This window comes from Anoplophora glabripennis, unplaced genomic scaffold (genome assembly GCF_000390285.2).
Source record: "Anoplophora glabripennis isolate ALB-LARVAE unplaced genomic scaffold, Agla_2.0 scaffold100, whole genome shotgun sequence".
Classification (NCBI taxonomy): Eukaryota; Metazoa; Arthropoda; class Insecta; order Coleoptera; family Cerambycidae; genus Anoplophora; species Anoplophora glabripennis.
Genome location: NW_019416223.1, coordinates 27,761 through 171,939, shown reverse-complemented (window position 1 = coordinate 171,939; position 144,179 = coordinate 27,761). Strand labels below are relative to the sequence as shown.

Genomic DNA, 144,179 nt, shown 5'->3' with positions numbered 1-144,179 from the left:
GTACACACTCTGTATAGCAGCGCTAAGAAATATGTATTATTTTAAAATCAATGAAAATTAGTAGATACTAACTATTACACTGGAATGCTTAATTAAAAACAGCTTGTTAAAAAAAACTGTATCATTTCAGGTCATGTTGATCCACGCAATTATTCCTTGAAGGAAAATATCTAATTGTAAGAAAGGAATATTCTAATTACGCGTCTTACGAATCCCCATTCATGTTGTACAATTTGCCGGCGATATTCTCCCGAGTTGGAAAAAAACAAACGTCCAAGGAATCGCAAACAATTTCCAGTAAAACCCAACCATACCATATACATATAATTAAAGTGAGATCCAATATAATATATGCGAGTGCACCCAACATGAGTTATTGTAAATTATGCCTTGCCTCGGGTATATTCACCGTTTGTATTATAGTCATTATCTAACATACATTATTTCTTCACGAGCATAAAGGCAACATCTGATATACAAGTTTCTTCCTTCATCAGGGAAAAGCCACGGTAAATTCCCCTAACAATTCTGTAATTCGCATTTGCTATGGTCTCTTTAGATTCCGGAAAAGTTTTGCAGGTGGCGTTTTTTTTTATTTATTCTGTCGACATTGACTATTCAAAATGGAACTTACCGAGGTAATCAATACATCTCGAAAAATTTGTTTTACTTTTTAAACAACAGAAGACAATTAAATTCTGAAAACGGTGTTATATTTTCATTGGCATGATAAATAAATTATATAAACTAATGCAATAAATTAAAGGGTCAAACGAATTTCCGAAATTTTTCCGTCATTTTTGTACAGACTGTATTTAGGTGAAAAATGGTCTTATTGGGAATTAAAAAAAAACATTTTGAAGCTCTAAGTTTCTAGTTTTCAGATCTTTCGATTGAAATTTTTTAGGAGCTACGGTTACCATGCAATTCTGAGAAATAGAGCGACAAAAAATTTTGCAATTTTTTTTTTTTTGTTTTCTGAGTCCACTGACTTGGATAATTTTTTTTTCAGCTAAGCCATTGCATGGACCAGATAGCTTGTTTATTCGGCTTTAATTTCCTTTTTTTAAATTTCGATACGACCATTTTTCCTCAAAATATAGGACTTAATGAAAAAGGATCCCTTTGTCTTCAATCATCGATATCTCGGCGACAAATGGTCGTACAGAGAATTGAAGGGCAGTTTCGAAAACTGGAATAAATTTCCTATAACATGTTGCTGCAACTTTTCGGAAAATTTTTTTTCATCTTTTACACGAATTTTAAAAAACAGGAAAAGAGGATTATTTATGGTTTTTTAGAAAATTGACGGCTAAATTAGAAATATTCCCGAAATGATAAATGTTAAGCATGACTTTTAAAGTTCGATATACCCAGAAGAACCCTGTGAAGTTTCATCTCGATCTAGTGAACCATTTCTTTGTTCGAACGAATTAAATTATGACAATTTACAAACATAACTAATGTTATGTTTGTAAATTTAAAAAAACTGCTGATATTTAGAAGACAGTTGAAAATATAAAAATAAAGTCTTGCTACCAAAATTTCTTCCCAGAAAACAGTTGAAAATGTACAAAACGCTTAACAGAAATAAGGCTTTCTACCAAAAATTCTTTCAAGCAGCATTAAAAACAAAAGTATGTTTCTGAGAACAAAAAAAATAATAAAACGCCACTGATACAGCGTATCCACGGAAGAAATTCTGCTTAAAAAATTCTGCTTGTATTCCAATGTAGGAAAATGGAGTTTTAGATAAACCAACGCATGTTGCAGTTGGTTTTATCCTTAGAACTCTCTAATGGACTGTCAGTTAAGAAACATATAATGACTAATCCGTCTCCAACATACGTACAGGGTGTCCTCGTATCGTCTTAACAATCGGTGTCAATGACAAAAAAAAAATCCCTTTTCACAAAAAAAATTTTTTCTATGTAAATAAACTGCCATTTTGGTGCAATATATCAAAAAATTTCATTAGCGAAACTTGTTTAGAATTAAAATTTATTCTGATATTCCAAATTTGGAAATAATCCATGCTTTGCAAGTAGTAGTTTTTTTGTAAGGTATCGTGAAAAAAATTATTAGAAATGTCATATTTAGTGGCAATCGGTTTGAATTCAGACCTACCAAATCAAAAAATATTAAAGAAAACCGATTATCTTCAAACTTAGTACCTTTTAATTTTGAATAACTTTTCTCCATAAATTTTTTTGATATCTTATATAAATACACAGATTTTTTGTTCTTGGCAAGATATAGGTACTTAATTTTTCAGAAATAAAAATATATCTAGTCATTTATTTGTCGAGGATGTCCTGTTAATTTAATTTTTTTTTTTAATATCTAAGAACTGAATAAAATGGTTTTTCTCTTTTCATCTCCATTCGTAGACACACTGAATAATAAAAACTTTTCATTCTGCTTTGACTGCCAACGACTGAAAATATTAACACCGTTTTCAGAATATAATTATCTCACTTGTTTTCCAGAAAAACGTGTTTCCCTAGATATATCTATCACCTTGTACGTATAAATATTTCAAAAATGGATTCTTTGGTTCATTTCAAGAAAAAAAGCCTATGTTTCAAATTGCTGCAATATTTTTTGAAAACAACATTTACTCAAATACCTCTGAAGATATTTGCAGTAGATTGATGAAACCTAACCTAGTGAATTAATTAAGTAAAAGTAAGATTTAACTAAAGTTATATTGTATTTAAACACTGGTAAACATACTGAGAGATGCTGTCACTGAGAACTGCAGAAATTCATCGCCATTGACTATTTTGGATATTGTATTTCACATAAAAAAATCGTTTTCCATTTTATTCAGAACAAAATGGGACTTTTGAATTATTATTTTGTAGATAAATTTACCACAAAAATTTAGGGTTATTTTTTGGGATTAATATCAGTGAGAAAATAAAAAAGGTTTACCCTAATGATATTTTTGGTTGGCATTATATTTCAACTAGTATAACAAAAAAAAAATCGATAGATTTTTATCCGTAAGATGAGTAGCTTTGCAATTATTGTTCATTTCCTCAACATAAGACAAGCTTGTTTTAGACCAAAATAATAATAATAATCCGAAAATTACTAGTTTTTCGAATAAAATCAACGAAAATTTCATTGAATCACATCAAACATCTTGCAGATATTTGCATACATATAAGTAATACTGATGTTTTTGCAACAAAAATATATGAAATATTAAGATCACCCTTTTCATTCTTTTTGCAAAACGAAGTATTTTTTATAAAAACAGTATTAAATTTCAGCATTATTATTATCGTATGATGTATAGTGCAGGCGAAGTGAAATTATTATTAATGCATTGTATAAATCTTTGTTTCCACAGTCGTAGGAGCAGATTACAACGTCCAGGATCCGCTTATAATTTCTCGAAAGTAAACTGATACCTGATAAATTCGCGGTTATCGCGGCTGTCAAGCTGTAAAATAATATTCATTAGGCAGCTGCGAAAGTACAATAGTGCACACGCTTTACATGTTTCTACACATTCAATTAAAAATGCACGTTTTGATCTCTACAATATACAGGGTGTATTTAAATGGAGGGGCATAAATGATACGAGATATTCTTTGGGTGAAAATAAGTCGATTTAACCTAACATACCTATATCCCAAGTCGCATAATAAAAAAGATACAGGGTGTCAAAGTGAAAAATAATAAATAGTTTTTCCTTAATAATTTCTACAATTTGAGTCAGAAACGTTTCAAATTTTCAACAGAGAGGTCTTTTAATGATGGGAAAAATAATATAATAATGATTTTTGAGTGTCGAGTACGAGGCGCCCTCTGCAGGCAACGTTATACATTAAATATGTAGTAACTTTTTTGACAACCCCCGTATACAGCTTTTAGTAACAAAATATGAAATATTGGACTTTTTTAAACAAAAAAGGTATACTTAAGGAAAATGGCTAAAACCAACCGTTGAGGAGATATTTTTAATTTTATAAATTAGTGTTACGGTCAAATTGAAAAATAAAAAATGGTTTTTCCTTAATAATTTCTACAATTTTAGTCAGAAATGTTTCAAATTTTCTACGGAAAGGTTTTTTAATGATGGGAAAAATAATATAATAATGATTTTTGATTGTCTAGTACGAGGCGCCCTCTACAGGCAATGTTATGCATTGAATATGTAGTAACTTTTTTGCCAATCCCCGTATACAACTTTTAGTAACAAAATATGAAATATTGGACTGTTTTGAACAAAAAAGGTATACTTATTGAAAATGGCTGAAGCCAACCGTTGAGGAGATATTTTTAATTTCATAAATTAGTGTTATGGATCTCCACGAATACCAAGGTACAAACAGACACTTTTGTTAATATTCATCATTAGTATACATAATTTGTTATTTTATTCAATTCCAAAACTATTTAATATCTAGGACGCAGGTAAATAGTGACTAAAATCAATTAACACTTTAAACTAATACTTCAAAATTGCAATTTACGAGTATTATCAAATGACATTTGATCGATGACTCGATTTTCTTATTTAAGCAACTCGAACCTTGGTATTCGTGGAGGTATAAATCCGTAACACTAATTTATAAAATTAAAAATATCTCCTCAACGGTTGGTTTTAGCCATTTTCCATAAGTATACCTTTTTTGTTTAAAAAAGTCCAATATTTCATATTTTGTTACTAAAAGCTGTATACGGGGGTTGTCAAAAAAGTTACTACATATTCAATGTATAACGTTGCCTGCAGAGGGCGCCTCGTACTCGACACTCAAAAATCATTATTATATTATTTTTCCCATCATTAAAAGACCTCTCTGTTGAAAATTTGAAACGTTTCTGACTCAAATTGTAGAAATTATTAAGGAAAAACTATTTATTATTTTTCACTTTGACACCCTGTATCTTTTTTATTATGCGACTTGGGATATAGGTATGTTAGGTTAAATCGACTTATTTTCACCCAAAGAATATCTGGTATCATTTATGCCCCTCCATTTAAATACACCCTGTATATGGAAACTACAAGGAGTAACTTAATTCCTTGCCAACCATTGGCAAAAAGTCTCCTTTTCAAAAATATTTAAAATAATATTTTCGAGACTAGCTCGCACTAATTGTAAGCAAAGTGACTTGTTGGCAATGTTGCCAACTTCTAGACGTGGTAATTCCCACATTGTTGAAGAAATTTCCCATTTTCCCCACACATAATTTCAAAATCTCATTATTTTTTTAATATTTTTCCCACATATTTCGGTTTTGGTTTCTACTTTAGTACTTTAATAAGCATCAATTATATTGTACATTTTCATTGCCATAATCAGTGTTGGGCAATAATAATTAAATTTCAATTAATTAATTAATTAATTAAAAAAGTAATTGCGATCAATTTAATTGCAGTTAAAATTAATTGCAATTGAGCTATTACGTATTTGTACGTTGTAATTAATTCATTTGGATTAATCTATATTATGTAATTGTATCTTGCAATTGCAATAAACTTTTTCAATTGTTCTAAAAAACAATTAAAACTAACAATTACCCTGGTTCGACACAGACAGACACTTTAATCCTATATAAACATTTGTATAGAAATAATTACTAACACGCGATCGTCAGTAATAAACTTAAATTGATAAGTGATTGTCAAAAATAACTTAAATTAACAAATTATTTACAAAATTAAACTTAAATTAAGAAATTATTATCATAATTGAACTTATCTCTAAGCCGCCAATTGATTGACAATTGATTAATCGTTAATTGTGGAAAATGATGACTAACAATTAATTAATTGTTAATCGCGAGTTTTCACAATTGCATTTAATTAATTTTTAATTGCAATAGGCGTGATTAATAATTAATTAATTGTTAATTTTTATTTGTACAACAATTTAATTTTGCCCCTATTAAACTACTGTGAATCAATGACATATATTTTTTCACTTCAATTCTATTGAAATTATAAAAAAATGTTTATTAAACTGTTAAAAAAATTATTGCTTTCATTTCATAGGAACTTATAAGAGTTTCTAAAAATATTTAAGTTTTGAAATCGATAGGCACATGTTAAACTGACTTTATTTTTCATCTTTTGGTAGTAATTTACTATATTTGTATTTCATAACTAATTAAAAAAAACACATACATTATGATCCATGTTCTTTGTAAATCAATGATATTAATGTACTGAGTGTCCCGAAATTAATGCAACAAAATTTGGTCATAGATTCTTAAGACAAATTTAGGGGACCCGACACAGGGATTTTATGATCGCAAATTTGAATTTCTAAAAAATTATTAGTTAGCTAGAAAGCCATTGAATTTAGAAATTGTTTTGTCTCGATATGTTTTTCGTAAAACGTAATGTTCTTGGGAGAAATGGCGAATCACGATATGCATTCGATTACATTTTGACATTTACTTTAGGCCACCCTTTATATTCAGCAGTTAGTAGTGACTAAATTGAACTAAAATAAATAAGCAATTATTATACAATTAAACAAACATTTCTTTCAATGTAAAATTAAACTTTTGCTGGTATTTATTTTAAAATCTCTATTTCCCGGTCAAATACACAATATAACTTATTTATTGTTTATTTCATTATATTTTGTGTTGTCAAAAAATTAGTATCTTCATAAAAGGACTTAAATTTGACAAAAACACTACACGCCCCTAAATGTCCTGGCGGCATAAAGTTGCATATCATACGAGACCGAAAATAAAAACTTTACGAGTGAAATAGGGGCGGTTTCGTTTCATTGCTTATAAAGTTCGGATAATAAGTGGCGTAACATATTTCCCCGTGTTCATAAAATTACTTATTATGAAATTGCACCGGGATATTGCTAAAAAATTGCCACCCGTCAAAAGCCAACAGTATCTTATATATTTTATTTCCGCAATTTTATTCCGCTGCGTCGGAAAAAAAGAAAAGGAGAAAGAACCATGCAACGTGGATGCCATAAAATTTAATATCATTAAAAGATATTGCTTTTCATTTGTACTGCTGTCGTATTTCTAATTTTATTTTTATCCTGGGGATAAACAAAAATTACTTCAATGAAATGAAAGCGCGTTTATTCGCGGATAATATACGGGGTGATCATTGGCAGGTTACGCATGCCCAGTGAGACGATGCCCAAGAACTATACAATATATTTTTTTTTAACTATATATATATATTGGAAGTTACCAATATACTCTACAGGGTGATCCATTAACCATACGGAGCGGCTGTATATAGGAAACTAGACGTGCTATGATTATGATGTAAAAAATCTATTAACAAATACGGCCTAAAGAAATTCATTTAAAATATTTTCAAGTTTGTAACTTCATAGCTAGAGGGCGCAACTGGTATAGTGTTACAGAAAATTGCTTTTTCGAAATTTCGCTTATACAGGGTGTCTCATAATTAGTGTCCAATAATTTACCACTTGATTCTATTGCTAAAAGTAAGAATATTTTTTCATATAAACATTGGTCGAGAAATGCTTCCTAAGGGAGCTATGTCCCCATAATTGGGGCCTCAAAAAATTATTATTTTTTTAATATTTTCGAAATGAGTTGAAGAAAAATTATGAATTTTGACACCATCAACGCTCATTAAAAGTCGAAATAGATCATCATAAAAAAATTTTGATCAGTGGCTTCTCAATTGGGGGGATCGACGGCTAAAATTTGTCCCAATTTTTTTATTTGTCGAAATTTTCAAATTCAGAGGCCATACATATGATAGCCCTTCATTTCCTTTACATAAAAGGTAGGTACACTTTATTTCTTTCAATAAAATGCTCCATTTCCAAGAAAAACGGATTTAAGTGCTTAGAAAAGCACACTTTGGAAGGTGTTATAACATATTTAAACCGATTTTTCTAGAAAACGGATTACCTTTTCGATATAAAACAGCATTGCCATTTTTAATAGAAAACTCAGATCTGTCAGATCTAAATTTGAAAATAGCAACATGTAGAAAATTTGGGGCAAATTTTAACCGAGACCCCCCCTGCTTGGGACGCTCATAACAAACTTTTCTAACAAGTTTTCACGTTGTTTATTATAATGTATAATGCCATGATGACATATCAAAATTCATAATGGTACATGTACCCATTTTAGCTATTCAACATTTTTTTTTAAAATTTTATTAATGTATGCAATGAAATGCTTAGATCCGTTTTTCTCGGAAATGGAGCATTTTATCGAAAAAAATAAAGAGTACCTTTTTTGTAGAGGAAATGAGGGTCTATTTTATGTTGGCATCTGAATTTGAAAAGCAAAAAAATTGGCGCAGCCGACACAACCCCCCCACCCCTCCAATTGAGATGCCCCTGACTAAAATATTTGAAAAATTGTATGATGATCTATTTCGACTTTTAATGAGCGGTCACGATGTCAAAATTTATAATTTTTCTTCAAGCTATTTCGAAAATATTAAAAAAAATAACTCTTAGGAAGCATTTGTCGACTCATGTTTATATGAAAAAATATTCTTATTTTTGGCAATGGAATCAAGTGGTAAATTATTGGACACTAATTATGAGACACTCCTTATAACCTAAGTAGAAAATACACTGTTTAGATACTGTTAAACCCTTTATAAGTTTTGTTTGAACTATTTTTTGTTATTACCATAGCAACGCCAGTATGGAGGACGCACTATTGAAATGTTTAGCTTGTCTTTTAACTTAAAATAATGTACTTACTTTTGAAAATTTTTTAATAGGTACAATTTTTCATTTTTTTTATTTATTCCAAATATCTGTGTATTTATAAAGATTATTGTTTCCATAACAAGGCAGGCTATGCCCTATGAAAATAGACAACTGAAAAATTATATCAAACGAAATGTGACGTGCAAAATTAGTGTTATTTGTGTTAGAAAAGTACTTGTGAACAAGGAAAATGTCTTATACGTATGTGGAAGCGTGTGATATATTGGCAGTTTATTTTCAATGTTTGGAAAATGCCGTTATAGCTTCAAGAGAATACGCTGACAAAGGTCACTAAATCTTTTCACAAAAAGTAATTATAAGTATCTTGTAAGTAGGACTTCTCTCTCTCGTAATTACGACTTTTTTCTTGTAAATACTACTTCTATCTCCTGATTACGAGTTGTAATCAGGAGATGTAGGCAGAGAAGGAGGGGGAGGGAGGTAGGGAGGGAGGGGAGAAGAGATAGTATCAAATTGAATCCAATATTTGCCACTTTCTTTCGTTAGTTAGCAAGGACTTTGATATTGATCGTTGTATTTGTCATTGTTTACGTTATTTGGAACCTCGTGGATGCAATTTTACAAAATACCCTTTATGTATTCCCTAAAACTAATGAGAAAATTGTAATGAGAATGAGAGTCATACTGCATTTGTAGGATCAAATCCATATTCAAGGATCTTTTGTCTCGATTTGAAAAACTTTTTTTAGAAATTAGATTTAATAAAATAATTAGTAAAAAACATGGGGTAAAATTAGAAGAATAATCGGTTAAAATTCAAATCTGAATTCTATATACATATTTCTGATCAATGTAGGGAAAAAAACACTGAATACGGCTATATTTATATTTAAAAGAGGTACCGTGAATTCGATTTTATAATCTCCATTCTTCGCCCCAATTCTGGTGCAAAAATCTGAGAGAATGGTAGGAAGCATAAACGCGGATCAGCTGCGACGGTACCACCGACAAGAATAAACAGTTCTTATTGTTGCTAAACAAGTCGCAGAATTTATTAACCGTAAACATTGCACAGCCATTAATAAAACGTTTTTCATGTGATAAAACCTGGCGTATTTTATCTCTTTAAACAAAGAGTATTTATTATAATGGCGAAAAGGAATAAACTAATAAAAATAAATAATGACGGAACAGGGAGTTGTGCGGCGACCATAAATCTGATTATAATAAATAGAGAGACAACAATCTTAAGCGAACCAGCTACTCTGCGTCTTGAAACAACAAAACAAGTTTGCGAATAAATCTGGAAACGGGTACAATAATGGAAAGAGTTTAACAAAGTCCTCGTTTGCAAAGAGGAGAAATAAAAATATAATAATTTGAAATGGAGTCGTCTGAAAATGAAAGAATGCGCGCGGATGTAGACATAGGCGTAGTTTTAGAAACACATTTCCCTCCTCGTGATAAAAATACTATGAAAAAGTTTGTAAACGCATTATCTTATAACTAAATTTGTGCAACAAAAAAATTTTGAAAACTATGGATATGACTATGGACTGTTGAGAGAAGAAAATATAAAATTATGAATAATCTTAGCCTGGGTTATATCAATGTAAAAGAAAATTGTAGAACAATTACACAATTCATTTTACTCACAACTTATCCAATACAAATTTGGGAATAGATGTGTTATGAAAAATGGAGTCAATCGTAAAAAAACTGTATAATGCTTATAGTTTCCGAGAAAAAAATTATTGAAGTTGTAATATTTTCAACCTTTACATCACTGGGCTACTGTAGTCTTTAGCGTCATTCGCTCACGTGGCCACAGGCGATTCCGAATACTGAAATCTGATTTTAGTATTATCGTTGTTGCGATAGTGTTTACATTAGTTTGTACATAAATGAAATATAAAGTTTGAATACAACCGAATGTTTGTATTGCTTCTCTTATTTCTAAAATATGTGCAAGATCGAACTAAAGTTGATCAATGACATGTGTAAACTGGAGCAAATTCTTAATAATACACTTTTTTGGTACAAAACCATGATGAGAGAGTTAAGGTTAAATATAATTGGAAAGTTTGACAAAAGTAATTTGTTCGAATATTTTAGCTGCAGCAGATCACAAAGCTACAGGCATATAGTAAGTAGTAGTTCTTTCATTTTTAGATAGTAATTTTTTAATCATATACTAAATTTCCGGATATAAATAACTGACCTACAATAAAATAAAAGTTGACAAAGTGAAAGGCTTGTTAAAAAGAACTAATAAAGGAACAGGCAAAATGTGTGTTCAAATTTGTTTTTCTTTAAATTTAATTAACTATTTATATTAAAATCTAGCACTTTAATGAGTTGTTTAATTCTTGTAATGAAACAGTAAAGAATTAGCAATTCGTTAATTAAATTTCATATGCATGACCTACATGCATAGATATGAACTAATAACTGTGATAAATTAGGGACATTTTCGACGTTCTTATGCTTAAATAGAATTTAAACAATAATACCCTGTCGAATTGATTCATTACAAAAATAAACAATCATGTTTTGTAATTAAATAATCAATCATTTAGACAGAATAAGCAAACATATTGCGAGTAGAAAATACAAATATGGAAAACATATCGCAACTTTAATAAAAGTTAAATCGAGCATATGAATTAACATGATTTACCCACAAACAATTATAATACTTTCAATTATCTAATAAATTGATTTGTAAATTGAGGTGATATATTTTTGTGTGATTAGAAGGAAATTACGATTCCAGAAACCCCAAGCAACAGACGGCTATGGCTCAGGAACTCCCACCTACATCTGAATATGTTTGATAACAACAAAACTGCTTTTAGCTCACAAAACAGTATGTGAAAGAAGTAAAGCTTTTATTTTTTCAGACTTCCTTTTTATTTCATTCTCTCTGAGAAAAGTCCACTTTCTTCTGAAACGTCTAAAGTAATCTCGCAGATGGAGGCCATAAACCTATATTACTCGGAAAAGACTTTTCTATTTCTTTTTCCCTTCTTATAAAAATTTAATATTACTTTCGCAGGGGCGAGGGGGGGGGTAAGGGGGCACGTGAAACTTACATAACGAACATAATATTTTGATATTATTCTCCCTCATTCTTTATACTTTTATGCCGAGTTTTAACTTTGTACTTAAAAATTTTAAACGAGAATGCTGCTTTTCCCATATAAGATTAAAGGAACGGGAAAATAACATTCTCGATAAACTGATTAAAGCATTTTTATACTTTCTGATGGCAAATATCCGAATACGTGGCATGTTTATTTATTTAAAATTATAACTGCTCAAAGAGAAGACTACAATTAGAGCTCAAGGGAGAACAAACTTTACAAATAATTGACAAAAAACAGGCAAGGCCACTAAGCAAAACTACAATATATGACAAACAAAATAAAATATTTCTGCGACATTACGGTTTTACATTAGAAATAACAGAAGAGAAGAGTTATGGCAAAGAATACAAATCGCTACCAACGAAGTCAGACTCAATCCCAATATTTTGTTTCAAACTCGAAGATCTCTCAGAAAACGTTGTGTAAAGTGTCAACAGGGGATTCTTCGAACAATTACTTTAAAATCATTATTACGTATTTCATTTGTTTTATTGTGAATTGTTGTAAGAACATGAAGAAACACTTTTAATTTCTCATATTATCAAGACGTAGTGTTCGTTAAATCGATTTTTCTCGAAAACGGATTGAGATACCGAAATGAAACAAGACTACATAATTAATGGAAAAATTATTGTTCTTTCAGGTTTTGAATCAAGTTTCATGTTAGACATACAGGGTAAAAAGTTATTAACTAAATTTTCGGTAAAATTGATCGTATGTGGCGCCCTCTATTAGCAACGCTGAAATTGCAACACGCATCTTATTCGTCGCTTAAAAAGTAGTTTTACACGTTCCTAACCTACATATTTTCGGAATAATCGCAAAAAAACGATTTAAAATTTTAACATTCAACACCCTGTATTTCCGAAACTATCAACTTTCGGATAAGGCATGTTTGTGCCAATGGTCACCATTGCACGTGTTAATGAATCACCCTGTATAACAAGCATTTTTATACAATGCCACAAAAGAAATTCCACAAAAGAAATGAAGTTAGTTAGTTTTATTACATTTAATAATATTGGCCTAATGAATTCTACAATTCATACGATCGTAATAGAAAGTAGTACCTATACAGGGCGATTCACAACTTATCCAAAAAAAAATTGGGAATAGATGTCATGAAAGATGGAGTCAATATCGTAAAAAAAATTGTAAAAGCTCCTTATACTTAGTTTCCGATAAAAAAATACTGAAGTTGTAGTATTTTCAACCTTTACATCGCTGGGCTACTACTGTGGTCTCTAGCGTGAACCGCGTTTTTGAATAAGCAGCCTGATATTGTGCAAATATTTTCTAAAACACATTGTTGTATCTTTATTTAACACTGTTGGTAGAATATTTTTGAAAACTATTCTGCCAGATGTCATCTTGACATGCGCATAATGAATTCTAAGAACTAAAGACTAGTTTTTAAAAATATTTTTCCCTACAGAATCCCTAATTGCAACTCTCCAATTTCTGCACCAAACGTGACATGCCTAACATACATTTTAATTAAAAAATACCAACATTCAAGTGTATTTGAGTACACTATTACTTACACATCGTTCCCTATCACAATTTCGTTATTTTTTTGTGTTCGCAGTTAAAAATGAAACTATGAAATGACGACCGTTGATTGATTGCATTGTGCGGTTCCTTCATAATTTCAAAATTGTCAATTATCTCAATTCATAGGTACCGCTCATAAATTCACCCAATAAAAATCACTTGTTTCTTGTTTACTGGATGTCACGCATCGTTAAATTCTATTCAACTACACGTCGCTTTGATAAATTACTTCGGAACTACTAATAGATACGTTATTCACGTATCAATAGTATTTGATTTTAAATTCAATTAAAAACATAATATATTCACTGAGGTATCCCCGGTTCACGAGAATATAATGAACTATATCATTATTATAAAAAAAAGACAACTTAAATCTATTACGCCTAAAACCTGTTCACGTAACATGAGTAGGCTACATACATAAAAAAATGTGAAAGGTGTTTTTAATGTAAAACACTAAAAAGCATCTAACTGGACAATTGTCACTAGAGTTTGACACTTGCGCAAATAATGCGGTGGGTGGGTTCGGAGAATCCATGTCGTCGCATGTCCCTAATAGCTGTTTTACATTGACAATTTATTGATCAATTAATTCATGAAGTCGCTTCATCAAGAAATTGGACAAGTGTAATGCACCAAATCTGCTGTCAAATAACTTCATGAATTTATTCATCAAATTCTTGACGAATTGGAACATGTTCTAATTTTCGTCGATTTCTTCGTGAAGTTCAGAAGTACCAACCCAACAGATTTCCAGCCTCAGATCAGTAATGAGGTTATGTTAATGGAATATGTAAATAATTGTGTGGCGTCGTGCTATAGTCTGTTTAGAAATGAAAGAGAGTAATAAAAGCTCATTAGGTATGCAAATCGTAAATAAATGTAGTACTGGTGCTTATATTCAATATTTTTATATTATGCATTTTCGGTGTACTTTTAACAAAACTTTGTGCGATCGGACTATACTAAATTGTAGCAGGTAGCTAAAATTTAATCCCCGACAATCCGTCTTTGTCTATGCCGCTTCAATTTCTCGGTCCATTCCTCTTATAAGTAAACAATACAAAAACAGCATTTCAAAACATGAGGCTACTTTAAACATCATAACCGGGTTAAGAGGGTTTTTAGTAATTCAAATAAAATTATTCAATATTATTATCAAAATATTTATTTAAATTTAATTAATAAACTTTTATTCCACACAAAAATATATGTATTTTGAAAATTCAAATTATGGTGAGTAAATGTAGTGTTGTATAAATGTACAATAAAGAAAATAAAAAAGTAGGTATATTAAAATTCATCCTCTGAATATTCTGATCTTCGTCTCCTAGATTGATAACGATAGGTTCCACAGTAACGTCAATTAAATTATCGAGTTCCCACATTTTCTCCTCTTCTTTTTGTACATGATGTATACATCTTTGCCAGTTATCTGCAGTTACTCGTTCCAAGTAATTTTTTAACAAAATTTTCACGTCACTTAATTTAAACGACGTATTATTTCGCGCTACATCTCCTTTTACCTGCGCCCAGACTAATTCGATTGGGTTAAGTTCACAGTGATAAGATGGTAACCGTAGTACCGTTATTTGGCGATTTGTTGCCATTTCAACGATAACATATTTTTTCTGATCTTTATTACGATTGACAAGTGTCAAAAGTTCCTTTTTCACCATATTTGTTTCAAAAGAAATGTTTTTTCCGGATAACCATTGAATTATATCGACTTTCCTCCAAGCAGTCGTAGGCGTCCGCTCGGTCTGCCGTGAATGGTAACTGGCATTATCCATGACAATTACAGACCCCGGAGGAATAAGATCCAACATCTGTGTAAAATACTCTTCGAAAACATCTTCGTTCATGTCTTCGTGATAGTCACCTGTATTTTTAGATTCAAATAAAAGTAAACCGCCATCTACAAAACCACTGGCACTACCTATATGTGTCACTATTAATCTTCGCCCTTTACCTGAAGGTGCCTTGAACCCTGTTGAGTCCATCCAAAAATGCTTGTCGAAAACTTTGTACATTTTTATCTTGCCATACTTTTGTTACAGTATATCCCTCGTTGACCCAAGTTTCGTCTAGATAATAAATATTCCTCCCTTCGTCACGGAATTTTCTAATTGATCTTAAGTAGGATCTGCGCCAACAAATAATTTCATCTTTATCGATAAGAACTGACTTCCTGTTCTGCTTTTCCCAGCAAAAATTCAACTCTCGTAAGACGGCCTATAATTTACTTCTACTGATTTTTGGCAAATCGTTGTCCTCTGAAAGTCCACTTAAAATTTTGTTTAGCGTTGGTATTTCTTTTTTAAAATAAAATGAGTACTTTTCTGCGAATGACATTTTTGAAGAAATCATCTATAACGACTTTTGACCTCCCTGTAGATGATTTTGGGGGATTTACAGTATCTTGTTCATTTTTTGTTTCCTTTAAAAGTCTGTAGATAGTCGATTTTCCAATCCCTGTCATTTTGGAACACTTTTCCACGATGTCGTCAACACTATTGGTAGGATTTTGGTGTTTCAATGCATTAAATACATTTAATATAATAATCTTCTCATTCTGAGACAGCGCACATCTTTTCACGCGTTTAGCAGGTACGTAATCTGATAAGTTCGACATTTTACCCAAACAATATTATATCCACTGGCACAATAGTCACTAAACACAAGCCGAATTTTACTCTACTACACTAGCACGTCTTCGTATATTCAGCTCTAAGACTGGATTGATCTGTCACAATACACTGGCTCCTGTCCTATGATGTATCCAGTAAAATATACTAATGTACACCCATTACCTGTTAGCATTAGTGTTACCCGGTAATTACCTGAAACGAAATATTGCCACGCCCATGGCCGGTTCTTATCTCGGGGTTTTATTACTCTCTTTCATTTCCAAACAGACTATAGTTTTGCATTGTTTTTACTGATTTGTTACTTACAAAAACTAATATTTATATAATATGTGTCAGAACGGTACCGCTGTTGTATCACTACAATTATGAGTGGAAAGGTGACATTATTTGCTTCTTTTATTCATTGGTAGAACTGATTCATACGTCAAAAAACTTGACAAAGTCTGTGGCAATGTAAAACCACACTGTTTACCAATAAATTCGTGAATTAATTCATGAAGAACTTCGTCAATTTATTCATGAATAAATTGCCAATGTAAAACAGCTATAAAATAAGTGCCAACATTTTAACCACGCGTTTAATTCATAGAAACGTACAACTGTTTTTTTTAGAAAAAGTATCCATAGCGTTTTAATGACTTTTTTAAATTTTTATCATTCGCCATTGAAGCGTAACTAATTAGTGGCCGTATTTAGTATTTAGGGTAGCAAACAATTTCAAGATAACATATCATGTGGTTAAAATTTCTAAAACGCTCTGTACACATGCCAAGGATCATCTTTCAACTGCAAGGAAATGAGACGCTGGTACATATGTGTAATTATTTTTAATTATCACATTTTTCGTTACTTAAGCCCATTATACACGGAGGACTTATCATTATAAAGCGCTGTATCATAACGTAAACCTATTCGTTTTCCCATCTATAAACTCCTACACCCGTTTAACAAAGTAGTCGTCAATTTTTCGTATTTTAACGCACTCTTTTCTTGCTGGTAAGCGTATGTTTATTTATAACTAACAATAAACTTACGAAAAAAAAATGTTTTCCAACTCACCAGAATTCCTGACGAATATTCTCTCAAGGAATTGGCTTCGTGAACACTTTTTACCTGTAAAAATAGAAAATAAAGAACATTAATTTGTAATAAGGGAAATAGTGATCAAATTGACATCATTTTGTTAATATACTGGGTTTCCCAAATTGACAAATATTTCATTTTTCTTTGTTGTAGCCCACGAACTAAAAATCTTATCGAGAATCTGTTCTGACATGAAGATTTCTTCACAAACATTGATTTTCTATACCCGTATTCGGCAAATTTCACCGACAACGTTTCACTGCATATTAACGTAGATAAATAAATACGATCTACGAAAAAAAAGTTAAATAAAAACTTTTTGGTTTTTGAGTTACAGGTCTTCAAAGTTTTCAAAAATCAGCTTTAATCAAATCGATATACTGGGTTATACTTTTCTCCTGATCCTGATAGCCACAGCAATCAAAATCTTATTTTCATCTCCTTCTGAACTCAAACTTTAAAATCCGTGACACTGCTACGCAAACCGAAATGTACAGACCTGCAAATAATGTCATTTTTCTCAAGAATGGCTTTCCATATGCGATTTTCTCAAGTGACAATTTGTTTTTTAAATATACGAAATATAAAAAAATACGACCCCTGTAAAAATTTTGACCGCTAAAAGGGAGAGGTAACCGGAGAAAACTATCACCCAGTATATCGATTTGATTAAAGTTTTAAGAAATAATACGCCATAATAGTCTATTTGGACTATTATGGCGTATTATTTCCCAAATTTTAACGCGATCGGTAAAGGGGTTATGAAGTTATTAATTAAATTAGTTTAATTTTTGATAACTTTGTAACTCAAAACCCAAACATTTTTTATTTAACTTTTTTTTCGTAGATCGTATTTATTTATCGTCGTGAATATGCAGTCAAACGTTGTCGATGAAATTTGCGGACACGCTGTATAAATAAAAAAGGTTTTGAGGAAGGAAACTTTCAATAAATAACGTTATAGTAAAATATCAGAATATTAAGAAATTAAGTTTAATGTAGTTCGTAATTGTTTATGATATTTGTACTATTATATAAGGCTTTTTTCGCGACTGAATATTGGTGAATATCTGACTTGTAGTCACTATTTCTATCTCTTTTGATCTTAGTTGTCATATGGTAGTTTAAATCTCTTCACTCACTCATATTACACATACCACAACATACGACTTCACTCGCGAAAAAAAGCCTATATTTTATTTTGTTTTTTATTTCCATATTTTTTTGTTATTTTTGTTCTTTGTAATTTTCGCCTACTCTGCAACTAAGTTTTATCTCGCTGAATAGGAATAAACAATTAATATAAGTACAAAATTAATCTAAATAAATTAATCTGAGTGAAAAGACAACCGTTAACATTTTTGCATCGTTTGAACTTGAAATACGGCGAGGGAAACTGGTGGTATTCCAATTTCTTGACAAAGTTATTTAGTAGTTGATTGGTGCAATTTGTCAATCAGTCCGGCGAAGAGAACGAACTGTTCATCAGACGTTCTACTGCGGTTACCCTTACCCTTACCATTTGCATACGTTAAGTTACGACTGACAATAATTCAACCCTTCCATAACTGTCAAACCTCCTTCACTTGCCTCTATTTATTGCAATAAATATATATTTAGGCATCACAAGAGCCCCGTTGTAAATATGGCTGGCTGGCAATTCGTATTCTTTACGTACAGGACGATGTGTCAGTTTAATGCAAAAAAAAAAATGTAGAAGTCATCGTGTAACTTGTCATCTTTAATTCGTACTACATAGGTACTTCTGATTTCATCCATAACTATATTCGTGTTTCAAAATAATAGGCAGTAAGATCGTGTATAAAAAGAGATGACCAGCGCTGAATAGTTTTACTTTTTGACTCAGTTTTCAGCTTAGGCGTGTCCTTTCGGGTCATATGCGTGCAAGTCGGGAAAGTGTTATTATTTTCATATTTTTGTGTGTTATTTAAAATCGTGTGTAAGTGTTAGTGACCAATCTGTTAATGATCAGGGTAGGGTAGGATATCTTTCGAGGAAACTGCAAATATATATACTTTTTTTAATATCCAGAAAACGGTATAATTTTGACTCAACATTTGGTTATCGAGGTAGGTCTCAAATTAAAAGAGAAATTAAAATTCGATAATATATACAAGAAATCTTAGATTAGATATCGTCCAGACGAAACAATCCTTCTCAAAACACTCTGTAGAAAACAAAAAAAAATTAAGATTACAAATGAAATGTCAGAATTTTGTAAGACTTCATATGAGATTTCAGAAATGTTCCATGACAATATTTTAATAAAATTTCGTTTAGATACACAGTGAACAATACTCGACAAGTAAAAACAAAGACTGGATTTAGGTATAACTATTTAAAAAAGTTATTAGTGATTATATTTCAGGAACAGTGTCAGTCAGAATGTACAATTTCAAATGCACCAACACTTTGAACACGAAAGTTTACGCCACACTCTCCCAACAAATATGAAAATTTAAGCTGCTGTACGACGGAGACTTGAAGTAATAAAGTATATGTTTACATTTGAATGGGCATCGAGTTTATTTAAAACACAAGGTAACCGAGCAGCTGCCAGGCTGTGAACTGTAGTACAAGATGGAACACGGTAGCAGAAGTCAAACCACCAGCGGTACCATCGGTTTACCATGAGATTCTGAAGAATATTACAAAAATGGGACTTATATTGCAGTTGTATAAATTCACTCACATGAGAACTATCAACATGATAAAATGTATTCCGTTGACTGAACTTACAAACAAATATTCTTGTAAATTATAAAAAGAATTGGTCAACAACATATTCTTTATAATGATATGCTTTCAATATTGTTCTAAAATGAATTGCAAAAAGAATCATATTGAGGGAAAACAATATTAAGTATTTTGATTTTGGAAATTAGGTACATCCAATCTGTCTTATCAGTAAATTCATCAGGGTGAATCTTGACATAAGTTACACATGATCCACTGTCAGCTTTCTTAATTTATTAAATACATAATTGACGACAAAAATGTACAAATGTCTTCACTTAAACAACATACTACGAGCAATACTTTTTTGTTATTTAAGTAGGTCGTGAATTGTAGAACAGTTACCCCAACACATTTAGATCTTTAAAATTGTAAATTGCATAATTTTGAGTAGTCATTTTCCTACAAAGAACCTCTACATGTAAGTTCCAATTTAAATAATTGTCAACTTTAATGCCTAAGGAAAGAACCATCGGTGATAGATTCACCATATAAAGTTACAAATAAAGTGGAGTATTTCAAGTACATACATGAAATTATTTGTTTCTTCTTTTATTTAAATATTTAGGGATAAAGCATTTCTACCACAATATTCAGCATATTTTTTGTACATTGGTTACCTTTCTTTGGCAACTATATTATATTATCTGATTAAAAACCAATGCTTGTATTATCCGCAAAAAGAGACAAACAACCAGTATTAAAATTTATTTTTTAAATCATCGATAAAAACTAGAAATAAAGTTGGATCCAAAATGCTCCCCTGGGGAACTCCCAAAGAGACAATTCTGTTGTTGGATGTTATCGGGTCGTTCCTTCCTTGAGTTACAATTCTTTGTAAATGGTTACACAAATAAGACCTTATCCATTGAGACCAAAATCCTTACACCTTAATGTTTTAACGTTTTTTTAAGAGTAATGCATGATTCACATTATTAACTGATGTCACAAAAACAAAAAAATAGTATTAAAACTATTTTCAAAAGAAAGCCAGCACGCGACAAATGTAACAAACGGAAATTGTATGTTTTACTGCTAAAAACTGTTTTTATGTTGTAAATATTTTACAGGACAATAAAGTTATACAAAACATATTGATATATTTCCTCTATAATTTCAATGAGTTACGTGCCTAATAAAATAGTTTGCTTTTTTCCTCTATTTTTCTTGTACATGAATCAATACTATTGTTAGTGATTTTAGTACGCAAAGGTTAAAAGTTCATTAAAATGGATTTTTTCTGATTGTTTAATAGCTAATTAAGATTTTTTTGTCTAAATGCAATTGTAATTTGCACAATTTGGTAATACTTTTGTGGCATTTTATTTATGAAGTATAGCAAACTGATTGTATTGCTACTATGAAAACGTGTTTGCGTAATTACTTGTACAACGTCAAATCCAATACATTTCGGTAAATTTTTTAATTAATTAAAATTTTAGGGCAATAATAACCATACTGTTTATCAGTAAAGATTATTTTCAACAAATGACCAATTTTGAAGGAAGAAAAATTCATTCAGCCGATTCTTCACGATGTTGGTCAGAATCAATTACGATTTAGGGCGATTTGAACAAAATGTTACCGACCGTGGGTGAGAATGTGCCAGAATGCGCCCCAGCAACAGAACAAGGTACAGTTTAGGAGCTCTGTTCCCGTCTTGGTCCGCTACCATTACTCAGTTAGAAATCTACATACTGGTTCAGACAATAGCCATTGATTTATGGGAAACATTTTAATTCGAGACATAATGTCCCTTTGATTTGTGACAATGCGATCGAAAACATTATCAGCAACAACATAAATCAAGCTCTTGTCCGTGGAATTCTCAAAAGAAACGAATCATAAATAGAAAAAGTCGACTAGACTGGACTATTTGCGTCCGTAAATGGCAGAAAATATAAACTTTGTTCTCTCTTCCCATTGTTTCGGTTTTTTTCTCTCTGTTTTCGTTTGGATAAAAATATATGAAAGTGAGATGATGCCATTATAAACATGTCATATATGGTGATTTTATTTAACGATGCCTTATTGTTTATTTCTTCCCTCGGAGCAAATTACCATTGTTGCTGCGCCCGACGTAATTTAAAAGGTATTTCATTGACCGAAATAACACTTCAATTCAAGTTCAGTTTATTAGAATTGATTCCTAACTGACTCTTGTGGGAAAAGGTTCATCTATTTTCATTCATTTTGTTATAGTTTTTACTTAACTGAGCATTTCTACTTCACTGAAAAGAAAAATGCTTAAATGATAGACCCTCGCGCCAACACCTTACTTATATGTATTTTTATGAAGTGAAAAAGGTAAATGCAATTATTTTCAGTTTCTAAAGTGAATTTAAATTTAATCGACTGCTCTTGATCTTCTCTACAGTCCAAACAATTATTCAAATCATCAAAACTAAAAGGACTAAAAATATTATCGACGCATCTCCACCAAAACAAAGCTTTTTTATATAAATTATGATATAGTTGCTGTCTAAATATTCCATTAATATATTAGGTACTAGTTCTTTTGGCGGAAGAAGTATTAATGTAATTGATTTATTTTTTTTAATGTGGCAAAAAGCCCTAGTTTATTAAAAAAGTAATTAAGTATACAGGGTCGGAAAGTCCTCATGGTTCATCGGCCGTTACGTGAGAGCGATAAAGTAAGTCATAGAAATCCATGCGATAGAGAAGGATGGCTATAATGAAGGCGTCTCATAGTCACCGCCCGTTTCGCCCTTCCACAAATAAGATCCACTTCCACTTGTAATTCAGCGACCGGTGGTCATCTTTGTTTTCGTCGTTTGCCTTTTCTGTAATAGATGTCACTACTTATACAATTCCGACTTCGTATTCCGATATGTTAATACAATCCGTTAACAGAGGGCAGCCCTAGAAAGAGTGATGCCAGATCTACTGATTTTTTTTGGAATTGGGGAAATAAGGAATTTTGCTTCATTTCTTGGGATTTTTAAGTCATTTTAAAAAGTATACTTAAATAACAACTAAATGAACTTTAAATGCAGCTGAGCACTATACACCATTCGAATAACTTCTCAGTAGGGAAAACAAGGTCACTAGATTTACAGAGGTATCTACCAGCTACTGTAAAAAGTTTTTGCTGCCCTCTGTTAACGGATTGTATTAACATATCAGAATACCGAAGTCGAAATTGTATAAGTAGTGACATCTATTAAAGAAAAGCCAAACGACGAAAACAAAGATGACCACCGGTCGCTGAATTACAAGTGGAAGTGGATCTTATTTGTGGAAGGTCGAAACAGGCGGTGACTATGAGACGCCTTCATTATAGCCATCCTTCTTTATCGCACGGATTTTTTTTACTTACTTTATCGCTCTCACGTAACAGCCAATGAACCATGGGGACTTTGCGACCCTGCATATAAATATTTTCATCAAAACAAAATTGTAGCCAAAACTATTATTATAAATTATTTTAAAACCTTACCAAAGCAACGAAAAAAATCTCTCGAAATTTTTCTCTTGGTTGGCACCCTAACCAAAAATACACTGAAAACTTAGCTTTCATATGAAATGGCAAACTTAGGATTCATTTGGAGGTCAACTTCAGAATTTCAAATGGAAACCCCATTTGTTTTATCCACAAATAGAAAGAGCAGCAAATTCTACGTTGAGAAATGTATATTTGATCTTAGGTCAGATTGACCGCTAGGCGCCCTCTGAAGGTCAAATCAGCTTAAATTGACCCCAGGGCTGAAAGTCAAAGTCCAATTGGACCATAAATCATGACCACGGTAGTTTGTACGGAATTTGACACAAAAATGAGTCAACCTTTGCCATAAAATGTAAACATTTCAGTCGGAAAGCTGATTTGACTTTCAGAAGGCTCCTAGGGGTCAATCTGACCCAAGATCAAATGTACAAATCTTAACGTAGAATTTCCTACTTACCATTTCTGGTAAAACATATGGGGGTTCCATTTGAAATTCTGTAGTTGACGTTCAACTGACCCTAAGTTTGACCTCTGGGTCAAAACCAAGATCATTGTCGTACGGAACACGGTGTATATTATTTCATTTTTTTTTATCTAGAAAAATACTTACATATTGCGTTTTATTATTTTGGAAAAATAAAGTTGGTAATTTTCTTTATTCGTACGTACTAATGACACCTATGTTCTAATAATGTTTTTAATAATATTGTATTTTTTTGTTCATAAAATAACTCGAACAGTAAACAAATTAATATTAATACAAAATTACTTATTGTAATTATTAGTAATATTAACACAGTTATACAGGGTTAATCAAAAGTATGGAAACCCCCAAAAATCTCAACGGGAAAGCATTTTTGGGAAAAATGATGACGACAAAAGTCTCAGCATTTTTCCCAGCGCATCCATTGAGGTCAAGGTCAAGGTTCAGGGTCATATCAAAATCAAGCCTCATGATCAAGGTCACTAAGGAATACCATCAGGTATCTACTCAAAGAATGTCACTTCCTCTGTTTCCGTAGTTAAAAATAAAAAATTACAGTAAAAATCAACAATTAATCTTGAATTGATCTTGATCATTGACCTTGTCCATTTCCGGGGTCGAAAAGGTGGGTCGCCATTTAGAAAAAATGGCTTGATCTTGATATATCCTTAAACCTTAACCATCGGATGCGCCATTAAAAATGCCGGGACTTTTATCCTCACCATTTTTCCCAAAAATGCTTTCTCGCTGAGATTTTTTAGGGTTTTCATATTTTTGACTAACCCTATATACGAGCGTGGATTGGTTCAAGTTAATGATTTGTACCTCGTTATTTTGTTTTAGTGTTATCTAGAATATCAGGTTTGATTTTTAATTTTATTCACAATTTGGGTGTGAAACTTTCCTACCGAAAACGGCACGTACTTATATTATAGAAAATTATTTCTTGGCCATGAATATTTTTGGAGAATTATCCTCCGCCTTCCAATCGGGATAATTTTCAAAATATTGATGACCTCAAAAAATTTCCCGATATGATTTTCGCTCCAATAAATACACAAAATTTTAAAATGCCTGTGTCCCATAACTGCTATTAGAAGCCAATAAAACAACCAATCTGCAATGAAAATTAAACGAGATCGCCAACATTTACGAATTTAACATTTTTCTACGGTAAACAATAAACAACGATTACATAACCCTTCGCACAAACGGCTTACTTGATTAAAATCGCTACTGTCCGGAACACCAATTACGGTAAATAACCGGGTTTTTAAAAACGATTCTAATTACCTTCTAATCAGGTAACCGCTCGATTAGTCCGATACTAGACTACTTTAGGGTCATAAAATAACTAATAGAATAATAAATTCTACACATGTAACTAAATGTAAGTATAACAAAATTTTACGTAACGATATTTATTGTTAGGAAAGTAAATAAATGGGATTTCAAAATGCCACTTTCAAAATGCATTTCAAGACGTAAATATTGCATTTGCTCTCCAATAGCAGAAACCAGGTCGCTGAAATTTCGCGTGTTGTACCTGTTTGCAGACAAAATGGTATAAATTTTAAAAGGGAATACTTACATCATATAAAGTAACGCATGTGCCTAAAGGATATTTATTTTGAATAACAACCCACAATCTTATGGGTGAAAACCACCCCTAACTTTTATATTTATATAACATAATTATGAAACGTAAATATGCGTCTGAAATTATTAACTGACGTCAAGCATAATATGTTTTTTTACAAAACTAATTAAACAACATAATAATTTGCCGTAAGTAAGACCACAAACATAATTTTGTTCTTGATTGACTGTTAATTATTTTATTTCTACAATCTCTGACCAATGCAAAGCTAATACAGAATGACCATAATTTGTCGCAAAAAAGGTATTTGATCAACAAGTACCGTAACAGATTTGCAGGTGTCGTATCGCATATATTATGCTATGCGGACATACGAGTCTGTCCTCCAAGAATTTAATAATTTGTTACGCATCCTATCTTAATAGTCCAATTAACCAAGCCTTTAAATCGAAATTTTGTCAACTTGGCTGAATTTTTGATATGAGTTAGTTTAAGGTATATTATAACAATAAGTGAGAGTAATTTTTTGTTCAACCCCCGGCCAAGGGTGGAAAAAGATAAAACAAAGGGCTTTTTCAAGATAACTCAAAAAAGGTAAGAGCTAGAAAAAAAAGTTTTTCATGAAAGATGTAAAGCAGACAATTCTACATAAAAATGGTCTCTTAGCTTTTTCTTGTACTATTAAAATTAACAGAGTTAGGGAGGCTAGAAGTTAAGGGAAGATTTCAGAAATTTAATTTTGTTAAATCATTAAAATTAACGATTAAAAATTTGATTTTTTGTTATAACTTTCTTATTAAAAATTAAAAAATATATCTATTTCTCTGAAAAGAAAAGATACATATTTTAGAGCAGATTGAAAAAAAAAATTACAAAATTCAATCACTTTTCTGTTTGTTATGATTTTTTTAAAATTTCTGTTAAAAGTTAAGCGGCCATTTTTATGTAGAATTGTCTGCTTTACAACTTTCATGAAAAACTTTTTTTTCTAGCTCTTACCCTTTTTGAGTTATCTTGAAAAAGCCCTTTGTTTTATCTTTTTCCACCCTTGGCCGGGGGTTGAACAAAAAATTACTCTCACTTATTGTTATAATATACCTTAAACTAACTCATATCAAAAATTCAGGCAAGTTGACAAAATTTCGATTTAAAGGCTTAGTTAATTGGACTATAAAACTACCACAGAGGTTTGCCTTATGAACAAAATTAGAACAAAAATATGTTATTGCCCAGGATTTCTGAATATATGACTTTCGGGAATGAAAAAAGAACAATATACATTAAAACAACTTGAGAAAGGGATATGAAGCTTTTTTGGAAGAATTTCACAGAACATGGTAAAAGCCCTGGTTTCATCTGGTCTGGATAAGTCATGGCCCCAAGAAATTAGGTACGTGCCTGATAGTAAATACAGTACTGAAATAACTCTTTTCTTTATTATTATTAAGTTTTATGCTTGGTTTTGTATTTTTGAAAATGTCTACATTTCCGGCATAAAAGAAAACAGGAAATAAAAGAACTAGTACCTATTGTATTGCATCTAAGCCACACTGTACATAAAGAATAGTTGTGCTATTTGAATATTAACTGTTGAAATATGCAGTAACGCCAGTAACCATTAGAAACGTAGAAAGAGCAGTTAATAAATATTTGATGTTTAATAACATTCCGAGTCTGTAAAATTACAGGGAAATGACATAATGAACTAGACCATTTGCATTCAGAAAGAGAATTCTTTCATTGAATCGCATATAATATAAATGAAAGAAGTGAAAAAAATGGAACAAAGAGCATTCCATTTAGAATATCAGAGTATCCAATCTCTTTTAATCTGTATCAAGTAATTCTCTTAGGTCCACTTCGAGAAAAATGAAGGCATTCCCGAATAAATGAAATGTTTTCCCTAAGGAAACATGTATACATTATTTAGTGGACAGTTCGGGATGCTGAAATCGTTATTGGAGAAAATACAAATTAAGCCATTAAAGAAAATAATTTGATGTGCATGTTTTAAGGCATTCAAATTATAAATAAGCTATTGAAATTATGGTTTAACACTAATTTTTAGAAAAAAATGGTTCCACCTAGTTACTAGGTTAAACCTGTGTGAATTTTATTAATATTTGGTCTACTGAAGCTATTTAGTAAATTAATGGTATTTTCAGAACAATTCTTCAATTTTACTGTTCAAATTCAATTCAAGCAATTATTTTATTTTTTTAATGTCTCATGCTGAAGCAGATACAGACAATAAATGGTTTGAACATTATCGACCTTCAAATATTTCAAACAAACACCAAATACCTAAAACCTTTTTCAAATAAAAGTTGTTGGATTTCGATCCTCTCTCTCTATCTTTCTCTTCAGAAAAAAATTAAATCCAAGTTTAAAATAATAAAATGTAAATCAAAAAAATTAAAATAATAGACACATATATATCAAATAAAAATACATTTTTTTAAAGAAACGGTTCTAAAATGTTTAAGTAGAAGTACCAAATTAAATGACTCACACTGTATATTATATGGCATCTCATGCGTTCATACGTTGTGAAACACACAAGCAAAAAATTCAAAAACCGTCAAAATTGACAACTAACTGTAGTAAAAAAAGCGAGAGCAGTGACGTTTTAGATTCGAAATTTAAAAATAGACAAAAATAAGCTAGTTAAAAACGAACCACTTGGTTTGCTTGGGTCGAAGGATTTATACATAAGTAAGTAATTTTAAAATGAATCATCGTTTTAATTATACAAATATATTATAGATATTACTATTGTAGGTAGCACTTATTGAAATATAGGAGTTAGGTTATGTTGTTAAAGCTTTTAAACAAGAAAAATGTAGCAAGTTATACCAAGATAAATAAACAAACCATGTTGGAAAGGACATAAAGCATCAAAAAATTACCTACCTTATGTATAGGTACAGAAGTATTTGAACAAACTTCGTCTGTATATGCGGAATTAATTGTTTACTTTTTTTCACAAACACAACAGTATTTCAGTCTGATACCTTGCAACAAAAGATACCACAAAATTTTCGGATTAACAAAACTGAAATTACAATTCACGACATTAAAAAAAAATCAATTATATATTAAAAACTTTTAATCTGGACTCCTTTGTTTTCCTCAGATAACTCGGAGAAGTTTGAGGTTAACAGAAGTCTAACATCGAAATTTCTGAACGCAGCAATCTTGATTGGCTACGAATTCAGCGGTAAAATTTGAATAGGCGGAGCTCAACGAAATGCCATTGAATATTTATTGTAAGATTGTATTCAAAATACCAGGAACAACATAAATAAATCAGTATTAAAAGACTGCTAGATCAAATTATAATTTTTAAATTATAATTTGATGATATAATTTGATTTATTAAATTTAAATTCTTATGTACCTATCTTATGTTAAATTGATTTACTCTTGACTGTAAAACATCTAATAGATTTATTTAGATATTTAAAAATATTACTACTTTTTTCTTTTTGGTATAGTCCATATTTTTTATATATGAAAGAAAAAAGAATTATTAATTCATCATATCGTCATTGATATTGCAAAATGGACGTAAGCAACAAAAAGAAAATCAACCAGTCTCTTTTTGAATTTAGGTGTTACAGTAATGAACGCAAACATATACACCTACATGGTACGTAATTAGTAGTACGATATCCAGCATGCATAGGTATCACAAGAAAGTCGATTGTAATGATTTTTCTTTATACTGTTTTCCTGAGAAATTACTCAAATTGCGCTTTTGGTACTTACGCCCCTTTGCGTGATCAACGACAATGTTTAGAAATTTTTTTATGTGAAAAACTTATTAATCCTATTAATCTCTAGATGCTATTATTTACTATTTTACTATTTAAACATTTTTTCTCAGAGTTATGAACGAAGTATACATAATAGGTACCTTAGCAACATATATATCTTTTCCAGACTTTAAAGAATTCATATTGTTAACCGAGAGTGAAGCAATGATCATGTACGCGCTCTCCATCCCTCGCCTATCTAGAATCCAGTCTAGATAGTCTTGTCTTTTCTTTAGCAGTAAGCCATCCAGCCGATGCCTATAACTTATTGCCACCTATGAATAAGCTATTTGAATGTCTATCTACAGATATGTTTCGAGTGTGGGCGAGATATAACTTATAAAGGCATAGAAAGAATAGCTTTGTACCTATCGTTACAGAAGAGTCATCTAATGTATACGTGCTATGAAAACGTTACTGGTATCGCATTAAGCGAAATTAAATTCTTTTAACTAATGATATTGTGAGAATCAACTACTCTGAGGGCTACAGCTCCGTCCAGCATTGAATTACACCCCCAATATCTAGTAAATAATCACCATTAATTAACGTAATTAACGTAATGGGGCAGTTTTTTCTGTATCATTTGTTAAAATAATCTCAATTATTTTTTTATGACTGCCTAAATATAAAAATAAAAAATATATGTAAATTACATGTTGTACATTACATTACATACGAATTGAAAAGACGGAAATTGTTTTTTTATGTAAGTTAACAAATAAAAACGATGAGAACATGAATGTTGTATTTTTACGAAATGTCATCAGTTGCCTTTTAAGTATCAAATTTGCAATTTATGTGGTAGGGTAAGTACCCTATTATATATGTCTTTCCCGTCAAATATACAGCTTGAATGGTATACAGGATGTTCAGTATCGAATGGACAGTGCAGCATTTTCGACCTAAAATAAACTGATACTTTAGCACAACTTTGTGTCCTTAAAAAGTTACGAACCTTGGAAACAATTTTTTTATGCCAAAAGATTTTGTGACTAAATCTTAGATTAGATGTTAGAAAAACATATTTCAGAACATGTGACAAACATAAAACCTTTGTCATTGTTAAATCATCATAATAAAATAGCGATAAATTTGTAGAACACGCTCAAAAATATTTGCATAATTTTAAAGTTAATGAAACCAAAATTGGCAAAGGAATTAGAAAATATGGATTCTTGAAAAAAGTGATTAACATAAAAAAAACCGCAAGATATTCAAAAATTTGGAAATTAAGAAATAAAATATTAAGTACGTCTTGTAAAAGAAAATCATTTTAATGAATATTCATATTTTTGGTGTATTTGTTTATTTGGTTTTTGTCTTTTTTTTAGCCTCCTCTGACCATATAAGAATAATTTATCAGATTTCGGTATCATTTTAGTTAATAAATGCACATTATTTAGGTTACGGGAGCTGTAGCACCGTACCTTACGGCATCGGGGGGCCTCTGCAAGATCTGGCAGAATTAATTTTAGCTTTTTTTTATGCGTTTAGGTGTTTTTAAAATCAAGAATTTTGTTTAGAAAAAGGGCCTGCGTAGAGCTTGTAGCCCCAGGCCTTTTCATAGGTTAACCTGGCCCTGCCTAAAGTCCAGAGCACGTTATTATTTTTTTTATTTTATTATAAAGGTATTGTCTAAATATTATTAGTATAAAAACCCATACGATACATAATGAAATTGTTAAATAATGTAATACCTCAAAGAAATATCTTGTATTTTCGTTGCTGTTAACAAACACATAAAAATAGCCACGTTAGATAGATCTTACTATTTCCAGATTTTATTGGACTGTTTCACCGGGTGGTTCCCTTGCAAATTGAATTAACAAATATTAATACAAAAAAATTATACATAAAACTTTGCTTTTCAAGATATTTCGAATCGAATTTGCTATGTGGAGGTTTTCGAAGTAGCTACATACAAATAAATGGTTAGGCATTTTAAATTTGGTCGTTTTAATTAGTGACAAAATTTTTATTCAAAAACCAAACAAATTATTCTTGAGAAAACACGGAAATTTTATGTTTTTTAAATTATATCATCCACGCTGCTGGCACTCTTGAAATCTAATACGAAAGTTTTGCATCACCCCTGCCAACATTTCAATTGAGATTGCGTTTATTTCTGTCCGATTATTTTTCAGTTCATCCAAAGTTTAAGGTCGATTAGAAAACCCTTTTGATTTTAAGTAGCCCCATAAACAGAATCACAAGCAGAGATACCGGGCAACGGTGCTGACCAATTGATGTCCCCAAATTTCGAAATGACGTGACCAGAAAACATTCTTAGCAGAATTGCCATAGACTCTCTAGCAGTATGGGAACTGACCCCTTCCTGTTGAAACCATAGTCGTCGAATATCCACAGCAACATTACGAAATTGTTCAAAGTTACGGAATATTCGCTGATAACATTGTGGTGTAACAGTAACAACATAACATATCCGGGTTTTCAGCAAGTAACGCTTCACAACGCTCGCAAAAGTCAACGCGTGTACCAAAATCTTGCGGCAGAAGTTTTTGTACGATTTGAATTTTGTAGGGATGGAAATATAAGTCTTTCAGAATACGGAGATAACTTCGGTTCGAAATATTGACTGCTAGTGCTTGTCGTTTAGCAGATCGATTAGGACTCCGTACCAAAACTACTCTTGCACTTTTAAGTGTGTGTACGGAACGAGTTTTTCTCTGGCACATGAGGTGTTACTGCGAAACTTGTTTTACATACTTTCTAATTGTTATTCGACTCAGAATTGGATCTCATTCCTAAAATAAAGAGTGACCGCCTGTTTTTTCAATAAACTAAAGAAAATAGATAAAAATATGTTTTTGGTCTCAAATTACTCGTCATATAAAATTAAGATGAGCATAGCTTTTAGTTTTTTGAAAATTTTCAAAAATCACCTCTATTTAGGGGTTGAAAAGACGCCCAAAATGAAGAACTGAATATTATCAATAAACATAAAAACTTAGCATGTGAATTTTTCCATCGAATGATTCTTGATACAAAGAAAGATTTATTCTCATGACTGAAATAAGCATGTTGAATTAGAAAACCCACCCTTAAACGCGGTCAGGGGGTGGAATCATCCCCAAAAATAGAGAATAGCAGAATTAATTGTAAAAATTCAAAAAAAATATTAAGATAATTCACATCGAGATTCACATGCTAATATTTTTTATATCAGTTGGTAATATTCAAATTCTTCATTCTTGGCATTTTTTCAACCCCTATGTAGAGCTGATTTTTAAAATTTTCAAACTATGCTCATTTCAGTTTTTTACAAGTAATTTGCAACCAAAAACATATTTTAATGTATTTTTTTTTAATTCTTTTTTGTGTTTTTTGCGGTCATTCTTTCAACCACAAAAAATCGTTGAATATGTGACCAACGCTACATATTCACAACTAAACCGACATTCCTCACAGTCGCTTTGACAACCACATTAAATTTATGCGAAAGCATAGCGACTTGATTTGAAATAGTGTCTCACTATATTACGAAACAAACTAACTTTGAAAACGGATATTTCATTCTGCCCAACTTTTTAAAAACTTTGTTGTATGATTTTCGGGGTGGTTGCAACGTCATCGATTTATAATTCTTGACGTTTCAATACGACACATCGCTCTCTTCTTACTGTAAGTCTCTCGAAACGTCAAGAGTAGTAAATCGACAACACACAGTGGGAAATATTGAAAAAAATTGGAGCCACACGTCAAAACTAATCAAATAGTACTGTTTTTTTTTTAATTCTATCCGAAATTAGCTGTACTATAAAGTTCCAGTGAGGTAATTGGAATATATGCCTAGAATTTTTTCAAAATGGCCGAGTAATCTCTGGCCTCAAACTCGATCATACAAGTTTGACATATTCGGTATCTAAGAATGAAAAAAAGAGGAAAATTAGGTACTAACGGCTACCAAACAAAAAAAAAATCATAGACATTAAACATATTCCTAAATCACGAATCTAGATCCAAAACATAACCTCAAATTTACAAATCATAATCTAAAACGAACATACTCAATTTCCTTTGTTGAAGAAAATATATTGTTTCTGTGGATTTTTAACTTCATTATTTTGGATTTGAGATTAGGTTTTCAGGTTTCCTAGTCAGCTTCCTATGAATTTGAGTTAAAGTTATGCAAAAATATTGGTTGCACACTCAAAAGTACAATTTTTATGGATTTATACTCACAGGTTTATTAAAAATTCAGTATGTTCGTTTTAGGTTAAGATTTATAAATTTGAGGTTATGTTTTGGGTCAAGATTCATGATTTAGGAATATGTTTAATGTTTATAATTTTGTTTGTTTGGCAGACTTTAGTACACAATTTTTCATTTTTAGATGCCGAATGTCAAACTTCGTATGAACGAGTTTGAGGCTAGAGATTACTCGACCATTTTGAAAAAATTGTAGGCACATATTCCAATTACCTCACCGGAACTTTATAGTACAGGTAATTTCGGAAAGAATAAAAAAAAATCAGTACTATTTGATTAGTTTTGACGCGTGGCTTGAATTTTTTCCAGTATTTCCCACTGTGCGATGTGGAAAACACCTGAAAATCATTCAACCATTAACAACAGCCACGGAAGCCTACAAACAATCTTTAAATAGTTATTTTTTTTACCTAAAACAAAGATACTTAACTTGATATAATTTTGTTTTTTTTTTTTCATTCAAGGACTGCTCTTGAAGAATGGCCCATTCATTACTGAACACTCTGTATATTGAGGATTATAATACAATAAATAGTATTTTGAAGCCCTTATATACCTATTAGAAGTGCTAAGTTTAAAATTTACTGAGTTGCATCAAACTCACACTAATAAAAATGTAATTTTTAGAAGCGTTATTAAATAATTTACAATTGTCAGAGAACTAATTACACTAGAATATCATTTATTTCAGTCCTTAAATAAAACAATTGCTAGTATAAATAAATAAAAAACTATATATCTCCATCATCTACAATGTACCTCTTTGGAATTAACGTTAATAATTTTTTATACGCCTGTATCGTCGACTCTTCTTTACACGATTCTATTGTCACTTTCACTTTATATACACTGCAACAAATTTTTATAAATCAATTAATAACTGCTAGGACCTCGCAGCGTTCCAATACAATACCTGTGAAGTAACTTTGGGTACGACCCAAATTGAACCTCGGGATACTCTTCAACGAGTACCTGCAGCACCTCGGCTATTTTGTCTTCGGTTATATTGAAGTACACCATTTTGGAATAAAATTTTTTATTCGATTTGAATAGTATTTCCTTCAGGTTATTGAAGGACTTTATCAGAAGTTCTGGAATCCCGGGGAACATGTAAACATTGTTAACGGATACGTTGGGATAGATCATTTTCTGCCCCTTAACACCAATGAAATTTAATCTGGCAGACTCCGGTACCTACAAGAAGTAAATGTTCAAGTTGGTTACAACTGTGTTCAAAAATACTGCCTAATGGCATTCAACACGAGGCATAAATCATATACAAATAACTGCCAAAATTGTAATCACGTATTTATCTCATCAGAAGCAATAATTTTAAAGGAAGTTTTTTCGAAGACCACTTTGTTTTTAAGATAATATAATCTCTTAAAATTAAATATTTTTTACCCGCACTGGGACTATTTAAAGTTGAAAGATTTAGTCGAGTTAATAAATAAACAAATAAGAACAAAAATGAGAAAAATCTTGTGCAAATATTTAGTATTCAGGCTAAAAAAAAATTTTAAGACAAAACATTCACATGCATTAAGTACTTAGGTATTTCTTTATCTTTAATCCATGATTAGTTTTATTTTAATAGTGCAAAATACGGGACAAAAATGTGATTTTCAAAAAAATTTATTAGATGTTTATGTTCCTTCAAATGAGTTAAAATTTATACCCTATATAGTGGAACTTCTAGTACTTACTGAGCTTATATAAAAGTTTCCTTCACTCCTTCCTTAAAGATTTTTCATCATTAGAATGATACTTATGTTTAAAATTATCACTAATGTAAGACAAATATTATACAGACTATGTTATAAGTAGACCTGGGCAAAAAATCGATATATTCATAGGAATGAATTTTATTTTTTAAAAAATTGAATCAAATTGATTTGTCAATTCAAATCGGTAGTCGTTATATCGATTATAATCCATTTATAGAAAAATCGATTTGGAATATCAATTTGAATCAAATCTGAACATTTTGGTGTAGCTTAAAATTTTTTATTAACTTTACTGGTACATACTTATATCGCGGTCAAAGAGTGACTCAAAATTCTGCCCATTTCGTCGACCTCACGAATTCGATTCAAAAGTGATCTAAATAATAGATTGTTGTTTTTGTTTTGGAGATATGACAAGTCGAACCTGTTAGTTGGCTTGTTCACGTCAAGATGAATCCAACATTCTCGGCACACTCGTTCATTGTGTTCAAGATTCTCAAATATACAAAGTCTATCATTTCCTATGTAAAATCTTTCGTTCTTTATGAATCTACAAATAGATTTTACCAAACACTTTGTTTTAATGAGGTACTGCCGATTTTACAAAAAAAAAACAGGATTTTTGCTGAAAATATTCAATTAATCGGTATTTTTGTATTGGAGACTTACAAAATCTCGATAAATACTCTAAATACTCTAAACCTTGTATCCAAAGGACTTTGAACTAGGATAATTTGGATGTATTAGGTTTGGTTATATTACTGAAATGTATTTCAATAATATGTAAGCCTCTTCACCACGTCGCGGTACTAATCCAGGACGAGGTTTGTTTTTATCTTGTTTTGTTATTTTTATTTTTTCTTTTGTTTTTTTTTCAATTTTTTTCAACTATATTTTTTAGCATTTTTTTATTTATTTTTTAAATTCACAAATAAATAAATTTTTGAAGTGAATCTTAATAGTAAGTATATTTAAGTATGCGAATCTGCTTCAATTCGTATAGAAATAGATATGTCGCAAATATCTGGATTTGGTATATGAACTCCTACAGACTGTGGATAACCCAGATACCAAACGATTGACGTAACATGGCTACAACAACCAATGGTGCGTGAACCACTTCACAAGTACAGTAATACTCACAGATCGAATCTATTCCAGTTTTTGCCTTCAACTAGGATAAAAATGTGATGATATTTCCCACTACGGAATCGGGATTTGATATAAGCTTTGATTAGTAAAGGATCTTCAACATCAATCTCATACCTACCATAATACAACGTTGCTTATTAAATTATTGTTTACAAAAATATTTTATAACTTTTTTGAACTATTTTTGGTAAAATATTTGAAAAGAACGGAAATTACGTTATAAATGTTACTGCTTGTATTTATTGAGAATTTTAAGATAACGCAAGAGGTCACCAAGAATGTCGGATTCGCCTTGGTGTGGATGAATCAAATAACGAGTTTAACTTGCCTTATCCTAAAAATTGATTGTAAGTATGCTCAACTTGAAATTTTGCCTAAATTAAACTATCACGATAAGCTATCATTTAGACTATTTTTTAATTGAATTCTTGAGGTCGACGAAACGGGCGAAAAATAGAGTTTTTTGTTGGGTCACTCCTTATTAAGACAATATTTTTCTCGATGTTTCAGTTTATAAAGTTTAAATCACTTGTTTCTAATTACCTATGAAATACCTGAGTTATATATTTATTTGCCTATATGTTTGGTAGAAACACATTTATGTTATATTGTTTTATTACAATTAAATATTCCTTCATTTCCTTCTACTCCATTCGATATACATTTTTTTTCCACGTCTAATTGTTTGTTCAAATTTTAACTTGACAATTCGATGTTCCGATTCAATTTAGTTCGGTTTGAAATGGTCAGCCATTCAATATTTCAATTCGATTTTTTCGATGGGTCGATTCAGAAATCCAAAGAAATCAATTCGAATTGATATTTCGATTGCAAAGGATTAATCGATTCGAATCAAATAAAACTATTCAATTCGATTAATCTTTTTGGCGAATCGAAAATTGATTCATTATTTTGCGAATCACACAGGCCTGGTTATAAGCATCATCTTATTTTAAACCGAAATATGAAAAAAAATCTTGTTTCAATGTAAGAAATGCTGTTCTCTAGAATCCATTTCATCGACAATAAACCACACTTAATAATATGCAATGATACTTTAAAATTAAACAGACTTGTGGATGAGTATCCAGATATTGCGGATATGATGTACCAGGTAAGCAAATATGTCAATAAAGCAAATGGCGCCAATGACGCAACTTGGCCATAACTACATCAGACAGCTAGAGCCATCTATGGGCAAATTCCGGATTCATATTTACAGACCTGGTAGTGAGAGAAAAACCATTTAACTCTGCAATTTACATACGACATAAGTTTACGTTAATACTTACATAAGCCAGCTTCATTCCAGGGCAATTTACATTGGAAGTGTTATAAAACTTCGCACAAATGTCTTTTAATTCAGGATGTAAAACAAGCTTTTCTTCAAATGCCACAGCAACAGCTGGAACACAAAAATTTTTAGTTACACTATCATTTTTTATATTTCAAGATGAAGACGGAGACATATTTTGTGCTATCAATTTCACAAGCGTACAACACTTTGTTTAATAATTGGACAATTCGTTTCAACAAATCACCCAAAAATGTGTAGATATATGAAAATACAAGCAAGTAAGACCATGCAAGTTATAAAATTAGTTCGGAAATACTAAATCTGTTTCATTGGCAATTGCAATGCATTGTATACAAGTTACCTACCTTCATACGTTATATCATCATGCGTAGGACCAATTCCTCCTGATGTTATAACATAGTCGTACGATTTGGAAAAATGCTGTACCTCTTCTGCGACTTCGTTTACAATGTCACCTACAACCGAAATCTGTATCAACTATGAATGATTATTTGGTGCACACACATTTTATTCCTAACCTTCTTCAACTGTACACCTAATTGATGAAATTCTGCAGCTAAAAACGTTGAATTCGTATCTGCCACTTCTCCTTTCAATATTTCATCTCCTATAACTGAAACCACTTACATTGTAAATAAAATATTTCTAACAGAAACATAACCTACCTATTATCCCTGCAGTGGTTGCTCTATTTAGTGCCTTGGAGCAAATATATTGCTTTAAATTCTTGCTTATCTGTATTTTATTCAACAATTTCAATGCCATTTTGTAAGTAAATAATTATAGTTACTTTAACTCATAAATAAATTTAAAAAATACCAAACTGGATGACATTTCTCATTTTATTGGATGTCTTCTTCTCTTCTTCTCCTTCAAATATTACTTCTAGGTACAAATGCTACTGTATAGAATTGTTTCTGTACAGAATTGTCAGTATTGAAATTTATTTTTAATAAGAACGAATTGTTATTTTTTTGAAAAAGCATTTTCTCAAAGAAAATACCCAAAAATCTACTATTATTGAACAGCACTACTTCATAACGATATTAAAAGTACATGCTTAAATACTTAAGCAACTTGTACACGCCACAGAAAACTGGACTTTTTTTTATAAATTATTTTGTTTCATACTTACCCTTACCCTTTAATTTTACAGAATTTGAAGAGTAGTTCTTCAGATAAACACAAAAACTTATAATTTCTATTTAAATGCGAGATATATGTATTAAATATAACAGGTAAAATTTCTACTATAAGAACTAATTTTTTGCGACTAGATTCACAATCAGTTATAAATATTACTGTTTGGCGTTTGGTATTTACTATAGGTTTATTTTTGCAGTAGTCACGTACTTTCAGTGAGTCTAAGGTCATTGTATACATACATATCAAGCATATGTAGGATATTATTTATGAAACAGTAAAACAGTAATATAGGTAATTTAAAAAATATATATATAGTAACGATAAATAACTAGTTATTACCTTCTGCATTAGTACAATGTCAATATCTTTAGTTGATCATCGTAATCAAAACATTGAGCAAAACATACTCACAATCAGTTGGCTCTGACTGCAAAATGCATTCGTCCGAAACCGTTACACACTTTTTGCATGTAACAGCACAAACATAATTAGAATGGCCGAACTACTTACACATCACCGGAAAAACAGTCATAAAAACAGTAATTTACACATAAACACACTGAAGACGACGGGGACATTAAATATTTCTCGAAAAAACGCGTAAACGTTGTGAGTGTTGTCTTGTTGATATTTGTACGGATAAACTCGATATTTTTGATAAATTTGATGCATAAACTAGTGTTTATGAGAATCGACTTGATGAACCATGTAGGCACCAACTTTATAAGTTTTAAAATGATACTATTGAGTAGTTTAACAGTTTCAAAAACGGCAAAAAGTAGCAGATCTTCCACACTACAAGAAAACAAAAAAGAATTGCTGAAGCTTCTTGTGATAGACAAAAAGGTGAGTTGATCATTTCATTTTGCATGAAAAAGTAGATACCATTGAGAGCTACGACAGCTTTAATTTTGGCATTCGTAAAGTACTTTCGAGAGTAGGTATACACAGTACACAGCTCGGTACACAGGAACTGTCTTTGTTGGAACCATTTTTTCAATTTAAATCGTTAGATTCGATAAAACTTGAGCCCATGCTTTTTCTAACTAGAGATAAATATTCCACGAATTGATTTAAAAATACGTCAACCAGTGTCGAAGATAAGGGGAGTTATACCTCAAGGGACCTCAGCTCATTACGATGCCACTAATTGTTAGTATTTTGGAAATTCAATCGATGCTATTAAATTTTTTACTTTATTTGAAGGTTTAGCCGATTTAGGATTTACGGTTCTTATTTTTTTAATCTTAACATTAACTCGATATTTAGGTAGATAGGTATATAAATCCAAAATAACTTTGTGGTACAAAAACATAATTTATGGAATTATTTTCTTGTTACAAATACGATTTCAAATTCAATGTAAACAATATTTTACTTATAAATAAAATTATAATATTTCCAGTGGCGATCGTAAAAACAATATTGATCATTAATCTCTAGGGTTTCTGTGCGATATTACATTAAATTTGTCTTCCCGATTAAAACCTAAAAACACCCGGTAGGTATAATTATACTTCAATTATTATTTTGACAAAATTTACATTAAATAGGTACAGCAAATGATACTCTTGATGTAGTTTTATATTTCCAACGAGCTCCTGAAATAAGGATAAATAAAAAAACGTATGATTGCTTCCAATAATAAATTGATGATTATTATGTTAATTGACCAAACCGAATTGACACTCAAAATAAACAGTTATATTAAATATAAATTATCAATTCGATAGTACCGATAATCTCACCAGATCAATAATTATTGTCTAGACTGAATCGAGGGTATTGAATGAACCACTTGGGCCGAAACGAATTTCATAATTGGATTAAATTGGATAGCATACTTTTTATGTAAAATTAAAACTCCTTTTATTAATAAATTTTAATGCTATAAAAAGATATTGATTCTATTGAAACCTCGATTGAAACTTAGTTTTGTTCAAAGTTATCACTGAAAAAAAGGGCAGTAATTTTACATATATTCTTTGTAAGAAAATCCTTATAATTTTCTTAAATTAATTCTAAAAATGATGATGTTACACTGAACCCTGTAACTTTACGTGCATATCTGCCATTTCTGTGTTTGAATATGACTCCATTTTATGAGTTGCAATAATGTTGTATACTTAAATTTTCGACCTAGAAGGGTGCGGTTTGGTTTGCTGGATTCCTCGAACGAAAAGCTAGAGGGACGCCAGAGTTGGTTTTTCGATATTTTCAACGGTTAAAAAGATATGGAAGGGATTTGTTAGGGCACGTTTTAAGTCACGTGACTTTTGAAATTGGCGAACAGCCCGTAAATTTTTTATTTCTCGATCTAGAAGGGTGCGGTTTGGTTTGCTGGATTCCTCGAACGAAATGCTAGAGGGACGCCAGAGTTAGGAAGGGTGCGGTTTGGTTTGCTGGAATCCCTGAATGAAATGCTGGAAGGACGCCAGTTAGTTTTTCGATATTTTCAACGGTTAAAAAGATACGGAGGGGCTTTGTTAGACGCCAGAGTTAGTTTTTCGATATTTTCAACGGTTAAAAAGGTTTGATTTGCTGGAATCCCTGAATGAAATGCTAGAGGGACGCCAGAGTTAGTTTTTCGATATTTTCAACGGTTAAAAAGATACGGAGGGGCTTTGTTAGGTCACGTTTTCAGTCACGAGACTTTTGAAATTGGCGAACAGCCCGTAAAACTTTTATTTTTCGACCTAGAAAGGTGCGGTTTGGTCTATTGGAATCCTCGAACGAAATGCTAGAGGGACGCCAGAGTTAGTTTTTCGATATTTTCAACGGTTAAAAAGATACGGATGAACTTTGTTAGGTCACGTTTTAAGTCACGTGACTTTTGAAATTGGCGAACAGCCCGTAAAATGTTTATTTTTCGACCGAGAAGGGTGCGGTTTGGTTTGCTGGAATCCTCGAATGAAATGCTAGAGGGACGCCAGAGTTAGTTTTTAGATATTTTCAACGGTTAAAAAGATACGGAGGGGCTGTGTTAGGTCACGTTTTAAGTCACGTGACTTTTGTAATTGGCGAACAGCCCGTAAAGTTTTTATTTTTCGACCGAGAAAGGTACGGTTTGGTTTGCTGGGATCCTCGAATGAAATGCTAGAGGGACGCCAGAGTTAGTTTTTCGATATTTTCAACGGTTAAAAAGATATTCGATATTTTCAACGGTTAAAAAGATATGGAAGGGATTTGTTAGGGCACGTTTTAAGTCACGTGACTTTTGAAATTGGCGAACAGCCCGTAAATTTTTTATTTCTCGATCTAGAAGGGTGCGGTTTGGTTTGCTGGATTCCTCGAACGAAATGCTAGAGGGACGCCAGAGTTAGGAAGGGTGCGGTTTGGTTTGCTGGAATCCCTGAATGAAATGCTGGAAGGACGCCAGTTAGTTTTTCGATATTTTCAACGGTTAAAAAGATACGGAGGGGCTTTGTTAGACGCCAGAGTTAGTTTTTCGATATTTTCAACGGTTAAAAAGGTTTGATTTGCTGGAATCCCTGAATGAAATGCTAGAGGGACGCCAGAGTTAGTTTTTCGATATTTTCAACGGTTAAAAAGATACGGAGGGGCTTTGTTAGGCACGATTTAAGTCACGTGACTTTTGAAATTGGCGAACAGCCCGTAAAATTTTTATTTTTCGACCGAGAAGGGTGCGGTTTGATTTGCTGGATTCCTCGAACGAAATGCTAGAGGGACGCCAGAGTTAGTTTTTCGTTATTTTCAACGGTTAAAAAGATATTGAGGTGCTTTGTTAGGTCACGTTTTAAGTCACGTGACTTTTGAAATTGGCGAACAGCCCGTAAAATGTTTACTTTTCTCACCTAGAAGAGTGCGGTTTGGTTTGCTGGAATCCTCGAATGAAATGCTAGAGGGACGCCAGAGTTAGTTTTTCGAAATTTTCAACGGTTAAAAAGATAAGGAGGAACTTTGTTAGGTCACGTTTTAAGTCACGTGACTTTTGAAATTGGCGAACAGACCGTAAAATTTTTATTTCTCGACCTAGAAGGGTGCGATTTGGGTTGCTGGATTCCTCGAACGAATTGCTAGAGGGACGCCAGAGTTAGTTTTTCGATATTTCAACGGTTAAAAAGATACGGAGGGGCTTTGTTAGGTCACCTTTTAAGTCACGTGACTTTTGAAATAGGCGAACAGCCCGTAAAATTTTTATTTTTCTCACCTAGAAGAGTGCGGTTTGGTTTGCTGGATTCCTCGAACGAAAAGCTAGAGGGACGCCAGAGTTAGTTTTTCGATATTTTCAACGGTTAAAAAGATATTGAGGTGCTTTGTTAGGCCACGTTTTAAGTCACGTGACTTTTGAAATTGGCGAACAGCCCGTAAAATTTTTATTTCTCTCACCTAGAAGAGTGCGGTTTGGTTTGCTGGAACCCTTGAATGAAATGCTAGAGGGACGCCAGAGTTAGCTTTCGATATTTTCAACGGACAAAAAGATACGGAGGGGCTCTGTTAGATCACGTTTTAAGTCACGTGACGAAATTTTATTGAAAGTAAAGTTTTTGAATTAAGAGTTTTTATAGGTTTTATAAATATTTTGTAAATTTTAGGTCTTGACCTTGAATTAAAGGAGAGGAAGTGCAATGATTGGAAACGTAGTGTAGCATAAATCTAGCAAGTGAGTGACAGTAGCAATTACTATGGTAAATCTCAAAATTCAATATTCCCTTAGTTAGGGCTTTATTTTATTGTTTGAGTTAAAAATATGATTATTAATTGCGACCAATATGGCGAAATTCTCGAAAATATTCAGTGTGTTCCACCTTCTCCTTTAAAGTGACAATTACAAGTTAATAAATAATAATGGTACCAATGTGCGGAAGTTCCAATACACTCAATGAATAAGACCATAGTTATTATTACTATTAATAATATGTTGTTTTCCGCAATTGCAATAACTGCGATACATTTTAAAAAGTAAAATATAAATTATTGTCAATTTATTAGAATGTGAAGTGACAGCTGCCGTTTATTTTTTACCTTTCTGTATAGGAAAAAATAGGTAAGTTTTAGAAAATTTTATTACGAATTCAAAGAAATATACAACAAAAAATGACTTGCAATTCGAAGCTATAAACTAAAAACTAAACATCTGTTTTGTTTTTAATTGAGAGACCTGTATATTTGTCGGTGTGTGTGCCTAGGCGTTTTATAACTTATTAGGCAAATTGTAAAGTGATATGTAAATACATACAACTTTTTTACAAATTGCAAATTGTAGGCGTTTTATAAAACGTCGATTAACTATTTATAAATTTTCTTTATAATGTGACTGACTTTTTCCAGTCGTTTTGTAAACAACTGAAAAATGAATTAGGCATTTATGAAATGTCAATTTATAAACTCATAATATGAAGTGGAGAACTAACTTAGAGACTAGATAATTAATAATCTGCGCCTGCCTTACAGTTCGCCTAACTCGAGAACAGTTTCATTAAAATACGCCTGAGTATGTTCAGCTCAATGTTCAGTTCAGGTGCAATGTAAAAATAATGGATTTTTCGTTCAGCGTTTTGTAAAACCCTAAAATTTTCAGTCAAATTATAAAAAAATTGTATCTACACATCATTTTACACTTTGCCAAGTCCTTTATAAAACGCCTAGGCATTTTATAAAAAGGCTGAATTTGTAGTCCATAACGGTGCAAATTTTATTAAAAGACGTGTTCCACTGAAATTTTAATGTTGTGATTTTTTCCTGTACCTTTTTGAATAATGTCCTTTTTATTTTAATTACTGGTGTAATTCCTATATCACATTTTAACTACAGACAGTGCAATAAAAAAAATTGTTAGGTATGTGCCTTGTATTTGCAGCTGCCTCAATATTTATTACATTTTTTAGTTCTGCAGTAAGTACTGACTCTTCAGAGTGCCCCACCAGGAATAGCCATGCAAATGCAGCAAAGCAGTAAATTCTCTATATGTTCTTGAAATTACTTTGTCACATTGTACAGACATAAAAAACAAATTAAAATAATCCTCATTAGTATAATTTAAACGATCCTTCGGCATTTATATTTAAATTTTCGGCAAAAACTATTACAGACATTACAATAGTTTGACAACTATCTTGACAAATGTCGAGTTATTTTAATTGTTTTTGGAGTGTTTCAGGCCAATTAGATAACAGATCTGATACGAGAAAAACTCTCCAAAAAATAGAAAATAGCAAATATCTTTAAAAGTAGTAACAGCAATCCTAACAATGCTTATACGGCTCGAAAGGAAATTTCATTCTGCATACGACAGAGTAAAAATACATGGCGTTCCATGTAAGTTAAGAAAGTATAGGGAATATTTAATATAGTGACCCTCAATTTAAAATAAGAAAGTTGATGTTGGCTTCCGGTATAACCGGAAATGTCATCGAGTTCTAAATATTTTAGCTGTGTTGGCCCTACTGCCTTTGCTAGGTTGCCAAATTTTCAGTTTTATATGGAAGTGTCTCCAGTAAATCTTATTGCGAATGTAAAATATGTCATGTCACGATCATTATTTGCGAAGTTGCTATTATTTTAAGTTTTATATGCGGGGAATGGTGAGGGGTGCGACAGAAAATGACAGTTTTAATATCATTTACATAATTTATTTATTATTATTGATAAATACTACATATTCTACTTAATTGTATAATATTGAGCATCCGTTAATATACAGGTATTAGTCTAAGCGTTCAAGTGGCAGAAACGATAAATTTAATTTAATAATTACTTAAGCTACACTCTAAATGATAACGTCTTCTTTCTGCCAGTCAAACAACTTAGACATCTTTCGGGATACGCAACACATATGTAACACTAATATAAGAGCCCGTGTAGTACATTAATGGCTTATCAAAAAACGACACTTCAGATCCTAATTACAAAAGTGTAAAAATTTTTTTCAGTCATGTTCGTTAAAAATAATCTAGTCGAGTACATGTCGTCGCGCGTGCGTCACTTGAACGATTTTTTTTTTCGTGTGCTGCTGCACTGTTTTCCGCGATAGGGAATCGTCCGAGATTCCTTGAGAAAAGGCACGATACCTATTTAATGTCCGTTTTGGCACCCGAGAATGCTTTTCAGTTAAAGTTCGAGACTATATTCAATTAATATAAAATCGTCTGTATCACTTGCACAATACTGTTGCATTGTCACACTATTTTACAAATTCGCTCATCTCCTCCTCCTCGACACCGCTGCCGCTATCATCTGTCTCAGCATCGGTTCGGGGCTGCACGCCTTTGGATCACATTTCATCTCGCCGTCTCCACCGCATCTGCAACAATTTTTCGTCATTAAATTTCAAATTAAATAACCAATTTGTTAAGAAAAGTGACTGACTTTCAAAACTCGTTTTACGTTTATCAATTTTTGACACAATCTAGTTATAAAAAAACTAGCTTTAAATTGCTCCTTATTTAACCTTTAATCTTTGGACTCTTTCGTCTAGGACTAGGAGGTCAAATGTACAGATTTCAAAGTGCAAAGTTATAGAAATCATAACATAATCTTAGCGCTAAGAAAGTCTTGGTTTTTAATTTAATTTTGAAGATTAAGATTAGGATCGAATTTTTATAAACGAGATAAAAATATTCGGATTGGCACCGAAGACTGTAGGATTTAAAATTAAAGTGACATTATTGTTTAAGTTAAGACCAAGATTTTTTTATAAACTCTCCAGCTGTAATAATCATTCAAAAAATTAAAGACAGTAAATAAAGACCTCTACTGACTTAATAACGGCCTAAAACTTAACTTCAACAAATTGGCCAAGAAATTGAAAATAATTTATTGGCCAATTTTGAAAAGTTTTAGTAATTTTTAAAATATGTACTGTATTTAAAAAACAAGGTTACAGGTTTTTTATTATCTAGAGTTGGGTCAGTGGTGCTTTGCTTCCATTGCGATGGATTTTTGATCCTAGAAGTTAGCAGTTTTAAATTTAACAAACAAATCGGCCAAAATATTGAAACATGTGCCACGAATATATCTAATTATTACAATTTTTCCCCAGGTCAAAAATATTAAATATAAAACAGTTTAAATCATATACAATTCCTGTAAAAAAATCATCCCTATTGTTAGCGCCCTCTACATTTTAATTTTTTATTACTAAAGAGGTGTCGAAACTCTCTTCCCTTTTAAAATGATTAAAATTACTCGTTCAACAATGTAAAAACATGGAAACTAGGATTGACAATTTGACATTGAGTAGTTGGTTTGTTATATGTCACTTATGTTCATATTACATCTGTATATAGGCATCAAAATATATATTGTTGTGTTGCTTGCTTGTTTCCCACAATATCGTTTGACAAAATATAATAAACTTTAAAATCATTTAGGTTCTTGAGTTGCTATTTATTTTGTTTAAATATCAACATTCAGTTCATGCAAATCATGTTCCAAATGTTCACTCTTAAACAAGAATAAAAACAATTCTTCACATCGTAGAGGATTTTAAAAATAGGGATGAAGTTTTTATCGCAAAATCTGCTTTGATTAAAACAAAATTGGATCAGTTCAAAAGCTTCTCTTTTTTCATAAAAAAGTACTGTGAGAGGCTAGCACTTATTTCTTTCAATATACTGTTAAGTACTATATTTAAAAATATATGCCTCAGTCTTCTCTTTGAGATTAAAAAAAATGTCTAAAATCTGAACATATGAAAATACGATACGAAATTTCATGAACACGTACATTAATAAATAAAGATGTACCTACTGAGATAGACATAATTTTGAATAACTTATTATGTAAATAGTTTTAAATCTAAATTTGTCTAAACGTGGGTAGGCTCATCCTTACATTTTTCCAATTTGTACCAAAACAGTAAAAGCTGCACAAAGTCAAGAAATTATGTCCATTCACAATCAAATTTGCATCTCTACAATTAAAAAAAATCGTAGTATCGTGGCAGAACTTTAGTGGAAATTCTAACATTTTTTTTTAAACACTGTATATCTCAAAAAGTAGACTTACAAAGCCATAGTATATATAGGGTGATTCACAACTTATCCAAAAAAATTTGGGGAAAGTGAAATGGAGTCAATATCGTAAAACAAATTTTGTAAAATCCTTATAGTTTCCGAGAAAAAAATTATTGAAGTTATAGTACATTCAACCACTACATATCTAGACAATTGTAGTCTCTAGCGTATTCGCAATACGCGTGGAGAGCCACGTGGCCTCAGTGACTCCGAATACTGAAATCCGATTTTGCAATCGTCGTTGCGGTAGTGTTTACCTGTTATCTGTGGTGTTTACAATAGTTTTTTAGTAGTTAGTGTCAAAACTGGTTTGCATGTATAGCAACTCGGAGTTGATGGATATCGTTTTAATTTATGGTGCAGAAGTGTATTTTAAATCATTTTCGAACTACACTTTTTGATTTTTTCATTACAAAATTGTATTTGTAACGGTCCCCTATACATCCAGAATTTTAATTTTATTTGATAAGTTCTTAATCACCCTGTGTAAGGAATATTCTTAAATTTGCAAGATTGAAGAAAAATCCTTTTTTATTTTTCACACGCATTTTATTTTTCGAGATAAAATGTATCAGCATAAAAGTCGGTCCAAATTGAAATTTTATTCATAAAAAATACTCACGTGCACTGAAGACATGGCCCGGAAGCAGACGGGATGACATCCCCTACTTGATAGGCCCGCCCCTTGATCTGACAGCCTGACTTCGTCACTCTGCCCTTGTAGGCATGCGACAAGAAGTGAGGCGGTAAGGTGGTGGTGGTCGTGGTCGTCGATGTGGTTACGTTCACAGCCGTCGCCATACCAACCGGGCATTCGTACCTAGGGCAGCAGAAACCTCTGATTGGTTCTTCATGGCACCTGGGGATCGGTGGAGGACAGCTCTGTTGAAGGCAAATGATGTCGCTTCTGAAGCAGAAGCAGAAATCGCAGGGATCGTCGCGGGGAATTTGTTGGGCGGAAACGTACACTTTTCCGCCGTATCGGCATGTTCCAGGTCCTAGAGGACTCTGGTCTTCATCTTCGTAGTCGTCTGGTGCGTGATAATCAGGGAGCTCAGGTATTTGTTCGCCTGGGATATCGTGTCCAGGAGCAGGAGCTGGGGCATGTGTGGGTGCTGCAGTTGACGGTTGTGAGGTAGAAAATTGGGTTACAGGGACTGAAGTAGAGAGTTCTCCTTTAACGTATTTTTTGGTAGTCTCTTCGATTTTTGGTCCTGACGTGTACAACGCGGAATCGTTGGTTGGGCTCTGGCTCGTGACCTGAGGTGATGTGTATACTGGCTCTTCTCTCTCAGTTGAAGATACACCTTCACTTTCTAATTTAACTGTTTCTTCCGTTGGCTTGCTAATCAGAGATCCTTCTGTTGATACCTCAAGTTGTTCACCTTCTGTAACAACTGGGATACCGGTAGTATATTCTTTAGTTTCTGTAACTGGTGGTGTATATCCGATTTCAGTTAAGTTTTCTACAGGTGCGTGAGTTGGGAAAGGCTCAGTTTCAGATTCTTTTTCAGGAACAATAACCTTTTCAGTTACTTCTGGTTCCTCCAATTTAACGGTAGTAGGTTCAGTTATCTCGCTTACAGGAGTTGCAAGTTTTTCTGTAGCAGATTCTTCCGTTTCCGATTTAGTAGGTTGTTGCTCCACAGTTGGTATTTCAGTTACAATTTCTTTTTGTGGACCCTCTGTTTTTGGTATTTCAGTAGCTGGTTCTCCCGCTAATTGTTTCGAAGTGGTTTCTGCAACGGCTTCAATTATAGAAGCATCTGTAACATCTTGAGGTTTTTCGCTTTCTTCCTCAGCTTTTACTGTCACTTGAGATTCTGCTTCCAATACTTGTGTAGTACCAATAACATGTGACTCTGTAATGCTTTCAGGTTTCGTCTCAATCTCCAAAGGTTGTGTTGTTTGAACTTGATCTGTTGGCACTGCAGAAGGAAGGGTGGTTTGATAGGGAGTTTCTAATTCTTCTACTGATCCGGTTTCAGTAGGCGCTGAACTACCTTCATACTGTGGTTGAACAGACTCACTTGTTACTTCTGGCTCTTCCTGAACACCTAGAGTGGTTTGTTCTGAAACCTGAGGGGAAGTTTCGCTTGAAACTGAATCTGTAATAGTTAATACAGAAGGCGTTGTAACAGCTTCTTCCATTTCAGGCACGGCTGCTATCTCTTCAGGAGTTTTTGCAGACTCTTCACTATCAGTTTCTGTTACAGTTTCTGAAATTTCAGTTACTAAACTATGGCTTGGTATCTCCTCCGTATTGACCTCATCTTGTTCTATTGCTGGTACCTCCATTTCTTCCTCGCTTGGTTTCTCTGGCACTACGCTTTCAGTAGAAATCTCTTTTTGACCATCTGTTTGTTCCGGAACTTCTGTTTGCCCTTCAATTGGTTTTTCTGGAATGGCGCTTTCAGTAGTATCTGGTAGGGCGCCTTCTCTTACACTTTCTGTTTGTTCTGGAACTTCCTGTGGTTGTACTGTTATTGGAACTCCTTCTTGTGGTTGTACTGTCTCTCCTTCAATAGGTTTTTCTTGAGCCACGCTTTCAGTGGTATCTGGCAGTGCACCTTCTTTCTGACCTTCCGTTTGTTCTGGAATATCTTCTTGTGGTTGCACTGTTACTGGAACTTCCTGTTCTCCTTCTATCGGCTTTCCTGGAATTATTCTTTCAGTAGTATCTGGCACGGCACCTTCTTTTCCACTTTCTGTTTGTACTGGAACTTCATGTGGTTGTACTGTTACTGAAGCTTCTGTTTCTCCTTCAATTGGTTTTTCTGGGATTGTACTTTCAGTAGTACCTGGCAGGGCACCCTCTTCTGTCTCTTCTGTTTGTTCTGGATATTCTTTTTCTGGCTGTTCCGTTATTGAAGCTTCTGTTTCTTTGGCAGGAATTTCAGGAACTATGCTTTCAGTTGCACTTGGCAGAGAACCCTCTTTTTCACTTTCCTCCTGTGGTTGGACTGTTACTGAAGTTTCTGTTTCTGCTTCAATTGGCTTTTCTGGAATTACGCTTTCGGTAGCATCTGGCAGAGTATCTTCCTTTACACTTTCCGTTTGTTCTGGAATCTCTCCTTGTGGTAGTACTGTTACTAAGACTTCTGTTTCTCCTTCAACTGGTTTTTCTGGAACTGAACCTCCAGTGGTACCTGGCAGGGCGCCCTCTTTTACACTTTCTGTTCGTTCTGGAACTTCTTCTTGTGGCTGTACCGTTACTGAGACTTCTGTTTCTCCTTCAACTGGTTCTTCTGGAACTGCACCTTCAGTAGTACCTGGCAGAGCGCCCTCTTTTACACTTTCTGTTCGTTCTGGAACTTCTTCTTGTGGCTGTACTGTTACTGAGACTTCTGTTTCTCCTTCAGCTGGTTTTTCTGGAACTGCACCTTCGGTAGTACCTGGCAGGGCGCCCTCTTTTACACTTTCTGTTCGTTCTGGAACTTCTTCTTGTGGTTGTACTGTTACTGAAACTTCTGTTTCTCCTTCAACTGGTTTTTCCGAAACTACACCTTCAGTAGTACCTGGCAGAGCGCCCTCTTTTACACTTTCTGTTCGTTCTGGAACTTCTTCTTGTGGTTGTACTGTTACTGAAATTTCTGTTTCTCCTTCAACTGATTTTTCTGGAACTACACTTTCAGTAGGACCTGGTAAGGTGCCCTCTTCTACACTTTCTGTTTGTTCTGGAACTTTTTGTGGTTGTACTGTTACTGAAACTTCCTCTTGTGGTTGTACGGTAACCGAAACTTCCGTTTCTCCTTCAATTGGTTCTTCTGAAACTACAGATTCAGTAGTACCAGTAGTATCTGATATACCGCCCTCTTTTACACTTTCTGTTTGTTCTGGAACTACCTCTTGTGGTTGAACTGTTACTGAAACTTCTTGTGGTGGTACTGTTGCTGAAACTTCTGTTTCTCCCTCAACTGGTTTTTCAGTAGTATCTGGCAGAGCACCCTCTTTTACACTTTCTGTTTGTTCTGGAACTCCTTGTGGTTGTACTGTCTCAGAAACTTCTTCTTGTGGTTGTACTGTTACCGAAACTTCTGTATCTCCTTCCACTGGTTTATCTGGAACCACGCTTTCAGTAGTACCTGGCAAAACGCCCTCTTTTACACTTTCTGTCTGTTCTGGAACTTCTTGCGGTTGTACTGTTACTGGAACCTCTGTTCCTTCTTCAAGCGGTCTTCCTGGAACTATGCTCTCAGTAACATCTGGTAAGGAACCCTCTTGTTCCTTTTCTGTTTGTTCTGGTATTTCATCTTCTGGTTGCAGTGTTACAGAGGCTTCTGTTCCCCCTTCAATTGGTGTTTCAGAAGTACCTGGTACCGTACCTTCTTTTTCTTCTTCTGTTTGTTCTGGTATTTCTTGTTGTGGTTGTACTGTTATTGAGACTTCTGTTTCTCCTTCAATTGGTGTTTCTGGAGCTGTGCCTTCAGTAGTGCCTGGTAAGGCGCTCTCTTTTTCCCCTTGTTCTGGAATTTCTTGTGTTACCGCACTTTCTGTTCCTTCTTTAATAGTTCCTTCGGGACTTACACCTTCGGTAGTATCTGGTAGAACACCCTCTTTTTCGGTTTGTTCTGGAACTTCTACCTCACCTTCAATCGGTTTTTCTGGAACTGAGCTTTCAGTAGTACCCAGCAGTTCACCTTCTTTGTCAGAAATCTTAAAACCTTCTGTTTGTTCTGGAATTTCTACTTCTGGTTGCAGTGTTACTGAGGCTTCTGTTTCTCCTTCAATTGGTGTTTCGGAAACTGTGCTTTCAGAAGTACCTGGTACGGTACCTTCTTTTTCTTCTTCTGTTTGTTCTGGTATTTCTTGTTGTGGTTGTACTGTTACTGAAACTTCCGTTTCTCCTTCAATAGGCTTTTCTGGAACTGCATTTTCAGTATGTTCTGGAATTTCTTCTTGTGGTTGAACTGTTACTGAAATCTCTGTTTCTCCTTCAATAGGCTTTCCTGGAACTACACTTTCAGTTTGTTCTGGAATTTCTTCTTGTGGTTGAACTGTTACTGAAATCTCTGTTTCTCCTTCAATTGGCTTTTCTGGTACTGCACTTTCAGTAATTCCTGGAAGAGCACCCTCTGTTTGACCTTCTGTTTGTCCTTCAACTGGAATTACGCTTTCGGTAGTACCTGGAAGTTCACCTTCCTTATCGGAAGTTTTAAGACCTTCTGTCTGTTCTGGTATTTCTTGTTGTGGTTGGACTGTTACTGAAACTTCTGTTTCTCCCTCAATTGGTCTTTCAGGAATTACACTTTCACTAGTACCTGGTAAGTCAACCTCTTTTTCCCCTTCTGTTTGTTCTGGAATTTCAGCTTGTGGTTGTTCTGTCACACCGGAAATAGTTGTTTCTGGTACTTTTTGTTCGGTTTCAGTTGCGATCTGATCAGTAACTTGAGGTTCTTTCGGTGCCTCCGTTTCTACTTGTTGGCTCACTTCTGGCAAATCTGTGATTTCTTCTTGAGGCAATTTTGTTGGTTCAACCGGAGCACAACCGTCACTACCACAGTGGTCGGGATGGATGGGTTCTTCGATAATTTCATTTTCTATATCATCTTGACTTGGAATATGCTCTTCTGAAGGTTCAACTGAAGTAGTAACTTCTTGATCAGATTTTACAGTTTGTGTTTCAGGAGCAGGAGTTTCCTTAATTTCTTTTTCAGTTTCACTAACTACTTCCTTCTGTGTTGTTACCTGTGCATCACTGGACTCTGTGATTTCTCCAGCAACCGATACTTCTGTAGGCTTGACAGGTACCTGCTCTGTTACTTCACCTTCACCGACTTCAGACTTTACAGTTGCAATTTTTTCTGGAATTACTTCAGTTGCAGTTTCTTCTCCAGGAACCACTCTAGTAATCGATTCTCCGACTGTAGTCGTTTCCATGACGTGGCTATCCGATTCCATACTGGTAACTCCAGGTACAGCTGAAAATAATAAATATATTTTAATAACCTGTCGATAGGGTTGTTGCTAGGGTTGTTGTGATACTTACAGCAACTATATACAGGACAGCAAGCATCTGAAGAATGGAATATTGGTGCGCATTGTAAATTACTCGGAGGTGGTGTGCAAGGGATTGATTCACATTGAACTATCGAACTAAGACATTTACATGAGGTCTGGCATTGATTAATAGGTGGGATATGCGAGTTATTTTTGTAAGTTTGGCCATCGACCAAACAACTTCCTTCTCCAGGAATGCCATGTTCTTCAGACACAGAGGTAACTTCAAGTTCTGATTCCGTAGCAGATATTGGAACGTCAGTTTCAATAGCACCTTGCGAAACTTCTTCAGGAGTTCCTTCAGAAGGAATTTGCTCAGTACTTTCAGGTACTTCTGAAGGAATGCTTGTTGTGGGTTCTTGTGGTGCTTCAGATTCATGTGGTGAAACTTGATCTGGTACTTCTGTTCCCTCATATTTTGATTGTTCTGTTGTTATTGATAATGCAGGGGTTTCTATTGGACCTTCAGGACCTTCTGAAATAGGTGATTCTGTCTCTTGACCGCCTTCTGGTGTTTTACTTTCCGTAACAGTTTCAGTAGTTTCAGTATCGATAGAAACTTGATCGGTTATTTCGGGAACTTGAGTTATAGCAGAGGTTGATTTTTCTGTACCTTCTTGCTCCTGAGGTTTGATATGGCTTTCAGTTGTTTGTCCTTCGACTTCTTCTACCATCGTTACTTCCTGTTCTTGGCTTGTACCTTGTGTTACACTACTTTCGGTCTCTTGAGGGATATTGATTTCTGTCACTGGACTGCCCTCAGGTGACACTGTTTCAAGTTTAGGGGTAATTATTTCTACAACTGGTGTAGTTTCACCGATTACTTCTGTTTGGGTAGGATACACCTCAGTAGCCTGAGTTTTTCTAACATCACTTTGATCTGTGGTTTCCTGAACGATACTTTCAGTTTGTATATCTTTTTCTTGCTCAGGGAGTTCTGTATAAGAAGGAACTTCTACTTTCTGGGTTTCTGTAGTACTGGCAGTAATTGTTTCTGGAACTTCAGTACTTTCTGGAGATATAGGGGAGACTGATAAGTCGGATTCTTGTGGAGCTTCTGTTTTATCTTCTTTAGGTGCTTCGGAAGAAGTAGTTTCTGCAGAAGCTGTCTCATCGGGAAGTGGACTCACCCTTTCAGGTGCTGCGGTGGTTTCTGTTTCTTTTTCTAAATCTGATCGGGTAGTAGTTTGGGCTCCAATCAATTCTCCTTCTGTAGTTTCTAGTTCCTGTTCCTTCTCAACAGCAAGAGTCTGTTGTGTTTGATCTTCTGGTTTGATTGTAGGTGCCAGTCCTGGTGAAGTAGTTTCATATTCCTCAGGTGTCGTACCATGTTCAGTAATATCTGTAACTTCTCCTCCAGAACCTTCAACTTCTGGTTGTTCTGTTTTACCCACTACAGACGGTTCAGTAGCATCACGTGTGGCGGTTTCGTCAACAGCAGCTTCAGTTGTGAGTTTATCTAATTCAGGAACTTCGGTTGGTACAACTTCTGGAGTTTTCTTATCAGTTTCTTCGGGCGCACAACCGGAATCCGAATCGCAAGTTGGCGATTGAGGTTCGGGAATCTTATCAGTTACAGGGCTTTCCGATTCTTTGCCTGGAACAGCTGGTACACAGCCTTCTTCACCTTGACAATCTGTAGGTGTTTCCTTCTCCGGTACTTCTGGGACGCAATCGGTTTCATTTTCACATTCTTTTGGAACAGATTCTCCTGGTATTTTACTGACCTCTTTACCTGGAGAAGGTTCACATCCATGTTCAGACTCGCAAACCACTGGTACCACTGGTACATCAGTGCCAGTTTCTGTACTAGGTAATTGTTCCTGAGGTTTACAACTTTCCTTAGTGCAAATCTCTTCAACTACAGCAGGTGTTTCATCTTGTGCGGTCTTGCATCCTTTGTCATCACAAATTTCTGGTGACCCAGGGATATTTGTAATTCCTTCCTCTCCAGAGGTTGTAGTGTAAGTTCCAGCTTCATCGGTACTAGGCTGAGTAACAGCAATAGGCTGTTCAGTTTCTGTTGCTTCTATACTCTTTTCGGTTACCTCTTCACCTACCTCTTTTTCAGTTGCTTCTGTTTCTTCTTCAGAAGGAGTTACTGTAACAGTTTCGGTAATGTGGTCCATTGACACAGGTTTATCTGTTTCTTTGGATACAGTTTCTGTTATGATTTCAAGTTCTTCTTTTTCGGTGGTTGTAACAAGTTTGCCTTCTTCATCGCCTGTGGGCTGTTCTGCAGCTGATGTCTCTTTTTGTTCAGTTTCTGTTACTGGTTCTTCGGTCTCAGGTGCTTTTTCTTCTTCTGATTTCACCGTTGTTTGGGGTTCATCAACAGAGGGTACCAATTCATTTAATTTGTCTTCTGGTGCCTTGGTTATTTCTTCTGTAACCTCTTCTCCCTCTCCCTCTCCTTCTTGAGTAATGTCGTGATGTGGCTGTTCTTCCTCACTGATTGTTGTCACAACTTTCGGTACCGTAGGAGTTTCAAGCTTGGTTTGTTCAGTACTTCTTTCAGGCTCAAGAGGCTGAACAGTTTCTTGTGCTTCTGCATCTGTTACAGGTGGTTCTTGTTTTTCTCCAGCTGATTCCGTTGCTGATTCCTCGGTTGATATTTGTGGAGGTACGGTTTCTTTCACATGACTCTCAGGTTCTAAGGAAACAGTGGGTTGAGTGCCTTCACCTTCACGTTCTGTGACGACTATTTCTACACCCGCATGTGTTGTTGGTTCTGGTTCAGCGCTAACTGTGTGTTCCTCTGGCGCACCACTACCTTCCTGTACTTCTTCTGTAGTAGGCAAGCCGCCTTCGGGTTGTTGAGTTGTTCCTTGCTCAGCGCCGATTTCATCAACAGGTCTGGTATGTTTGTCTTCAATTTTAGGTACGGATGTCACAGACGGAGGTTGTTCTTCTGTTGGTTTACCACTACCTTCAATATCATTTTCTTCTTCTGGCAGGTCTTCGTGTTCTTCGTGATCGTCATGAGCGGGTATTTCAAACGATTCAGTTGCTGATTCCGCTGCAGTCGTTTTGGGACCTTCATCTTCTGAAGACACAGTTTCTTGACTAGTTTTTTCAGTTACAATTAGTTCGGGTTTCGTTCCTTCTTCAACCTCGCTTTCGGTGGCTGTTTGTTGGTCGGTAGTTTGGGATTTATCCGTTGCAGAAGGTGTTTCGGGTTCACCAGTTGTTTCTTGATCTGATTTGGATACAGCAGATGTGATAGCTTCAACGATCTCGGTAACTCTTGTAGTTATGGCGTCAACGGCATCTGTTATTCTAGATGTGAATGTTTCAACTGTAGCACTTTCAGTGACAGGTTGTGTTGCGCTAATGTCTTCAGTACCTTGCGCAATGAATTCTGTAACTTGTCCCTCTGCTTCAGGTGAAGGTTGCTCCTCCTCCTGACCGGTAGTTGTTTGTTCTTCAACTTCAGGGGTTGAGCTTTCTTTGGATACAATCTCCGTGGGTTGTGTAGTGGGTGCTTCATAGTAAGTTAAAGTAGTTAGATCTTTTTCGGAGATATTATCACACTCGTACGTATCTGGACAACACTGGCCTTCCTTTGCTGGCAGTGCAGTACAATTGACCTTATCAAGAGGAGTTGGTCCACATTCCTGAACGGCGCAAACTATATCTCCTTTCATGCAGTAGCACTGTTCGCATGGTACATCCTTCTTCACTAAGGCCCCATCAGCGTAGACCTCGTTGCGGTAAATACAGTCGGTGGGTGCACTTGTTGGAGGTAAAGTGGTCGTAGTGGTCGTCAATAATGGCCTTGGAGTTGATTCCAGCTCTGGGTGGTCTGTAAATATAGTCGAAATTAATTGCGCTGCTTTACTTACACTTGTAGTTTTATAACTTACCGCAGTCGTAACGCACGGGACAACAAACTCCATCTACATATACAGGACGGCAGCCTTCAACAACTTTTCCTGTTAGAGTACATTCTTGGATTATGCAAGCAGTCTTGTTTCGGATGCAATAGCACACCTCGCAGGGATTGTTGGGGTTGGAGGGTACTTTGGCACCATCCGCGTAGAAGAGGTTGTCGATCGAACAACCGTATTCGTTCGGGTGTCCTACTGCTGTAGAGGGCGTCGTGGAATCGGAAGAGAGTAGATGCACGGGAACTGAAAGGATAGAAGTAAATTGTTATTTGTATAATTCAGAATTATGGAAGGATTATTACCTTCAGGACAAGTAATGACCGGGCAACACTGGTCGGGCTTCTTCTCTACCTTGCAGTCCTGACCGATGGCTTTCGTGAACGGGCAAACTCTGAGATAGCACATGAGCATCCTATTATGGCAAGTACAATTCAGACATGGCTCGTTCGTGATTATCCTGTCTCCCTCGTCGTAGTGCTCGAAATTGTAGTAGCAACCAGTTGCATCTGCGACTAAACATAGCGTTTGTTAAAAATCTAACATCCAAAGGAAGACGTTTGATCTTTTTATTTGCTTGTTTATTTAATTTAATATAACTATACGACTGTAAAAGCTGAAAAATTTTTAGTATCTGCCAAAGGAATTATGGCCAATACGGCTGTTCATTTGGATCGTATCAAAAATAAGTCCTGAGAAAAATTTTTAGTTGGATAAGTCCCATGCAAAATAGTACTTGCCAATTTAAAACAATTTAAATTTCCATAGCATTTCTTCTAATGATAATATGTAATAATTATAATAAAGAGACCACAAAGACATTTTCAAATTGAGTTCAACTAAACATATACAAGGTATGTGGAGTGCATCAATATGTACAGAAAATGTTAATTTGGTGTCAAATATCCAACATATGGTTACTTAGTCTATAGCGAATTCGAACATAATTAGTTTTACGGGAAAGAAACAGCATTATAAATCCAAACTGTACTTGTGATGCTGAAGTCGTTTTTTACAGTTAGATACACTAGCATAGATTTTCAAATCATCACCATACAACAAAAAGTCGACAGAATTATCCCTGATAGCTTTAATGAAAGGGATAAAAAGACAGCGGGCCAAGTATCGAGCTCTGAGGGACATTTGATGATAAATATATCAGATTTGTAACCGCGACAAATTGAAGGGTAAGAGCGATTTACTGATGCCAAAATATTCTAGTTTGCATAGCATTATACCCTCATCTAATTATTGAATGTTTTGAAAATATCTGTGTAGATAACATCCACCAAAGTTTCAACAATGAATTATATAACTCACCAGAAAAATTACACAAAATACCAGTACGTCTGTAATTTTTAACATCATGTTCGTTCACCTTTTTAACAACAGGACACAAAAGAGACTGCTTCCATAAATCAGGAAATATTTTTAATTCAAAGAGTTTGGTTGAAGATTGTGAATAATAATTTGGAAAATAATTGTTATTACAGTTTCATAAGTAATGAAGGTACAAGTTATTTAATTCAGCTTTTGAAAGCGACAGTTTTTAACTCACCTGGATAGTATTCAATTTCCGAGCTTTGTTGTTCTAAGTCATCTAAAGGTGCTGAAAAAGAAAGAAGAATATTAGAAATCTCTGAAGATGTAATGAAACACATAGTTAGCGAATTCCTTCCTTCCTTTTTACACATAATGCGCTGTAATTAGTTTAATTTACTAATTAAGGTAAACAAGAAAATCGCTAATTTAATTAACACTGACTAATAAAGTATCCAGCTGCATAATCCCAAGTATTTATCTAGTTTTTACTACTACTGCGCTCTCACAGGAATTAAAGCATTTGTCAAACGTCTGGTTCTAACGTAGCTTCATGGTGTTTAATTGGGAGTACATATTTAACTGCCGATAAAAGTAATAACGACTATTTGCTCAAGTGAATGTGATAAGATTTATTTTCCAGATTGAAAGATTGTGAGAACCGACTTATACGTGTTTTACGTAATATTCGAGTGTTAATTTATTCTCCAGGCGCACACCGGTGAATTTAAATAGGTTTAAGGTATGGACAGTATCAATACTTAATATTGGATTGGTTGACCATGAACTGACAGAATTCCCGAGAAATCATTAATATATGATAACGCGTGTGTAAGAACCGGGCTAGATTTAAGCTATCCAGTACTGTTATGTGCCAGAAATTCCAGTTGTCTTAAAATTTATAATATTGCCTTATTTACATCATGAAAAAACGTGAATAGACAATTATGTAAACACATATTTACATTAAATTCCCACATGGATATTTATAACTTGCTAAATATTTTTTTTAGTAGAACTAAAAAGAGGCAGGTACAATTTTGATCGTTGTCATTTATCTGTAAAAGTGATCTCTGGGTAAATAAATAAATGGTTGCCCTGTAAACTATATTCTTTTCGATTTTTCCTGATCGTGAACTTCATATTTATTAAAGCAACGTGACTAGTGACCGTAAAAAATTTGAAATAAGCGAAAGTGAATTCAACTTGTTCAAGGACATGAAGACAAGTTAGGCGACTTTTGTGATGTAATTTTCGACGTAACTTCCATTTAATTAACAAAAAGAACACAACTTCAGTGATGCAAGGAAGCGTAAAACTTGAATTGTAGGTTTAGCGAGAGAACCAAAAAATAACATGTGGATGTATGAATGGGTTATGTTAACAAATGTAATATTAACCATTACCATAAAAAGCGTAATTATACAGGGTGTATCTAAATAACACCGAAAAAATTCAAGGGGCGATTCTCCGATGAAAATTAATTTTTTGAAAAAACCCTCCCCTGAAAAGTTACGCCTCTCCTAAAATTACAAAAAAAAATTGTTTTTCTTTTTTATCTTCCACGTACATCAAGCTAAAGAAACCAAACTTGGTGAACATTATCTGTCAATAAAACTACACTTTTTGAATTTTTTTCAACCCTGAACTATTTTTGTAAGGGGTTGAAATAATCAACCCCTATGACATTTTTTCTTATAATTTTTTTTTCGATAAAATTTTTTCCTTTTAAAAAATATGTCTAAAAAACCCCATTCATTTACTAACTTTTTGATCTCTTCAAGTTTCTTCGAAAAGTTAAGGATTTATGACAAAAAAAAATAAATGTATTGTAATGTATTTTTAAAAAGATGAGCTGTTTAACGCGAGTGTATTTTGCCGAAAGATCTAGTGGCCTGTTCTTTACAATGGAATCCGTAGAAACAAATGTCAATGTCATTTATTGTCATATTAAATAACATTTTATTAAAAAACACTCAACCAAATAGTTGACCTATGATTCTACTAGGCTAAGAAGTTTGGAACTTAGACTAAAAGTGAACAAATGATGAATAATGTTATAACAGTAACAAAAAATAAAAATCTGTCGGATATTGACAATACAATCTACAAAAAATGTTGAAAATGATTGCCTTCAGCTTCAATACAAGCATCTACTCTTGTTCTCATAGAATTGCGTATGCGTTCAAATATTCCTGGTGAATTTTTTATCGTTTCACACCCTGCTACAATGCGGTTTCGCAAATCATTGATATCTTCAACTGGCCTTGAGTAGATCAAAGATTTCAGATATCCCCATATGCAAAAATCCAAAGGATTAAGGTCAGGGGAGCGGGCTGGCCAATTTACATATCCTCCTCGACCTATCCATCGATTGGCATACACCTCATCCAAGTGACGTCTTGCACGTATACTAAAGTGGGCTGGTGCACCGTCGTGCATAAACCATAAACGTTGCCTAATTTGAATGGGAACTTCTTCAAGAATAATAGGTAATTCTTCGAGAAGATGACAATATGAGTCACCATCTAATCGTCGTGGAAGAAAATAGGGACCAATTAAATGATCGTCGATAATTCCGAGCCACACATTTAATGAAAATTGATACTGATGATTTCCTTCAAAAAAGTCATGAGGATTTTCCTCAGCCCAAATATGATTGTTACGAAAATTTCTAATACAGTCTCTTGAGAAATTCGCCTCGTCAGTAAATAAAATATTTCTTAAGAACTGCGGCGCTTGGCCGATCATATTAATAAGCCATTGACAAAAAACCACACGTGGTAAAAAATCTCGAATCAGTAACGACTGCACCCGTTGGAGATGATAGGGATATAACTGTTGTTCTTTTAAAATTCTAAAAACTACCGAATGGCTTACATTTAGGACACGAGCTATTTTCCTGGTACTAGTTTCTGGGGATTCCTCAATTAAATTAAGTACGGCTTCATCGACAGCTTCAGTTCTAACTTCTCGGCTACGGCCACAGTCATGACTTCTCTTTTCAAATTTTCCAAGTTCCCGCAAGCGTTGGTGAATATTTGTGAACGTAGTATGGTGGGGTAATCTACGCTCTGGGTACTGTTCAGCATAAAGTCTTTGCGCTTCCAATGCATTACCGTTAGCATACCCATATGTAAAATGCATATCTGCCATTTCTAAATTCGAATAGTTAACCATATTTTCGGTTTATTAACTAATATTTTCTACACAAAATCATGAAACTTGTGAAATAGTAAGAAACAGTAACAATAAATGACATTGACATTTGTTTCTACGGATTCCATTGTAAAGAACAGGCCACTAGATCTTTCGGCAAAATACACTCGCGTTAAACAGCTCATCTTTTTAAAAATACATTACAATACATTTTTTTTTTTTTGTCATAAATCCTTAACTTTTCGAAGAAACTTGAAGAGATCAAAAAGTTAGTAAATGAATGGGGTTTTTTAGACATATTTTTTAAAAGGAAAAAATTTTATCGAAAAAAAAATTATAAGAAAAAATGTCATAGGGGTTGATTATTTCAACCCCTTACAAAAATAGTTCAGGGTTGAAAAAAATTCAAAAAGTGTAGTTTTATTGACAGATAATGTTCACCAAGTTTGGTTTCTTTAGCTTGATGTACATGGAAGATAAAAAAGAAAAACAATTTTTTTTTGTAATTTTAGGAGGGGCGTAACTTTTCAGGGAAGGGTTTTTTCAAAAAATTTTATACCAAAGACCCCTATTAATTTTCATCGGAGAATCGCCCCTTGAATTTTTTCGGTGTTATTTAGATACACCCTGTATATGTCACCATAAAGTACCTAATAAATTATGTTAAAAAATATTGAAGGTAAGAATCTAGTTTATAATAAACCAAATATTATTTTACATTTTGTAACTAAGGAAACATTTTTATTACAACTGGGATTAAAATAGTTTCTTAAACTGTTAAAAAATTGAATTTGATTCGAGACAACTGCACGGTTCAATTGTCTTTTTAATTATAGACTATTATTTGGGTCAACCTATTGAAGGTGAGAATCTTTATTATTTTGTTTGGCTTTGGGAATGATTTTTTTTACAAATTTAACGTCTAATTGATAGGTAAACCGTTTAATGTCCAGGTCACTAATTAATTTTTCATTGACGTTTAAATCTTCGACCTAAATTTGCGCGATTATGAAGATTGATGCACTCGATAATTGCATAAAACGAAATTAAATTAAATAATGACGGAAAAAATTTTTAGTGTGTAAAGTTTATGATTTCAGAACTTATCATGAATTTATTGAAAGTCGGTATATTTGAAATGAAAAATTGGAAATAGCGTTTGCTTCAATCTGGGATATGAAGGGTGCTCACCACTAGTTAATATACAGATATACAGTGATTAATTAATAATGGGACAAAGCTTAATGGCAGGTGGCTGATTTCAGAATAGAACAATGAAACCCTAAAATTGTAAATCGTCTTTATTTCGAAAATGGTTAAGTTTTTCGGTTATTAACAGGTATACTTTTTTTTTATTTAGACTTGAACCTTGTTTAAATAATGTCTTATTTGAAGTTCAGATTTTTGAGGAACAAAAAGGTTTGATATATTTTTACTCTGACAGAACACTACAAGTAGCGCCCCCTAGAACTATTAGCAAAATACTTATCATTTTCGTAATTAGCACCTCAGAAAACAAAGGCATACAAACTTTCAAGACAGTCGGTTCAGATATTTCAAAAATATTTAAAAAAAATCAACTTTAACACCCTGCAGATAGAAAAGGAGCGACATTCGGATAAGACATATTTGGTTTAATCGTTCTATTCTGAAATTAGAAACCTGTCATTAACCTCTATCCCATTATTAATGAATCACCCTGTATATGTAATAACTTCTAATTCGTTTTTATCGAAAAGATTTTTCTCAATTTTATATTTAAATATTCTTATGTATGTACATTTTTTTACTTATATGTAAAAAATAAAAAAAGGTTCAATAAAAGAAGTTGATTCACTGAAATAATTACTTTGTTTGAATAGGACCAAATAAACATTTCTTGGCACCAAATAATTTTTTTGGGAAAACAATAAAAAGATTATTTTATTTAAACAGAGCGTTTGTCTATTTATGGTTCAATGATAATTGTATTCTTGTATGTCGACAATAACATTTCTCTAACACTATTTGGGGATTATACAGGTTGTCTCAAAACCAATGGGTCAGTAGCTTCCTTGGATAACAAAATATTGAGTTACATCAACTTACCACTTACAATTTTACTTTTTTCATTTTTTATATTTTAATAAAACTGGGTATAGCAATTTTTTCTGGATAGACAAACACTTATTTTTATTTAAAACATATACCTAGGTCTCTAAGAATACCTTAAGCAATATTTTGTTTTTTTTTGCCGTAGAAAACAAAATAATTGAATTCCTGAAGATAACTTCCTGAACTAATCCAAATTTAAAAAAAAGTTAATAATGTATCGGTATAGGTATATTTAAAGAAGTTACATTTAGAAATTGATTTAATGAATAAATTAACAGACTTTTCTTGATAAAAATTCTGAATGTGTTGACTGATTAAGAGCATGTTGAGCTGAAATCAGAAGCATCACTAGTGGAATCTGAAAACCTCTTTCCCTCTTTAAGTAAATTTGCAGAATAATGCTTTTCTTAGAGCTCAATTTTAATTTGCTTTTATATTGAAATGTGGTCTTCTGGGTTATTAATGTTTTAAGTGTGGGTGAGATATAACATACCAGTATGTCATAACATGTAATGTCACTATTACTGGCACAAACTTAATTTGTACCTACTAATCTGTAGATTTTAAGAAAGAATTACTTTTTTCACATGAAACGAAATAAATTTCTGGTGACTCTGCCGACAAATGATCTGTTTACTAGATATTGAGGGTGGTATTCAATGCTGGGCGGACCATGTGGCTCGCAGCGCAGTTGTTTCTCATAAAAAATGGAGGTTTTGTTTATGTTTGTTATTTTTTAATTTGTGAGCTATACTAATTTAATATTTGAAGACATCCCGATCTCGAATACATAAATTTGTTAAAATTTATTTATTTGTATCTTTTCAGTTGTTTTTATTTAAAGTTTCTTCAGTCTTTCGATTTTCTCCAATTTTTCCACATTTTCCATCTTTTTGCTTCAGAAAAAAATTTTGTTTCCAGTTTGTCTGTGTTTTTTCGAATTGTTCAATCTCTAATCTTATACCCTAATTCTAAGTTTAAAATACGAATGGCTTATTTTCATAAACTTTGAAGATATTGCAATTTTTTTTTAAAATAGGTGTAAGAATAAGGTATCTCGAAACTTAAATCACAGCAAAAAAATGTTTAAAATTTTTATGTTTAAAATTTATTTAAAATAAAAGGTTCACATGACGGGGTACAATATTTTGTTGTTATTATCCGAAAATATGGTAAAACAATCCAGAAGTACTATGCACAAACGAGGCATTTCTTGTTTTAAAATAACAAATCAATACTATACAGTGTGTCCAAGATAAGAATGGGATAGCATTAAGATCTAGGAAACGGTAAGGGATACGGGGTGGCTCAAATTAGAAAAAAAAGTGTGTTTTTTATACCTAACAATATGCCATTTAGAAAGTTTAAAAAACCCAAAGTTTTGCAAAATCGTTTTTCTGGCTTTATTTGAAAACGAATTTTAAAATAAATTGCATATTTACATTGCCATTTTTTCGCTCTATCCAATGGCGTCAACATTTTTGCAATCCGACGTTTCGTCTTCGAGGGGCCATCATCAGGTTAATTTGTTTAAAAACGTCGCTGCTATTTTTATGACAAAATCTAGTCATTTTTAATTCTGATCTAGATGATATTCTTAAAAAGGTTTTTAGCTTGTTTTAGCTAGCATTTAAAACTTTTCTGAGTACGGCTCTGAACATTTTCAAAATATCTATTGGAGGAAGTCACAACATTATAAAAGTCAATTTCTTTTACTACTATTAACAATACTAATTAGAAATAATAAAACATTTCATAAATTCGTATTATTTTTTTATTGGGTATCCACAACTTTCTTAAATTACTGATTAAAAAAAAAAGTTTGGATATTTTGTGCTGTATTGACTTTTATAATGTTGTAACTTCCTCCAATATATATTTTGAAAGCGTTTAGAGCCGTACTCTGGAAAAATTTTAAATGGTACCTAAAACAAGCTAAAAACCTTTTTAAGCGGTTACAATAGTAATATCACCTAATTCAAAATTAAAATTGACTAGATTTTGTCATAAAAATAGCAGCGACGTATTTAAAAAAATTAACCTGATGATGGCCCTTCGAGGATGAAACGTCGGATTGCATAAATGTTGACGCCATTGGCTATGTAAATATGCAATTTATTTTAAAATTCGTTTTCAAATAAAGCCAGAAAAAATAAAACGATTTTGCTAAATTTCGGTTTTTTCCGGATATCTTCGGAACTACCCGGAATACTGTTAGGTACAAAAAACACATCATTTTTCCAATTCGAGCCACCCCCTATCTCTTACCGTGTTCTAGATCCTAACGCTATCCCGTCCTTATCTCGGACACACTATATATGACAATCGATTTAAAGCTGTCCTAAGCTCGAAGAAGTTATCTCTAAGCGAGCCCTCCAAGGCGAAAAGTGTGTGTCGACCGCAGTTTATAGTAGCGCATTATTTCAGTGCCATTAAAACGGACGTTCAAGAACGCTCTCCCGCTCCCCTCAAATCATTATGTTTATGCTGCACATAATGAAGTTAGTGGTAATGAACTCGAACTTGACTTCTCAGTCTGAAGCTTTCACGGGCCCGAGCGCTAAGGGAAACGCAATGAATTATTACATGAATATTAAATGACCGACCGCGAAACGCGGCTCGAGAGGAAATTTGAATATTCATACGGTTTAACAGCGCACACGAAGGCGGGTGTCGGTGGCGATGCACTTGTGCATCGTCGCCTTTCAAAAATTGTTCGTTTGGGAAATGTCTTCGCAATCTAATTTATATTTTTCTGCCTTTTTTTGAAATAATTATTATTGTTTCGATTATTTGCCCCTAGACGCAAACTATGATAGAAAATAATAGAAAGAAATGAGATTATACCAACAGGTGGCAAAAACATTCTTGCGCGCTACTGGCAAAAATACGATTGTGTCATTTTTGAAATGAAAATTTTATTTTGATAAAAAATAATCTCTTGACTGTTTTTCACAGTTGGTTAACAACAACGATGTGAAGTTTTAAATTTATCTAAACGTAAACAAATTGTTAATTTGTACGTAGTTGTTACTGTTGCTGCTGCTGCTGCTGTTGCACATGTTATTGCTGTCGTTGTTGTTGTTGTTGGTGTTGTAGTTGTTGCTATTGTAGATCAATAGCATCAATAACAACGACAACAACAGCAGCGGCAACTATAACTACTACTGCTGCTACTACCAATACTACTACGGCAACAACAACTACAACAACAATAGCGGCAGCACCAGCAGGATCAATAACAACAAATACACGAACATCTAATCTAAGGCGACGACGCTGATAACGCTCTTAAAACTTGTTATTGAACTGATTCCCTTAGTCGACAGTATGCGTAAGCAGGATACGAAGCGTTCTGGGTTGGGAAGGAATGCTTTGACTACAACAGTAAGGAATCTCTGACTACTTCGTAAGGAATACTCTGATCATAGATACAATTCACTCCAGTTTCCAATGCATGTCAAGAAATCTTCTATCCATGGGGTAAAAATCCCGCCAGAAATACGAAACCATAGACATGAGATCGCTAGAAGCTAGAATTTCACTAATGTTTCGAAATTTTCTAAAAGTTCTACGAAGCCACCAAACATCATCCGCCGTATCAGACTATGCTAACAGAGCATCCTACTCTGCGCGAAGGTTTTCAACACAAAACTCAATTTCAAAATGGCATAACTCGGTAAAAAAAAATCTTACTTGATTTTTTTTCAAATTGCTTGTCAGAAAGTGCACTTTACGACGGTATGTGTTATTTTCGAAAAAAAAATTTGGCGATCTCAATTGAAGAACCAACAAGTTGGCAATATTTACCAGGTGCGATCGCTGACGCAGCAAGTTGGCATTGAAATATTTGTAAAACTTGTTCTCATATTTATTTAACCATACCATATATAGGTCTGGTCGCCCAGTTGAAGAATGAGCGCGCGGGCAAACGCGGCACAAACACAGCCGGACTTGGCGACCTGGCCATAAATTCAGTCGTCAACAAATGGCCTAGCAGTGCAGTGCAGCAGTGCGGAATTTGGTGTGATTCAGGTAATTTTAATTTATTATAGGCACCTTCTATTAGTCATTCATATTACAATTACGAACGGGAGAAATAAGTGGGATATTTTGTTTACTAATATTATTACAACATGGCATTTTGGAGACCTTTTGAAACGGAACCAAACGAAATTTACCATCAATATAATAAAACTGTTTGAGGACATAAATAATTAAAATATGTTGTTGGACAAATGAACAGATAATAGAAATTTTCTACACATTATATACAAATTATTATAATTTTTTTACCTTTAGCAGAAAACTTTTTTAGGGACGCTTATGAAACTCTTTAAATTTTATTGCTAGGCGTTTTTATACATGTTCGACTGACTTCGAAAAGACATGTCAAGCAATCATATTATAAAAAAAATACTTGAGCTTTATCTGGACACGGACATGCGGCATCAATTTGCATCCATTTCGCATAGATTTTGTCTTAAAGTACAGATAATTGCCTGCAAAATTAAAACAACGTCTTGATACGATGAAAATGAACGGAGCCATGCGCATTAGAAAAATAGCAAAATTTCGATGAAATATTTTGTTGCAAAGTGTCATAATTTTTACGTCTTCAAAGAATTCCTAAATTTTCGTGGTTAAAATTTAACCACTCGTATTTACGTTTTACGAATAGGTTATTAATTCTATTTCTTATGTAATTGACCTTTGTCTCTTACGCCACCATCTAGAGACGATCATAAAACTTTTCCCCTGAATCTTCCATCTGCCTACTCCTGTGTCAGGTGTCTAATAAAGTAGCTGATTTAAATCTTCGTAAATATTGAACATCTACGTTTTTTAATAACAGTTTTCACAATTCGAATTGCCTACATCAGCAAATTCGGATTGGGCGACCTAAGAAACATGTAAGTATATTACTTCGGCTTTCTGAAGAACTTTTTTCAATATTAGTACCACTCTTATGAAAACGCTAAAGTACCTAACTTCATTCAATGTAACCGCGAATAAAAAAGATTTTTCAAAACTGAAAAAAGCGTTTTGAAGAGTAAGAGTGGTAGTTTTAGAGAGCATGATTCGTTTTTAGAAAAAAAAAACATTTTCGCTATGTGATATAAGCTCAAATATAGCAAAAACCGTATTTTTTTGCACTTTTAGGTTAGGATATCTCGGAAACGCATACCAAAAACCTTCGGGCAAGTGAGGTCTGGTTTTTGGGTGTGAAAATTGTTGCCCTGTGTATTGAAAAGGAAATAATGATTCAGGAAATAAATGTACGGATTGCACCCTTTCTACAGGGGGATGTAGACGGTCTGCTGCATTTATGTAAGCATTATATCGCGTCTGACTGTTGGTTGCCGCGCTAACGCGCGAAGCATTCGTCTAGTAACTGACGTCACGAACTCTAGCCTGGTGTACAGGCAAATTTCGCATCCTGGTATCCGTTGGAAATTTAAAAATTGCCTTATTCCGGGAAAATATCCTTCCAGATAACCGTAAATCATGCTCACGCTGTCGTGAACGAGATGTTTGCGCAGCCGTCTCGGTTCTGGCTCTAATAGTGAAATCTTGGCATCGCCCGAGGTGAACGATGTCTGGCCCTCGGTTCGTGAACTTGGGAACACGGCGTGCCGTCGTCGTCGACGGGCCGCAGGTACACCGGGTAACTGTAAATTCAGTTACATAATCACGATCAGGGCATATTGCAATTTTTGAATGCACAAACGGCATGTCTCGCGACGATATGGGAAAGGGACGGTCGCAGTCCGTTTAAGATGTATGAAAGTGTGGTGGTCCGAGCGATACGTCAAGGCGGCGTGGGAGACGGCAAAGAGACTGCCTGGGAGGTCAAGCCGCGAACCGTGGCCAGACGGATACAATCGCAATGTCCAGGGGCGTGCGGCGTTTCCGAAATGTTTGAAAATGGTTTTGCGGCAGGGTATTCTCAATTAATAACCATGAGTGCTTCCTGAAGGACTAATTTTTTAATTTATAATTGTAACATTACTTTAAATTAAATAATTATTGTTTTGTGGTTTCCGAAGGTGTCTTAAGTTTGCTTGCTGTTGTAAAGACTGTTAAAATTTACCGTTAATATGTTTGTTAATTTAAACAAATGCTTTAAGTTGATTATTTATAATAATATTAGCATTAACTTATTACTAGACAACCAAAACCAATACAAATAAATAGAATACACTTATGGTTAGGTCTCTTCACACCAATGGAATCCATAAATTAATTTAATAAATTCGCAGAAAAAGTGAAAAAAATGCACTAAATTCTTAAAGAGAAGTTTAAAAACGTACGTAATATCAAATAATCGAAATATTCCTCGTATAAATAAAAGCAATACTTTAGTTTTAAAATCTTTTAAATCATCTGTGTCTTTAAGAGACTGAGACAACTTGTTATAAGTCTTAAATAAATAGAAACAAGAGATTATCTAAATAAAGCCAGAGCCTACTGGACTATTTTAAGAATTTAAATTTCATCTAACGAATTACATAAAATCGTTTTTTATTTTTTTTTCTCGATAACGGTCGCAGATACGAAAAAATCATGAGAGGCAAAAAAGTTTCTCAACAAAACATAAAATCCAATTTTGGTTTTAGAATTTACCAGCGGCGCACCGCACAAAAGTTCAGAGGAAGAAAAGGGGGCAAGGACCCCGAAAAAATATCACTCTGTAGAATATCACGACCATTTGGCATGTCCAATAATGTATGTCCTACAGCGTAACCTATATTCCAAATTTGAGCTAAATATCTCAAAAACTGTGGGAGCTATAGAGAAAAAACTAAAAAAATCATAAAATTTCATCACCTTGTAGATCGGTAACGAAGCGTTTGCGGACCATGTTTATATGAACTTTTAGTCGTGAAATAAGCCAAAGAATTACCCCCTTCCTTATGTACATGATATTTAGGAACACCCTGTACTTTAGAATCAGATAAACTTATTAGAAAAAGATACGTCAATTGTAGTTTTTAAAATTAAAATTAGTTAAATTTCAAAATGTTAACTAGGTAAGTAAAGCCTTTTTTATTTTTCGTTTATTTTGGAAGAACATATTTTCTTACTAACACTCGAATTTTTTACTCTATTTTGAAGGTATTTAGTTAATTCATTGTTTGACTTCATATGATAATATTTTTCGAAAAACTTTTTTTAATTTGTTTGAATTAGCTTAACATCTTTAAAATAAAGTAAAAAATTACTTTTAGAAGCCTGAAAATTAGAATTTTTTACATTTCCCTACATCGATGTCATGTTTTATTATGTAGGCAGTACCAACAAAAGCCAATGGTAGTACCTACAAGTCGCTAGAAGCTTAAATTATTTAAATGTATCAGAATCATATTTGCAGCAACAAAAATAAGACCAAAGAGGAACAATCCTGTTGCGAAAAATAGCAGTTGGCAACCCAACCGTCGTTTTCAAGTTCGCACGTGATTCGTCTTAATTTCATTACCAAATTCGAAAATTCTAGAATATCGGCGCACAGGAGCGACGTGAGCGGAATGGCGATAAAACGATTTATATAAAAGATGCATTCCTATCGATGTTCCAAGTAGAAGCCGCACAGAAATAGAATGTTTTAACAAGAATAATATTTATGAATGGGAAATTCATCGATCAATGGAGTTGGCGATTCTTAAAACAATTTGCCATTAAAATTCACCACATGCGCACCTAATCGAATATGCGATGTGAATGGTGCTGTATTACATCTGTTCTATAAAATGTTGACAACACAATTTACTGGTTCACATACCAAGTAACCTCAAAAAATAATCGCCATGTTCCAGTTCATCGGCGGTGGAAGAATTTTAAGAGCGTGGCAACCTTCTTATAGAATTTATGATTCAGAATGAACGTATTTCTAAAATCTCCATTACACTTCCTTCGAGATAATCGTTAGTTTTTTAAAAGCGTGTGTATTATATTTCGGCATTGCGCTAATTCAAACAAATTAAAAAAAATCGTATTCCCCTTCTTCAATTTAGTCGTATTATTCCATGGTGAAAGCAACCATTTCAGTAAAAAATGACTTTGGTATTAGTAAATATAAAAAACTTTTTTAAAACAAAAAGGTAGAAATCATATTCCAAAAAAGTCCAAAACTCTTTCACAGAAAAAAAATACTTCACTTATTACTAAATGCACCGGATAAAATCTACTTGATGATGAAGATATATAATTTTCTAGCTCTTCAAACATAATTTCATTATATAAATGTAGTAATTATTTTAGATTTGTGTTGTGTTTGGTATTGCTGGAACTTCACGTAATGAAGAACTTTTGAATTTAAAAGTAAGTGACATAGAGTACAAAGAAACAATTCTGGTTGTTCATGTAACTAAAACAAAGACCAACAGGCCTCGAATATTTGTGAATATTTGGCTCTGCATTATAAACAGACGACCCACGACCGATTTTCCCTAACTTATAGAAGTGGTAAATGCACAGTCCAGCCAGTTGGAATCCATTTCAATTTCCAATTTAGAATTGTTTTTTTCTCTAATATGATTTAAATTTAACTATTATTGAGTAATTTTTTATTCAGACTTGGTTTTTAATTCATTTTAATTGAGTGCAAAAATAAATAACTCATAAATTATTATTAGTTAGGATATACAGGCTTGAAATTAATCATCTTTACTGACTTAGGGTCAAATGGGGTAATAGTAAACAAGAGGTAAATGTAAACACGCTAACAACATTTGAATTTGGCGGTTTATAACTTCCTTTCTTATAGGGTAGGATGCTGCCATGTTTTCTGTATTCAGTCCCATTCAGTCTCATGTAAATCGTTGAAGCTGATGTATTGTGATTTTTAAAATTTTGTTTCTGTGAGAACTCGAAACTATTTTTTTTAATTCGATTGTGTTTGATTAACACAGAAAATCAGTTTTTTAATAATTTTGAACAAGTAAGATGGTTTTCATCGTAGACTGTTATTGTTATGGATATATATATAACTAAGTGATTGACCTAGGAATGTCAGGTTATATTGCATGCAATAATCATGTAGGTGTTTACATTTGCCCCAGACTTTTGCAAATGAAGGGGCAAAGGTAAACACAATTTTGGGGAAAATGTGAACGCGTATGCCTACGTATTCTTTTATATTTTTAGTTTACAATGGTTCGCAATTATATCAGGAAAAGACCTATCATTCAAAGGTACTCTGATGCCGACTTAGTCAATGCCGTCAATGATGTGATGAATCGAAATAAGAGTTATAGAGAGGCACAGGTTACATACAATGTCCCGATTGCGGGTCTAGAAAAATGACAAGTTACAAATATGTTTGTGTAGTTAAAGAAAATGACGAAACTGACGACGAAATTGCTATTGTACGACTGCGAGCACTTTATGAAAACTGCTTTGATTTTTACATTAATGAGAATCTCGTATCATATATAAAAATGGACATGGTGGAAGCTATTCTTCCTCAGCCTGTGACAAAAAACGTAAAATTATTTATTCGTTCACTGGAAAAGTAGATGTGTTTGAGAAACCATGATTATAATCCATTTGTATTTATTATTTGTATCTAGTGTTTTCTTTATTTTTTTTTTAAATAAATAAATATTTCTTAGCAGAACATTATAATATGTACCTACACCTAACTTTATTGATAAATGTTCATTTTGGGGAAATTGTAAACAGCCATGTTATGGGATAAACTAATACAAACAAGCTCCAGTACCATCATTTGTTCCGTATTACCCCACCTAAGCAAGTCTAGATTTCAATATAGAAGAATTTAATTCGTTTACATTTATCCCCATACTCGTTTACAATTACCTCGATATTTTCAAAAAAATAAAAAAAAATCGGGAAATTGTAAACATAAAATATTTTTTTGTTGGATCACTTTGTTGTATTGACAAATAAAATATAAGATATAATATACTCACGAGAATTACCTTATTTAAAGAGAACACTTTATATATCATACTTTTTTGTTTACGATAACCGGAATTGCATTTAATCAAAACCGTTTACAGTTCCCCCAGTTAACCCTGCTACATAAATAACTATTATTGTACATAAATAAACTAAAAATATTCGTTAATGTCAAACCATTTATACTGTAACGTGCGGTGACGAAGTTTTTGGGAAAAATGGTAGAAATGCTATGCAAATGTGATATTAAAAACTGTAAATTTTGTGGTATTACCATAAACACATGTTTTCTGCTTCAGATGGTTTCTGCTCAATATTTATTTTCCGCGAAATTAGTGTCTGTTTTTGTATTATTTTCCTTGGCTACATGACTATTTGAACTGCTTATTGACCTTTCATTATTTCATTTGCTGATTAATTTTTCTAATAAAGTGCTCTAAAACATCAAAGATCATGAATCTATACTATGTAAATATTATTTCTGTATATATTTTTTCACGGCTATAAAATTTAGCTTGTGCCTTTAAGCCGATTAGAATTTTTCTAATCAAGATTTGCCGAACTGTAGAAACAACTCGAAACTTTAGCAAACACTATTTTACTAACGTTTTAAACTATGAACACGAACAAAGTGCCCATTCCTTTATAGCTAATTTGTTAAAAAAAAAGTCTCTTGGAAAAAGCAGTTGTAAGAAGAGTTGCGAGAATTGAGGAATTGAGAACATTTTTAAGAAAAAAATTAATATGAACACTGGTTCTGAAAAATTGTCCGTTATGAGAACTAAAACTAGTTTCATATTTCAATTCTCTAGCTAAGCTCCCGTATTAAATAATGTTTGCGATGAGAACAGAGTAAGCTGAACACATACCTCCGTATACAGGGTAGCCCATCGACAACGTACCGCAAGGCATTACAGGGTAGTAATGAACTTTTCGGCAAAATCCAAAAACAGGTAAAGTTTGCTTCTGAGGGGGACAACTTTTGGCGCAAAAAGCATAGCAAAATCTTCAACCCCCTAAGTGGGGGTGCCATCCCCCAAATTTTTTTAAATGGGAATGGGGGTCAAGTGGGGGGTCATTAGAAAGGGCTTTTAATTCTCTATACATCGATTCTTACTTTTTGAAAATCGATCCATTATTTTAGAAAATATGCAGCTTTGAAAATACGAACAATATTTTTGACGAGAAATGCGAAAATCGATTTAATTTTACTTCAAAACTTACGGTATTAGCTTGGTAAATTCCTTCAAAAGAATTCTTTTTTTTTTTCTGATTTGCGAATTCTTTAGCCTGATTTTGGTGAGCAAAAAATTGTCCGCTTTTTGTTTCGTATTTAGATAGGCCACAAGAAGTTGCTAGATAACTGTCTTGTGACTTGTAGTTGAAGAGTACCAATACTGCCGAGTCTTTTAAATTGATTAATTATGGTGTACTCAATTCCAGAAAGAGTAGAAATTATTGAGCTTTTTTTCAAAAACAATGAATGCGGAAATCGGGTCGCCGAACTGTTCAACCAACGGCATCCTGAGAAACATGCGTCTGGAAAAATTGTTCGCGAATTGGTGGCCAAATTTCGCGAAACTGGCTCCGTTCATAACAAAAAGAGGCAGGTTGAAAATCCGGTACTAAATGAACCTACGGAAATAGCGGTATTGGGGCAAGTGGCAATGGATAGTACGCTGAGTACAATGCAATTGGCTACTGCGACAGGAGTGAGTCGTACAAGTGTCCAACGAATATTAAAAAAATACAAATTCCATCCTTATAAGATTCGGCTAGTGCAAGAGCTAAATGAAGACGATTTTGATCGTCGTTTGCAATTTTGCGAAATAATGACTGAACGAGCGATAAACGATAATTTCCTCTTTAATGTGTGTTTTTCGGACGAGTGTACGTTCTTCTTGAATGGTTTAGTGAATCGCCATAATTGTCGTTACTGGGCTGATACCAATCCAAGGATTTTCCATGAGACACACTCCCAACACCCCCAGAAGTTGAATGTATGGGCAGGTATTTTTGGAAATTCCATTGTAGGTCCTTTTTTCCTTCCTGGAAATTTGACAGGCGATATGTACTTGGATTTACTACAAAATGTCATCGACCCAGCTCTAACAAATATCATAGAGGACGACCCTGCTTACAATGAACACGAACTGATTTTCCAGCAAGACGGAGCTCCTCCACATTACTCGCTCAATGTGCGCAATTACCTAAATGAGACGTTTCCAGGACGCTGGATAGGACGAAGAGGTGCAATTGAGTGGCCCCCTCGGTCACCCGACTTAAATCCTTTAGATTTCTTTCTCTGGGGGCACATTAAAAGCAAAGTTTACAGCACTCCACCTGATACCTTGGAAGATCTGCGAGGACGAATCATTAATGTATGTCGCGAAGTAACACCGCAAGTGCTCCAGAATGTTCGACAACGGTTTGAAGACAACCTGTATCATTGTATGCAAGTTGGCGGACAACATTTTCAGCATTTACTTGACTAATACCGTAAGTTTTGAAGTAAAATTAAATCGATTTTCGCATTTCTCGTCAAAAATATTGTTCGTATTTTCAAAGCTGCATATTTTCTAAAATAATGAATCGATTTTCAAAAAGTAAGAATCGATGTATAGAGAATTAAAAGCCCTTTCTAATGACCCCCCACTTGACCCCCATTCCCATTTGAAAAAATTTAGGGGATAGCACCCCCACTTAGGGGGTTGAAGATTTTGGTATGCTTTTTGAGCCAAAAGTTGTCCCCCTCAGAAACAAATTTGACCTGTTTTTGGATTTTGCCGAAAAGTTCTTTACTACCTTGTAATGCCTTGCGGTACGTTTTCGATGGGCTACCCTGTATATACACCTAACAAATATATGTATTGATTTATATCATCTGGCAACTGCCCACATGCACGGGCATAATACACTTTCCCAGCTAGGCGCTGTTACGAAACAGACTACAAAATAAAACAAGGAAAACGACCTGTTGTGCGGCAGAGCTTTTCGTTTGGCTTTAACACGTATACATTCGAACGCATTACACTTTAATTAACTTCGATGTTAACAGTGTATTTTGCAGTCGTTTTTATTAACGATGTTTCGCAAAATAATGACCGACGATTAGCAGTCGCGCGAAGTTACGACCGAATATCTTCTACCAGCGGTAATGCCGAACAACAATTACAATTTAATTCGGTGTGGTGTTGCAAGGTGGGTTTTTAGGGATCGAAAAGGTGCAAGTCGAATCGCTTGTTATATCTTCAAGCGCAAGAAGCCGCCGGATGCTTTATTGCTAATGTGTCGGAGATTCACTGGAAACCTTCGTATCGAAAATGATAGGTAGCGTGTAAAAAACAACGTTGGTATAACGATAACAAAGTTATGTATATTATAAGAAAGTTGTAGTACTTTTAAGGGCCGTGCTGATATTTAAAGCACGAAGATTTTTCATGAAAGTATTTCCTGAGGAGTTGTTTTGTCCGTACCAACCTTAAAACCAACAATAAAAACCGAAATGAACGTCAAAGCGGGCCTAGGGGTTCTGGTGGCAGGTCCGCCCCCACAGAGATTAGTCCGAGAACAATAAAAACAACAACAGCCCAAAAAACTTGTACCATAAATTTTAAAAAGTTAGGAAACTAGAAACGCCTCTGGATGATGTAATTTTCACAGCTCACTAGACTAAATCTTTTTCTTTTCTTCCTTTGAACAATTTAGGCACTGTAAACGTTACAGTTTTTAAATTTTCAGTTATTTATAGGAAAAACGGTCCTATGAACATATTAAATTTGAGCCCGAATGGTAAAGAACCTTACTTCAAAAAAATTAGAACCTAAAATGTAATAGGAATGTAGTGTAACTAGCGCCCTCTATGAAATATCCAAAAAATAATTAGACTAGCGTATTTGGCGTCCTTAAAAACCCCGAAATACCAAATTTCATATTGGAAATTTTCGTACAAATTCTATTTAAAAAATTTTATTTTGTCGCTCTGTATCTCGAAAACATATAGTTCATAAGACAAAAAATTCTTATTTTTTGTCGTACTATCACCCCCTGAATTTACGAGAGGTCTTTCTGAAACATCCTGTATAACGGGAACCAGAATGGAGAGTTTATTTGAATTTGGTTTTGAAAAAGTTCAAATTAGTTTTGCTAAGATAATCTGTGTTTACCTTTCAGGAGATATGGAAAAAGTAGATATTTTGTTAGGGCTAATCAATTTAGACTTATAGCTAAATGATATTTCCCTCAGTGTATCAGATAATAATTTTGATAGCCTTGATCGTGGGTAAGGGTTTTTAAAATATATTTTGTTAAGAAAAAACTGAAAGAAAACTTAAGAAATTTTTTCAAGTTTCGAATGTAAATTTTTTTAGTTTAATTAAAAAAAGGAACAAAACTTTTATTATTTAAGTCCAGCCATTTCCGAACGAATTACAAATGAAATAACAGCAGCAGATAAATGCAAACCGTGAAATTAAAATTGTTATACTTAATGCAGTAGAGAGCTCTGAATCTTAAGAATTGTACTTATTTTGACATCTCTGACCAACTGTGACCTCCATATAAAAATTTTAGTATGTGCAACACCGATTGATCTGATAAATCATATAAATAGAATCTTAATACCGCCAGTGTTTTTGAACATATACTTTATGCAATTAAGTTTAGTTTAAAATGTGAAATTAATATTATTCGTTAGGTTTCATAGCCTTCTTCTTGATTAAGTATAAGAATTTTGTAATTAATATAATTATTTTCACGAGTTACCTGTGGTTGTTACTTCTTTTGAAATTTGTTCGAAAATGGTTGTTCCTAGCACAGTTTGGAAAAGTAAAACTTTTCAGATTTTTATTGAAATTTTAGGAACTTGCTTTAAAAACTTAGTGAAGGGCCATTTTTTTTAATCAATATGCGTTGTAATATACCATGATATAAAAAATGATAATTGATATTTCAGAAATTAGATTTTCTTAGTTCGATCATAATCCCATCCTCATTTTTCTTCCCCTGTAAATTTAACAGAAATTTAATCATTTGGAAAATTATTATCTAAATATGTTCTACCCTCCTCCCCCCAACCCCCTTCCGCCCGCCTTCTGCAACCAGAGATGATAATGTCACTAGGATCGTTCTTCGCCTCGGTTCTAGACCGGCTGGCATGCCATTAAAAAGTTTATGTGCTAAATAACCACTCTCGTACTTGTCTGTCAGCAGAACGATTTAATAATTAATTTAAATTTCAATGTCACGTAATAATTATGCAGTTATTTTAATTGAAAATTAACATTCATAGTTTAGAGATTTCCTTTATGTAAGGCAAATATTATTCATAGAAGTACGCGAGTACCTGCCATTTTACAATGTATAAACATGTTTATTTTGACATAGTAATGTTATGATTCCTTCTGTCTGCACGTTATTTCACAGAAGTATTAAGTATATGTACAAGGAATATTGAAAAACTTACCTCCTCTGACAACTTGTGAAAACGCAGCCAGCACTAAAATGATTAAAGCCGGCCCTGGCTCTTTCAGTTGAGTCCACGCCGACATGGCGCGTCCTGGAAAAAGAGATAAAAAAATGTTAATAACATGCAAGACTGCCATTGGTATACAAATGAACGTAGACAATATAGAAATGTAAAATAAATAGGTACTGGATCTTCAACTCCCAGCAGAATTGTAATTTATCGGTTATTATGAACGAAATGAACTATACGAAATATTAAATATTAATAGATAAAAAGAGTGTAACGGAAAAATATGTTTTAATGCTACACAAAACGCTGACAAACTTGTAACTGTACATCGTGTCCAATAAATATTATACGCTTGGCTAAGTCTGACCATAAAATTTGGCCGATGCCGATATAAACAAATAATTTACAAAAGATACACGTAACCAAAAAATTCCCTAAAAAACTTGTTTATGTAAAATTGGTACAGTGGGCATACATGTGGGTAGGAACATCATAGAGTCCAGCAAAAACGCATCTCCAAGAACATACAATCGAGTTCATAAGACTTGGAACAGAATTGGAACGAGTACAAAAAAGAATACGCAATTTTGAACCAATGGCTTTGAATAAAGTTGTATTTTATTACCATCAGTACAGAAACAGGAACTGCTTTAAGTTTCAAGTTCAATATTTGAATAATAACTACTACGTAGGCATATTTTATGTGCAAATAATTTAAATTCGTAAAATATTAGCCAAGGTTTTACCTTAACCTTAAAAATCTTGTCTAATCGTATGAATCTGTAGCAGAAAATTATTTAAATGCAACATATTTTGTATATTAATAACAAAAAGACAACCGTTTGGTCTATAAATGCCTACGTACAAAGGTGACAAAACGGCGTCGCTTCATTTAAATTTGCGCGTTACAAATGACGCAACGTTTGGACTTATTTTTCTGTGTGAAAGGTAACGACCACGATAAATCGGGAAAGATTTAATACTTGAATTCTTTCATGCGTAACAAATTTACATATTCGTAAGCGTATGTGCGTGGTATCAAATTACAATAAAGTTCAGTGAATCCTCGATTTTATTTGCGCGTGGGTCGATCGACACCGATTACCGAAAGCTTTGAAACAATTATTACTCCACTATATGGTAGTTTTACCACAGAGCAATTAAACGCGATGATTTATTCAATGATAAATATCAAGTTGGTTTTGAAACGGGTAATTAGACGAAATTATCCTATTCCAACCTTTACTTTTTCATTGTTAATTAATTTTGTTTGGTCCGCAAAAAAAATTACGATTCGTTGCCTTTTAATTTGATGTAATAGCTGTCTGCAAGTTTATTAAGACTATTTGTTATCCAAAACTGACGCAGTCACAAACATATTAAAGTTAATATTATCTGAAAAAATTGCCGTGGAATATTCGTGTCCTTCCGAAAAGGATAATTAACGTTTGCTTGATTGATGGTAATTGCATGGTTACTGAACATCAAGTGTATAAAAACAAACGTCCTAAAATGCAGTACTCTTGTTCCTGTGGAGTATTTATTAATTTAATTCTACACTGCAGAAAATGAAGGTAATATTCCAGTCCATTAGCTGAAATTGTCCCTATATTACATATAGTTTCTATTAATTGTGCATCACGATACCGGCAAACGGCGTATTCATTTCGGTTCATCCTAATTTTTTACGCATGTTTTGATTTGTGTCGTGCCACATTTTTTCGTCAAATTTCATTTTATTTGCTTTCTGGTAAAGTTATGATTGTATTGAAAAAAAATTCCAGTTCATTCATTATAACAATTTTGTTATAACATTTTTTGCTTTAAAGTAGTTTCAGATTCCCTTATTTATTTCGACACATTTCTTACAAAAAGTAACAAGAAAATACATAATTGTATTTGCAATTGAAAAAAAAAGCTTTAAAATATTAAAATAAAAAATTAATTAACCTACCCTTCCCTTAAAAAAAACTGGGGGTTGCTGCACCACCACATAATCAAAAAATAAACAAAACCCTTTGTAATATGCTCCATTGAAAATAAAAATGAAAGTGTTTCAGGAATTTTCGACAAACATTTATTTATTAAGTTACAGAATTTGATCCAGTTAAACTTTTCACTCTGTATTTAAGCTTTCACTGCAAGTTTTACATATTTCAAGTAGTTTTGCCGAAAAAAACATACATAAAAATGTTTTTTCGGTTCATTTAACATGTAATACAGTTACACCAACCGAAAAATTACAAATTATTTTTTGCTTTATAAAAAAGTATGGGTTATATTTCATTTTAATTTGTGCCAGTCCTAGATTTCAAATAGCGTCTAACCTAATAAATTATTTGATCCAGATTTAGCTTATGCAATTTTTGCACTCAAGTAAGTTGAAATTAAGAACAATGAAGTTTAAATTGCATAAAGTAAACAATGAAAAAAATTGAACCTTATTAACGGTGACTGTCGGTAATGAGAAGCTATCGAAATATTCTCATCGTTTATCCGAAGCAAACAAGAACCACCCAACTTTCTTAATTAGTTAAAGAGACTACGAAAACACCGTTTCCATTTAACCTATTAGCTCTTTCATAGTAATATATTTGTTTGTCTGTAAATTCGACAAATGGACAAATCATAAATATGTCCCGAGAATGGGCTCGTAACACCTTGAGCAAACTGGCCTCAGGCCGCCATCACGGTTCCCATGGAATCTTATTTACAAGGGTCTACCCTCGAGTAAATGTTTGAATTTTAACTTAAGTCTTAGTTAAATGTGAGAGGAACTGCAAACGATGTGTGTCTTCTTCAAACAAGGTGTTACTGAAAAACCTTTCTTACACCAAAAGGCAATACTCGTTGGTTACTGTACTTTTCGATGTTTCCTTATGGACTTAAAATTGACAGGCCAGTCTCGTATTTCTCTTATAATCATTCTAAAATATGTAACGCTACTCAACATTTATCTGTTTATTGCCCAACTTATTATATTCTAATTACATTACAACCGTTTTCTTAAATCAAGAATAATATATTTATTGTATACACGCAGAGAAATATATCCTTGACGCTTATTTCAACTAAATAAAATTTCTTCACTTAAAACAACTTTTCCTTGATGGAAGACATTTTACTTAGTTTAAGATTGTGGTATATAAATATCAAGAGTATATATCTTGCGTACATACATATACAATATTATTTTTGATTTAAGAAGTCTTTTTATATGTATGTGTTATGACTAATGAAAATTTAACAATATAATTTCAGTCGATTAACCTTAAATGTTACAAAACCATATGAGCTATATAAATATTAAACAATATCTACAAATACACTACAACAATCGGTGTGAGCGAAAGCAACAAAAGTACACTCAATATTGATCATTTTGATAATTTTACTCATTTGTAATAATATTTGAACCAAAATAGAGTACTTTTACTCAAATATAGGTACCCGTTAAATAAATTCTGCAGATAAACTCGTATTTGATGCATTTGAAGCTAAATCTAATTTTATGGTTGTCGTGCGTTGTCTTTGTCTATTTCCATCGTGCATTAGGTCTTCTCGTGGCGATACTGACTCTTATAGAGGTGTGCTGTTAAAAACATATACTTCCAAAGTAGGATACATTAGATCGAAATGAAACATATATGCTTTTAAATAATAAATCGCAATAATCTCGCTAAGGATCATTATTTTTCTATTGACTCTGAAGCACATTGCAAGAGACAACTGATTTTTTTTTTATATTAAGAGAAATGTTAATTCTGTTTTTGCAAAAATTGCACTTTTTTGAAAAATCACCTCTAATGACACGAAAAGGTAACTACTTGCAAACTACTACCTAGGAGACAATGAATTTTAACAGTAATTTTTTTAATTTTTTTCTTATTTCAGTTAATATAATCAATAAAATTTGAAAAAAATATAATTTTCGGAAAATGTCACGGACATTTTTTCTAGATAGATTTTTTCATATTATTAATTGTGTTTTGTCAGCCACAGCTTCATGATTCTGTATTTTTTTCCTTTAAAACTTTTGTTTATTTTCTATTTCTTACTCTGAATTGGCTACCTATTTAAATAAATTAGTTTATCGGTAAGTTTATTATTTTTTTGGATCAACGTCTAGTCAAATAACCTACCTACCCCTAAATTGCATAATCATGTACTTTGTAACAATGCACGTATACTTGTTCATAAAAAATTAACATTAATAACAATTAAGGCAAGGTCTTCGACACAAGCATCTAAAAAAATATTAATATATGCATCATTTAGGAGCAACAAGTCGACCTTTGCAAATGACAACATTGCTCGAAAGAAATTCGGTATCTGGTATGCCCACACAGCGTCTACTTTCGTTGAGTTCGTTACTCACTTCTTGAATGTTTATTATGTCAGATATCGAGGTCTGACTAATTCAGGTTAATAGTTCTTAATGCAAATAATGTAGACCTGATAGGTGTGAATTAAGTTTTCAAGCGTAAATACTTATATAAATAATAAATCCATTGTTATGTTCGAAATGTCAGCAGTTCTGCGTTTTTTGTGCGACCAAAATTACTTGCAGATATATATTTGTAGAACGTTCTTTTATGTAAGTAAATCAAATCTGTCGACTTTTCGATATGCATTCAAAGTTAATTGATTTATTTCTTTTATTTGCGTTTTTTGGACTACAAAATACTTAATTGAAATTCACAGTGATTTATGTTCACATTTCGTTCTTCACCACGACACTTGACAATTATATAATAAGATTCTCAAGTGTTAGGTATGATTTCACTACATTTTAACCGCATTTCGTCCCTTAACAAATTTTCTGCAGTTCGGTATTTCAGAACACCCACAATGTGCTTAGACGTCAAGAGATTCTATTGAATTGTAAATGAATCTTAGGCGGATATGTACGTTTTTCTCGAGGTGGCATAAAAGGAAAATAAAGATAATCCTCGCGCGACATTTATTCTTGTCACACGTTACAAGTACGGTACAATGCCTGTTATATCTTTAGATATCTCCATATTGAGCGTTCGATTGCAACAGCTTTTTGTAGTTTACTGCCTCGCGGGAGATTCACACAACTGATTATTTTGTTGCAAACTTTGCAGCTTTTTTGCGTAAATTCAACGGATTTACCTATAAGGAAGGACCTTATCACCTTGTACAGACTAATAATATTAATATATAAATAGGAAGCGACACATATTTTGCATAATTCTGGCAGATAAAACAAAAATGTTTAAATTATATGAAAGAGACTACAACGATCAGTCAGCCAACAAACCCCAGTACGTAAATATTAGTTTGCAATGTTTAGATAGGCGTCTTCTTTACATTTATTTATATAAAACTGAGAATCGACCGCGTGGGTTATTTTTCTGAGTAATTCTAGCTTTGCCGGAGTGCCAATCAATTGTGTGAAGGTTTTTAACATCCGTTTAAATTTTAACTGCATTCACTAATAGAATACGAAACACAGAAATGAATGAAAGAGCGTCCACTCACCTTGTCTTGCTCGTCACTTACTTGAGCATACATTTAATGGGTTTGTTGGGTAGAGCATAGAGAATTATGCTTTTATAGTAGTAATTATGTTATAAATGCATTAGGTGCTTGAACTTTTATTTCGGGGAAGATAAACGCGGATTATATTTGTTATGCATATTTAAAAAAATGTCCAAGTGTAATGAATAAATGATCGAGTAAATTCTTAACGGATATCGATGCAGATACTTTAGAAATTTTTGCTAAATTCTTAATACGTATGTGTTCATTTTGAAAAAAGCAAGAAATATATCTTATTTTGGAATTAATTTTTTCTAAAATTTAAGGTCGAAAATTACATTAAATTGTAAGGCAATCTTTTCATCAGTTGTGCAGTTTTTGAAAAAAAGGAAATTTCTTCGCTATGGTACTATTAGGTATATTTATAAGTTAAAATCTGGACAACATATAATTGTGATATACAAAAATAATTGTTTTAATAAAAAATAAACGAAATGCTACACTGAAAAAACAATTACTTTCTATTAAAGCAATCGGTTGTTTTGAATGCAGTTAGTTAACATGTATGCTGGTTACATCGAGTTAAACCAGTTACATTCAATACAATTTGATTTATTTGAATTAAAAAAGAAACAGTTTGCAACAGGTTTGCCTATAATTAACAAATTGGATTTAATAATAACTATTTATGATTTTAGAATTGTTAGGCGAATTAAAAGAATAAATTTTTAATACAAATTTATATTCGTTTTTATTTAATAAACGTTACAATTAAACATTGAATGAAAATCATCTCATCATACTGCCAAATATAAAATTTCTTAAATGTAAACCAGCTGGCTATAAAAATAAAATTTTTATTATAGTTTAAAACTATCATCAGTTCAATAGTAAAAAATATTATTTAAAAATTACTCCAATCACGTGACCGAGTTGTGTTCTCCCCTGACAGTCGTATCTTTGCCATCATGGCGACTATGTTTGCAAGGTGCTTGTAGTGTATTGTGTAGTTCAGTAGGCTACTATGGACTATATCAAAAGGTAGTGTTTCTTGTTGTTCTTAGATCATATTCATAATACAACATGTGCATATAGTTACAGAGTGGTGTGTTCCGTTTGCTTCTAATTAAAATAGATGCAGAAACTGTGGAAGTTAGGATCAAACAAGTAATAATCTTAAATAGTCAGTTTTAGATATGGACATAATGTTACTGTTGTAGTTTCATAAACTTATAATAAAACCCAATTTAACAATCCGCCAATTATTTTTAGTCATTAAACTGTCAACAGAGACTAATCAAGAAAGAAATACGTACACTATTGGTGAAAAAAACAATTCACTTTTTATAAATCATTGATTTATTAATATTAAAATAACCTATTTTCTCTGAAAAACTGTTAGTTCACATTAAGCTGAGATATATTTTTAATAATCTTATGTCATCTACATCTTAAAATATGTAGATTAATAATAAAGAGACGAAATGTGATATTACAGTAAAAATAAATTAACATTCAAATAAGATTTATTACAAAACTGAACTTATTATTAGTTACTTTTCACACTATATATGCTAGGCAATATCCAAAACTAGGATTAGTTCATTGCAAACGATATTTATTTAAGCGAACACAAAAGTACATCACATGTTCAAAGTGCTGTAAAAATTTATTTATTGTTCTGATAAAGTCGTAATAAAATGGACGTTGTTCCAGGAGGTATGTAAAGTATTTCAACATTATAAATTATTCATAATTAATTATTCATTGTCTACTTATTTTCATTATTGTTTATGACAAATAATGCTTAAATTTATTACGAAAGTCATTCAAAAGTGAACTTAAAAGTTATATATAAGACACTATAAGGCTAAATTACTTATTGACCCGTAGTCTATGATCAATTTACTATAATATTATGAAAAAACATCGGCGCTTTCAATTTTACGATAATAATAAAGCAAATGTTGCAATAAATCGTAATTCAAGTATTTCGTCGAACAAAAAGTGAAAAGAGTATTGCACTTGTTATAAAATAAGTAAAAATAATGTTTGGAAAAATACATATAGGTATAAGTAGAATAGTAAAGGGCAATAAGTAAATAAAGAGAAAGAAAACTCTAGTATCACATAGAAATGGAAATTTTTGAGGTCGGTTAATCCTAATCCGAGGTCCGTTTGACCTGATCAGATCTGCTAAGTTCCAAACTCAAAACACTCAAGTATTCATTTATACGTATTAAAATTTGAGTAACAAATAATATTAAAGAAAGAAAGCTTTAACTCTGAGCCCTTGACTTTCAACAATATCCAACAGTAAGTATAACATGATCAAATGACGAATTTTTAAGAATTGTAATTTGTCTGCTTTACAATAAATTGAATTTTCCCATAAATCAAAAACCCCTGATATCCACTTCCGTTAGTTTATTCCATTTTTGTCAAATTTCGTCCGCCATATTGAACCCGACATTTTAAATTTTTCAATTTCAACATGAAATTTTTAGTCAGTGTTGTCATAAAAATCAGTGCTGTCCGAAACATCTATTTTTGTCATGTTATTCGACTTTTTTAAATTTATTCCGCCATATTGGATCCGCCATTTTGAATTTTTCTATTTTGATATCAAATTCGTAATCAGTTGGGCCCAAAACCACAGTATACCCACTTTTGTACAATTTGGAATAAATTTTTATTATTGGCCAGCTGATGATTTGGTAATTTTATCATTTCCCATTTCATTTTTGTCCTATAAATGGGAAAATCTTTGGGAATTATATTATTATGATTTTTAGTTCTGCAACATATCACTTGACGTAATTTTTCGTACACCTTTTCCCAGTGTGGACTGAATTGATTCTCTTAAAACGAATGCAGTTACAAACACGTTCTTATCCGATTCTAATTGCATTAAATTTCAGTTCTGAGCGGACGCGACCAAAGTCGGCGCTTTTTCAGTCGTTATTTTCCATTGCGTATCGCATGGACGTCCTGTGGCAATTTTCTGAGAAGACGCTGCACGAGCTCGACTTGGCATGGACGGATGCACACAGAAGAATATGCTAACAGTACAGTTGGCCTTGACTGTGAGGTGTTCCCACGTGCTATACGAAGAAGATACACACTCGCTGATTTTGCACAGATATACCCGCAACGCAAGACGTACATAAATACAAGTAACTTGTTGTAATTCATAAAATCCAGGCATTGTCTTGCATGGGGAAATCTCAAGGGAACATCTCACAGCTATTATTTTAGTCCGGTCTTCCATGTCAGATGTACCGTAGCTGCAGGAAATTATTGCTCCCTGTCTATAGTCTCATGAAATTGCTCTTTCTTAATGATGATAATTCACGTTTTTATGTTGAAACAGCTCTATTGGAGCAGCTTTTATGCGCGCCAGGTTCTAACTGCTTAAAGAAAAAATGGCAAAATGCAAAAGGGATATAAAGGGTGTTAAGTGGATACATGACTTGAAGAAGAATGAAATGTAAAAATAGTAATATTTTGCCAAAATTTCCTATTTGAAAATTATAATCAGCTTCATAGAGTCTAGTCCAGATTTATAAACAATTTTCCAGTACAAATATTTTTAGACAGTTGCCCAATGCTAAAACAAAATCGTCTGGCTGTAAACAAATGTTTTGACATAAATAAAAAAATATTATAGCACCTGTCTATTAGAATAGACGAACACAAAGGTTACAATAAAAAACGAAATTTTGGAGAAGGCAAATTAATGAAAATTACAAAAAACTGCGATTATTTAGTTGAACACTTAGATGTGTTTCAAAAAGACCTTTTTAGTAGTGACGTCGCATACGCCAAATAATATACAACCCCATAGTACACATTGTCATGAAGAATATCTCATTTTTCTTTACTAAATCGACGCACTTTGGAGTGCCAAAAAAATGTCTTCTTTGTCGTGACCTTAAATATCGTGATATTCGGGCAACATTAGAAATATTTAAGAAGTTTCAAACCCCAAGTGAGAAACTAAAAGAATTATAGAATTTATATTATATAAATTTATAGAATATTGCCCTTTATAGTAATTAATAAATTAAAATTATATCAGTGTTACTGAGCATGCGCATTAAAGGTAATTTCATTCAAGAAAAGTTTGGTTCTGGTTAAGATTACTTTTATAATAAACCACTTGAAAAAAAAAGACACTCGATAAACAGACTTACCCAGCAGAGCACCAAGAAAAACAATAAAAAAAATACTTGGTAACACTAGAATACCTACTGAGATTAAACAAAATAAGAGAAAATACGTTAATTATGACAGCGATGATATATCAACAAGATCTTTCTTTTCGAGCATGCGCATTAGGAGCAACACGGCTAATGTAAAATTTTTACTTTATTTAAACTTAAGAATATTATTTTATATAGGTTTTTGTAAGCTTTAAACACATTAGTGTATCTATTTTAGGATACACGTATTGGCTGTTCTTAACTGCTTCTAAATCCTTGCAAAAATAAGTTAATTTGTAATTGTTCATTTCTATAGTATCTGTGTAAATAGTAAACAAGGGTCAAATTCAGTCTGCACAATTTCAACTTAGCAATTTGCCTAAATATGTGACGTCACACTAAAAGATTCTACGGATTTTCATATGATATTTCTATCCATAGAAAATGCAACAGATTTAAACTGTCAAAAAATATTTAAACACGAAAAGTCAATATCAGTTCAGAAGATGAATACGCATTGACGTAAACAATTGACGTAAGGGTTAATTTCATTAATTTAAAATATATACCTATACCGAATAAATAAAGAAAGAAATATATAAATGTTTACACAAATGTTTGCAAACAGTTTTTATAAATGTTTTTTGTACGTTTGTGGGCAAAATGATGTAGATTTGTCGGGCGGTGTGTAGTAGCCATTATGAGAAACTTATGTTACGCCACTGTTAAGAAATTAAATAAAATTATTCTATGCTCCTCATTTATTTTTTTGTCAAATATATATAGAATTATATTTCACCATGTTCAGGATGTTTGGGAAAAATGTGGCACAAATTCAAAGGTTCATAAAACACCACAAAAGTCGATTCTTCGCTATGAACCATTGAACTATTGTCTTTTATTTTTCATATACAGTCCGTAAAAGACGATTTTTAAAAGCAAATTTTGTCGAAATCTTTTTTAAAGAACAAAGTATTTCCCTGAAATTTGGTACTAGTAAGTTTGTAAGGACATGCGTTTCAATTTTTAATTTTCAATTATAGTGTAGAGTTGCAAGTTATACTTTCCCTAACGACGTTTAAGAATATGATTTTTTAATGAATTTAAGGTTTCTGAACTATGTATCAAACCGAAAAATTCCATTTTGCGCATAAAAGTGAAGGTGGTTTCTTTCAAATTGTGGAAAATGTATTGTTTTAGAGAAAAAAAATGCAATGTATTGTGCCAGTGTGTTTCTTTCAATATAAAAAAATGTGTTCTTATTGTTCCATTTAAGGCTAAATTTACGAGGAAAACACGATTTTGTCAGGAAATAATAACAAATTTCTTAGGAAGTCGTGTTATAAATAATAATTTTATATTTAATGAACTAAAACCCTGACAATAAGGTTTATTTCTACTGCAACAAATGTAGCCAATGAAAAAAAGCAATATTTAGGGGTAGAAGGTACCTAGGGCTATAGTCAATAATGCAGAACACTTGAACTCAAATAGTTATTTCTAAAATGTTTGCAAACCTTTACGAGATAGACCAAAACTAACAAACACTGCATCTCCAAAAACTTACACGCAAATTTCATTGGAGTACCTTATGCATATAAGATAATAGACAGTTCATATGAAATATTACACTTTTTTTATTTTTTACTGGTTCTTGAATTTACTGCATCTATCTTCAAAACATCCTGTATATCATATTATGATTACCTCATGCCAAACTTCAAAATAACGTCTGTTCTCTGTTTAGTTCTGGCTCTACATCTGGCATGTGCATAATCGTTGCTATTTCTAGGTCCTTATTGAAGCGGGTACTGTAATATTAATCCCCAAGAATATAATGCCTCTGTATGTAACACAAAGAATAAAAAGGCACCTCATCCAGGTGTTACATCCCAAGTTAACTGGCGTTCCATTGTCTGCCGCTATAAACTAAACATTCTGAGCGGATACGGACGTCCTAAACTTTGATAGCAATAGTTTGTGAACAATATGGTTACACACGCGCTTATATACGTTTTATAGCTTCTTCATTCTGCGTTAAATTGGAGCTGTAAATTTTTGGAAATTGCTTTTTTATGATCACTTCACACGCATCAATATCTGTTTTTGATTTATGTCTGGACGTGATATATGCCTTAATATCCAATTATGAATGTGATTTTGTCCTCTACAGCAAATATTTCATCAAATCATGAAACCAGTTACAAGTATTTCGATTCTGGAAATTAAATAAACTGCATTAATTACATCGCTACGCCCGAAACTATTATTTTTTTCCTTAGGAATGATTTGCAGTGTAGAAGTGTGCCAAACTAAGATAAAATTTTCCACACGTCACGGCAGAAACTTTGCTCGGCCTCATCGAACGGGCTTTCCGCAACGTCAATAATAAATTAAACGCCATCAGAATATGATTCACCAAAACCAGCCCACAAAAAAAGCATTCGAAGGTCACTCATCATGCCCCATTTACAGCTATATTGTTTTGCAACAGTACCTGTACATGTAATTTCTTTTTTCTCAGAACCAGCCATCAGTCAACATTTTAATAAAAATTCCATTAGAATTCGCAGTTATCTCGGTCGAGGGGGGGAGTACCAGAAAATCTCGTGTTACCGTTGCTTTTTTCGTGACGGATTTTTATCACCTTTCACTTCTGCTTCATATGCCATCGCTGAACGGCTTAGACGACCTCAAGACATTTAACCTGGTTCTATTACGCGAGGTTATATGTAACAAGTATTTAAATGATCTAGATACGGCGCCCAGGACTGTTTTTCGGTAACGGGTTTTGTAAAGTTGAAATTGATCATCGATATTTCCTCTTTCCAAAAGCAAAGTGATGATCGTTTGCGTTCTAATTTATCGTAGGTAACAAAGAGTCGAGTCGGAGCGAGAATAACAGTACCCGGTTATTTCTGCAACTTGTTATATGATGAGATCGTGCTCATCAACTGGTGTCAACGACATTGGTAAAAAAATGGCAGTGATTCATCAAGGAAAACGACTTTGGACGGATTAGTTCGGAAACTTGTTTGCAAACAGGAATTAATTTTGTCTCAAATTTAACCTTGTCTAAACTACCCAACTTCTTAACTGTGTCAACTAAGAGACCTGTTATATTTGTCAAACGGCTCATCACAGCGTCAGTAGATACGGAATTTTTTATAAAAATCATTCCATTCAAAAACCAGTGAAAATCTTTAGCAATTGTTGTTATCAAAGACCAATAAATGCGTTTGTGGAAATTAGAAGAAATACTAACTTTTAATTGCTTGCGAGTAAAAGAATAAAAAGAAAAATATTAAAGAATATACTAAAAAAAATACAAAAATTGTCAAGGATTCCTGTAGTGTGATTATAACTCGGATTATAAGTTTGTATTATTGACTTTTAACCTTCATAAAATCAAATCTTACTCAAATGAAGCAGTTTGGAATTTCAAACAACTTATAAGTTTGTCAAAAAAATTGACTGTAACTAAAATGACATATTCTTTGATTTCTCTGCAAATCAGTTTAATCTAAGACTTAAAATGAATTCGCTTTTAAATGAAATCCTTATTACGGCAATTTAATTAATTATGTCCATTCAGTCGTACATAATCTGCAATAGTGAAAATTAATTACTGAAATTTTCTATAGAAATGCGTTCAGTTACACCAATTTAAGTTGTTTTCGAAAACGTCGGCTTTGCATCAGCAAAGCTGCCTCACACGATGGGAAAAGGATAATAAAGCAAGAAATATGAGCGGCTCAATAAAACTTCTCTGTTTTCGTCGGGGCTCGCGGCCATATTTTATTTCGTTATTCGTACACTACGGCACTAAGAGATCCAGCAGATATTGATCTACATCCGGTTGCCATATTTCACTTTTACGGTAACAGCATCATTAAGCTTGCACATCTGGTGGATCAGGTTAAGATGTATTGTTAGTTTTATTCATTATCTGAGAGGGTAGTAATCTATTTAGAACATATTTTTTTACGAAAATAGAATTTTTGCTGCTTAATTAAATTTCGTTACGAATTTCACTACACTTTTGAATCGAAGTTAAAGCGGATTCGCTAAGGAATGTTTAATTAAAACAAATAAACTGTAAATTATTTGCTTTATGTGTGAAAATTAGTAATTACTTCACAGACACTAAATTTAGCACAGAAGACCAAGCCAGCAAGTGTTTGAAATGCCTATAAAAAGTATAGCCGTTGGGTGTCTTTTTTAAGACTGACATGCCGAGGTAAAGTGGATACTGCATTTTGAAAAGATCTACTTAATGTCCATGAGCACTTTAGTCTATTTTAAAGGTAATTTATGCTAATTTGGGGAAGATATACCTATAAGAGCTCAACACTAGCTTATAATTAAGTACTTTAATTGTAAATAAATTTCCGAAGTTAATGGGCTTTGACATAAAAAATTACTTATCTTATATTTAAAAAAAGTACGAAATGGTAAATTACATCATTAGTTTGTTCGAGAAAAAAAATGGAAACAGAGTTAAAAATATGTCATCTAATTGCTATAAAATTTCTATAAAGAATAGAGCAAAAACAAATAAATACAATACAAAAAGAATTATAAAAAATATGAAATAATTTAATAATAAATTGAAGGCGCTATCAATGTTGCATGTAAAATCCTCATTAAACTAGTTGAAGGAATAAATAAATTACAACGCCTTCTGCCTATAAATAATATATCTATTATCTAGATTTTATCATAACGGACACATCGTTGCGGATAGAATTCTATAAAAATAGACGTCAGGTGAATGTAAACCGGAAAATATGATATCTTTGGTGTACGCCGCATCTATTTATAGAAAGTAGATGAAGATCAAGTTCAGCTCAGCTCAGTAGACGTGGGACGTAGGAAAGCACTCGATAGATGCCAGTTCCTGGCGTTTCCTGATTTTTCTACACGCTAAACAAACTCCATTTTCTTTACTTTATCACCGCTGTTTGCCGACGTACTTTGCATCCCTGTGTGAGACTCACCAGCAGAACAAACACGACTCGCTTCCCACGACAATTCTGCTTCCCTTAAGTACATGGGCGGACCCAAGAGCGATTTAGTCGAGCGAAGTACCGTTTTTTTTTTCAATATTTTCAGTCTAGAAAAGTACCAAATGCATCCAGCAGCTTATAAGGTAACGTCCAATAAAGGACATAAAATACAAATTAGAGAAAATAGTAACAAAAACATTAAATATTGAATTTATTTTTTTAAAAATAAAATAAAACGTAAATTATTCCTTGAATGAAAAAAATAGTTACATTTTTCTATAAATACGCAAAAAAAATGTTTGTATTAAATAAAACAAAAAAATGTCAAGTTATATTTATCCCCCTTAAAAGTTTCCTGAATGATTAGGTTCCGTAATAGCGTTTTGGATTTGAAACTGGATTTTCTTCCAATTATTTTCCCTTTACATTAACTTTTTGAATATTTTTGATATTTAAATAGCATTTTTTTGCAGAGACATATATAACACAATATTATCGTTTCTTAAAACTTTTAAATTCGCGTGAAATTGAAATAATAATTTATTCCCGTATCATCTCGAAAGAAACGAGTCTATTATTAAATATTTCAAGACGTACATCGCTATTTTTTGCATTTACCTTCAACTTTGAAACTCAGACAACTTTTCTGTGTAATATCGGACGCTGGTACGTAGAAATATATTTCGTACAGTTGTCGAACTTAAACCCGATTGTGCCGGCTGGCAAAACAGTTACGTGAATATGCCGGTCGCAGGTCTCTGGCTTTTATTTATTTCACTTTGCAGCGCTGACCTTAGCCTCTCAGACTACATTTTTTATGTCTGATACATCGCCGATTTATTATTGTATTTACTCTGACAATATTTATGCACATTTATAAGCATGTATATACTTATGTGCATTGCAAATCTTGTAATGGTATTTATTCTGCGATTTCGTCGCGCTCTCTCGGTTTCTGCCAGGCTGGACGGAATGCATTCGAGAACGGAGGCAAGGTCCTTTTGGCCAGACTGGAATTTCTGCTGGAAACGGCCGTTTCGTGCCGGAGTTTTCGAGAAAAAATTTTACCGAACAGTTGAGCATTTGAAATTGTTATAAGAAATTGAAGTTAAGTCGCACCGTTTCTTAAATGTTTCGAAAAAAAAACTGAAAACTCGAGTTTTCTTTCCTGCTTTGTCTGCTCGGAATGGAAATTTTCCAAGGCCAACTAGAACCGAGTTAAATAAATTGAGAAATTTACGTTTTTTCAACTAAATAAAATCTATTTATCCATCGTTCAACACCATTAATTAAATGGTAAGAATATTGAGTAGGTTTAGAAGATTTTTGAGGCTTCCAACAGAGACCACGGAGATTAATGTACACATATTCTTTTTTCAATAATAAAAAATTAGATGGATTTGGAGATGTCTTTTCAGTCTTATTAAAAAAAAATTAAGCAACTTTTTATTATATTTTATAATACGTTTAAAAATTATGACTTATCACTTTCTTTCATATAGAATATCAGTTTTGAACAATTTTTTTATAATAATTTAATTTTTATTAAAAAATCAAATCGCAAAAAATATTTTAGTCCTGATTCTAGTCGTTCCTTCGAAATATTTCTTTGTTTTTTGTTGTCTTTTGTTATTTCGTTACTTACATTTTCATTGTGTCATATTTTTTGAGTAAATTTTTATATTTTCAAACAAAATGCGGGTTTTGCATGGAAATTTCGCCAGCAAAAATGCGTGGAACCTCAAATATCATCCACAGTCACTTTCAGCGAGCCATATTCATAGGGACAATGCGAGACAAGGGCCGTCCCTTTAAAAGAGCCCCTACGCAACATATCCTGATTACCACTTGTGCACTGTACACCTTATCACACTGGGAAGAAGAGGAAGAGCACTTTGTCACTCGGCCCTTAACTTACCTCGATGCAGACTTCTTCGGCGGTGAAAAACTGAAGGGACGGGCGAAGCACTGTAAGTCCAGACCGGGGTGGTCGGGAGGGAAGGGCACTAAGTTAAACTGGCAAATGCGACTGTTGTACAGTGTGTTCGCGAATTCGGTGACGGTGTGGGGGCCGCACGGAGGACTATGGGCGAGCTTAACGGCGGCCGGCAGGGAATGAACTCGTGCGATTCTGTGCGCTGCAACTTTAAATACTTGGCGAGCGGGGGAACCGCCGTGTTAGCTCTTAGGCAACGAGTATTTGCTGTACAGTTTCATTGGCTCGCCTCGGGGTAGAGAAGAAACTGTATGGAATGTATATGCGAGGACGCAGCCACAGACGCCGACAGCGGACGGGGATATTCGCCGGTTGCAGTCTTCTCCGGCCGAACCGGGGTGGCCGCCGAATCGCGGACCGATTTTGTCATTTTTAGCAGAGTCGTTGGTTATTTTTGTTTTCTTGACACTTTATGATATTCGCTATTGTATCAAAGTAACCCATTTTCTACAAACCAGTTTAGTTTTCTTCTTATTTTCATGTATTTGAATTATTTAACAAATACATTTTGAATTTTGACTACCTTTCGAGACATTCGAAAGGTAGTTAAAACTCAAAAATATCTTATTTCTTATTTTCTTGTATTTGAATTATTTTTAACAAATAATTTTGAATTTTGACTACCTTTCGAGACGTTCGAAAGGTAGTTAAAATTCAAGAGTTCTGCACTTGATTATAACCTTCATATACATAATTTCATTTAATATTTAACACATTTTGGAGACATTTTAATACTTCAACAGAGACTCACAGAAAATGTGTCTGTTTTCTCGAAGACTTTTCTTAATTTTTGCAGTTTTATTTAACTTTCTTAGAATGTTATAGAAGCGAATAATTATATCAATTATGTTTTGTGTTATACGATGTGTAATGCTTTTTCTCCAGAACAACTTTATTTCTCTTTCGGACTTTCAGACTTTCAGACAGTAACTCAAAGAATCAAGCTCAAAAATTAGTTGAAATTCAAATAAAGCTCGTTGGTTGCTTTCGTATAAATATTCCGTACTACATAAGCTATGTTAAAAACACATTTTACTTCTAAACTTCCAATTTACACGTTCTTTAACACATCGACAGGAAATCACAGAAAATTGTTTTTTTTTTGTGGCAGATTTTTTAATATTTAACTTTCTGAGAATTTCATATAAATAAATAATTATCAATTACGTTTTGTCTTAAACGATGTGTAACGTTTTTTTTCCTAGAACAACTTTATTTTTTTTTTCAGCCTTTCCGACAGTAATTCAAAGAATCAAGGTCCAAAATTAGTCAATTACTTCTAAACTTTCAATTTATACGTTCTTTAACATATCGACAGGAAATCACAGAAAATTGTTTTTTTTTGTAGCAAATTTTTGAATATTTAGTTTTGGCGGTATATAATTTTCTTAAAATTGTTGTTTATATGAGTAAATTTCGTTTTAGTTTATACAGTGTCACGAAAATCGTGAAAAGTCGTCGGGGATTATATTCATTTTTCTGTAACGCTGTTATAGATATAATATTTACATCGAAATATAAAATAATGTATTATTCTCAAAAACAATTTTAATTTTTTTTAATTTCGTGTAATTGAATTATTGACAAATATATAAAGACATTCGAAATGCAGTTAAAATTCAAAATGTTCTATGAGTTGCACTTGATTGTAACCTTCATATACATAATTTCGTTTAATGTTTACCACAATTTAGAGACAATTTAATATATTAAGGGATTTACAGAAAATATGTCTGTTTTCTCGAAGTTTCTTTAGTTTTCTTAATTTTGACCGTTCTTTTCAATTTTCTTAACATCAACAGGAAATTATAGAAAATTGTTTTTTTTTCTATTATAACATTATTTATTAATTATTTAATTTTGTTGGTTGTATTTATTTTTTTAATTGTTGTTTTTGTGAGTAAATTACGTTTTTGTTTATACAGGGTGTCACAAAAATCGTGAAAAGTCCTCTGGAATTATAATCATATTTCTGTAACGATTTTTAATATTTACGTCAAAATATAATAAAGTGATGTACTTTCTCAAAACCTATTTTAATTTTCTTACTATATTAGTTATATAACAAATTAATGTAATTTAAATTATCAAATTAGAAAGATAGTTAAAATTCGAAAGTTCTATGAGATGCACTCGATTGTAACCTTTACATAAATAATCTATTTCTATTTTAATACTTTTTAGGCATAATCTACTTAATATTATAAATCTTCGGTACCTACGTTCTTTAATACATCAACAAATCACACGAAATTAATCCTTTCTCATAAAATTTCTTTATTCAGTACTAGTCTGTTAATTCTACTTAATTTTCTTAAAATTCTGTTTGAGAGAATAATTCTTAATTATATTTTAATTTACACGATAAAAATCACTCATATTTCAGTAGTGATACGTTCATAGCAAATTATACCTATTATAAAGTAGCATTTTCTTCAGAACAAGTTTAATTTTCTTCTATTCTGAATTATCTGAATTATTTATCAATTGTATTCAGGCAGTAATTCAAATTGTCATTGGAAAGGTAGTTAAAATTCAAAATGAGGGCATGCTCTGAGATGCATTTGACACCTTTTGCATACACAATTGTGTTATATGTAGCCAATTTTAACACTTGATGATTTATTCAAAATTTTCAATGCAAGCAATTTTTAATACACCGACAAGAAACAGCAGAAATTTGTGATTTCTGGATCAATATGTTTTTTTCTCCATTTTGGTAGTTCTACTATACGAGCGTGTCACAAAAATAGTGGAAAATCCTCGGAGATTATAATCATCTATTTTTCAATAGCGAGTAGTTTTTTCTACGATATGGAGATACAGGGCAGTCGATATGTCTTAGAAAATGTGTCTCGAAAATGACTGAATATAATTAAATTATCAAAACCGGTTTTATAAAAAAGTTTCAGTTAAATACTCACACATCCTTGTGACACTGATTTTTTTCTGAGGTAAAACTTTTTTCCATGTAATTTTTTTATTAATTTTCATTCCTTCTGCAAATAACTTTAAGATATATGAGTTTGAAGAATAAGTTCGATCAAACACTTCTCTAACTGTTTTCGTTTTTTGTATGTCGAGTCGAGAGTTTCAAGAAAGCGATTTTCAATTTTTATTATCGCGAAAACAGCTGAAAATAAAAATCGTTAAATATCAAAACAAGAAGAATTTTTTAATTTTGCACTTGAATGATAGTTACTGAAAATATAACATCATTTTTAGAATTTAATTATCCTCAGTAGTTAAAAAAACATATGTCCCAAATTATATCTATAAAGTAACATTACCCATCTATTTTGTCCCACTTCTGGTTTGACACCCTGTATATTGTAGACACATCACTGTACAAGCTAATATTTACCTCAAAATGAATCATTTTAAATAAAGAATCATTACTTAAGTAAAGGAAACTGGTATATATTTGTATAAAAAAAAGAAAGTTAACGTGGTGTACTGTATTATTTACTGTTTTCGGCATATCGGGGAGCTTTTCTTTGATATCATGTTGCTATTCTAACAGCTCACCTGCCTGTTTTGAAAGCTATGTAATGTAGATGGTCCCCAAAGTTAGGGAAGAATTATATTTATCCTAAGAATTTGTCCTTTTGTTCCATCAGGATCAGAAAGCTTTTGATGTTACTACCATTTAATAACGGGGTTGTTTAATGTACTTGGAAGGTATCCCTTGCAGCGAAAATCATATCAAATTCATTCTCTCTTGGCGCGTATAATAATATATATTTCATGGAGCCCACTCCAAAACTTCTTAAGAGATTTTTTTTTCTAGAAAAAACGTATAAGTTAAAAAATATTAGACGTGAATTTATATTTAAACCGCCAAATAGTTTATGTCATTATTTATTTTTACGATTTAGTTTAATTTAATTAATAGACCGATAAATATAATACCTGTTATAACCACAATTTTTGTGATATGAAAAAGTAGGAAATTGTCCATATATCGTCACTTCTATGGTTGTGGTAGATATACGTTCGTAAAATTAGTCTTTAGTATATGAACTATATACATAAATTCAGTAACCATTGAAGCCGATTCAGTGTTTGATTATTACAAGCAAAGTGTTACAGGAAGTGTATTGGTTAAGAAATATAAACAAATTTGAGAATTACTGGCATAATCTTATTCTTAATTTCCAAGAATTTGGTGAGACTGTAGTCTAAACAGGATATGAATACAAAACTAAATTCATATCATAACATTTTATTATTCGACAACTGTGTTGTTAAAATTCGAGTATAAATTTCATATTTCCGCTTATATAGTCTCGTTTGAAAAATTGCGACTAGAAGCTGAAGAAAAATATTATCCGTGGTATGAAAAGCGGAGTACCAATGTTCCTGATTAAGTATTCGTTGTACAGAACCAAATTGGAGATTTATATGAAATGTACACAAGCAGCCACAGACGACGAATGCTATTACAGCTTTGTCGTTTGCAGTTTCCTGTAGGATCACAAGGTTTTCTCCTTTGATCTAGATTTAATAATTACTTCGTCGTTCTCGTCAACGTTTAATAGCTAGTTAAAGTCAACAACTCATAAACAGTAAAAGACAGGTTTTCTCGAGCTGAATGTTAGATACCGGATTTTTAATTACATGAAATATTAATGGTTTTGAAAAATAAACGTTTTGTTTCATTGATAACAATTTAACACCAGTTCACTTATTCTTCCTGATATATTAGTAAGAAGCTTTTCTAATTTTAGCAGATAAGTGTGGCAATGAAATACTTTTTACACAAAATAATGTTAGTGGCTATTTTTAACTCCCATGTCATTGTTAATCTAACAAACGTATTCCAAAACATATATTTTTAATTCAAACGGGAACATTGATTATAGCGGAATGATGGAAGAACTGACTGGATGTGCTCGCGACACGTATTGTTTTCACTTTGTAGCGCGATCAAAGACCTATCCTGTTAGCAGGATTAGGGACTTTCTTTTGATGTCCTCTGGTCTTACAGTAAAGCCTCTTATAATTGCAGAAAGCTTTTATCGAGGTTATGCCGGGATTGTTGGAATCATTTTTATAGTCAATTACAGAATACCTAATGTACAAGGTGTTCGTTTGAAACGGGCAGTGATGTCTGATTCATGTTTATATAAAAAAAATTAACAAAACGTTTTTTAAATACAGGGTGTCTCAGGATGAGATGTAGATACTTCAGTATGCTATTCTACGTTCAAATATAAGCAAAAAATTTCATATTAAATTAGGTCTGGAAACGCTTCGTTTAGGATATACAGGATGTCAAATTAAAAAAAAATTAATTACATTTTCTTTAATAACTCGACTACTTTGAGTTAAATTCATGAAATTTTGTATGCGGAGGTTTCTATCTCTCAGAGGGCGCCACAAGCGTCCTTTTAAATCGCTTCAACTATTTTGTGCCACGGTGTAATGAAAACCTCCTTATTTTCTTATCTTAGAAAAATAATTTAATATTTTGGAGCTTATAGCATGGATCAATCGCAGAATCCTTCGCATTCTAAGAAAAACTAAAAGGTAATTCGGATGAAGGGGAAAGTTTAATTACTGGCTTATTAATATCCTCCACGCTAATTACGTTTATAGATGCATAAATACAGTTTCAACTTAGCTTTTCACTGCGTCTCTATCAGGACGATTTATCGTACGTTAGAAGCAACTAATTAAATCGTAGTCTGTCAGGGGTCGTAACGTTTTATTGTTTATAAATCAAGATTATCTGAAACGACCGCAAGTAATCATAATCGCTTTATATGCAAAACGTTAATACCGTCCCGTCTCCTAATTAACCGCCGACATTAAACCGAAATCAACAGAGGACGCCACTAAAACAGAACAGCCTTATTTTAGCCTGCGGTTGAGTGATTATCGTATTTATAATATTCATTAAAATGAAGTCGATCATAAAAATGCATCCGGCGATACTTAAGTGATTTTTATGCATGGTGCGCTAGACTTTTATTGTCATAAGTGATTAGTAACTCTACTCAAGTGTTATTGCACTGATCTATTAGATTCTGTTTGCGTAAAACGGAACGGCAGACACGCGCGATTGTAGTTCCATTTGTTGCACTACAATTAATATCAGACGGCTTTTTTTAGAAAGCCGAGCTAACCTAACAACAATTTACCGTTTTTCGTCCCAAACACCCGTGGTGGAAGACGTAACAAATGGTTCACTAGTTCACGTTTGGAGATTTGAAATTCCGCCAATATTAATACGAAAAAGGACACACTTATAGAAGAATGTGAATAAAATTACTGCCTAATTGATTTGGTGGCAACTTGAACAAGTTTATATCCTCTCGTAACCTTGTTTAATTTATGTTAGTTTGTTATTAAATGGAATTCCTAACATTTATTTTTGTCAATAGCGATAACGACAATTTGTACGTTCAGTTTCCACAGCCGTTGTTTAAGGGATCAGCTTCCATTTCAGTGTAATCTTGAACTACAGGGTGTAAGGAGTTTGACTGCCATTACTTCAGCAAGAGATAGAGTAATCACAAATGAACAAAAAAGTTGGATTTTACAGGGGCGTAAGATTAACAGTTTTCAAAATACAGCGAGTATTAATATTGGGGAGTTTCATCACAACGTGACAATAGCGCTTAACCTAACGCTACACAGCTGATGCACACCACGTGTGCACGCGGCAGATTTGTCCTACGGAAAAAATGTAAACAATAATTTTGTGAAACATTTCGTAAATTTCAAGACAATTGTTTTCCAGTTTTTAAATACATATAATAAAATTTATCGATTTTGTAGTACGAAGATAGTGTGGAGCTTAAATTTTAGCTCGAATTTTAGTAATTATGAATCTCTTAAAACAGGAACTTTTAATCAAATTATGAATTTGAAAAATATATAATTAAAGTACCCAAAGGTTCACGTCGTCCAAATAATCATACGTATTAAAATAATTTAGATACTTATCAAAAAGCAAAATTCAATGATTTTTAAACGTACAAGTACAAAACAAACTACAGCATATGCTCAAGATGCACGCACGACACTTTCGAATCCAATTTTCGCGCATTCGCTGGAAAACACCTCAAGAAAAGGAAATAGTGGTACGTAAAAAACACTCAGACACGGTCCAATTCCAGATACCAACTGAACTGCGTATTGCTGGACAGCTTAGTAACTCGTGTTATCCGCCGCGCCATTGTCACATTGCTCGATATGAATTTTATCGAATTTTAAATTTATTACAACCCTAATTATTTTTTAGAATCAAGCACAAAGAAGTTCAAAAAAGTGATAAATATTGTATTTTATGGTATTTATCAAATTGGAGATTTTAACCTTTTTTTTCTCGGAAATGATTAAGTTTAGGACCCATGTCATATAAATTTTTTTTGTTTAATTTAATGTATTCTATCGTCTGTTAAAATTAAGGCAGCCAAACTTCTAATACCCTGTATATTATTTATTATCAATTTTTTCAATGTTGAAATAGCAACTCCTGTTACCATATTAACGTTAAACTATTACAAATTATGGGAAGTATATGAAAAACTATGGCCAAACAAAATAGTTGTTTCCGCTAATAAAAAAATAAAAAACTAAGTACACTGACAATTTCACTGGACTAGAATTATACTTTTTCATTTTCTTAAATAACTTGATGTTTTATTCATTAGATTTCCCTGAATAAATGAAAAAAAATAGGCAATACATGGTGAGAGGTGTAAATTTAATATTTATATAGTTTTCTTTGGCCACCTGTAAGACCCAAAAAATTCTAGTTATTTAGAGGCAGGGTTAAAACTGCACGAATATCGACGAATTAAAGAAAAATGGAACATTTTCCAATAATTGAAACCGAAAAAAAATTGTAACAGGCAGGAATTTGCAATTTTGAGGTAGTTGTAACTTCCAGATATGATTGATTATTTAAAATCAAGCAAAATTATATAAAAACCTTGTTTGAATTATGTTTTGTGTAAACATTAGGGTAGCCCAAAAAAACGATTATTTTTTTTTCGTGTTTCTTGCTAAAATATGTTAGTTTATCATGTTTTAAGAGCTCAAAAAATCAGTTCAAAAAAAATTTTTTTAGTGGTCGCTCAAGATTTTTAAAAATTTCCAAAATCGTCAAAAATTGAATTTTTTTCTAATTTTTGTTCTCGATATTTTATCATTTTCTAGGTTGAAAAAAATCTCGATTCTGAAAATTTCAAATCGTTATTTTAATTTTCAAAGTAGTACCTATGTTTTCGAGCGACCTCTAAAAACTAAATATCAACGAACTAATAATTTTTTTTATTGAATTTGATGAACAAAAGAATAGTAATAAATCACGAAACACTTGAATTTTAAAAATTAAAAAATTATAAATACTTGATACTCGCAATGCGGTAGTAAATTTTGCCTCGAGAAATTTTTTAAGTGTCTCGTGATTTATTTCTATTCTTTTGTTCATCAAATTCAATAAAAAAATTATTAGTTCGTTGATATTTATTTTAGGCTCGAAAACATTTTAGGAACACTACTTTTAAAGTTAAAATAATTATGAGTGGCCTTTAGAAATTAAAATATCGATTTGAAATTTTTAGAATTGAGATTTTTTTCAACCTAGAAAATGATAAAGTAACGAGAAAAAAATTCTATTTTCGACGATTTTGGAAATTTTAAAAAATCTCGAGCAACCTCTAAAAATATTTTTTTGAGCTGATTTTTTGAGGGGGTTCTTAAAACATGATAAACTAACATATTTTCACAAGAGACACGAAAAAAAATAATCGTTTTTTTTTGGGGCCACCCTAGTAAACATATTCAATTTTGCCTTATATATCGAGTCCGGTTCTGTTGAGAGCCCAAATCCCCGAACTCCATGATCACTGTTTCTCAGGCAGAGAAGGTAACACAAAATTGACGGTATTTCTATGGATTTGTTATTAAAACGAACGGTGTTTTTCTCTTAAGTGGTATAAACTGTTATAAAAGAGTACTAAGACGATAAATATGTCGATGGAATATTTTCTGTGCAATAAAAGTGCACATGCATCAAAAATTTTATGTACGGACTGATTGGTACGAAGGTCAAACACATTTTCCAAATAGAAAATTAGCATGAGGCTAGTGGCAAAGGAATTAGGATGATCATTATCATCATCACATATTTGCTAGAACGCGAGGTGTTACACGCTTATTATAAGAAAACGTGCAACTCTTGCAACCTAGAGATGCTCTACAGCGGTTTCAGCTCAGACTTCTGTTCTGCCACTGAATTTTGCAGCAGAATGAGCAAGATAACTAATAAAATCACTTTTTTACATAGAGCTTTGTTTAAAAATATGTCATTGCCCTTACATGTATTACTAGAACCCTTACCTCAGAGATGTACCATGACTTTTATTTATGGAGCCCCATGAAGCAAACTATAAAGAAATGATACAAGTTGAGGAAAATCGTATTCTACATCACATTGTCAAAGTTTGTAACAAAGCTAGCGTATATGATAATAATATTTAGGTAGTCTAAGTGTCAAAGCCCATTTTACTGGAACAACAGTGTGTCCATTATGACCAGAAGCACCCCATCGATAAATTTCATTACAGAATACGTCATCTCTGTAGATTTTATGAATAATTGAGAAGGCAGGGGTCAAACCGTGTGTGGGGATATTGATTTTGGAAGAACTCCGGTAATTAGCATTGTCCTAGAAGGGGGGTTGCACCCCTGCGTTTCGTCCTGCACTTGGCACTTTAAGGCGACTCTCCTGCTACGTCCTTGGGGTTGTCAGCTTCCATGAAATTAAAATCGACGAAACACAACAGCGGCTTTCTTACACCCCACTTAGAGAGATGAATTTATTGTACCTAACTCGTGCACTAATGGTGTTTTGGCTTCGTGGAAATGGTGCTGGATTTATTTAGAACGGTAGAGTAGAGTAAATGGTATTTTAGGGCATTTGCTTTGTTCTATTTTAAGTGACTATGTTAGGAATCCAAATGGGAAGCTATGCAAAATGGATGCCTATAGAAACTATGCTCTTAGTTTGTGAATTATTTTGAAAACAGATTTTTAAGAGGAAATTCAAATAAACTGTGCCTGAGGCATGGAATTTCAAAAAATCGTTTGGTAGTTAAACTGAAAAAAGTTAACGAAATTGGAATACAGAAGATACTGTCACCGAAAGGGACTTATGTAATGCCATATGTATAAAAACAAAAAAATCTCATTTACATACATATCTAATGCATTGTTTCCAGAGTTCAATTCAGGAATTTCGTACATACAGGGTGATTCAGAGCTTATCCAAGGAAAGAAATAAATATAATTTTATAATACCTATTTTATATCAGCAAATTCAACTGTTCAAAAATTTGTCTACCGATGTGTAAACAAATTTGGGCCAGTCTTACTCAATTTCTACGAACTAACACAAATGTTGTCTTGCTTCACCATAACACAAATGTTGTCTTGCATCACCATAAATTAAAACGATATCCATCAACTTCCGAGTTGCTATACACGTAAACAATTTTTGACACAAAACTAATGTAAACACTATCGCAAAAACGTAAATACTAATCACCCTGTATAATTTAAGATATTTCCTTCACTGCTAGAAAGGAGTCCCCCAAGTACCTCAGGAGCATATAAAGGAGATCAAAATGGCACTACTTTTCCCTATATCGGGTCCCAAAGGGATAACTATAGTCTTATGGGTTGAGTATTGTCTTTAAAACCAAAATGTATATTTTGATAAGGTTTTGGCTAAGTGTATTATAGATAAGTGTTCTTGATTTGATGTTAAAACAGATAATATTATTACAAGGTACAAAATGACATGTCAATATTTCGAAAAATAATGTGTTGGGGACAGTCACTTTCTGGAATACACTATGCCAAGATTTTCCCAAAATGAATTATAAAGGAACTAATTTGATAATAATAATAAAAATTATAATAAAGACAATAATAATAAAATTGTTTGATTTGAATACTATAAAATCAGTAATTTTCTGACGATGTCTTCGATCAAGATTGAAACGTCGATAAATATTTGAAATAACCGAAAACGTAGTGTCATCTCAAAAAATATCGATTAATCTTTTCAAGAAGACGGGAGATCTGCAAAAATAACTGTTGAAATATGCTAATGCGACGCATCATGAATATTTTTTTACGTATGTTTGTCGTGGATCTTGACGTGGATAAAATATTTATGTCCGATATTCTCTTGCCGTTTTGCCTTACTGAAAAGAGTTTTGCTTCATTATGTAAACCAGCCGTACGTACATGGCCTTCTCCAAAGCCCAGCATCGGCCAGTATAATGTATTTTTTGCGAGACATTAATAAAATATTTGGGTTTGGAACCAGTTGTGGAACCTGTATGCCTAGCGCGCCGTCTTGCTAACTGTTACCCTCTAGTCTTGCTGTTTTTTGACGAAATGCGTGTGAAATTGTGACTTTTTCGGTTATTGTCTAATACTGTTACTATAAAACTGAATTTTGTGAAAATATGCAGAGACTAATAGGTGGGCATATAACACTATAAAAAATTTAGAACGTTAGCAAGATACCAATTCTTTATTTTGACACACGACGGGCACTCTGAATGTGTTGTAAAATTCTGTAACTTCTTTATTTAAAAAAATTACAAGCTTGTATCACATTTAAGCGCGACAGCATGGAGTGCTCTCCTGAAGCAGATGTATCGGTTTTGATGAAACTTGGTGATAAGACGTTTTGTGGGATGCTGAATGAGAATACGTAATGTTTTTTGGAAAAAAATCGCTAATACCAATTTTGACATTAATAAAAACAAAACCACTAAAGATGACGAGCTGTTTATATGTATTTTAAAGGAATTTTGCATTTAATTTGCATAAACGAAAGTATAAACGGAATACAAAAAAGACGAAAGCTGAAAATGCCAGAGAAGTAAGTAATCTTTGATGATAGTGGAGAATCCTCTGACTTTTGCAAAATAAAGTATTACATAATAGAGATATAACACTAATTTTTTATTTGTTATTCCTTGAAACCTTACCAGTAGTCAAGGTAAGATGACGAATTTTACATTAGACCTTAAAAGTAAAAATGCATTGATACATTAAAATTAATAAAACAATGACAATATTATTTGGAACTAAAAGTATAATAAAAAAACAGACGTAAGGTCAGAATAACATGAAGAAAAATTTAAAATTATAAACAAAGAAAAAAAATCATATTCTTGCACCATAAAAGAATGGGTATATCTTCATTTCACTTAACTCAAAAACAAATGCTATGACTAATAAAAACGTCAAAAAGACGTATATGATAAGTTTAGTCAAACTTTAATGGCGTATTCTACCGATGAAAATAATCAAGTTTTGTCGTATAAAAATTGTTGATAGGACGCTTCCCTAGAAAATACAGGGTGTTAAAAGTTTCAAATATTTATATTATTTTCCCTGTAACTTCACTAACAAAAAAGATTGAGTGATAAAATTTGGTGGATGACATTTTTTTAGTAGAAACAATTTTTTATGAATTCCGAAATATACTCCAGTGGCGTAGTTATTGGGGGAGAAGGGAACCTTTTAAAAAAAAATACATACCTACGCCACTGGATTTTTAAATAACTTTAAATGTTTTTAAAATGTACAATCAATTTGTGGCAATAAAATATTCTTGTAAAGTATTCGTAAAATTTACTGGTTTTTAGATGATTGGGAAATCAAATAAGAAGATACTTAAGTACCTACGTTGCTATTTACCATTTTCTGTTGATGCTAAATGTGAAACGATAAATTCAATAGGTAACGAATTTCACAAAATCGTTTTTTATTTTTTTTCTCGATAACGATGGCAGATACGAAAATCATAAAAGATCAAAAAGAATCTCGACAAAACATAAAATTCAATTTTGATTGTAGAATTTACCAGCGGCGCACCGCACAAAGGTTCAAGCGAAGAAAAGGGGGCATGGCCCCCGAAAAATATCAGTCTGTAAAATATCACGCCTATGTGGCATGCCCAATAATGTAAGCCCTACAGCGTAACCTATATTCCAAATTTGAGCTAAATATCTCAGAAACTGTGGAATATATGGAGAAAAAACTAAAAAAATCTTAAAATTTCAAAGTGTTTGTGGATCAATGTTCATATGAATTTTTAGTCATGAAATAAGCTTAAGAATTACCTCCTCGCTTATTGTGCAAAACCATACTTATCGCATCAACTTCAACGTCACCTGTTACGTGGGTGTTGTATAATAATGAAAACGAAATATTGACAGTTGGTAGAAGGAAGCGCAAAAACAAACCCTTAGGTGGGGAATTCTGGAAGGAAACCTAAATAGTTAAAGTCTGAACAGTGTGAAGATGGGAGTAAGACGATCGGTAGACAGTGTGACAAAATAATGAAAAATCAAAGTGTTTAACCCGTATTAATTAGCCGGTAATTATTCTCTAAGTACTTTTGTTAATTGTTTTATGTAATCTTATGATTGTGATGATTACAGATGTTTAATGATAATAATTCTTTGTATGTTTAGCCATCATTGCTTTATGCTCAAGGGCATATATTTTTCTAAGGTAAAATTGTTACAATTATTAATAACGATTGCTCATTATTTATGTTAAAAATGTATATACATTGTCGTGACTGCCCAGATGTTGCAATAACAACTTCTTTGTTTCGCATCTAACTTGTTTTGTCATGATTACGTTGTTCGAAAAACAAGTAATAAAGCATTTCTTTTGCTCACTTTATGTTATACGCTTATAAGAGCCTTGTTGAATATACTAACATTTTCGCCCGTGAGGAATGAATCCGTAAAAAGAATAATTAAAAACTAAAATGAGAATTGCTAAAACAGATCTTCCGAAATCTTAACTCATAGCTGGATTGCCTCTCGTATGGGACTATAGTACCTTCCGGCCCTGCGGGCTAACTAACACCAAACCTCTTCAGTTTTACTTGGAAGTGTGTATGTCTAATTCGAGTGAGGTGACATTTAGTGAGAAATTAATTAAATCGGGTGTTATTTATCATTAGCAAAGGATCTTAATTTATGCCTTTTGTTATCGGTTGTTTTGTATTTATATTTGGGTAGTTAGAGCATCGATCGTGGGTTTCTCTGCCATGCTCTTTCCCCACAGGAGCTCTAGGCGAGCCTAGCACTCTCATTTGATGTTAAATGGTTGTTAATGTTTTTGCTGTTCTTTCTACTTGTTACATGTTTAATTCGAAGACTGTTGTACGTAAACAATAAAGTTAGGTGTATTTACTCTGCATTTGTTTTATAGAATTAAACCATACTTCCCCTCTTTAAAGTTAGTAGCCAGTACTTTCCGGTCGATTACAAATAGATGTATACAACGTAGGTATTCCTTATGACGATCACATATTTTTGTCCACAACTACGTTTATTTATTTTTTCCAATCGAACCCGGGGTTGTTATACTACATTATGTACATAATATTTAAGAACACCCTGTATAAATAGCAGACTGGAAATCACAGCTTAAAATGTAAAAAAAGGATAGTGCCGTTAACAAATTGTTGGCATTTTTATATAATAGCTATTCGATGTCGAATACTTATATTCCTGCTGGGCTTTAATGGTTTGAAACTGTTGTTAAAAAAGTCACTTCACCTGCACTTGCGTATTTCAAGAGTAAATCCAATACAACATTCTCTTCCATGTAAGGCATATGACAACTTCATTTTTTTTTAGTTTATCATTGGTAGATCTCGTCCTCCCTACTTAGATATTCAAATTCAAATTTTATTTTAGTGTCCATCAGTTGCGTAACATCGTGAATAGTTTATTTTTATTCGTATCAGGATAAGTTACGGATCTTGTCAGGTGCATGAGCGTGCCAGGGAATCGGTAAATTTCGGCAGTGCTTTATTACAATCACAGTATGTTGGTGTGGAACAGTTCGTTGGCTTTTTGCTCGCTCATGTTTCGGAGAAGTTTGCAGTTAAAAACTGATAAAATAACACATTTTATAATTTGCATGACATTATCAATAAACGTGTTAGGGAAGATATTAATTTATATGGTAAAAAAACCGATTTATTTTTAACAACTCAGGAATTTATTGAAATAGCTGAAAAAATAGCAAATATTTATGGACATGTACAGCAGTGGGGTGACCTGCTATGGTTGAATATTACTTTCAGCTCTAAGATTCAGGAGTTAGGGCATTTATTTTATTTAGCTTCTACAGCTAGATGCTTTTATATCTGTTCCATATGGTGTATTTCTAGACGACTTTCAGACTATTTTCATTCACCTTCCCGAAGAAAAATGGACACGTTTACCCAGTAACTATTTATAGAATAGTTCTTTATTTTGATCTGTCACTACCAACGATCTGATTTTACTATTCCTGTCAACTTTCTGTGACATAAATATATATTTAAAAGAATCGTTTTTGAGGAATTAACTCTTAGGAAATCGGAAAATTTTGCAAGAACACTTTTTTTCGTAAGTGTGTTGTTTTAACAGAGCATAAAAAAAATAATAGACCTTTATTGGCCCATTGGTAATTGTAATTCAATATTTTCATTATGATTTTCGAAGTATCTAATTAGAAAAATTAAATTGTCATATTTTGTGACAGATTAGATGCGTTTCCAAAAGTTTTTTGCTTTTGCTGAATAAAATCTAAAAAATTTTTGCTACACCAATTTATTATTATGAGGAAAACTGATAAACTATCTTTAAAAAACGTCTTCATAAAATTTGCATATATATTTTTTGTAATTATGATTATATTGACTGCATTCTTTTTATGCGAATTTTATATTAAAGCTTTTTACGTAGAACAGCTGTTGCTTTTAAGATTGTATCAATCTTAGTTATTAAAATTTTGTTTTACAAATAACATATGATCACAATTAATATACGTATTTTTATTGACGACGGAAAATATTTTATATATTCAAAAACCGATAAGATTTCTTGAAATTGCTGATGTAAGTGCTATAGAATATTGTATTTTAAATGTGTTTAATCAATTACACCGGATGTGCTAAATTCAAGCGTACCTGTTTAGTAAAATACCGCTCTTTAATGGATTAAATATACAGGGCGTTTTAATTTGGCGTAATCATAATTTTACCAAAGGTAAATATTAAGTTTTTTTTTAATAAGCCATAGCAAACCATATTTTTTCTGATTTCTTCATTTATAAGTGGATTTAAATAAAAATTTAACACAAGACAATTGCGAACAAGAGCATAAATATCCCTTACTTCTTTCTGCCTTACTTTTGACTTGCCGTAAACGTATTATCCAGATAAAATGATTAAATAATAAATTTAATTTTACTCTATACTATGCAGAAGGAGTAATATTTTTTTGCCATCTTTTAATTTTAGTTTCCTCAATATTACTACGTAAAATAAGGTATATTTTAAAGTCTGGAAAATGAACTCTCCGGAAGAAAATAACATATAAAGATGAGGTTGTACGACTTTTACAGAGATGTAAAAATGTATGTTATTATATTTTATTAAATATACAATCATATCTCTACATTGCTAAAAACAGCAAAGTGGTGATTTTTGGTAAATTTTTTTAATTGCTACCAGACTACAAAAGACTAACGGTGCTGATTGATACCTTTTTTTCTCTGTTTATTTAGTATGAGACTAATAAAAAAATACACAACACTAAATCACACACTTTAGTCAGTTAACGTTTCGAAAAATAATCTGCTTTCGTTTTCAATGTTAGAAACGACTTTTCCTTTTGAAATATGTTCGACAGTACAATTTTTGTCGCCTCTTAAATAAATAGAGATAGCATATGATATTTATTCTATTATTACCCACTTCTTATTTTAATATTTGTAGCCTATGGATTGACTTACACTTTTCTCCTTTCCTTTTAATACTTTTCTTTCTAAGAATTTTCCAGACCCCCATTGAATTTATGACTGCTTTCCCCTGCGTGTTCGCAAATTTTTCAACTCTTAAATTCCCGATTTTCTGTAGAATCTTTGTGCTTATTTATTCTAATATTTACAGATCGAAGTATTTCTCCAAGATAATATTTACTGTATTCAAAGGGTAGATATGTTATAAATGCAATTTTCCGAATTTTGAATGCAAGTAGGTATCTGGATTACATTACAAAACATTAATAGTCCAAGCATTATAGAGAAATGCTCACAGAAATTATTACCTGGACAAAAAAAATATGACCGTATAGAAAATTAAATTTTAAATTGAGTTTCTTGTTCTTTAAACTCGATCCAATATGGCGAACATGGTTAAAAAAAATCGCAAAGTTGAAAAAAACGGTTTTTCTAAAATAACTAAAAAAATATAGCACGGATTGAAAAATTTTAAATGAGAAAGTTGTAGGTTTTAAAAAGATCCATCGACTGATTATTTGAAAATATCGATTGCTTTGTTACTTTTCGAGATATATCGAAAAAACCGTTAAAAATCTTCTCTTTTCTCTTCTTCTATAACTCGTTTACATTTACGTGCCCATATTTGCTATTTACTGCAAGCATAGCCCGCGGCAAGCCAAAAAAGTACATTTTTGAAAAATTTAAAAATATTAATTATTTTTCGAGATATATCGATTTTTTGAAAAAAAGGCTCTCTCGAAAATTGGCTAGATCTTCTCAGCAGATAGCCCTACAGTAATGATTTTCGGTTTATTTTCTTCGTAAAGAGTTATATTATCATGCTGTTAAAAAATGTTGTCGATATTATTAATTTTAAGGATAAAAAAATGACTGAAAAAGTTGCACTTTTTTGGGTGTTTTTTTCAAATTACTATTTAAATTTTTATTTTATGAAAATGACTTTTAAAGAAAGAAAACTAAACATTTACGAGTCTATTTTGCTTCTAAGGCGAAAATGCTATAATATTCGTGTTTAGCTACTCCAGATTAAGTACAAAAAATAATAAAAATTGAAATAGTCATTTGAAAAAAACATACCCAAAAAAAGTGTAACTTTTTCGGTCATTTTTTGATCCTTAAAATTAATAAAATCGTCAACATTTTTTAACAGCATGATAATATAACTCTTTACGAAGAAAATAAACCGAAAATCGTTACTGTAGGGCTATCCTCTGAGAAGATCTAGCCAATTTTCGAGAGCGCCTTTTTTTCAAAAAATTGATGTATCTCGAAAAATAATTAATATTTTTAAATTTTTCAAAAATCTACTTTTTTGGCTTGCCGCGGGCTATGCTTGTAAATAGTAAATAGCAAAAATGGGCACATAAATGTAAACGAGTTATAGAAGAAGAGAAAAGAGAAGATTTTTAACGGTTTTTTCGATATATCTCGAAAAGTAACAAAGCATACGATACTTTAAAATAATCAGTCGATAGATCTTTTTAAAACCTACAACTTTCTCATTTAAATTTTTTCAATCCGTGCTATATTTTTTTAGTTATTTTAGAAAAACCGTTTTTTTTTCAACTTTTTCGACAATTTTTTTTAACCATGTTCGCCATATTGGATCGAGTTTAAAGAACAATAAACTCAATTTAAAATTTAATTTTCTATACGGTCATATTCTTTTTGTCCAGGTAATAATTTCTGCAAATTTAACATTAATTCGTGACAGAATGCTTGGACTATAAATGATTGAATGATGTGTATGTTTTATCTATCTAGTTTTTTCAGGATGAGATTTTTGGTTAGGCCATATGATGCCTACATTTTGCTTCATTGTAAATAGGCTTGTCCTTTGAGTGTTATTTTAACATAAACAGTTTATTTTTTTTTAACTTTAATAGGTATGCCTTTTTAAGTAAAAATATTAAAAATTAAAGCTTAAATTATAAATGTACCTGTGACATAAAAGTTGAGGGTCTTTCTAATACTAATAAAATGCAGTTGATCATGTGATAATGTTCTTATCAAATTTGACAGTGACAGTTTATTTAATATCTACGTTATTTTAAAACAATAGGAAAGTTTCCAAAAGCATAAACATTTCTTTTATTGGTACTTCTAAGGTTTCATTAAAGATTTTTGGGTTAAATTAACGAAATATACAAAAATAAAATAATTACCGTAACAATTCATATGATCTTATACAAAAATTTCGTTTAAACTAAGCAAAATTAAATTTAGCGATGATCCTGAGCCAAAGACGGTCCCGCATGTCAGATATCCGTAAGCAAGTATTTAAAATACAGCCCCAGGCAGCATATTTACTCGGAGAGTCGTCTAGGCCTACACCTACTTGATAATAAATAACAACAATTAGCTAAATTCAGCTATAAAACCCAAAATTAACAATGATCGAGAATTTCTCGATTGTGGAAATGACTGACACACGCGCTTCTGCAAAACACGCCACGTCATCCCTAAAAGAAGCCAGATCCTATCTGCGCGATCACACCTAATAAAAACATCTTCACAAAAAAAAAGAAACATTGTCGAACCGTCCTTCCCTCGGGCAGATTCTCGCGGACGTTTCTCGACACCGTCTCATGATTATATTTAATAATTTGCGCAGAGAGTTACTGTTAGGAGGCAATTATTGCGTTACGAAAAAAAAACGAGCATAAAACGTTTGTTGGCGCTACCGTGCGGGGATATCACCTGATTAATTGATAGATACGGCCTGTCGTGTAAATCCTCCGGTCGTAACTCATTTGTTAAGGAAGACAGGGCAGAGGAATTTGATAATATCAGGTCATTTTTTTTCGGAGCAGGATCTTCGTTGTACAAAATTAGCGTTTTGGTTTAATTGCAAGTGATACAATGGGCCTTTCCCATGTTATTAGTGTTTTTTAATACTATAATACAGTTAGAGAAATTATGTTTTATTCCATTAATTGTTTCGTGTTTGTTGCGTATGTGATTTAACGTACGCAGGGTGTCCGGTGATGTAATGATATCTCGGAAGTCAAAATAACGCTACTACTATCTTCTTTCCTATTTTTTTTCTCCAAAATAGTACCCAGAGATTTGGATTCTAACTTAAAAACCGCCCTGTATATTTTAATACAATTTTGGTGTAATGTATTGCAGATAGTGCACACGATTTGATGTTAAAACTAGTCTTCCGCTATTGCAAGGTAACCAAAAGAGGACTAGCAATAATACATAATACAGTGTGGACCATTTTAGTGATGTACACTGTAAAAAAGTCGGATTACTGAGTAAAATTGAGTGAAATTTAAGTGAAATTTTTTTACAGTATACAGGGTGGACCCGAGGTAATGGGGGTAGATTCCCCAAGTAAAAATATTGCAATTTAGCCGAACTTACCTTAGTCCAAAAGTTGGTAGTTAAAGAGATACAGGATGTTAAATGTAAAATATTATTTCAGTTTTTTTTTCATTTATTCCTTAACAAATGCAAATATCCTCACAAAATTTTGGGGATTGGAGTTCTTTGAGTACAGGAATTGAAATCTGTTCACATTTTGGTTAAAGTTCATAGAGGGCGCTAGCTGCAGTAGATTGAATGTGTTAAAAACGACATAACTTTTTTGTACTTTAAGGTATCTCATCTTTGGTAACAAATTCTCATTTTTCAACTTTTTTTACACAAAAAAGGTATACTTTATTAAAGTAGCTACCTCGCGCCGTTTTCGAGATATTTGGCTTTGAAACTTCCAATGCTGTTGCATTAAATTACAATTAAGTACCTACAGGTATTATTAATTTAGCGATAAAGTTTCTTAAGTAGGATTTGGACGAAATTCAAATAATTGACGTCTTCCACTTGTCTTATTGCTGTCATTTGTATGCTAATTTCTATTAAGTATTATTCGTATCTAATTAAAATTACATCTTGGCTTACAAATTAAATTCTATACTCGTATACATAAATGTGAGATAGAATGCCGAGGTTTTCGTTTTTGGAGTTACATGAAATCAGTTGTTTATGGAGAAACTATAAACACTTGAGAAGAACTTTAGTAGCAGGTTTTAAATGCTGCAAAGTCATTTCGCATTAAGGATTTATACTGTAAAATAAGACAATCTTTTAATAATCGTGTTGATAAATGTATTGAAGTTAGAGGTGGACATTTTGAGCAATTATTGTCAAAAATGCTTATTTTTAATAATGTTCACTATTTTACTGTGCATTACAATTTTTAATTCTAAATAAACCCTTGTTTTTGACATTTCTAAATTATTTTAATTATTCCAACTATTAGCATTGGAAGTTTCAAAACCAAATATCTCGGAAACGGTGCGAGACAGCTACTTTAATAAAGTCTACCTTTTTTGTGTAAAAAAAGTTGGAAAATAAGAATTTGATACCAAAGATGAGATACCTTTAAGTATTAAAAAGTTATGTCGTTTCTAACACCTTCAGTCTACGGCAGCTGGCGCCCTCTTTGAACTATAACCAAAATGTGCGCAAATTTCAATTTCTCTATCTATAGAACACCAAACCCCAAAATTTTGTGTAGATATTTGCATTTATTAAGAAATAAAATGGAAATAAACTAAAATAATATTTTACATTTAACACCCTGTATCTCTTTAACTATCAACTTTTGGACTAAGGTAAGTTCGGCTAAATCGCAATATTTTTGCTTCGGTAATCTACCCATGAATTTTGGCCCATTACCTCGGGACCACCCTGTATGTGTTGGATCTTGGAAACTATAAAAGATAGGAAAATGGTTAAATGGGTAAAATTTTAGACAGTTCTATTGCTAATTTAATGGCCTTGCGGGTCGGTCCTAGCTCTACAGTTTTTCGAGTTATTTTGAGGAAAAGTAAATGTGGCGTTTCCGAAAATCGTCAAACTTTTTTATTTAGAAAAATTTTTATAATCTGAATACAATTTTTCAAAGCAAGTTTTTTAGAGGAATTTCACTGTATATTCAGATTTTCATTGCGACGTTTCGGTTGCGAGAAACCATCATCAACTTTCTTTTTTTCTTATGAGCGCAATATTGCACCATATTAAATTGGACAAATATGTACAGCATTTTTTGGACTTATTTTTAATAAGGCACTTCAACCTATCACATTTTTCTTCATTGGAATAACGCAAAGTGTAATTTTTTGACTCAACGCCATAACATTAATGATAAGCTTTTACAAAAATTTGAGAGTGTTCTATAATAGTTTCGAAAATTTAGGCGGTGTTGCCAGATTTATTAAAAATTTAAAAATATTGATCTTTCAGGATGTTCTTGAATTTTTTTCATTCACTGTCACTGAAAAGCCAAAAAAAAAATATTTGCTCAGCTTAAAATTCAATATAGCGCTCATAAGAAAAAAGGAGGTTGATGATGGTTTCTCGCAACCGAAACAATGAAAATCTAAAAATACAGTGAAATTCCTCGGAAAAATTTGCTGTGAAAAAATGTTTTCAAATTTTAAAAATTCCTCTAAATAAAAAAATTACAGACGACTTTCGAAAACGCCACTTTTTTTCAACATAACTGAAAAATCTGAAGAGCTAGGACCGATCTGCAAGCGCCTTTCAGTTATCAATAGAACTGTCTAAAATTTTTCCCATTTAACCATTTTCCTACCTCTTATAGTTTCAAAGATATCAATACTTGCATCATCAAAATGGTCCACACTGTATTTCTAAAATTTTCACATATGTCATGCCATCAGTTCCCGAAATAAATCTGTTTTTGAAACAACAGTAGAAAACAATTAGTAGAAGAGTAGTAGAAGGACAACTACAGTTATTAGCAGCAATATTTTTACAAATTGTATAATGCACTTGCCACTTACAATTAGTTTATTTACCTTTACAAGATTTAAAACCTATAAAATAACTTATGAGAAACAAGTTAAAGATTAAAAATAAACAGTGACGGTCCACGGAAATGAATTTAGTAAAAAAATTATTGGTTAGCAATTTTATATTTTTAGGGTCTAAGAAATTTAAATATTTCTACACCAGTGATATTCTTGACATTATTCTTACTTTATGTGCAAGTATTAAATCAGAACCTGAATTTTAAAATTATATTGTAATTTAATGTTCAAAATTGTCTCCAAATTTCTGAACGCAGAATCGTGTTCTGCGTATCCAAAATTAAGTAAAAAATCTTAGTAAAGGTCCTTGCTGATTTGTACACCAAAGATTTCCCCACAGACAGAAATCTCATGGAATTAGTTTATTGTGTCCGATCCACCTACTAGGAAAGGTTCTTCTTTTAAAAAATTGCATACACCTTGAAATTCCACATTCGAAAACACACAACACAAACAAAAACACACAACACAAAAAAAAACACAACAACAAAACTCAACAAAAAATTTGGGAATAGATGCATCATGAAAAATGGAGTCAATATCGTAAAAATTTTTCGATATTAATATTATCGTTGTGATAGTGTTTACATTAGTTTTTCAATACCAAAAATGGCTTACGTGTATAGCAACTTGGAGTTGATGAATATCGTTGTAATTTATTTTCAAGCAAGACAACATTTGCGTTATATGAAGCACTTGTGTTAAGGTTCAACAAGACAACATTTGTGTTAGTTCGTAGAAACTGGGTAAGACGGCCCCAAATTTTGAACAGTTGTGGTAACATCAGGTATATCATATTATTTAATTTATTATTTTATTATTTATTTATTTATAAAGACAAGTGTTACATACACATAAAAGTGTTTAAACTATAAAAGGCATTTTTTAAGTATTTCTTTATCCTTGATTTAAAATTATTGTAATTAAGAATTTGAATTTGGTGAGGTATTGCGTTAAAAAATTTGATGGCCCAATAATTAGTACCGACCCGCGTATGTGCTCTTTCGAGTATTATAAGAGTGAATCTCACTTCTGATTTCAGAGCTATGTATATGTTTTTTGACATAAATAAGACACTGAAGTATATATGCACAGGGTACAGTTAATATGTTCAACTTGGAAAACTGCTCTCTACAATCATACTAAAATAACATGTTATGATTGAATGGATATAGCCATGATAAACTATCAGCAAGCTTGATATTGAGACTCTTCGTTTGAGACTCCGGAGTAAATAAGTATGTTTTGATATCTTGGAGCAAACATAATTAACACGTTGATCCCATGTCAGTTTAGGGTCAAGATGAACTCCCAAGAATTTTACATGTGCTGGATTATCCCAGTTTTCCATATTCCGGAGACTATAAATCATAGTTTTGGTCTTCGAAGTCTTCAAACTGAGTTGATTACTAGTAAACCAGTTTTCAACCGATGCATATCGGTCATAAGTTGATGTCATTAACTGTTGAAAGTTTAAGTTGGTTCTAGTTATATTGGTAACATCAGCAAAAAGTATACTTTTAGTATCATGAGGTAAACAATTAGTAAAATCATTAATATGTATCAGATACAGTAACGGACCTAATATGGAAACTTGTAGAACTCCATGTTCAATATTCTTTGTGGATGATTTCACATTATTATAAACAACATACTGTATCTATTACTCAAATATGATTTCAATATATCTGAACTGTACGACGAAAAAACATAATTATGTAGCTTATGTACGAGTATAAGAATTTCGTGCGATACACAATTGAAAGCTTTTGTCAAATCTAAAAACTGACTAGCAACGTATTTCCCTTCTTCAAAACTATTGTTTATTGTGGATGCTAGACAATCTATGGCTAGTGTGGTCGATAGATTACTTCGAAAATCGAATTGTTGAGGATTGAAAAGTCCCTGAGTCTCAAAATAATTAGTTATTTGTATATTTAAGATATTTTAGCTACATGAGGTATTACAAAGATAGGTCTAAAATTAGGTGGATTATTAACATCATTATTTTTATAAATAGGAACAACCTTAATTAATTAAAACTACAAATTAATTTTATTAATTTGTATTAACAATAGCGGCAAAATCAGTTGAATTTGCTGATCTAAAATAAGTGTTATAAAATTTTATTTATTTGTTTATGCTTTCCTTGGGAAAGAAATTCTTTCAATTGTTTGTTCGTTCATATTTTGCATGTTTTGCCTTGCATAAGGTCAGGTTTTACAGTGGACCAGTGGGCAGTGCCGTGCAGAAGTGTATTTTTAAATCATTTTCATTCATCATTTTGATTTTCTTTACAAAATTGTAATTGCAAGAGTACCCTTTACATTACAAAAATTTTTTTGATAATTTCTGAATAACCCTGTATTTGAAAAGACAAATACAAACTGTATTCACATATGTCCCGACTCTTACCCGTTGTGGAACAAAAATGAAGCGGGTACCGTTTTCCATTAGTTAACAAATAATATTCAATACAAAATACGCGCGTCATTGAAAAAATCACTGACAATGGCCAACTAGAAAGAGCATTTCAAGAAACGCATTCTTCTTCTGGTTAACGTGGCGATTTCATACAAAGTATAAACCATTGCGTGTGACGCAACCGTCTGGCCACTAACACTAAAGACCATGAAAATTGAGGAAAGGAATGTTCTCTTCGACTTCCATCAGCTATTAGCACTGCGGCGGAGCGTACTACATTCAAATTTTGTACTTATTCCAGTGGGCCTGTGTTTATTTGTTGATATTTGAAATTAACGAAACCGGGACAGAGACTGTTGGTGTTCATTGGGTCAGTCACCTCGTCGAGAAGGTGCTCCAGCTTTTAAAAAATTGTTCCGATGCCGTATGTTTGTGAAGTGCTAGTTAATTCACAAATCTTGTTTCAATTATCGCTTTTCAAGGACGAAACTTTAAACGTCGTTTTTGGGTATTTACTTAGAAGATTAAATCTCTTCGCCTTAGTATATATAATAATAATTTTTAATGCATATTCGAAATTTTAACGACTCATAATTTTCCGGTATACAGGGTGTTAATAATGTCCTCCGAAAAACTTCAGTTATTAATTCTACATCATCATACAAAACAATAAACATACATAAATTGCTGAAACTTGGGCTGACTTAATTAATTGTTATGGCCAAAAAATTTCTGAGATGATACATAAATCGTCAACGATTGGCGGGGATACTGGGGAAACCCGACATAAAAAAACCCTAGAATTTCGACGTCACAGAATACAGGGTGATTCAGAACTCATCCAAAAAAAAAAATTCTGGACGACAGGGGACTTACAATACAGTTTTGTAAAGAAAAAATCAAAAAACAATATCCATCAACTCCGAGTTTCTATACATGCAAGCCATTTTTAACATTAATTACTAAAAAACTATTGTAAACACCAGCACATTAAACACTATCGTAACGACGACGATTGTAAAATCGGATTTCAGTATTCGGAGTCGCTGAGGCTAGTGGTTCTCCACGAGTATGGCGAATGCCGCTAGAGACTACAGTTATCCAGCTATGTAATGGTTGAATGTACTACAACTTCAATAATTTTTTTCTCGGAAACTGTAAGGATTTTACAATTTTTTTTTACTATATTGACTCCATTTCTAACATCACATCTATTCCCAATTTTTTTTGGATAAGTTGTGAATCACCCTGTATATTGTAAATTGGATAAGTACTTGAATTTTAATTGTTTTTTTCCGTCAAAGAAGATGTTTTTAACGTAATTGAAAATGTAGTAATGAGTTATTATTTTCTGAAATTTGGATATTCCTAAAAAAAGCAAATTTTTTGTAATAAGTACAATTTTCTTATCAGAAGTGAAAAGTAATAGTTCTCGTAAAAACTTTAAAAGATTTTAGGTCGTTATTATAAACAATTAAAAATGTCTACACCACTGACATTTTTTGACTTTTCATAAATTCACTATATTTGGTACTTTTAATACCATTTTTTTATGACACGAATACTACTGGAATTGTTTTCAATTTATTTGAGTATGTAAACTGTAAATTTATATTAGGTACATTTTAAAAAGTAGGTATCTGAAAAAATGACTTCTTTTTTCGAAGAAAATAAAATAAATCTTTTTTCTTAGAAGTACCAACTGAAAGCTAATACAATGCGAAACATCACCTTAATGTTAAAAATGTTGTCACCGCCATTGTTGGTGGTGAAAATTCGAAATATTAGGAATTATTCCATTTTCGTGGCTGAAAACATGCATAGGTATTATATTTTCGAAACCGAGAAAGTTGCACTAACCAAAGTTGGACAGGACATAGCTAATACAATGCGAAACATCGCCTTAATATTAAAAATGTTGTCATCGCCGTTCTTGGGTGTGAAAATTCGAAATATTCGGAATTATTCAATTTTCGTGGCTGAAAACATACATAGGTATTGTATTTTTGAAACCGAGAGAGTTGCACGAAACTAAATTTGGAAAGGAGATAGCTAATACAATGCGAAACATCGCCTTAATGTTAAAAATGTTGTCACCGCCGTTCTTGGGGATTAAAATTGGAAATATTTGGAATTATTGAATTTTCGTGGCTGAAAACATACATAGGTATTGAATTTTCGAAACCGAGATAGACGCACTATTCAAATTTGGACAGGACATAGCTAATACAATGCGATGCTCATAAACATTTTAGTCGTTAGCCCAAATTTCGTTAATCGTTCCTGATATTTGCTTATTTATAGGATTGATTTGTGATGTAGAATTTATTATTTATGTTCAGCAGAGAATTTTTTAACACGCAGTATATGATTGTACCGACATTTTTCATAGTATATTTTGATATGGTATACCTCTGTATATTGTTATTTTATAGCATTTAATTATTGTTATAATTACATTATAATCAGTGATCATCTTAATTAATTTATTTGTAATTTAGTAACACTTAGATAGGTAAGTTTACAAAATGACACCTGTATATCAACGATATAATGTCGTTTTTGAGGTACGCTTCTTTTTAATTACAGGATAATAAAAGAAGCGGTATGCTTTAGTTGTTGTTTATCCTCATACATATGTACATAATACATGTACAGCTTTTTTACATGGACTTTACAGATTTTTTATTGGTATAATTTTGGGGATAGTTTTTCTTGCAAAACTTTTCTTATTAATTTCAGTCATAGAAACTGCCATTAAAGATTGGCAAAATCTTTTAAATATACCCTTCTACGCTGTTTTAATGGCTCCGTTTTTTTATTAGAACAATTTTTCCATCAATTTCTACATAGCAAAAGAAATATGTTGAGTATTTCCTTGAATTTCCATGTGATCATTGCCGAAAATACTAATTGCTGGTGACATTAGCAAAAAATAAAAACTGGCATTTCCAATTTACAGTTCAAATGCAAATTAAGCCTATTCCTATCAGTTTTTGAAAGGCTTCTTACCTTCTAACTACAAAAGTAAACAGTTATATGGGTTTTTTGTACTCCCACACTACTAAAGAATTCGAACTTTGTCATTTCAACTAGGGAATATTATAGCTACGCACCGCCTTATAACGATTTTAATATGTCCACCAGGCTTTTACTAATAGCAATTTCGGCCAGCGCGTGGGGTTGTATGAAATTTCATGGTCATTGTCCATATTTTTTTAATTAACTTGGGCTGCCCCTGACAATTTTCCGATATCCGAAACATCTGGATGAGTATAATAGCGGCAGATGGCCTTTCCAATAACTGACAAATGTTCAATATATATAGATCTAATTACAAACCAAAATAGATGAAGCAAAACTGTAAAACCATTATGACTTTTCAAAGAACAAACAGAATAATTACAGTAATACTTTTTCGCGTATGAACATATTTTTTCTTAGCAGACAAATGAATAAATAAAAGATGAAGATTTATTCATTCATAAATTCATTGGATAAAGGAAATAATTTTTATTCGATTTGCTTCTACATATTTATCTGTAACTGTTTATTATATTCGCAAGGAAACATTGTTATATTCAAAATATATTTTACATTAACAACCCTTTTTAAATTTATTTTTTTTTTCGATGTGGCATATATCCAATTGAATTAAATAAGTAATGATCTAATTTTAATGGCATATTAACTTACAAAACCTTGTATAATTACATTGATGAACAATTTTTTGTATATAAACTTTTTTTACTTAAAATAAATTCAAAATATTTTCGTTAAACTCCATCAAATAAAATCAAAGATTGTTCTGATATCAATAGTTCCCTTTAAAAGGAAACTGCTTGAAAAATCAATCTTCGAAATGCAGAAATAGTAAGAACTACTTATTCTGGTTATAGGAAACTGCTTGAAAAATCAATTTTCAAAATGTAGAAATAGTAAGAACTACTTATCCTCGTTATATTTACGTATTACATTATGTAATAATTTTAATGTCAGGTAAGTGTTTTTCAGTTGATAAACATTTTGATATATTATTTTTAGTTAAAATAATTGTTTATTACATTTTTGGTATCAAAGAACATTGGTCATTTGATAAGATTTTTAAGAAAATTTGATGAATTTATTTGAATTAGTTTTTTGTTGCAAATAAGATTTGAATAAAAAAATTATTGATATAAAATTAATTTTGCATTTTAAAATGTGGTTCTAAAATAATAATTGTGCATTATATAAACATACACAATTGTAATTTGATTTGGTTTCACACATTTGTGTGCTCTTTTAGCATAAAATTTGTGAAAACGTATGAAGGAAATGATATTTATACAAAGATTGAATTAACTTTTTCTCTTATTATGACTTAAATATTGCGGCGTGTGTTTATAAATCATTTGTCAATCGGGTATTTGTCCAAAAATTAATAATATCACCATGAAACAGTAAATAGCAAGGTAAACTATATATTTTCATTACGTCACCTTGATACAATTCAATATAATCTAGTAACGAATACGTCACGAATAAACTGGATTTAGGAAATCCCGATAAACATGATTTCATTCAGTATGTTTGTTATTGTTATCCGTACGCGCTCTTTGATTACTGCTTCCTCATCCCAGAAAACAACCTATTACACGTAATTTCTTAAAAAAAAGTTCTTTCATTTCATTTATCTGTTTTCTAATCATTACTAGCGTAAATAAACAGGGAATGTGTTTTGTTTATTTATTTTTCTAATGCTGTTGAGGTTTTAATACTTCAAATATTAACATCCTATAATGCGTGTCGTCTGATGATCGTATTTGTTTGAAAGATGTCTTGTTCGTTGAATATAATGCTTTATAAGTATTATTTTATAAAGCGTATGATTGTGTTAATAATTACATATTAATCTAATTATGGAAATTTTTATACAGAATTGCGAAAATAATAGTTCAAAGTTGTTCTTTACATGACAGCACAAAAGTTGCAATGGTACTGATTTGATGTGTCTATTTCCGATTGTCAACTTTATAATTCTTTTCCTTGAATATAACTTTAAAGTCCAGATAAAAATCGCAGTATGTGAAAAAAATAACACCAATTACTCAGAACAACGATAAGCTATTTTAAATAATGTTCGTCGAAGACTGCGCAATTTAATTATGAATGGACTTTTGTTATAGGCACTTATAAGGAACAAGAGATGCCTCGAGCAAGATGGATTCGCACTTTCTGATTAAGTCAACTTTTTTGCTTCAGTTCAGGCTCAGGTGCGAATCTTAACGGTATTCTCGAAGCCCACGCAAAAATTTCGAAACAATGTCATGAGGTCAAACTGATAAAAAAAATGGAGAAATGCGGTTATTAAGTCGAGGGATTGCACTGTCATGATACCATAGGTAAATTCGAATTTGGAATTTCGGAAAATTTTGGTCCCTCACTATAGGTTTTATATGAGAATTAGATCGGTGTTTGGCCTGAGTCCCATCGTTGATGTTCAGAATATAAAAAATATATACTTGTATAAAGCAGTGAGAACAACATTGCAAAATGTTGTTTTCTGTTTCTTATAAATATGCATATCCGTGTGCGTAAGGTAACTTTTCTGGGATGATGGGGATTTTTGTGTACAATTGAATTCATTTTGCAGTTTGTATACAGTCACGAGAAAATAAGTTATCAGAACTCTATTCATATTTCCCAGTTTTTGGATAAGCTGATATGCATTTAATTTGTATGTAATTACTTTAATTTTTCTGAGAATGTACAGGTGCGTGCAATGAAGTTTTTCCCCAACGTATTTTAAAAAGTGTTGAAGTAATTTACTTAACAACTTTGTTTAATACAATCAGTGAATATATATAAGGTAACATTATTTTCTGTAACAGTCTTGTTTTTTGAAATCTGACGCTAAGCCTGATTAAATATTGATTTATATTTAACGCATATCTTTTAATTTTGTCCAACATTGGGTTTCCTTTTTAATCTAATGATCTAATAAGACTAGTTCCCAGGTTATGACTTTCCGTACTTTCTAACGTAAAATCATCGTACGTATATACGGAATTTCCAAGTACCTATTTGGTATACTTCCCTATTATAGACACAACTAATTTTATTTTTCAATGAATTAAAACTAATACTGCTGCTATGTGTGATGTACCTATTCCTCTCTGGAGTCGCCTATAACCACATATGTGGAATTTATAGCTGCATCACCCAGACTAGAAAGTGTTCCATATGCATGGAAAATTAAACCGAGATTTTCCTAAGAATTATGCCAGACGATATTCGCGTTAACTTGCAAGTGATTCATTCTTCTTAATCAATTTGTTGTAGTATAGTAACAGTATGTGGATATGGAATTTTTTGTACGAATACATTACGTTTTGGAATATCTTTATGACAGATATGGGTCGATACTCACTCTATTTGTTGTACTAGTATATATCTAACTCTATTAGTCAAACTGCTGTTATTCAAAAATTGTTTCTGAGATATAATTTGCTTGTTGCCTATTTCATTTACTTTTTAATAAATGTTGGAAGTTATCGGATATTCCAAAAAAAACTATTAAAGATTTAATTTCAATTAGGTATTTCAACCTTTCGTGATAGTCAAGATAGACCAAGCAAATTAAATTTTTACTCGAAAAAAGTTCTATCCGCGAGATTATTGTAAAATTGTCAAAAGGAACATAATAATACAAGACATCTCTCATCTCGTGAGTCAAAAACTTTTATTAGATAACTTTTCTATTTATACAAATAAGTGAGGAAAACAGTTTTTTCACTTTGCAGGGAAAACCATCAATTTTAGCGAAAAGTGACTCACAGACAGCTTCTAGGGAGTAAAATTATCTACAAAATGAGACTTTTGAATTTGAAAATAATTTGTGAATTTTCACTTTAATTTTACATTTAAATCGTAATTAAGTAGCTAACAAAATATTGAAAAAACAGGTTTACTTTGCCTTAATATTTAAAAAAATAACTTTTTAAATGAACGGTAGCTTCATTTATTTATTTAATAATAGTAAAATAATTCCGAAATTGAAATTTTAATTAATATTTCGTTTAACAATAATTTTTGAGACATTTTTGTAAATTAAAAAAAATTTATTACAAAAGATGATTTTTTTCTGGGGTTCAGGGCTATTCTACGAATTCGTAAATACGCCCACTGTTATTTTTTCGTCGAGCTACCCCAGTTTATAAAAAAAATAAGTTTCTACGATGAATAGAAGCCGAGATATTGCAAAATTTACAGCGCGCATCAATTTGAACTTTTCTCGCGCGCGCGACCGTTTCAACGAGCTCCCCCACCACCAAGCCGTCGGCCGCCGGACAGTTTACTTAGCGAGTACCTTCTCTTTAAAGGGCTCGTGAGTCGTTAATTTTCCAAATTTTTCAATGCAATTCACGGGAAATCGTAGTTTAGGTCGCAAACTGTATTTTGCGAAAAATACAAGTCTTAATATTTATTAACAATTGCGCTACGATTAAAAAAAATCTTATCCTGGTTCCTGTCGGTCGTAGAGGTTACTTTTTTATTTTAAAACTGTATTTTTTGCCAGCTATCCATTGCATCTATTTTCGGTGAGATAGCATAAATAACAACAATGTTATTCAAATTGTTTATAAGCGAAAAACGTACGGTTTTTAATGCACAATTTGAAAATGTTAATGTCAAAAAACGGTAATATTTTTTAATAGGTCGCTTAATTACGTCTTAAAGATTACAAATTACAATGACGCTTTCAGAATCATGTTTGGTTGAAAATTAACTCCTGTACAGAGACTTAAAGTTCATAACTTTTGGAGCCTCCGTTATAAACAAATAGAATTGTGCGAAAACTGTTGCACCTACAGCGCCCACTTTTGGCACACTTTTGAAGTATGACAAAACTCTCAACTTGTCATAGATTTTATAAAATTTTAACAATAAATGCGATAGTTATAAACAAATTAAAAAATGGGTACTTTTCTTCTTTTTTTTGCAATAACTTTTTTGTTTATCAACCGATTTTAATTTAACAAGTCTCATTTTGTAGATAATTTTACTCCCTATAAGCTGTCTGAGAGTCACTTTTCGCTAAAATTGATGGTTTTCCCTGCAAAGTGAAAAAACTGTTTTCCTCATTTATTTGTTTAAATAGAAAACTTAGCTAATAAAAGTTTTTGACTCACGAGATGAGAGATGTCTTGTATTATGTTCTTTTAGACAATTTTGCAATAATCTCGCGGATAGGACTTTTTTCGGGTTTCTTTTATTTTCGCTAATTTTCCTGGTATGTAAGAGTATTAGTTGTATGTTTTATATTCCATATGTACTTATCATGTGTATACGGATATAAATCACGTTTTATTAAACAAATAAATCTTTGCGATAACATCATTTGTTTGTTAACAAAATAGATCAGTCATTGCTACCATTACTTAAATAGAATTTATAAGATTCGCTGTACCTAACTGTATCGAAAAAAATTCGCGGAATTATCACCTTCTACGGATATCTTACGTTTATTTATTGTTATTTAAATTTTATTAACTGATTTTAAATTTACGACAGATCTAACAATATATCGATGAAGTAATATTTACTTATGAATGACAATTCGTTGACATTTTCTGGTCAGTTTAACTTTTTTTTGTGTGTAAAGCTACCTACGTCCATCTATTATTTTGTAAATATAACTGCCATCCAATTCACTAAACTGACAATGACGTAACTGGTGATTTCAGGATACGAGTTAAATCTGATGGAACAAATTAATCGAATTAAGGTTAACTTGGAATTTTATAATAAAATGCTTGTTGTAATTCCGATATCAAGTCGCATTAGGTAAAAATTGGTAAATATGTTAACACGAATTCCAATATTTAGCCAGTTTTGACGCAAAGTTAATTACTAAGCGAAATGTAAGCATTTCAGCTACTGTTTCTCCATAAGCTAAGCTAGTGTAATAATGTTTTTCGTATTAATTTTATAATTTGTTAAAATAATAGCCGGAATATGGTACAAGATAACTTCTCTGTATGGGACTCGAATATTAAAACATCGTTTAAAATAAAGTAACCAAACCTTAACTAACCAAAATATTGTGTAAAATGACGAAGTGGTTTGTATTGTCTTCCAAAAAAATGAAACGTTTACAGTCTAGTGCCGATTTTACAACTTTGTTAATTTCTTAACATCTAATTTCTCTCTCATTAGTATTGGAATACGATTAGATTTTATTTCATTAATTTTTCCTGCAATGATGGCAGTTAAGAAATGAACATCTTTTGTAAGCGTAAGTAATTTCTATTCGCCCGTATTTAAATTCATTTTTAGCTTTCTAAACGCTGCATTTCGCGAAGACGAAAAGAATACAATAAAATGATCTCTCATTAACAATTCAGTCCATTAAAGAAGGAATTTTTTGTTAAGAATGATTGCATCTCCCAAACTAAAGTATAACATCCTCTTACAAAACGGTATTTGGAAGAAAACGAAGAAAAAATATCATCTCCTCTGAAACACAATATCGCATAGTTCGACTATAATAAATTACATACATTCTAATGATCGTGCATTGATTTGGAGTGAACAACCACTTCAGAGTTTCATTAAAGTACAAAGCGACTTTTTCTAATGCAATCTTGAAAACTGGCTTTATGCGGAGTAGGCGGTGTATCCACTTCAAACAAAATTTTGTACGTTTGCAGTTCGTTGACTATCGCTGGTTACCTCCCGGTCATCTTGCGTGGGTTGTTGCCGACGTATCTATTTTTAATTTGTACAAATAACGATATTAGTTTAAAGTACGGTTTTTTGAGCGGTACATTAACATATTGTTCGAGGCTTCTAATGGATACGCTGTGGGAAAATGAGACAATGGAGAACGCTAATTTATTTTCTGTTACACGATCGACTCCAGATTCGCAAGCTGTAAATAAATTTATAACAGTAATTTACAACAATTAAAATGGGTTACTTGTTGCCGGCAGTGTATTGAAATGTAAATTTACATTTACATTGTTATATCTGCAGAAATACGTTCGACCTTACTGGAATTTCACATTTAAGATGGATTAAAAACTTGGGCGAATTTACAAATCAATTATCCAAACGGATGGGATTTTATTGGCAAATTGTAATTGTGTGTGAAAATTGGGGTATGCCTAATTGCAATGAAATATTGCGTCCATAATAATAAAATGAAACCGTTTGTTGTTTGTATTAGAAACTCGTAGTTATACAGAGTGTACAGGTAGGTTTATGATGGGACATACAGCACATTTAACTAACTTGCAAACATCCCACTTTTACCCTTACCAATGTTTTGATGCTTGAATAACTTATAATTTATGTGATATTATCACATGGAATGAGATGTTTATTAAAATTTTGCAGAATGGGTTCTTTCAGAATTTTTGTATTTGCTTAACGGAAAGATATTGCAATTTTAAGGTAAAAAATTTGAATTGTGTGTCGCCTACAAGTAATTAAAAAAAAATCATAAACTGGCGCGCTGAGTATCCGCTGAAACGGCGGCGTCGGGTGTGACGTCACCGCATGGGAAATCGATGCCGCATGCTTGCGTGTGTTGTCAGTCAATTGGGTAGTCGGGTTTTAGTTGTCTGTTAAGTTTCGACTAAGTACGTTAAGATACCGAATTTTGTTAGCAATATGGAAGACACAGAACAGAAAAAAATTAGATGCAGAAACTCATCTGGAAGTAGCGCCAAGCCGGCTGACCGTACCATGCGGTGACGTCATTGCATTGCTACGGCTGAGACAAATATTCGCATTTTAAAAATCATATAGTTTGAAAACCGCTCAACGGACTGAGTTGAAATTTTCAGGATTGCCTAATCACGAGCTATACTTTGTGTATACAAAATAAGAACGTTTTTGAAAATTTGCTGAATGACCCCATTGTAGCAGTTCCGTCTATAGTTCATACAGAAAATACGACTATCTAAATTTTTGTCGCACGTTTTCATTAAATTGCATTTAAAATGTATTTTTTTTACTACAATTTTAATAATTACTATGTCAATATACACTGAAAGAAATGGGCTTATTAAACTGTTTATCTAGAATAATGTGTAAAGCGCATATTAAAACTTTTATAACCAATATACAACTTTTATTAAAAAAAGCAATCATCTCCATACTCATTATTCAATGGAGTTTAACTGGAAGGTGCTTAATACACCTTATGCAACTATGAAATAAAGGTTATAATGAATTACTTATACATTATTAGGTGTTATAGACTTTATATTCCAGTTGTATAGTAGGGAAGATTTGTTGTATAAAGACCAGTATCCGAATTTGTATATAACAATTGTATTAACAGAATTATTCGTTCTTATACTGAATATGTTTCCGTTTTTAACGTGTAAAACGCATCTTATAATGGTTAAGTGATCGTCACCTCTCGGTGCATAATCGGTTATGATCGTTGTTAAGTTATATTCATAGTCTTGTAATAATAATCATATGTCAGACCCGAGAGCGAAGTGCGCCGACTCAATAAGAAACCTGGCTATTCCAGCCGCTGATTTAGGGTTCGCCGCACGAGCTCATCCCTTCTAAGATTTCAGTAGCATGCTATGCATGAAGCAGAACGGTACTCAACTATCTTATACAGTCCACTTTTATTGTCCATACATGTTCAATCATTGTCAAAATAAACACACAAAACCACAACGTCTTTATTATCTTTACTCAAGAAGAGAAAATACAACAATCGTAAAATTTCCGACAGTCCGCTGTGCATCGACTTACACACGTCTAGTTTGATGAAAATGGACAGTATATGCACATGTTTTGTGGGATACATGATCATATCGCGTTGTGTGAAATGGAAAATTATTATGTAAGTATCTAACTGTTTTATGGCTTGTAATTGTTTTGTTTTTTCAAATGTAAATCTTGTCTAAATCTTAAAAATTATTATTTTGTAGGTCCTATTAGAAATCGCTGATGTTAAGTTTTACATAAGATGGAGGAACAGAAGGTTAACGGTGACAAAGAAGAGCATGGGTATAAAGTCAATCAACCAGAGGAAATAAAATTATATGGAAAGAAGCTCAACCTTTCTGGGGATGCTTCATTCTTAAGGTGGAAGAGTTATAGTGCAAATTCTCATGTAATACAAGAAAATACGGGTGCATCGTTGCTAAGAAAATAAACTGGACAGTTTTGGGAGCGATTTGTCATCATTTTTAATGCTTAAAAGTATGTTTTATGTATGTTTACATTAGAACCTTAGCTTGTAATTACAGTTATCCAATAAAATTTCTGAAAACTTAATGACATATGTTTTTAACTCATACAGAGTATACAACAGTTTAATACATTTATTATTATAAAACTTATAACCAGTACTAGATGTTCTAATAACGATATGGAACACTTTAATAACAGTTATTGCTATTATTTCGTAAAGGGTATAAAAAACGTTGTATACTAGTTATATTAATAAAGAATAAGGTTTATAGTCACTGTGCTAGCAATACGCGTTTTATATCCAATATTCACCTGTTTAACTGTCACATATAGTATAGAATGGTCTTATAATGGTATATAGAATTCTAATAAAGAATAAAACGCATTTCTTTCAGTGTACGAATGAACTAATAAAACTAAAAATTTCTAGCTTCTACGAAAATTTCCATATATCGTAAGCTTTTGCTACCATATTACTGTCGAAAATACCTTTGTGTAAACTTTTACAAATATTCTAGAAATTGTTTTGTGGTACCTATTAAAAAAATATGTACTATGTACAATCTTATTAAAACAGTGGTCTGATGTTCTATTTTACATTTTTTAAAGTTTATTTATAACTTATATATGTTTTCGTAACTATTTTGAGATAAGGAATTTATTTTTTCAACAAAATATTCCTAATATGTTTTCTTGAAAAATGCACCATAGCGGGACAGATGTTAGTGGCAATGATCAACCAACAGTTGCCAAACCTTTCGGGGCTCTACCCATAAAAAAATTATCACACTTGTTTGCGTCCTACACGTATTTAAGAGGGCGTAAACACGAAAAAATAGACACACTGTATCGTTTCTGTGCCTAGCAAACTTTTAATATACTTTTTACCATCTCACACCATTATTAAATGTATCTGTGTACGTAAATGATACATCTCGGATGATGAAAGAACTAAAGCAACACAAATTCGTGCCCGAAATAGATTTCATGCCGCGATAAAACTACAACTAATCCCACACAAAAAAAGACTTCAACGGCGGATGACAACAGCAACTCACCATCGTTTGACAAAACCGATGCAAATTAGTAAAAGCAAGCAAAAATTGTTTACCTGAATTCTAATGATCACCGTCACGCCACCTCAGCCCTTAACGCGACAGAGCAACAGAGTCAGCGTCTCGACGGAGCGCGGCGTCGGTTGATGCACCGGCGCCCACGGGCGACGCGCGCCGAGAGCGTCGGGGTGAGCCGCACGCTCCTCGACCTACCCCACGGGTTCGGGTGAATGTTGTGTCTGATGCCGAGGACCCGCTAGCGAGATCGCGCAGGATTTCGTAAGGATGTGAAGGCTTAGCCTGCGAGGCAACGGAGGAATATTAAATATGAGTTTACAGAAATGCACAAATAAGAAGTGGATCTTATTTGTGGAAGGGCGAAATGGGCGTTGACTATTAGACGCCTTCATTATAGCCATCCTTGTCTATCACATGGATTTCTATGGCCTACTTTATCGCTCTCACGTAACTTCTGATAGACCATCGGTACTTTCCTACACTGTATACAAAATATAAACAAAACATAAGAACATATACAGGGTGATTCACTATATTTTGACCCCCATTAACTCTTTTGTTTTTAAAGTTATAAAAAATGCGAAATAGAAAAGTTGCACGATTTTTTATGAAGTTTTCTATAATGTTAGTAGAAAAACAAATAAAGTCCAAACAAAATAGTCGTGGATGCTAACTTTGTTAATTTAAATGGAGCACCCTGTATATTTTTTCGTATTTGGATAAATCGCCCCCTATCGAGCATAGTCATATAGGTTTTGTTGGATCTATCTTTAAAAATAAGGGAGATACTATTAAAAAACGAAAAGAAGGTTTTCTATTTCACATTTTTTATAACCCTAAAAACAAAAAGTTAATGGGGGGGGGGCTCAAAATATATTGAATAACCCTGAACTTAGAATACATAAAAAATTATATAAACGTCAACATCAAATAGTACATAAAACAAATAATAAAAAAATAACAGTAGATAAACGAAATAAAAGAGAAACAAAAATATATACATACTTATTGAAAATAACCTTTTATACCGATCAATCACATTGCAAAGAAATCTGAACGAAATAGTTCTAGTAATAAATTCGCATTAGTAATAAATTTGCACTAGAAATCGCTACTTCCAGAGACACAGTCAGGTTTCCGAGCGGCAAAATTAACCATAAATGTACGCTGACCCTGTGCATCTTGTGCACGTGCAAGTTGCAGTATTACTTAGCCGTCATATAAAGCTAACGGACTATTAATAAAAGTTGCTTATTTTCGTGCCCCTATCACCCCCTTCAAGAAACGCACTTATTCCAGAAACACCCTATATAATTACATGTTGTAGCTACTGAAAAGACCTACTGTTATTAAGAGGTAACTTATCATTAGGTATTCTACATTGAGGTCTTTCACAATATCATTGATAAAATTAACAAATAGAATAGGCCCAAGCATGGATCCTTGCGGAACTCCTGACGGTTGAACGATCGATTACGTAGGTTTGAACGATATAATTTAACTAGACGATATAGAGCGGTTAAGCATATCAAGCGGTTTGGGGAAGTCCGTGTATAACCTTGACTTCCAGCATCAAGAGCAGCAGCAATGTATTCTGTTTTATTACTAAATTCGAAATTGTGAATCGGCCATAAACAGCCGTTGTGGGATGGTATTAGGGATGTGGGAAGGTACGAAGTTATGCAAGACAGTCTCAAGCACCTTTCAAAAATTGCTTAAAATAACAGTCCTACAATCTGTAAATTCACTTTTTGCAGCTTTCTGGTGGACAAGTATCATTCTGGACACTTTCGAAACATCAGAAAATTCTCGAGGTGCAAGTACAAGATTAAAATAATGAATAAATGGTTATAACAGACTGCAGCATAATCTCTAAGCAATGAAGCAGGAATTAAGTCCCATACGGGCCCATGCACATATGTTTTTTTTTCTTTTGTTTCTTTCTAATTGTTTGTAATGTAAAAGAAATTTTTAATAAATATGCAACGCAAGACAATTATTACAATTTCATGTACTATCAAATTAATCAGACATTAACTATTAATAAGGATCGTTTATACAGGGTGGACCATTAGTGTGAGAAAGTAAATTAACTCCCTTGTTACGCATATTACAGAAAAAAAGTTTATATAAAAGTTATACAGAATTAAGAAACCTAAACTACAAAATTAATTTGATACATACAGGGTGATGAGTAAAAACGGGACACGCCAAATATTACATTTTTTAAATGGAATACCCTGTATATTTTTACACATATGGATTTCCGAGAAAATTCTATATATGGCAATATGAACAGTTTATCACTTTAGTGCGGGGTTATCTAGAAAATTCTTCGAATTTTAGAAAAAACATGACCTCGAAGAAGTTGTATTAACTTTCAGCTACTAACACTTGGAACAAAACAATTAGACAGAGTCATAGGCAAGTGTTAGACAAAGGCTCCTATATTAACTAATATCGATATTTTGTATAGGGCATTTTTTATAATACGATCATTTTTAGAACGAACTTGATGGAAATGGAACACCATGTATTTTATTGTCCTATTTTATTAATATATCGGTCCACTTCAACTTTTATTAAGCATGTTCTACACCTAAAATTGTTAGTTTTTAAGATATAGCAACATTTCTGAAAAAAAATATATTTTTATATTTTATAGAATACCACAAATAAATATTAACTAATAAAACTAACTCAAAATGTATTGTTAAATTATGAACTGACAAGTTGACACAATGTGACAGTTTTTTCCAAAGCCATTTCGTGCGACCGAAAATAATAAAAATTAGATTTTTCCAGAAATGTTGCTATATTTTAAAAACTAATAACTTTAGGTTAGGAACATACTTAATAAAAGTTGAAGTGGACTGTTATGCGAATAAAATAGAACAATAAAATTCAGGGTGTTCTATCTGAAAAATTTTAGAAAATTAAGTTTGAACTTTCTTAAAATGATCGTATTACAAAAAATGCCCTGTATAAAATATCGATATTAGCTAATACAGGAGTCTTTGCCTAACATTTGACCATAACTCTGTCAAAAATTTTTGCTCCAAGTGTAGTAGTTGAATGTTAATACAATTTTTTCGAAGTCATGTTTTTTCCAAAATTCAAAGAATTTTCTACATAACTTGGCAACCCCGCACTAAAATGTTAAACTGTTTATATTGCCATATATAGAATTTTCTCAGAAATCGATATGTTTAAAAATATACAGGGTGTCCCGTTTTTACTCATCGCCCTGTGTATTTCAAATTTTATCCTTTAGGTTTTTGATTCTGTGCAACTTTTATATAAACTTTTTTTCTGTATTACGAATAACAAAGGAGTTAGTTTACTTTCTCAAACTAATGGCCCACCCTGATTATTATTACTAGACGTTATGGGTATAATTCAATGCTGATCGAAGCACTAGTCCCCAGAATAGTCCCTGTTTTAAACAAATACATTTACCTTAAAAAAATTATTATTCAAGTAAATTCTAATATAACTTTTTCTATATTCACAGGAACTTCAAGAATCAAACCAGTATAATTTTTTATTAAGCTTTAAACCAAAATAATTACCTCTTGTTTATACGTACTTCTATCCTATATTGAGTTTTGGATTGGATTGAGTTTTTAATTACATCCATTAATTTTATATATTTATAATTGTAGAAAAATTATTCACGGTATTTACAATGACATTAATTTATAACACTAACATCATAAAAAATATGGATTCAGTAAGGTCAGTCATTCCTAATAATTTTTTTAATTAATTTTGTGCGGTGCTGAGAAAAAAATAGCCAATCAATACAACGAGTTTTCCTATTTCAGGATAATTATTTGGCCTGCGCTCCAAACAGTAGAAGGTTGTTTTTGATCAGTACCAAGTCAATAAGGAAATATGTTTATGTTTACTTTAATATAGAATGGTGATTCGTGGTCAACGTACTTGCCAGAATTTTTCCAAATTTTGTGAATAATTTCTAATTGAAAACATATACAAATAATGACGATATTTTTCTATTTATAAATACAGAATCAGAAGTAAATAAATTTTAATAGTATACACAACGGTAGAGGTTCAATAAAAACATGTTCTTACGAATAAAGTAAAGCCTAAAATATTTACAAAGGCCTCTCGAAAGGCGCACGGGTGACTCGTAACATTCGAAATTTCCAAAGGATAATGAATGCCAAAAAAAGAACGTCGCCACAGAGGTGGCTGGGTGATTCAGACGCAATTATTTTTTTGCCAAGACCAAAATTCCCAGCAATTTTACCAGTACACGGGGCGGGTTGCTGAAGTCAAGCAATCCTAAGCCGTTGCGAAGTTATTATGTTACTTTTTACTTCATTTAGCTTAGGAAAGAATTCGACACAAATTATTCTTTAAAAAATTTAAAAAATTCCACTCACGGTGGCTCCGGGAGTACTTTGGACGTGCGTGTTATCTTTGAATCATTGTAATAACATGTACGAAGTACTATATTAAGTGGAAAGATGCAATAGTTGGCAGTTTTGTGTCATTATTAAAAATGATTTGTACTGCAATTAAAGTAAAGATATTTATTACCTACTAACATTAAAGGATTCTTAAGAGGTTATACCAGGCAGGGTGCCCCGCAGTGTTCAACCCAGTTTTGATATCAAGAAGAACCGCAATTCTTTGCTTTCAATTTTTTGTTAGTTAAAAAATTGCAAAACAGATCACCGGAAGCGCAAACAAACATTTTCAATATTCAATGAAACTTTGGGTAGATAAAACTAAGCATATAATAACTTCTCAGACGTACACTGAAAAAAGGGTTTATTTGGACTAAATAAATATCGTTTGCCATGAACTAATCCTAGTTTTGGATACCTACTGCCTTGCATATACAGGGTGTCTCAGGTTTAAATAGCAGGACTTCAGGAGGCTTTAGAAGACGTCATTTTAAGACCAAAAGTTCCTATATATATATATATATATGGGTCTTAAAACGCTTCGTTTCTGAGATACAAGGCATTGAATTTTATTTTTGTTTTATTTATTTATTTTTTAACTAAATAACCGCTGACAAAAAAATCATCATGTTGCGGCAAAAGACTATCGCATATTAATTCCAGTGGTGGAGATAGAGGGGTACCTATTAATATTTTTATAAAAAAAAATATAGCCGAATTGAAATTTTGCAAATGTTTTCGAAAAATATGAAAGAGCATGTAATTTTATCCAGAAAAGGCCCTGTCCGAAGTCGGTAGGACGTAGTGTTTTCAAGAAAAACCGAAAATACTGTTTAGAAATCAAATAATAATTTTTAAACATTGTGTTACAACTAAATTAAATAGTTAAAAAATTTGGTTAAAAGTGTTTCTAATTAATAAAATGGGAATAAATAAAAATCATATTAAATCAAAGTAAATGTTCGAAATTTAAACCATTTTCTTCGATACATAACTGACACTGACGCTGGATAGAACGTCTCATTTGAATTCAGTTATTGTCTGTGATTTTTTTTTTAATAGGCTACACACAATTAGAAACTGTAATAAGCGCAAATGTCAATATTAGAATGGCATTTCAAGTGTGATTTGACTTCTAAACAGTATTTTCAGTTTTCTTGAAAACGCCACGTCCTATCGACTTCGGACAAGAGGGCCTTTTCTGGGTAAAATTGCATGATCTTTCATATTTTTTGAAAACATTTGCAAAATTTCAATTTGGCTATATTTTTTTTTATAAAAATATTAATAGATACCACTGTATCTCCACCACTGGAATTAAGATGCGATGATTTTTTGTCTCAAATTATTTGCACTCCAATACTAAGTCATTCGCCGCAACATGACGATTTTTTTTGTCAGCGGTTATTTAGTTAAAAAATAAATAAATAAAACAAAAATAAAATTCAACTCCTTGTATCTCAGAAACGAAGCGTTTTAAGACCCATATATATATATATATATAGGAACATTTAGTCTTAAAATGAGGTCTTCTAAAGCCTCCTGAAGTCCTGCTATTTAAACCTGAGACACCCTGTATAGTGTGAAAAGTAACAATAATAAGTTCATAGTTTTGTAATAAATCTTATTTGAATGTTAATTTATTTTTACTGTAATATTACATTTCGTCTCTTTATTATTAATCTATATATTTTAAGATGTAGATGACATAAGATTATTAGAAATATATCTTAGCTTAATGTGAACTAACAGTTTTTCAGTGAAAATAGGTTATTTTAATATTAATAAATATTATAAAATGGTTTATAAAAAGTGAATTGTTTTTTACACTAATATTGGACGTATTTTTTTCTTGATTAGTCTCAAAATTATGTACTTTCTCAAATTTAATTAAACTAGATAACTTATCTAACTATAAGTTTATAATTAAGTTTGAAAAGGTACATAGTGTTGAGACCTACTAATAGAAAAGCACATACGAGTATATACGATACTTTTATTCGAACATTTCATTTTTGCTAAAAATTTATTTTAAGACTTAAATATATCGTTCAAAACTACTTGTCATAGTTGTTGACAGTTTAATGATTAAAAATAATTATTTTATTATAAATTTATGAAACTACAACAACAACACCATGTGCTTATCTAAAACTGACTTTTTGACGATTATTACTTGTTTGGCCCTAGCTTCCACATTTTCTGCATCCATTTTAATTAGGAGCAAACGGAACACAGCACTCTGTAACTATATGCACATGTTATATTATGAATATGATCTAAGAACAACAAGAAACGCTACATTTTGATATAGTCCATACTAGCCTACTGAACTACACAATACACTACAGGCACCTTGCACACATAGTCGCCATGATGGCAAAGATACGACTGTCAGGGGAGAACACAACTTGGTCACGTGATTGGAGTAATTTTTAAATAATATTTTTTAATATTGCACTGATAATAGTTTTAAACTATATAAAAAATTTAACTTTTATAACCAGCAGATTCACATTTAAGAAATTATATATTTGAAATAATTTTCCTTTAAAGTTTAAGATAAATAATATTTATTAAATAAAACGAATATAAATACTAAAAATTTACTCTTTTAATTCGCCTAACAAATATTCTAAAATCATAAATGGTTATATTAAATCTAATTTGTTAATTATAGACAAACCTATTGTAAACTGTTTCTTTTTTTATTTCAAACAAATCAAATGACTTGTATTGAATGTAACTGGTTTATCTTATTGTAACTAGCATATATGTAAAATTACTGGATTCAAAACAACCGATTGCTTTAATAGAAAGTAATTGTTTTTTCAGTGTAGGCAATAAATTTTAATGGAATTAAACATTTAAATTAAGCTTTCATGTAATTTTTTAAAAATAAAAATTCTGGTAGAAAAGCGATTGTCAGGTAACATCGTAGCTACCAACACATTTTTTCGGACTGTACGAACAAAACTAAAAATAAATTCTCGTTTTTATTATCGGAGGTCACGACGAGAATAATAGTAAATTATCAAATTAATAATCATCTGTTTAAATGTGAATTATTCTGCGAGTTTTTTTATAGGTGATCAAGGTTATAGCCGCCGCAAATCGTCTGAATTTACTTAAAATTGGCTAAGGAGTTCATAATATATTCTAAATTATTGTGTTTATTAAGTTGGTTGCTATGTATTAAGTATACCGGGTGGCCTAATTAAAACAGTCCACCTGAAATATTTTCATTGCAACAGGCTTTTCCGAAAAACCCCGAATCAGGTCGATTTTGCTTTCAAGGGGGAATCTTTTGATCATAAATTCATGGATAGCATCATCCCTCTAAACGGGGTGGCAACCCCTTCAAGAATCTTAAAAAGAACGGAAGAACGGGAGGGGGGGGGGCACATCATTTTAAAGATATTTCAATTTTCTTTACAAACAAGATAAATTTTGTTTGTTCTGCCTTAAATTTAATGTAAAAAACCTGTTGGAAGTGTCGGTGAAATAAATCGAAAAAAAAGTTTCCTAGCAAGTTTTATTAAATTAATTGTTCAAATTGCGAAATTGCGACTCATTTACTACAATACAGTATTAAAACCTTTGTTCAACATTTCATCGCATGCTACCAGTATTCGGTGGCGAAGATCTTCTAACGAGGTAAGTTTCATTTTATAAATAACACTTTTTAAGTGAGCCCATAAGAAAAAGTTCAATGGTGTTAAATCAGGCGATCTTGGAGGTCATTCAATGAAACTCATTCTATTAATCCAGTGATCGGGAAAACGTTGACTCAATAAGTCCGTACATTTTCCGGAAAAACCCGTTGCATTGAAAATATTTCAGGTGAACTATTTTACTTAATTGTGCCACCTTGTATATATAATAAAGGACATAATACATTCTGAATTTATTATATCAAATATTAACCAGTTATTCAAATAATTGCAGTTTGTTTAAAATTAAAAAATATATTTCTATGTAGGTACCTCAATTATGTAAATACTTTACTTTATTAAATTGGTGAACTATTTGACAAATATGAAACAAAATTATGTAAAGCGCGTGTAAATACTGATTCAACGGTAATTTTTTTTATATTTATTTTATTTCCTATATTTAAACGTGAACGGTCGGTGATAGTATAAGTAACTGTGATTGTCACAAGGTTTTCGAACAAATTTATTGTCTATTTACCTACTGCTTTTTAATTATGTACTTGCTTAAACACAGTCAGTTTACATTTACAACAATATACAAGGCTCCTAAATAATTTTAAATTAATTATTTAACGTTTGGTCAAGTCAAACATAAAAATTTGATGATAGTAATGCTTCCTTTACCTTGAAATACAAGAATTTACTTTTATATTTCTGTAGACACACGTGGGGCTCATTATTCATAAAAATATAAGCTCCACGCATTTGTATAATGGATGAAAGCAATTATTCTGGTTGTAAGCTGTTTTCTTCGCATATTTTCTCTTTAGTCAAGATATTCAGGACCAAACGCACATGCATATGTGCTGCAATTTCTCTAGCTCAATCTAACTTCAATTTTTCATCTCATCGTACTTTCTCAAGCAAAAAAAACATGTGTGATGCAGAATATAACTCACCCTACAGTATATACCTGAATGAAACTTTCTCTCATGAAAACAATGGTACAGGGGTTGATGTACACACGTACCCCTTTGTCTAATCAAAATATTCCCAGATTAAAAAAATAGATTAACACTCTGAATATATTATTTTATCCACAGTCACATTATCATCGGACTTTTGTTCATACATATGAACCGTCTAAAGTAATACTTTATCCACTAGTGGAATAAAGTAACTTTATTTTACTAGTAGAATAATGACAAAATAATAAACCTACACTGAAAGAAATGCGCTTTATTCTTTATTAGAATTCTATATGACATTATAAGACCATTGTATACTATA

At 32.4% G+C, this 144,179-nt stretch overlaps 2 protein-coding genes across 4 annotated transcripts; both read right to left on the bottom strand.

The window, feature by feature from the left end:
- Positions 1-33,972: 33,972 nt before the first annotated feature.
- LOC108907795 (FAD synthase-like) lies at positions 33,973-38,526 on the bottom strand. 2 transcript variants are annotated; one of them, XM_018711593.1, is made up of 6 exons: positions 38,342-38,526; positions 38,195-38,289; positions 38,021-38,153; positions 37,651-37,763; positions 34,393-34,673; positions 33,973-34,328 (listed from the first exon to the last, which is right to left on the bottom strand). In XM_018711593.1, exons 1-6 carry the CDS (start codon positions 38,439-38,441, stop codon positions 34,211-34,213), a joined length of 840 nt encoding a protein of 279 aa, XP_018567109.1. In that variant the 5' UTR covers positions 38,442-38,526; the 3' UTR covers positions 33,973-34,210. The 2 variants fall into 2 exon arrangements, with proteins under 2 accessions (XP_018567109.1, XP_018567110.1); XM_018711594.1 differs by having other exon boundaries at positions 38,021-38,144.
- Positions 38,527-45,403: 6,877 nt separating this feature from the next.
- On the bottom strand, positions 45,404-96,481 carry LOC108907801 (titin). Of its 2 annotated transcripts, XM_018711601.1 has the most exons (9): positions 96,301-96,481; positions 79,649-79,741; positions 59,246-59,296; positions 57,993-58,202; positions 57,667-57,933; positions 53,790-57,605; positions 52,576-53,721; positions 48,423-52,125; positions 45,404-46,086 (listed from the first exon to the last, which is right to left on the bottom strand). In XM_018711601.1, exons 2-9 carry the CDS (start codon positions 79,731-79,733, stop codon positions 45,984-45,986), a joined length of 9,381 nt encoding a protein of 3,126 aa, XP_018567117.1. In that variant the 5' UTR covers positions 79,734-79,741; positions 96,301-96,481; the 3' UTR covers positions 45,404-45,983. The 2 variants fall into 2 exon arrangements, with proteins under 2 accessions (XP_018567117.1, XP_018567116.1); XM_018711600.1 differs by having other exon boundaries at positions 48,423-53,721.
- Between the last annotated feature and the right edge of the window lie 47,698 nt (positions 96,482-144,179).

Excerpts from the sequence above, each read along its gene's own strand:
- LOC108907795 (XM_018711593.1), bottom strand. The coding sequence starts at position 38,441 with ATGGCATTGAAATTGTTGAATAAAATACAGATAAGCAAGAATTTAAAG. Across the intron at positions 37,764-38,020 it reads TGATGATATAACGTATGAAG|CTGTTGCTGTGGCATTTGAA; the intron begins GTAGGTAACTTG and ends TTTGTGTTCCAG. Across the intron at positions 34,329-34,392 it reads TACCCAAAGTTACTTCACAG|TGTATATAAAGTGAAAGTGA; the intron begins GTATTGTATTGG and ends AATTTGTTGCAG.
- LOC108907801 (XM_018711600.1), bottom strand. The coding sequence starts at position 79,733 with ATGTCGGCGTGGACTCAACTGAAAGAGCCAGGGCCGGCTTTAATCATT. Across the intron at positions 57,934-57,992 it reads GGTCATTACTTGTCCTGAAG|TTCCCGTGCATCTACTCTCT; the intron begins GTAATAATCCTT and ends CTATCCTTTCAG. Across the intron at positions 46,087-48,422 it reads GGGCCATGTCTTCAGTGCAC|ATGCGGTGGAGACGGCGAGA; the intron begins GTGAGTATTTTT and ends AAATTGTTGCAG.